This window comes from Ovis canadensis, chromosome 17 (assembly GCF_042477335.2).
Source record: "Ovis canadensis isolate MfBH-ARS-UI-01 breed Bighorn chromosome 17, ARS-UI_OviCan_v2, whole genome shotgun sequence".
Taxonomy (NCBI): domain Eukaryota; kingdom Metazoa; phylum Chordata; class Mammalia; order Artiodactyla; family Bovidae; genus Ovis; species Ovis canadensis.
Genome location: NC_091261.1, coordinates 12,890,575 through 13,034,753, shown reverse-complemented (window position 1 = coordinate 13,034,753; position 144,179 = coordinate 12,890,575). Strand labels below are relative to the sequence as shown.

General features: G+C 38.5%; 1 protein-coding gene across 3 annotated transcripts; it reads left to right on the top strand.

The window, feature by feature from the left end:
- The first annotated feature begins 56,323 nt into the window (after nt 1–56,323).
- Nucleotides 56,324–110,971, top strand: RBM46 (RNA binding motif protein 46). Of its 3 annotated transcripts, none has more exons than XM_069556637.1 (6): nt 56,324–56,475; nt 67,221–67,382; nt 68,270–68,737; nt 69,222–70,004; nt 98,359–98,418; nt 110,026–110,971. In XM_069556637.1, exons 2-5 carry the CDS (start codon nt 67,232–67,234, stop codon nt 98,412–98,414), a joined length of 1,458 nt encoding a protein of 485 aa, XP_069412738.1. In that variant the 5' UTR covers nt 56,324–56,475; nt 67,221–67,231; the 3' UTR covers nt 98,415–98,418; nt 110,026–110,971. The 3 variants fall into 3 exon arrangements, with proteins under 3 accessions (XP_069412738.1, XP_069412739.1, XP_069412737.1); XM_069556638.1 differs by lacking the exon at nt 110,026–110,971 and adding an exon at nt 99,678–99,801; XM_069556636.1 differs by lacking the exon at nt 98,359–98,418 and having other exon boundaries at nt 110,026–110,969.
- The last annotated feature ends 33,208 nt before the right edge of the window (nt 110,972–144,179 follow it).

Here is a 144,179-nt window from a genome sequence, read left to right as displayed (position 1 = left end):
TAGAAAGTGCTCCTAAGCACACATTTTGCCTGGTATGAGGGAGACTTGGTGGGCGGCGGTGGGGGGCGGGGGGCGGTGGTGGGGAGTCTCTCCTAAGAACCACAAATCTGTGAAAAAAATTCAGGTGGGCCTTAGGAAGCATCACTACGAACAAAGCTAGTGGCGGTGATGGAATTCCAGTTGAGCTATTTCAAATTCTAAAATATGATGCTTTGAAAGTGCTGTACTCAATATGTCAGCAAATTTGGAAAACTCAGCACAGGCCATAGGACTGGAAAAGGTGTTTTCATTCCAATCCCAAGGAAAGGTAATGCCAACACAATTGCCCTCATCGTACACGCTAGTAAAGTAATGCTCAAAATTCTCCAAGCCAGGCCTCACCAATATGTGAACCATATACTTCCAGTTGTTCAAGCTGGTTTTAGAAAAGGCAGAGGAACCAGAGATCAAATTGCCAATATTCGCTGGATCATTGAAAAAGCAAGAGAGTTCCAGAAAAACATCTATTTCTGCTTTATTGACTATGCCAAAGCCTTTGACTGTGTGGATCACAATAAACTGTGGAAAATTCTGAAAGAGATGGGACTACCAGACCACCTGACTTGCCTCTTGAGAAACCTATATGCAGGTCAGGAAGCAACAGTTAGAACTGGACATGGAACAACAGACTGGTTCCAAATAGGAAAAGGAGTACATGAGGGCTGTATATTGTCACCCTTTAATTTATATGCAGAGTACATCATGAGAAATGCTGGACTGGATGAAGCACAAGCTGGAATCAAGACTGCCGGGAGAATTATCAATAACCTCAGATATGCAGATGACACCACCCTTACGGCAGAAAGTGAAGAAGAACTAAAGAGCTTCTTGACGAAAGTGAAAGAGGAGAGTGGAAAAGTTGGCTTAAAGCTCAACATTCAGAAAACTAAGATCATGGCATCCGGTCCCATCACTTCATGGGAAATAGATGGGGAAACACTGGAAACAGTGGCTGACTTTATTTTTTTGGGCTCCGAAATCACTGCAGATGGTGATTGAAGCCATGTAATTAAAAGACGCTTGCTCCTTGGAAGGAAAGTTATGACCAACCTAGACAGCATATTAAACAAGCAGAGACATTACTTTGTCAACAAAAGTCCATCTAGTCAAGGCTATGGTTTTTCTGGTGGTCATGTATGGGTGTGATAGTCTGACTAGAAAGAAAGCTGAGCACCAAAGAATTGATGCTTTTGAACTGTGGTGTTGGACAAGACTCTTGAGAGTTCCTTGGACTGCAAGGAAATCCAACCAGTCCATCCTAAAGGAGATCAGTCCTGAATATTTATTGGAGGGACTGATGTCAAAGCTGAAACTCCAATACTTTCCTGAATATTTATTGGAGGGACTGATGTCAAAGCTGAAACTCCAATACTTTGGGCACCTGATGCGAAGAGCTGATTTATTTGAAGAGACCCTGATGCTGGGAAAGATTGACAGCAGGAGGAGAAGGGGACGACAGGATTAGATGGTGGGATGGCATAACCGACTCAATGGACATGGGTTTGGGTGGACTCCAGGAGTTGGTGATGGACAGGGAGGCCTGGTGTGCTGTGATTCATGGGGTCGCAAAGAGTTGGACACAACTGAGTGACTGAACTGAAATGAACTGAAATATAGTTGAGAGAGCAGCAGGGGAGCTCTCTTGCCATGTGGCTGGCAATCTTACCAACCTCTACAGGTGTGTACCTGCAGGCTTAGGATACTGATTACTTACTGAAGGCAGCCAACTCATTCCCACAGCAGATTATTCAGATTCTGCTTCATTCCTTTCATTCAGCTCACATGTATTGAGTGTTCATTATATCCCAGCATTGAACCTGGGAGAGGGTCTACAGAGGTGGAAGCTAAACATTTCTGCTCTCAAGGAGACGGTATGTTGCAACCATAGTTTGGAACTATCTGAGTTGAAAGTGACTTTAGAAAATATGAGATTTTGCACTTGTTATTTCATAAAGGGCGTTCACATACATTCACCTCATTTAATAATTATTACCCTATAATGAAGAAACTGAGCTTATAAATATTGAGAAACTTGGTTTTTAACCACGAGGTGTTATTCTTGTTTCATCGTTAACGAAACTGAGGCTAAGCAGGTTAAATGTTCAAGATCCTGTAGCCGGAAATGTAGTGTCAGGACTCAGACTTTGGCATTTTTACTCTAAATTCTGTATTACTTCATACTACTCTATTTGTGGGAAACCAAGCAAATGAGATCATCAGCTTCTTTCCAAGATCATCCCACTACATGCAGCCAGTGGTCATGGATATGAGAAGTAGCACATTTACTTTCCTAGTTCTTACTTGTAATTTTTGGCTGTAGAGACAGTATGATGTAACAGTTCTTAAGATTTTAAATCTTCACCCAAGAAAGTGAAAATGAAAGGTAAATTGGTCCCTATCCCTGGAGTCTGAAAGGTTAGCTGACATAGTTGATGTCTTATTTAAATCTTGTTCAGGTATCCATGCAAATTGCACCCAGTTACACCAGATGCTATTCAAGCTCAGCAGTCCTCCGATGGAGTTCATGAGCTGATACCAGGGGACACTCTCTCCACAGAGACCTGTTTACAAAGCATCCTCCTTTTGTGAAGCAATGCCAAGATGAGACTAAGATATAACAAAAACCATCACAATAACATGGGTGTATCCATCTGCCATCAGCTCGCTGGTGCTCACACATATGCAAGGCAGCTCTCCAAGCTGGGCAGCTTGGTGTGCGGGACTTACCATCTGGGTATATGAGGAGTTATTTCTGGGCAATGAAATTCACAATCCGAATCACAGCCCTGGAACTCAACTGGGCGAATGCTGAAAAGTTGAGATGTGAAAAGCGGACCATCGTGGCTCTCCAAAGGGGAGCCATGCAAATCCTTCTCAAACAACTTGTAGACCTACTGCAGGCGGTCAAATTACAGACAGTGATGGGCCTGGGTTTCAGGTCTGAGCATATTATCTACATGTGTGACACATGCAACATTCAAGATTCAGCAGAAATCCCTCTTGATCGTTTTCTGAGAACAGACAGGATTGATTATCCCCCAATAAACAGTTCTAAACATTTTTCCTCTAGTCTCTATACTACTTGTAAACCCTGGAATCCCTGCTGACAGGGGTCATTGAGAAACAAAGACAGAGCAGATGGTGGGGTCTGAAGGGCGATGCCCTACAACGGAAATTAGCCAAGGAGATGGGGCAGAGGAGGGAGCAGATAGGGCAAGGGGTTCAAGATGACACTGTCCGAAGGCCAGAGGGTTGGCTAGTCTCACAAGGACAGGACTCCTGGCTTTCTGTGGACCCACTGGGTGCTTGTTAACTGCCTGACAGAATGCTTGAAGCAGTGTGAGGAAACAAAAGTGAAGCTCACATCCAGAGTGCCCTCTCCTGAGTGGGGGTGAGCTTCTGGATGCAGGCCAAGCAGCTCCCTTTATCAGTGACGAAAAACGGGGGCCGCAGTCAAGCCCGAAGCCTGAGCCCCCTGGAACACCTCACACTGAAGGTTTGAGATCCCTGTGCCCTGTTGACAGCTGGCTTGTCTTGCTCCCCAACTAAACTATAAGCTCTTCTTAAAAATAAACTCTTATAAGGTGTTTCTAAGTGTGTAGGACAGTGCTCAATCAATTCTACAAATCAAGTACAATTTCACAGTCCCCTAGGCTTTTTTCAATCGACAGGCAGCCAAAGTAAGGAAAGTTTCTTGTTTCTAGCTCCTCACAGACTTACATTCAAACATCTAAGCAGCCATGCTTCTCCTTTTATTTCACTTCTCCTCCCTTCAGAAAGTATATATAAAGCGCCTGGTGCCAGAAAGGCTCCCTGCCTGCTTTGCGTGCTGCCCACGAGGCTGCAGAGACTCTACCACTAGAGGGCGGCCGAGGGCTGCTCCGTGCGGTCTCTAGCTCCAGTGCCAGACAGTGATGGCTACGTTTTTCACGCCGCGGTTTGGAAGCCACACGCACCAACATGCCACTTAATCACTCTGCCTTGTAAACTTCCTGTTTAATTTTTTGTTCATCTCTACACACCATTACATCTCATGATTTAAAATCCTCATTCTTAAGATTTGGCTCTGGGTTTGTGATACAAACGCTCTCATTTCTGTCTTCCTAATTACCTTTGTTGCCCCCAAAACTAACATATCAAAAAAGTTTTGAGCTGTTTGTGATTGGCTCCAAGGGTACAACCGCTTTTCATGGTGTGATCCTGCGAGCCCCCTGGCTGAGGACATAATATACTGCGAGCAGTGCAAAGCAGCCTGTTCTGTTTCGGAAGTTTTCCTCTTGCCTTGTTGTTCAGTTGCCAAGTTTTGCCCAACTCTCTGGGACCCCGTAGATTGCAGCTCTTCATGGGACTTCCCAAGCAAGAGTATTGGAGTGGGTAGCCATTTCCTTCTCCAGGGGATGGATCTTCCTGACACAGGGATGTAACCTGTATCTTCTTCATTGGCAGGGGGGTTCTTCACCGCTGAGTCGCCAGGGAAACCCTTCCTCTTGCCTGCCATCTGATTTAACGGGAGATTTTCAAAATAATTTTTTCCTAAGTTTAATAGAAATGAAACCTGTATATCTAGGAAATGTTATTCTTGTTTAAACCTCAAGTTTTATTGTTGTTTCATAAACATTATCACATTAATTCACTGTTCTGCATCATAACTTCACTTTTCCTCTAGGAGTCTATTCAGTCTTCCTTGGGGAAACTTTGTGATAAAATGAAAACGTCTTGCTTGGGTTTTACTCTGGACCAGCTGGACTCTCTGGCAAAGTCTCATTTTTAATCTTCTCAAATATAAATGAGGGAACATATTACTTACTCTCAAGATTATCACCAAAGTTATAAATTATGTTGAGCCCCACAGTGAGCTGGCACATAGATAAGCTTAATAAACATTAGCTACCGAGCTATATGTCAGCATCACCTCTTCCATATTCTGAAGAATATTTCTCCTGAAGTATTTCAAGTAGGCTTACAGATGTTTCTGGTATCTACACACAAGTGTGTGTGTATTTGTGTGTGTGTGTGAATCACTCAATCATGTCTGACTCTTTGTGACCCCATAGACTGTAGCCCGCCAGGCTTCTCTGTCCATGGAATTGTTCAGATAAAAATACTGGAGTGGGTTGCCGTTCACTTCTCCAGGGAATCTTCCCAACCCAGGGATTGAACCTGGGTCTCCCGATTGCAGAAGGATTCTTTACCATCTAGCCACCACGGAAGCCCCCACACGACAGTAATCTCTGCTAATATTTTAAAAGAGATTCTCCTGTCATTCAGCTTCTGCACCGCAGCTCAGCTCTCAGGAAAGAGTGTGCTTGGCCTCCAGCTGCCACACCGTGTGGAGCATGGCTGGCGGGGGTCTGGGGGAGCTGTGGGCAGTGTCCATGCCGGCAGAGTGTGAGGCCCAAGTCCTCGTGGTCACTCAGTCAGTCTGCCTGTTTGAATGATATGCCCCAGGTGCCAACTTTTTGGAAATCCCGGTAGTGGTCAGACTGGCCTGGCTCACAGCAACTGAGTGTGTCTTTTAAAGCAAGGATTTTATGAACAGGCAGCGAAGAGCTTTTCAGGTAGAAGTTGGGTAGCTGGAGAGTTTGTTTAGAAGCAGCCAGGGAAAGGAGGATGGAGGGCAAATGGAAGTGTGGCCTCAACACAGAGGCCAGGAGTAGGAACCAGAGCTTGTTTTGTAAATGAACACCTCTTTCTCTATACTTGAAACCTGGGAGACATAAAGTGTACAGTTGTCATTAGCAGTCATATTGATAATTACTGGGGCTTTCCAGCATCCAAGATTCTACCTGAGGTGAAGATACAATACTGATCAATGTGTGGTATGTTTTTGTGTGTGCTCAGGATTTATCCTAAATATTTGGGAATAATATGGGAATACCAGAGCACCTTACCTGCCTCCTGAGAAACCTGTATGCAGGTCAAGAAGCAAGAGTTAGAATCAGACATGGAACAACGGACTGGTTCAAAATTGGGAAAGAAGCACCTCAAGGCTGTATATTGTCACCCTGCTTATTTAAGTTATATGCAGAGTACATCATGTGAAATGCCAGACTGGATGAATCACAAGCTGGAATCAAGACTGCCGGGAGAAATATCAACAACCTCAGATATTCAAATGATACTACCCTAATGGCAGAAAGTGAAGAGGAACTAAACAGTCTCTTAGTGAATGTGAAAGAGGAGAGTGAAAAAGCTGGCTTAAACCCAACATTAAAAAAACTAAGATCATGGCATTCAGTCCCATCACTTCATGGCAAATAGATGGGAAAAAAATGGAAACAGTGGCAGATTTTATTTTCTTGGGCCCCAAAATTACTGTAGGCAGTGATTGCAGCTGTGAAATTAAAAGATGTTTGCTCCTAGGAAGGAAAGCTAAGACAAACTTAGACAGCTTTTTGCCAACAAAGGTCCATATAGTCAAAGCTATGTTTTTTCCAGTAGTCATGTACAGATGTGAGAGTTGGACCATAAAGAAGGTTGAGCACTGAAGAAGTGATGCTTCTGAACTGTGGTGCTGGAGAACTCTTGAGACTCCCTTGTACAGCAAGAAGAAAAAACCAGTCAATCCTAAAGGAAATCAACCCTGAATATTCATTGGAAGGATTGATGATGAAGCTGAAGTTCCAATACTTTGAACTCTTGATGGGAAGAGCTGATTCATTGGAAAAGACCCTGTTGCTGGGAAAGATTGAGGGCAGGAGGAGAAGGAGATGATGGAGGATGTGATGGTTGGATGGCATCACTGACTCAATGGGCATGAATTTGAGCAAACTCTGGGAGATAGTGAAGGACAGGGAAGCCTGGTGTGCTGCAGTCCATAGTGTCACAAAGAGTTGGATGTGACTTTGTGACTGAACAACGAAGAACAACAAGTCCATTTTAATAATATGACAATACCTAACCAACTAAAGTATTTTATTAACACACACATTCCGTTTTCTAGCCTTGTTAATAAATAAATTTTCAAGATATATATTTCTAGAAAATATATATTTGAAATATATTTCTTGAAAAAATATATATTTTTTGAAAATACATATCTTGAAAGGATATATATAACCTTGGAGGTTTGAATGCCTCCATCAAGTGGACTGAGTTTTAAACTCAGCCAATTATAATTTTCTGATTTCCTATAGTACTGTTCCTTAATGTGAGCTCATGGGTGACCAAGGAAACATGTCAAAGTGGCAGGTTCCTAGGCAACATTTCATCTGCAGTGGAGCAGAAATTACTAGTTACAATGCCATTGTCTCTTTTTCAGTAACATGATCCTTATTTAGTTGGGGTCAGCTATACATGTTCAGCCCAGTTCAGTTCAGTTCAGTCGCTCAGTCGTGTCTGACTCTATGTGACCCCATGAATCGCAGCACACCAGGCCTCCCTGTCCATCACCAACTCCCAGAGTTCACTCAAACTCAAGTCCACCGAGTCGGTGATGCCATCCAGCCATTTCATCCTCTGTCATCCCCTTCTCCCCCTGCCCTCAATCCCTCCCAGCATCAGAGTCTTTTCCAATGAGTCAACTCTTCACATGAGGTGGCCAAAGTACTGGAGTTTCAGCTTTAGCATCATTCCTTCCAAAGCACACCCAGGATTGATCTCCTTTAGGATGGACTGATTGAATGAATACTATATTTCCTGGCCTTCTTTTCCATGTAAGAGTATTCTGACCACTGTAATGAGAGCAGAAGTGTTGTATAGGAATTCCAGGAAGGCACTTTGTAAGGGGAAGAATGCATTTTTTCTTTACCTATTTCTCTTGTTGCCAGTCTGAAAGTGAACACAATGGTTAGATTGCCAGCAGCCATTCTGGAACATGGTATTACTTTATGGATGAACTCAGGTATCTGGGGTTGTGAAGCCGGAAGAAAGAAACTTGGTAGCACCTTATCAGATTTTGGCTGCCTTCCTCCAGAGGAAATAAGCTCCTAATTCACTAGACCATTGAGAATGTTCCGTTCTATGCAGCTGACCTAATTCCACTTTCTAAATCTGCTGAATCAAAATCTGTTGAAAAGCTGCAATTTTAACAACCCTCGTAGATAATTCTTGAACACAATCACATTTGAGAACCACTGGCGTGGTTTAAAAGGTCCATAAGTGGCTTTACAATTACTTGTTAGACCAATCAGGATGAGGATTGTATACATTATAGCTTTGCTTGTATTGCCAGGGTACAGGGTCATGAAATATTAGGAGATGGTCTATCAGAACCTACAGAATGAACAAATGGGTAAGAAAATCTGCTAATTTCTTCCATTAGCTAGCTGAGAAAATGTTTTTTTTTACTATGGACAATTTTAAGAAACACTTGGAAGATAAATCTTTTTCTACTGCTCTGAACATCAAAATAAAAGCATAGCAGTAATCACAACACAGTGGTCAGCGGCTTTGCAGTGACACTGTACTTTTTCAAATGTGGTGTCTGTTTTGCCTTTGGAATCCCCTCCAGAGTTTGCTACCAGGGTAGTATGAGTCCAATAATCCTATTCAGTCCATCAGTGCTGCTAGCCTTATGGGGAGTAAATCCATTTCTAAACACAAAGCAACTAAATGCTCACCATATTGCTTCAGTAATCTATACCTATACTTATGTGCATGTGTGTAGACAATATCATCATACATATCATTTTTTATTGGAGGATAATTGCCTTAGAATGCTGTGGTGGTCTCTGCCATACATTAATGCTAATCAGTCATAATTATACACACACACACACACACACACACACACACACACACACACACACACCCCTTTCCTCTTGAGTCTCCCTTCCTTTCTCCCCTAATTCCACTCCGCTAGATTGTCACAGAGCACCAGGCTGGGCTCCCTGTGTTATACAGAAGCTTCCCATGCAGTGTATATATGTCAACATTACTTCCTCAGTTTGACCCACCCTCACCTTCCCCTACTGTGTCCACTAGACCAATTCTCTATGTCTTCATTTCATCTCAGTAAGTAGGTAAGTAGGTTCATCAGTACTATTTTTCTAGATTCCATATAGAAATGTGTGTTAATATTCAATGTTTGTGTTTCTCTTTCTGACTTACTTCATTCTGTATAACAGGCTCTAGGTTCATCCAGCTCACTACAACTGACTCAAATTTGTCCCTTTTTATGACCAAGTAATATTCCATTGTATACACTGCTACACCTTCTTGATTCATTCATCTAAGTGCTTCCGTGTCCTGGCTATTGCAAACAGCGCTGCAATGAACACTGGGGGGCATGCAACTTTCTGAGCTGTGGTTTTCTCAGGGTATATGCCCAGTAGTCGGATTGCTGTGTCATATTGTGGCGTTATTGGTAGTTTGTTGAGGAATCTCCATACTGTTCTCTATAGTGGCTATACCAATTTACGTTCCCTCAAACAGTACAGTGGGGTTCTCTTTCCTCCACAGACTCTCCAGCATATATTTGTAGTTGTGTTTTTTTTTTTTTTTTGATGATGGCCATTCTGATTGAGGTGATACCTCATTGTAGCTTTGATTTGCATTTCTCTAATAATGAGCAATGTTGAGCGTCTCGTCATGTGTTTATCAGCTATCTGTACATCTTCTTTGGAGAAATGTCTGCTTAGGTCTTGTGCCCATTTTCTGAGTGAGCTGTTTATTTTCCTGATAATGAGCTGTGTGAACTACAATTGTATTTTAGAGATTAATCCTTGTCAGTTGCTTTATTTGTAAATATTCTCTCTCATTCTGAGGTTTGCTTATCTTGTTTATTGCTTCCTCTGTTGTGCAAAAGCTTTTAAGCTTAATTATGTCTCATTTATTTATTTGTGCTTTTATTTCCATTACTCTGGGAGGTGAGTCAATGAGGCTTTTGCTGTGATTTATGTCAAAGACTGTACTGCCTATGTTTCTTCTAAGAGTTTTATAGAATTTAATCCATTTTGAGCTTATTTTTGTATATAGTGTTAGGAAGTTTTCTAGTTTCATTGTTTTACATGTATCTATCAAGTTTTCCCACCCAAGCACTACTTTAAGAGGTTGTCTTTTCTCTATTGTATATTCTTGCTTCCTTTGTCAAAGATAATATGCCCATAGATATGCAGGTTAATCTCTGAGCTTTTCTATCTTCTTCCATTGATCTATTTTTTTTGTGTGTGCTGGTACCATACTGTCTGATGACTGTAGCTTTGTAGTATAGTCTGAAGGCAGGAAGGTTATTCCTCCAGTTCTGTTTATCTTTATCAAGATTGCCTTGAATATTTGAGGTCTTTTGTGTTTCCATACAAATAGTGAAATTTTTGGTTCTAGTTCTGTGAAAAATAGCATTGGTAATTTGACAGGGATTGTATTGAATCTGTAGATCACTTTCTGTAGTGCACTCATTTTCACAATATTGATTCTTCCAATCCAATAACATGGTATATCTCTCCATCTATTTGTGCCATCTTTGATTTATTTCATCAGTGTCTTATAGTTTTCTGCATACAAGTCTTTTGTCTCTTCAGGTAGGATTATTCCTAGGTATTTTTATTCTTTTTGTTGCAATTGTGAATGGGATTGTTTCCTTAATTTCTTTCTGATTTTCATTGTTAGTGTATCAGAATGCAAGGAATTTCTATGTATTAATTTTATATTCTGCAACTTTGCTATATTCATTGATAAGCTCTACTAATTTTCTGGTGGCATCTTTAGGGTTTTCTATGTATAGTATCATGTCATCTGCAACAGTGAGAACATTACTTCTTTGCAAACCTGAGTTCCTTTTATTTCTTTTTATTGTCTGGTTGCTGTGGCCAGGACTTCTAAAACTATGCTGAATAAAAGTGGTGAGAGTGGGCACCCTTGTCTTTTTCCTGATCTTAAAGGAAATGCTTTCAATTTTTCACCATTGAGAATACTCTTGGCCATGGGTTTGTTGTATATGGCCTTTATGTTGAGGTAGGTTCCTTCTTCTATGTCTACATTCTGGAGAGTTTTTTTTTTTTAATCTATGAATGGATATTGAATATTTTAAAAAGATTTCTCTGCATATATTGAGATGATCATATGGTTTTTAACTTTCAGTTTGTTAAGGTAAGGTATCACATTGATCAATTTGTGTATATTGAAGATTGCTTGGATCCTTGGGATAAACTCTGCTTGATCATGGTAAACAATCCTTTCAATGTGTTGTTGGATTCTGGATGCTAGAATGTGTTGAGGGCTTTTGAATCTATGTTCATCTGTGATATTGCTCTGTAAATTTCTTTTTTCTTTTTGGTGTCTTTGTCTGGTTTTGGTATTAGAGCGACAATGGCCTTATAGAATGAGTCTGAGTTTTCTTTCTGCAATTTTCTGGGAGAGTTTGAGCAGGATAGGTGTTAGCTCTCATGGCGTCTGGTCCTGTCACTTCATGGGAAACAGATGGGGAAACCACGGAAACAGTGGCTGACTTTATTTTGGGGGGCTCCAAAATCACTACAGATGGTGATTGCAGCCATGAAATTAAAAGACACCTCCTCCTTGGAAGGAAAGTTATGACCAACCTAGACAGCAAATTGGAAAGCAGAGACATCATTGTCAACAAAGGTCCATCTAGTCAAGGCTATAATTTTTCCAGTAGTCATGTATGGATGTGAGAGTTGGACTATAAAGAAAGCTGAGCACCTAAGAATTGATGCTTTTGAACTGTGGTATTGGAGAAGACTCTTGAGAGTCCCTTGGACTGAAAGGAGATCCAACCAGACCATCCTAAAGGATATCAGTCCTGGGTGTTCTTTGGAAGGACTGATGCTAAAGCTGAAACTCCAGTACTTTGGCTACCTCATGAGAAGGGTTGACTCATTGAAAAGACCCTGATGCTGGGAGGGATTGGGGGCAGGAGGAGAAGGGGATGACAGAGGATGAGATGGTTCGATGGCATCACTGACTCTATGGACATGGGTTTGGGTGGACTCCAGGAGTTGGTGATGAACAGGGAGGCCTGGCATGCTGCGGTTCATGGGGTCACAAAGAGTCAGACACGACTGAGCAACTGAACTGAACTGAATTGAAACATTTGGTATAATTTGCCTGTGAAGACATTTGGTGCTTGGCTTTTGTTTGTTGGAAGATTTTTGTGTACAGTTTAGATTTCAGGGCCTGTGTTTGGTCTATTCAAATTTTCTTCTGGTTCAGTCTTGGAAGGTTATACTTTCTAAGAATGTGTCCATTTCCTACAGGCTATCGACTTTATTGACCTATAGTTGCTCGTAGTGGTCTCTTACAATCCTTTGTATCTCTGTGTTGTCTGTTGTAGCTTCTCCTTTTCCATTTCTAATTTTATTGATTTGAGTCTTCTGCATTCTTTTCTTGATGAGTCAGCTAATGGTTTGTCAATTTTACTTATCTTCACAAAGAAACAGTTTTTAGTTTTATTGATCTTGCTATTCCATTCATTTCCAGTCTGATCTTTATGATTTATCTTCTTCTTCTGACTTTGGGGTTGTTCTTTTTCCAGTTGCTTTAGGTGTAATATTAGGTTATTTGATGCTTTTGTTTCTTGAGTTAGGCTTGTATTGCTATAAATATCCCTCTTAGCACTGCTTATTTACTGCACACCATAGGTTTGAGTTGTCATGTTTCATTGTCATTTGTTCTGAGTTATTTTTTATTTCCTGTTTGATCTTTTCAGTGACCTTTTGGTTATTCATAAACATACTGTTCAGTTCATATCGAATCAGCACTGTGATCAGACAAAAATATTTCATGCAATTTCAGCTCTTTAAAATTTACCAAGGCTTGATTTGTGACCCAAGATGTGGTCTATCCTGGAGAATGTTTCATGTGCACTTGAGAAAAAAGTTTTTCTCAAACTGTTTTTGAATGAAATGTTCTGCAGGTATCGATTAGGTCTATCTGGCCCAATGTTTCATTTAAACCTTGTTTCTTTAATTGATTTTCTAGCTGGATGATTTGTCTATTGGTATGAGTGGGGTGTTAAAAGTCCCCCACTATTATTGAACTGTCAAATTCTCCCTGTATAGTTAGCATTTTCCTTATGCATTGAGATGCTCCTATGTTGGGTGTATATATATTTAGAATTGTTATGTTTACTTCTTAAATTGATCCCTTGATTGCTTTGTAGTGCTCTTGCTTGTCTCTTGTAATGGTCTTTATTTTAAAGTCTGTTTTATCTGATATAAGTATTGCTGTTCCCTGCTTTCTTTTAATTTCTGTTTGCATAGAGTATTTTTTTCCAGCCCCTCACTTTCAGTCTGTATATGTGCCTAGGTCTGAAGTGGGTCTCTAATAGACAGTATATATAGGTGTCTTATATTTTATTCATTTAGCCAATGTGTGTCTTTTAGTTTGAGCACTTAATTGATTTACATTTAAGGTAATTATTGATATGTATGATCCTACTACCATTTACTTTATTGCTTTGGGTTTGTTTTTATAGGTGTTTCTTTTCTGTTATGTTTCCTGTCTAGAGAAGTTATTTAGCATTTGTTGTAAAGCTGGTTTGTTATTTATTCATTAAGTTGTGTCCAGCTGTTTTGTGACCCCATGGGCTATAGCCCCCCACCCCCGGCTTCTCTGTCCATGGGATGTTCAGGAAAGAATACTGTACTGGAGTGGCAGCCACATCCTTCACGCCATCCTCCTGATCCAGGGATTGAACCTGCATGAACCCAGTTACCACTGCACTGCTTGGGAAGCCCCAAAGCTAATTTGGTGGTGCTGAATTCTGTTAACTTTTATTTATCTGTAAAGTTTTTTATTTATCCATTTAATCTGAACAAGATCCTTGCTGTATAGAGTAATTTTGGTTGTAGGTTTTATTCATCACTTAAGTATATTCTGCCAAACCCTTCTGGTCTGCAGTTTCTATTGAAAGACCAGCTGTTAGCCTTATGGGGATCCCCTTATATGTTATTTGTTGTTTTTCCCTTGCAGCTTTTAACACTTTCTCTTTGGTGCTGATTTTCATTAGTTTGATTATGTGTCTTGGAACATTTTTTTTTTTAGGTTTATCTTGTATGGGACTCTCTGGGCTTCCTGGACTAGGGTGGCTGTTTCCTTTCCCATGTTGGCAAAGCTTTCGACTATAATCTCCTCAAATATTTTCTCTTACCCTTTTCCTCTTCTTCTGGGACCCCTATAATTCAAATGTTGCCGCACTTTATGTGTCCCAGATGTCTCTGAGACTGTTCTCATTTCCACCTTTTTCTTTCTTCTGGTGTGCTTCAGTTATTTCCAGCATTCTATCTTCCATTTCACTTATCCATTCTTTTACCTGTTATTTTGTTAATGGTTCCTTTTAGTGTACTTTTAATCTCGGTGATTGTGTCGTTCATTACTGATTGTCTATTCTTTATTTTTTCTGGGTCCTTGTTAAACATTTCTTGTATGTCCTAGATCTGGGCCCCCAGACTATTTATCCGCTCATGTGTTCTAAGTCACTTCAGTTTTGTCTGACTCTTCGCAATGCTATGGAGTGTAGCCCACCAGGCTCCTTTTTCCATGGGATTCTCTAGGAAAGAATACTGGAGTGGGTTGCCATGTACTCCTACAAGGGATCTTCCTGACCCAGGGACTGAACTCATGTCTCTTATGTCTCCTGTATTGGCAAGCGGGTTCTTTATTACTAGTGCAACCTAGGTGCCTCCATTTTATTTCTGGGATTTTAGATCAACTTTACTACCATTACTCTGAATTCTTTTTCAGGTAGACTGCCTATTTCCTCTTCATTTGTTTTTTTTTTTTTTTTTTTTTTACCATGTTCCTTAATCTGTTGTTTGTTTCATTTTGTTTAATTTTGTGTTTGGGGATCTCCTTTCTGCAGGCTGCAAAGTCAGAGTTCCTCTTATTTGTGGAATCTGCCCCAAGCGGGTGGGGTTAGATCCATACCTTGTGAAGATTTCCTGGTTGCGAGCACTAGTGCCTGTGTTCTGGTGAAAGCAGCTGAATCTTTTTTTCTCTTAGGGCAGTGCTGTGTCCAGTGGTGTGTTTCGGGGTGTCTGTGGGCTTGGTATGGCTTTGTGTAGCCTGTCTGCTAATGACCAGTTTTGTGTTCCTGTTCTGCTGATGGTTTGGCATGAGTGTATGGCACTGGAGCTTGCTGACTTTTGGGTGTGGCCATATGTGAACTGTGAACTTCCAGATGTTCAAGCTGGTTTTAGAAAAGGCAGAGGAACCAGAGATCAAATTGCCAACATCCGCTGGATCACTGAAAAAGCAAGAGAGTTCCAGAAAAACATCTATTTCTGCTTTATTGACTATGCCAAAGCCTTTGACTGTGTGGATCACAATAAACAGTGGAAAATTCTGAAGGAGATGGGAATACCAGACCACCTGACCTGCCTCTTGAGAAACCTGTTTGTAGGTCAGGAAGCAACAGTTAGAAATGCACATGGAATAACTGACTGGTTCCAAGTAGGAAAAGGAGTACGTCAAGGCTGTATATTGTCACCCTGCTTATTAAACTTCTATGCAGAGTACATCATGAGAAACACTGGGCTGGAAGAAGCACAAGCTGGAATCAAGATTGCAGGGAGAAATATCAATAATCTCAGATATGCAGACACCACCCTTATGGCAGAAAGTGAAGAGCTAAAGAGCCTCTTGGTGAAAGTGAAAGAGGAGAGTGAACAAGTTGGCTTAAAGCTCAACATTCAGAACACTAAGATCATGGCATCCGGTCCTGTCACTTCATGGGAAATAGATGGGGAAACAGTGGAAACAGTGGCTGACTTTATTTTTTGGGGTTCCAAAATCACTGCAGATGGTGATTGCAGCCAGGAAATTAGAAGACACTTATTCCTTGGAAGGAAAGTTATGACCAACCTAGATAGCATATTAAAAAGCTGAGATATTACTTTGTCAACAAAGGTCCATCTGGTCAAGGCTATGGTTTTTCCAGAGGTCATGTATGGATGTGAGAGTTAGGCTGTGAAGAAAGCTGAGTGCTGACAAATTGATGCTTTTGAACTGTGGTGTTGGAGAAAACTCTTGGGAATCCCTTGGACTGCAAGGAGATCCAACCAGTCCATCCTAAAGGAGATCAGTCCTGGGTGTTCATTGGAAAGACTGATGTCAAAGCTGAAACTCCAATACTTTGGCCACCTGATGCAAAGAACTAACTCATTGGAAAAGATCCTGATGCTGGGAAAGATTGAGGGCAGGAGAAGGGGATGACAGAGGATGAGATGGTTGGATGGCATCACTGACTCAATGGACATGGGTTTGGGTGGACTCCAGAAGTTGGTGATGGACAGCGAGGCCTGGCATGCTGTGGTTCATGGGGTCGCAAAGAGTTGGACATGACTGAGCGACTGAACTGAACTGAACTGATCTTAGTGTTGAGATGGAGGCTTTGGGAGAGGTCTTACCAGTTAATCTTCCATGAGGTTGGGAGTTCTCTGGTGGTCCAACCTCCTGGACTCAAGTCTCCCACCTTAGAGGTTCAGGCCCAATCCCTTACATTAGCACCAAGACTCCAGAAGTCACCAGCATAAGTGTGAAAGAGAAAGGAAGAGAAAGAGGGAAAATAAAAAACAAAAGGAAACACAGAGAGAGAAAAGAAGAAAAAAAAGGATAAGAAAGAAAAAAAGAAAGACTAAAAATAAATAAAGGAAACCTCAAACATACAAACAAACAAACAAAAAATGGACAAACAAAATCCCAAGGTAAATGGTGAAAATGCCACTCATCAGACAAGAATACCGAAAGAAACTCATATACTTACAAAGAGAAGGGGAAAAAAATAAAAACAGGAGCCAAAACGAAGACAGCATTCAAGCCGATATAGAAACCTCTAAGTGAAAACAAATACTAAAAACTAGACTAGAAGAAACTAGACTAGACTAGACTAGAAGAAATATAAAATCAAAATCATGGAATAAATGTAATGCAATTAAATAGTACTTTAAAAATAGAAAATAAAATTATTTAAAAATAAAAGTTTTAAAAAAGGAATTGGTAAGTTTAAAATAAAATTTAAGGGAATAATAAAGAATAACATTAGAATAATACCGAAAAGAAAAAAGATTATATGTATAATTATATATAGAGATTTTATATATAGAGAGGTTATATATATATATGGGAAATAGATGGGCAAACAGTGGAAACAGTGTCAGGCTTTATTTTTTTGGGCTCCAAAATCACTGCACATGGTGACTGCAGCCATGAAATTAGAAGACGCTTACTCCTTGGAAGGAAAGTTATGACCAACCTAGACAGCATATTGAAAAGCAGACACATTACTTTGCAAACAAAGGTCCATCTAGTCTAGCCTATGGTTTTTCCTGTGGTCATGTATGGATGTGAGAGTTGGACTGTGAAGAAACCTGAGCACCGAAGAATTGATTCTTTTGAACTGTGGTGTCAGAGAAGGCTCTTGAGAATCCCTTGGGCTGCAGGGAGATCCAACCAGTCCATCCTAAAGGAGATTAGTCCTGGGTGTTCATTGGAAGGACTGATGCTGAAGCTGAAACTCCAATACTTTGGCCACCTGATGCAAAGAATTGACTCATTGGAAAAGACCCTGATGGTGGGAGGGATTGGGGGCAGGAGAAGAAGGGGACGATAGAGGATGAGATGGCTGGATGGCATGACCGACTTGATGGATGGACATGAGTTTGGGTAAACTTCAGGAGTTGGTGATGGACAGGGAGTCCTGGTGTGCTGCATTTCGTGGGGTTGGAAAGAGTCAGACATGACTGAGCAACTGAACTGGACTGATAGAGAGAGAGAGGGAGAGAGAGAGAGTAGGAAGAATGTCTTCCTGTGTGTCCTTAACACGGTGAGCAGCAGCCAGTCCTACTAAAGAAGTCCTCCAATATTTCCAGAGGTCTGTCAACCTGTTGTGTGTGCTGTGGGTCAGCTTAGACTCAGACCTGGACTTACTCCAGCTTGTAATGCTTCCAAAGTTTACAACTGGCATCAAAGTCCACAGTCTCGGGCTCACTGTGGGGATGTAACCTGCTGCACCTGTGGCTGCAGGCGCGCATCCCCTTCTTCTTTGGTCTTGGCCCTCCCTCTGCTTGTAGGCCACCTTCTGGTGTCTGTTCCCTCCCCAGACAAGACAGGGTGAAAAGAGTGGCTCATTAGGGCTCACTTGGCTCATGTGGGCTGGGGAGAGGGAGGGCGTACAGCAGACACAAGTGAAGTGGATGGGGAGTGCCTGCTCTCTCTAAGGCCCATGAGATATCGCTATCATCTGAGGCAGCTCATGTTTCCCTCAGAGGAGTTGGTCCCTGGTTTCGTTCCTGAGCAGAGTCAAGTTGCATAGGCTCCCAAGAAGGTGTGGGCAGCGTCCTGTGCCTGCACTCAGCTTGGTGGCAGCTGCCACTTCTGGGGTCGGGACGGCAGCAGCCTCCTGTCCTCCACCTCTAGCACTTGCCCTGGCTTTGGAGGTAGACTGTTGGCATGAGTTCCACGTCTGGGATTGTAAACTGCAGTCATGGTTAGTGCCACCCTGGCACTTGTGCTGGCTTTGGCGGTGGCCAGCCAACATACCTACCTCTAGGGTCTCAGTCCACAGCCACAGCTCATCCCATCTATACACTTGAAAAGGTGAGACATCTCCATCTGTGAGCTCCCGGAGTTAGAGGGCCCCTGCAGCAACGATCTCTTGCCTCTCTGGCAGGCCCAGGCTTTTTCCTTGACACCTTCAGCTATGCCATATTTGCCCCCTTAGAGTATTTTAACGGCAGTCCACCCCAGTTCTCTCCCTGGGGTCAAACTCCCCAAAACCTGAGCCTTGGAATGCAGCTCCTGCTTGCTGACGCAGGTGTGAAAACAGTGTCTAGTCTGCGAAGTGCTGGTTTGTAACCATCTCTGTGGTGAATTCTCTCCATTTTGTCTTCTAAGCACCTGTTTCTGCATTCCCCTCTGAGGTTCCAAAGCTCCCACAACCCCATCCCTGCTCATGAGGGGGTTTCTGAGTGTGTGGAAACTTTTCCTCCTTAGGGCTCCCTCTCCGAGGCGCAGGTCCCTGGCACGAACATTTTGTCTCTTATTTTTCTTATATCTTTTGCCCTACATCATTCTGTGGAGATTAGCTTGCCTTTTTGGAAGTCTGGGGTCTTCTGCCAGTGTTCAGAAGGTGTTATGTAGGAATTGCTCCACATACTGATGTATTTTTAATGTATTTGTGGGGATAAAGGTAATCTGACCATCTTACTCCTCCACCATCTTGGACATACTCCCCCTACACATGCCATTTTATGAACAAAGTAAATGTCCAAGTTCCTGGACTTTGGTGTGTCCTCTAACATTATAGAAGTTAACAGCTCTGATAATCCTATTGAAAATGCCAGTTCCCTGAATGGAAAGCTGTATTTTTCATTTAGAACTGTGATGCTCAGAAGTCAAGGGTGATGCATGTTAATGATCCATAGTGATCTCACTAAGAAGTTTGGAGATAATCCACCTGCATGTTTTAAGACATCGATTATTCAACACTTCTTAAAAGGTATAAAAAATCCAGCCCTTTGCCTGTATTTCCAGATTCCCTGTGTCTTCCAGGGATACCGTCAGCCTAACCAAGGTATTGTCTTTTTCTTTTGCTCTTTAAGTATTGGCATATGTTGCTAAGACCTTGTGCTAGATAGTCCATAATTAGTATCATAAGGCAATGCTTAAAAATAAAGCGATTGCTAAATTCTTATCTATAAACATCAGCAATACTGAAATTAAAAAACCAAAACAATCTAGTTTCCTTCCCTGCAAAATGGAGATAAAAATAGTAATTTTTCATGAAGTTGCAGTGAAAAATATATGACAAGGCATTTAATGTTCTGAGTAAATGTTAGCTGAGATTGGTCATTTTTCATTCTATTAAATGTTTTGGCTTTATTGAGCTTCTGATAGATGATAAAACATCTGTGAAACTTTATTAAATACATTATTTTAAACCTATTTCTGAAGATTATTTCCAATCTCCAAAATTGGAAAACCAACCCCCATCTTACTTCTAAGGAAAGTGGAAGTGACTCTGGATGTACAGGGGAGTCAGACTCCTTGGGTCATTCCTGAGGAACTGAGTCCCAGGCTAGTCTCTCCCTTTTCATTCAAGTGTCATCTGTTCAGTTCCTTATTTTTGGGACTGCTAACTTGCTCTCATGCATGTGTGCTAAGTTCCTTCAGTTGTGTCCAACTCTTTGTGAGCCTATGGACTGTGGCTCGCCAGGCTCCTCTGTCCATGGGATCCTCCAGGCTGGAGTGGGTTGCCATGCCTTCTTCCAGGGTTATCTTCCTGACTCGGGGATTGAACCTGCATCTCTTATGCCTCCTGCATTGGCAGGTGTCACCTTGGAAGCCCAATTTGCTATACATCATTTTCTATAAACCACATTTTCAATGTGTTCTACATTAAAAAAAATATTGGATGGTGTTTTCCTTCTTCCCGTTATTATCAATATTGGAAAGAGAATGAAATATTATTGAAACTTTGAGACAAGGCCACTGATCTAAATTGCATGGATTTGGAGACAATTTTGATAGCACTTGATAAAAAAAGCACAACATTCAAAAAGCCTCAATGTGCTCAATTTTTATTCTTTTTGAAATGACTTCTCTAACTATACATATAATACCTGCTCATGTAGAAGACTGAGAAACTTCAGAAGCATATAATGAAATTTAAAATCACCAAAAATCCATCTGTCTGGAATTACACCCACTGTTAGGATTTTAATGTATTTCCAGTTAGGCTTTCCTGACTCCCTAGCTAGACCGGGCAGAAGGTCAAAGTGGCTCTACTGTACAGAGCAGCCTAGTAACTGCAAGATTTCCAAAGAGGAAACCCGTTAGCTTCTTCTAGAGCTCTCCTCACAGAGTCAGACCTTGTTTGGGCACTTCTCCATCTGATGACACAGTGATTGATGTTTGGGCAACAACTTGACTAGAGAGTGCGAGTAAGACATGCCAGCTGAAAGCAGGATGAGAAAGGCGTGGAGTGAGAAGCAGGACCATTCACAGCGCACAGAGGACCCTGTGCGGCCTCGCACTCACAGGGAGCTTTGTTCCGTCTCTAAATGTACAATATACCCAACAGCTCCGATTTACTTTCCTTACTGTTTCCCCCTTGTCTGCTAAGTTCCTGCCTCTCTCAGGATCCTTGTGAAGTGAGGATATCTGCAAGTAACAGAAGGGAAACCCAGGCTGATTTTTTTTTTTAATTTATAGGTGTGCAAAAGGGTCCTCACCCTCACCACATCTTAAAACTTTAGGCCTGGCCTTCCCACATTGAATGCTACCTTCAATCCTTAGGTTGTTTCTCTAGACTCTAGGATCCAAACATAGATGGGAGACATTATCCAGTGAAAACAATGTAGCTGAACGAATTCCTCCCTGAGAGAAGAAGGGTTCCTCTTCAGTTCAGTTCAGTCACTCAGTCGTGTCCGACTCTTTGTGACCCCATGAATCACAGCACGCCAGGCCTCCCTGTCCATCACCAACTCCCGGAGTTCACTCAGACTTGCATCCATCAAGTCTGTGATGCCATCCAGCCATCTCATCCTCTGTTGTCCCCTTCTCCTCCTGTCCCCAATCCCTCCCAGCATCAAAGTCTTTTCCAATGAGTCAACTCTTTGCATGAGGTAGCAGCCAACAGAGGAACCCAGGTGGCAAGTCTTTTTTTTCTTCTTAGTCTTGATTTATCCACATAAATTTTTTGGATTAATTTTTATTGGAGTACAATTGATTTACAATGTTGTGTTAGTTTCAAGTGTATAGCAAAGTGAACACATATATCCACGTTTTTTGAGTTTCTTTTCCCCATAGGTCATTATAGAGTGCTGATTAAGTTCCCTGTGCTATACAGTAGGTGTGTAAGTGCTAAGTCGCTTCAGTTGTGTCCAACTCTTTGCAACCCTATGGACTGTCCATGGGATTTTCCAGGTAAGAATATGGAAGTGGGATGCCATGCTGTCTTCTAAGGGATCTTCCTGATCCAGGCATTGAACCCGAGTCTCTCATGTCTCCTTCATTGGCAGGCAGGTTCTTCACCACTAGCACCACCTGGGAAAGCCTGACACAGTAGGTACTTATTACCTATTTTCTATATAGTAGTGTGTATGTGTCAGTCTCAACCTCCCAAGTTATCCTTCCCCTCCACTTAGCTCCTGCTGACCATAAGTTTGTTTTCTGTATCTGTAACTCTACTTCCATTTTGTAGATAAGTTCATTTGTATGCATTTTTTTAAGATTCCACATTATAAGTGATACTATACGGTATTTATCTTTTTCTAACTTCACTCAGCATGACAGCCTCCAGGTCCATCCATGTTGCCGCAGATGACAATATTTCATTCTTTTTCTGTGGCCGAGTAATATCCACTGTGTGCGTGCGCCACGCCTTCTTTCACTTCTCTGTTGATGGGCATTTAGGTTGCCTCCACGTCCTGACTGCTGTGGGTGGTGTGGCAGTGAACATGGGGATACGTGCATACGCGTTTCTGTTATGCTTATTTGGTTTGCTTTTAGATTTCACATATAAGTGAATTTGTCACAGATGTATGACATTTGTCCTCTGTCTGACTTGTTTCACTTAGCATAATACTCTCCAGCTTCATCCATACTGTCACAAATCGCAAGATTTCATTCTTTTTTTATGGATGCATAACATTCCATTTTATACAGAGACACAAAATCTTCTTTGTGCCATCATCCACTGATGGGCACTTAGGTTGCTTCCATATCTTGGCTATTGTAAATAATGGCACAATGAACATAATGGTGCATATATTTTTTCCAATTAGTGTTTCTGTTTTCTTCAGATACATACCCATGAGTGGTATTGCTGGATCATATGGTGGCTCTTCTCTCTCTCTTTTTTTTTTTTTTTTTGAGGAATCTTCATATTGTTTTCGATAGTGGCTGTACCAGTTGATATTCCCATCAATAGTGTACAAGGATTCCCTTTTCTTCACATCTTTCCCAACAGTTGTTATCTTTTTGATAATAGCCATTCTGACAGATTTGAGGTGGTATCTCATTGTTGCTTTCATTTGCATTTTCCTGATGACTAGTGATGTTAAATACCTTTTCATGTGCCTGCTAGCTACCAGTATGTCTTCCTTGGGAAAACATCTGCTCAGATCTTCTGCCAATATTTAATCAGGTTGTTTAAGGGATATTAAGATATATGAGTTGTGTATTTTGGATATTAACCCATTATGAGATCTACAATTTGCAAATATCTTCTTCCATTCAGTATGTGACCTTTTCGTTTTGTTGACGGTTTCGTTTGCTGTGCAAAACCTTTGTAGTTTGACATAGCCCCATTTGTTTATTTTTGTTGTTGCACCCCTTGCCTGAGGAGATATATTTTAAAAAATATTATGAAAATGAATGCTAAAGAATGTACTATGTTTTCTGCTAGAAGTTCTATGGTTTCAGATCACATTTAAGTCTTCAACCCACTTTGAATTTTTTGTGCATGGTATGAGAGAGTAGTCCAGTTTGATATGTTTTTGTTTTTTTTGCATTTAGCTGTTTAGTTTCCCCATCACCATTTATTAAAAAGGCTAGCTTTCCTCATTGTATAATCTTGCTTCCATTGTCATAGATTAATTGCCATATATATGCATGGGTTCATTTCTGGGTTCTATTTCTGTTCCATTGATTTATGTGTCTATTTTTGTGCCATATCCATACTGCTTTGATTACTGCAGCTTTATGAAATAGTTTGAAATTAGACAGCATGATACCTCCAGCTTTGCTCTTTCTTCTCAAGGTTATTTTAGCTAGTCAGTGTCTTTTGTGTTTCAAAACAAATGTTAAAATTATTTGTTCTTGTTCTGTAAAGAATGCTATTGGTATTTTGACAGGGATTGCATCTATAGATTGCCTTGGGCATTATGGCCATTTTACAATATTAATTCTAATGCATGCACACAGAATATCTTTCCATTTATTTGTATTATTTTTCAATTTCTTTAATCAATGTATTATATTTTTCTGAGTAGAGATCTTTTACCTCCTTAGTTAGATTTACTTAGAGTAGTTTATTTGTTTTGATGTGGTGATAAATGGGTTTATTTTCTTAAGTTTTATTTCTGATAGTCTATTGTTATTGTATAAAATGCAATAGATTTATGTCTATTAATTTTCTATCTTGCAATTTTATTGAATTCACTAAGGATCTCTAGTAGTATTTCGATGGATTCTTGAGGATTTTCTCTAGGTACAGTATCATTTCATCCAAAAACAGTGACAGCTTTATATTTTCTTTCCCAATTTGGATTTCTTTTATTCCTTTTACTTTTCCTATTGCTTTTCCTAGGGCATCTGATACTGTGTTAAATAAAAGCGGTAAGAGTGCACATCTTTGTCTTGTTCCTGATCTTAGAGGAAATGCTCTCAATTTTTTACCACTGAGTATGTTGAATATAATGTTAGCCATAAGTTTATTATGTATACCTTTTATGTGTTGAGGTATGCACCCTCTATACCATGTTGACGATTTTTTAAAATCAGAAATTGATGTTGAATTTTGTCAAACGTTTTTTTCTGATTCTATTGAGATGACTATAGGATTTTTATTCTTTAGTTGGTTAATACAGTATATCAGACTGATTGGTTTGCAGATATTGAACTATCCTTGCATCTCTGGGATAAATTCCACTTGATCATGGTGTAAGATCCTTTACATGTAATGCTGAATTTTGTTTGCCAATATTTTGTTGTAGACTTTTGCATCTATATTAATCAGTGATATTGGCCTTTAGTTTTCTTTATTGTGATATCTTTGTCTTATTTTGATATCAGGGTGATGGTGGCCTCATAAAATGAATTCAGAAGTGTTCTTTTCTTCACAACATTTTGGCTTAGTTTAAAAAGGATAGATACTAACTCTTCTTTAAATGTTTAGTAGAATTCACCCATGAGGCCATCTTGTCCTGGACTTCTGTTTATTGGGAATTCTTTTTTTATTATGAATTCAAATTTATTACTGATAACTGGTTTATTAATACTTTCTATTTCTTCCTGGTTCAATCTTGGGAGATTGTACATTTCTATATTTGTATATTTCTTCTAGGTAGTCTGTTTTATTGTTTGTAGTTACCTCTTATGATGTTTTGTATTTCCATAGTGTCTAACATAACTTTTCCTCTTTCATTTCTGATTTTATTGATTTGGACTCATTCCCTATCTTTTGATACATCTGGCTAAAGGTTTATCAATTTTGTTAATCTTTTCAAAAGACAACTTTTAGTTTCATTGATCATTTCTGGTTTTATTTTTTAGTTTCTACTTCATTCACTTCTCTTCTTTAGGACTTCTGTTTTTCCTCTAACTTTTGGTTTTGTTAGTTTTTGGTTATAAGGTTATGTTGTTTGAGGTATTTCTTGTCTCCCTAGGTAGGTCTGTATTACTATAAATTTCCTTCTTAAGACTGTTTTTGCTGCATCCCATAGATTTTGGATCATTGTTTCACTCTTCTCCAGGTTTTTTTACTTCTTCTTCTTGATTTCTTCAATGATCCATTGTTTAGTAACACATTGCTTAGCCTCCACATATGCGCGATATTTTGCAGTTATTTTTCTTGTAGTTGATTTCTAGTCTCATAGCATTTTCATCAGAAAAGATGCTTGATATGATTTCAGTTTTCTTAAATTTACTGAGACAAACTTGTTTTGTGGCCTACCATGTAATCTCTGCTGGAGAATGTTCCACATGCAGTTGAAAAGAGTGTGCGTTCTGCTCCCTTCAGATGCAACGTTTTGTATTTTTCTATTGAGTTCACCTGGGCTAATGTGTCCTTTAAGGCCAGTGTTTCCTTACTGATTTTGTATCTGGATGATCTGCCCATTGATATAAGTTGGTTGTTAGGGTCCCCTATTATTATTGTGTCACTATTAGCTTCTCCCTTTACACCTCTTATTCATGTTTGGCAGCTCCTGTGTTGGGTGTATGTACATTTATAATTTTTCCATCATCTTGGATTGACCCCTTGATCATTATACAATGCCTTTTGTCTCATCACAGCCTTTGTTTTAAAGCCTATTTTGTCTGTCATAAGTTTTGCTATCCAGGTTTTCTTTTGATTTCTATTGGATGGAATACCTTTTCCCATTCCCTCTTTCAGTGTGTGTGTGTCTTTAGATCTGAAGTAAGTCTCTGGGCAGCATGTATATGTCTTATCTTTGTGTCCATCCAGCTACTCTATTTCATTTGATTGAAGCATTCTGTTCATTTGCATTTAAATATTGACAGGTATGTACTTATTGCCATTTTGTTAATAGTTCTGGGGTTATTTTTGAGTTTCCCTTTTTCCTTTCTTCTTCTTTTGTTCTCCTCCCATGTGGTTTAATGACTGTCACTAGCATTGTTTATATTACTTTATCTTTTTGTGTGTTTATCTGTTATAGATTATTGGTTTGTGGTACCATGAGGTTATAAATAGCAATCTATATATTTTGCTCTGTATATAAATATAGGTATGACTATTTTAAGTTGCTTATCTTTTCATTTCAAATACATTTTAACCATTCTGCATTCTGACTTTCCTCTTCCCATGTTTTACTGTTTTGACATCATATCTAACATCTTTTTTTGTGTGTGTTTCTCTTACCTGCTTATTGTAGATATAGGTGATTTCACTACTTTTGTCTCTTCACCTTCCTACTTGCTTTGTAGGTGGTCAATTTACTACCTTTACTGTACTTTGCCTTTACAAATGATTTTTCCTTTTATAATTTTCATATTTCTAGTCGTGTCTTTTCTTTTCCACTATCCTGCTTCTAAATCTTAATAACAAAAAAGACAACCTAATATTGCCTTTGTACAGTCAGTTTGTTGGGGTTAGGATCACAAATCCAAATTCATAGCCAGCCAACTATAGCTCCTGTGGCCACCACAATGAACATTAAATTCTAAGACTTTATGTAACACAGAGGTACCATAGACAGTTGCACACTTTTTATTATGAGTGAGACTTTATCCTCAGTCTCCTTTCTGCCAGGCCACAACTGGCAGCTCCATGCCTTTTATCACTGAAACCTCACCATGCCAGCTGCCTGGTCCTCCAGGGCATCCAACATGTAATGGGCAAAAGAGCAGTCTAACAAGAGTAACAGAAATGGGTACAGGGGTTAAGTTCCATTTATAAACCATGTACTTTATACATTAAGCTTCCTCCAAAGAGATGGAACCATGAAGAAGAAAGTCTTGAGATCTTCCTATAGGCTCGTGTATACCATGAACAATAAATGGCAAAATAAATTTACTCAAATAAATCTGAAGGCTAATCTTCATTGACATAACAAAACCTGGCTATTTCTATTATATGGAGCACAATTTATTTTCCTTTATCTGTTTTTGACTGACGACTTAGTTCAGACCTTCAAATTCCTCATAAGATGGTTAATTTGCACTGGCTCAGGCAGTTTCCCAGGATCAAATCCTGGAAATGCCATCATAGCACAAGAGATATAAAAAGATCCATAAAGATAAAAATGTGAGAAACCCTGACAAGACTGTTAGAGGTAATATTCTAAGAAAAATGGGAATAAATTTAGGCAGGTACAATGAGATATATGGGAATAAGAGGTGAGTAAATAAAATTTTAAACAATTTACAATAATAATAGTGCATGTGTGTATATGTATGATAATCCAAAACTAAAATTTCATGTAACTACAATGAAGAGTATGTGGATAGTTTGGCTGAGGGAGCAGGTGAAGGAAAGTGGGAGCTGAGAGAGTTCTAAAGTCCTTGTCTTAGAGAGAAAATACATATGCTGATAAGCGTAGGTCTTAGTAAGTTAGGCATATAGAATATATAATTTTCACATCAACAGAAAAATAATCACAGAGGTGGGAAAGAAAAAAAATAAAAGAACTTCATCCTTCAGCATCTCCTATGGTGTAAAATTTCTATTTCCTTTAATCTTAATTTTGTGATGCATAGGTTAAGTTAATATGTTGGTTTATTCCACTCTCACTATTAGAGGCAGATGATGTACTGGCTACAAATTATATACCAATGTAATCTAAAGCCTCACTAATCCATAGTTAACTTGTTAAAAAATTAACTTAAAAAGGTGCATTCTGTGACAGTGCTAACAGAGATAGGTTGAGACTTAATTCCACAACAATTTGAGAAAATTAGTTTACCAAGATTCACTTCAGTTCAGTTCAGTCACTTAGTCATGTCTGACTCTTTGCGACCCCATGGACTGCAGCACGCCAGGCCTCCCTGTCCATCACCAACTCCTGGAGTCCACTCAAACTCATGTCCATTGAGTCGGTGATGCCATCCAACCATTTCATCCTCTGTCGTCCCCTTCTCTTCCTGCCTTCAATCTTTCCCAGCATCAGGGTCTTTTCAAATAAGTCAGTTCTTTGCATCAGGTGGCCAAAGTATTGGAGTTTCAGCTTCAACATCAGGATTACGAGAGAATATTTAAATTATTTGAGACAACATTGTAAGGGTGGCAAATTCACGTCTTTGTTTGCATATATACTCAACTAAATCACTCTTATGTATTAATTCAATCTGTTCCCCCAAAGAATTCTTTGTCAGTATTTTATCGCTCAAATTTCTATTCAACATAACTATAAATGATCAGTATGGCCATATAAAACATTGAATTTTTCATAAGATAAAAGCTCTTTCCTCCTTTTGATCTAAATGAGTGAGGTTAGTTTCTACCATAAAGAGACATTGAGTATTGAATCTTTACTAAGTGCAACACAACACTTAACCTTGGGTCAACCTCATGTTAATCTTGGGTCAACCTCATGTTAATCTTGGGTGACAGTGTACACCCCCACGGTCAGGAAGCGAACCCATCCATGAGGATTCTAGTTCTGGTAAGCAGTATAATTTTTTCTTAAAAGAACTTTACACTTACATATACCAGGCAGGTGCGTTCAGACAAGATAACTAGTGCATAACCAAGTAATACATTTCTTGTTAAAACTATAACTGTTTCTTTGGCATATGACTATTATTAATATCTATTTTTTTTTAATGGCAGAAGAAGACTTCTTTTACTGAGTGGTTGATCTACGTTAAGTGCTGAGGGCAAGGAGAGGAAGTGGAGAAGCATTATTTCATGATCTCTCCATCCTGGGCAGCCTCTAGGAGCCTGGCCTTGGCTGGGGGAAGATGCCCAGGGCACTTGCATGCTTCCTGGCTTGCCTTGAGTTCTCGGCATGGATGGTTGTTCCAGAGCTCCCTGCAGGTTTTGTCCATCTTCAGCTTGTGATGTTTTCTGTGAGAATCTGCCTGCTCCTGGACATGCTCGCCTTGGCTTGCAGTTATAGGCAGTGATATGCAGGTGGCAGTCACTCGACTTAGTCACAGTGTCCTCTGAGCAGTGTGCACAGAGTTCTCATCCCCCCAGTCCAGGTTACCTTCTGAGACATTCAAGTGCCCTGTGTTATCTGTACCGATGTGCCTGCCCTTTTCTGGAATCAAATCCCAGAATGAACAGGCACAGGATGTAGGCAATCTGCTCATGTTTGATATGTTCCAAATCTGCAGACAAGAGCCACCAGTAGCTATTTCACTAGTCCCTTCAGAGTCCAACCAGACCGTCTTCTTGACATAGTGAAGGATGCTGGAGGCAAACCTCTTCTGCATTCTTATGGCTGTGGTTCAAGCACTGAAAGAAAAGTAAGTCTCTGGATATTTTTTTTTCCTCTTAAAAAATATCTTCTTTTTCTTTTCACAAAATAATTATATTACAAGCTCACTGTTACAAAATAAGATCATCTGTAATCCTTTTGTTAATAACACAGGAATATTCAACTTTTAATAAAAATGGGACTCTCCTTTTGCCATCAAAATCACAGTAAGTAGTGTTTCCCATGCCACGAATATTCTTCTGTAACAGAATTTTTGTTTAATCAGTCTGGAAATGTTAAACGTTCTTCTAGCTGTGAAACCTCTTTTTTACATCTGTAAAATGAGGTTAGTACTCATGGGAACTTTAAGGGTTGTTGTGAGAATTAAATGAATTAGCATATGCAAAGTCTTAGAACAGCACTGATTAGTATTGCCCCACTAGACTATGACCACCATCAAAGCAAGGGTCTTGTCTGCCCTGTTCAACCTGGTATTTCTAGGGTCTAACATCAACTTGGCACAGAGGAGGTGTTCAATAAATGGAATAGTAATGCTGGTTTCAGCAGAACTGCTGGTAGAATTAAACTCTCAATAAATATTTGTTGGATATTTTTTATTTTAGTTACATATTTATAGACCACTATTTTTAAACAATTAGCTATGTTAGGAAACTCTGTAATATATCCCAGGGTAAGATGTTTTGTTTCTAAACTCCAATACCTTTTTCATTGTCAGCTGAATTTCAGTGAGATTAGTCTTATATTCATTGGAGTAGTCAATGGATGACCCACAGGTTACTAATAGCTATTAGTACCTGTTGGGTGTTGAACCTGTTGGGTGATTAAATTTAAGTTTAAGCTTTGGGTTAAACAGAATTAAACAGTTATCTTTGCTGTATCTCTGAACTTTTATAAAGCTACCAGGCACTGAGAATTTCTGAAAAGGATGTAATATGTGGTTTTTCTCTAATTTTATTACATAACTTTTTTTTTCCATGGGGCATTTTCTGGTGTAAGAATTGTACTGAACACAGTTTGGGAATTCAAGGACAATGCTTTTGAGGTATAGATCCCTCCATTTTATAAATAAGAATGCATATGGGGAGTAGGTTGGAAAGAGGAAAGGGATAAATGTAAGGTAGATACTGTGCTAGACACTTTACATAGACTGTCTGTGGTCATGACTGGTGCTGCTTAGCAAACATGCAGGAGCCCACAATTTGGGTGTCAACAGCATGTTAACCCTAGACTTCGTCAGTGGCATCATGTGACCAGTCCCAGATAACAGACTGTGGTTGGAAAGAACACAAGTCAGTCTGGAACCCAGCATGTAACTGCCCATGTGAGACCACCCAGAGCGCCCCTGTCTCTGCCATGACCACCTGCGATGTGACAGGTGGCAGTGCTCCACTAGTCTGGGCTCCAGAGTAAAGGGGGAAAGAGTGACTCCATGGGAGCAAACCTACAGCTACTGTAGCTCAACTAGAAATGAATCTTTTTGTTATTTTAAGCTGAGATCTGTCAGACTGTTTATTATTGCACCACAATCTAGTCTACCCTGACTGATACAGTATGTTATTTAATCTAGACAACCAACATACAAGACAGACAATATTGTTTTTTAAGTGTAAATGATGTGAAAGTGGAGACTTAGAGAGGCTAAATAATTTGTATACAAAGTCAGACTGCCAGTATTTGAACTGTCTTATTCCAAAGCCTGTTTCATTTCCACCTTATTACACTGACTCAAAAAATATGTTAAAATACAACTCTTAGATTTACTAAAGTGTTTACAAAAATGTTCTAAACATTCAGTGAAAAGAAGACCAGGAGCTTACTGTGGCTCAGATCATGAACTCCTTATTGTCAAATTCAGACTTAAATTGAAGAAAGTAGGGAAAATCACTAGACTGTTTAGTATGACCTAAATCAAATCCCTTATGACTATACAATGGAAGTGACAAATAGATTCAAGGGATTAGATCTAATAGACAGAGTACCTGAAGAACTATGGATGCAGGTTCATAGTATTCTATAGGAGGTGGTGATCAAAACCATCCCCAAGAAAAAGAAATAAAAAAAGGCAAAATGGTTGTCTAACAAGGCCTTACAAATAGCTGATAAAGAAGAGAAGCAAAAGGCAATGAAGAAAAGGAAAGATATACCCACCTGAATGCAGATTTCTAAACAATAGCAAGGAGAAATAAAGCCTTCCTCAGTGATCAATGCAAAGAAATAGAGGAAAACAATAGAATGGGAAAGTCTAGAGATCTCTTCAAATAAATTGGATACCAAGAGAACATTTCATGCAAAGATGGACACAACAAATTACAGAAATTGTATGGACCTAACAGAAGAGGAAGATATTAAGAAGAGATGGCAAGACTACACAGAGGAACTATACAAAAATGATCTTAATGACCCAGATAACCATGATGGTGTGATCACTCACCTAGAGCCAATCATCCTGGAGGGCGAAGTCAAATGGGCCTTAGAAAGCATCACTATGAACAAAACAGTGGAGGTGATGGAATTCCAGGTAAGCTATTTCAAGTCCTAAAAGATGACGCTGTGAAAGTGCTTCACTCAACATGCCAGCAAATTTGGAAAACTCAGTAGTGGCCACAGGACTGGAAAAGGTCAGTTTTCATTCCAATCCCAAAGAAGGGTAATGCCAAAGAATGCTCAAACTACCGCACAATTGTGCTCACTTCATATACTATCAAGGTAATGCTCAAAATTCTCCATGCCAGGCTTCAACAGTATGTGAATTGAGAACTTCCAGATGTATAAGCTGGATTTAGAAAAGGCAGAGGAACCGGAGATAAAATTGCCACCATCCATTGGAAAATCTATGTCTATGCCCCAACCAGTAACACTGAAGAAGCTGAAGTTGAACAGTTCTATGAAGACCTACAAGACCTTTTAGAACTAACACCCAAAAAAGATGTCCTTTTCATTATAGGGGACTGGAATGCAAAAGTAGGAAGTCAAGAAACACCTGGAGTAACAGGCAAATTTGGCCTTGGAATGCAGAATGAAGCAGGGCAAAGACTAATAGAGTTTTGCAAAAAAATGCACTGGTCATAGCAAACACCCTCTTCCAAAAACATAAGAGAAGACTCTACACATGGACATCACCAGATGGTCAACACTGAAATCAGACTGATTATATTCTCTGCAGCCAAAGATGGAGAAGCTCCATACAGTCAGCAAAAACAAGACCAGGAGCTGACTGTGGCTCAGATCATGAACACCTTACTGCAAAATTAAGACTTAAATTGAAGAAAGTAGGGAAAACCACTAGTCCATTCAGGTATGACCTAAATCAAATCCCTTATGATTATACAGTGGAAGTGAGAAATAGATTTAAGGGACTAGATCTGATAGATAAGAGTGCCTGATGAACTATGGATGGAGGTTCGTGACATTGTACAGGAGACAGGAATCAAGACCATCCCCATGGAAAAATGCAAAAAAGCAAATGGCTGTCTGAGGAGGCCTTACAAATAACTGTGAAAAGAGAAGCAAAAAGCAAAGGAGAAAAGGAAAGATATAAGCATCTGAATGCAGAGTTCCAAAGAATAGCAAGTAGAGATAAGAAAGCCTTCCTCAGTGATCAACGCAAAGAAATAGAGGAAAACAATAGAATGGGAAAGACTAGAGATCTCTTCAAGAAAATTAGAGACACCAAGCGAACATTCCACGCAAAGAATGGCTTGATAAAGGACAGAAATGGTATGGACCTAACAGAAGCAGAAGAGATTAAGAAGAAGTGGCAGGAATACACAGAAGAACTGTACAAAAAAGATCTTCATGACCAAGATAATCACGATGGTGTGATCGCTCACCTAGAGCCAGACGTCCTGAAATATGAAGTCAAGTGGGCTTCACAAGAAAGCATCACTATGAACAAAGCCAGTGGAGGTGATGGAATTCCAGTTGAGCTGTTTCAAATCCTGAAAGATGATGCTGTGAAAGTGCTGCACTCAACATGCCAGCAAATTTGGAAAACTCAGCAGTGGCCACAGGACTTGAAAAGGTCAGTTTTCATTCCTATCCCCAAGAAAGGCAATGCCAAAGAATGTTCAAACTACCGCACAATTGCACTCATCTCACATGCTAGTAAAGTAATGCTCAAAATTCTCCAAGCCAGGCTTCAGCAGTACGTGAACTGTGAACTTCTAGATGTTCAAACTGGTTTTAGAAAAGGCAGAGGAACCAGAGATCAAATTGCCAACATCCGCTGGATCATGGAAAAAGCAAGAGAGTTCCAGAAAAATATCTATTTCTGTTTCATTGACTATGCCAAAGCCTTTGACTGTGTGGATCACAATAAACTGTGGAAAATTCTGAAAGAGATGGGAATACCAGACCAGCTTACCTGCCTCCCGCAAAACCTGTCTGCAGGTCAAAAAGCAACAGTTACAACCGGACATGGAACAACTGACTGGTTCCAAATTGGGAAAGGAGTACGTCAAGGCTGTATATTGTCATCCTGCTTGTTTAACTTATATACAGAGTACATCATGCAATATGCTGTCCCGAATGAAACACAACTGGAATCAAGATTGCCAGGAGAAATATCAATAACCTCAGATATACAGACGATATCACCCTCATGGCAGAAAGCAAAGAGGAACAAAGAGCCTCTTGATGAAGGTGAAAGAGGAGAATGAAAAAGCTAGCTTAAAACTTAACTTTCAAAAAAATGAGATCATGGCATCTGGTCCCATCACTTCACAGCAAATAGATCGGGAAACAATGGAAACAGTGACAGTCTTTTCTTGGGCTCCAATTTCACTGCAGATGATGGCTGTAGTCATGAAATTAAAAGATGTTTGCTCCTAGGAAGAAAAGCTATGACAAACCTAGACAGCATATTAAAAAACAGAGATATTGCTTTGCTGACAAAGAGCCATCTAGTCAAAGCCATGGTTTTTCTAGTAGCCATGTATGGATGTGAGATTTGGACCATAAAGAAGGCTGAGTGCCAAAGAATTGATGCTTTTAAACTGTGGTGTTGGAGAAGACTCTTGAGAGTCCCTTGGACTGCAAGGAGATCCAACCAGTCCATCCTAAAGGAGATCAGTCCTGAATATTCATTAGAAGGAATGATGCTGAAGCTGAAACTGCAAAACTTTGGCCAGCTGATGCGAACAGCTGACTCATTAGGAAAGACCCTGATGCTGGGAAAGATTGAGGATAGGAGGAGAAGAGGATGACAGAGGATGAGATGGTTGGATGGCATCACCTACTCAATGAACATGAGTTTTAGCAAGCTCTGGGAGATGGTGGAGGACAGGGAAGCCTGGTGTGCTTCAGTCTATGGGGCTGCAGAAAGTTGGACATGACTGAGTGACTGAACAGAAGCAAGATAAATTTTATTGAACAATGTTTCTTATGACATTGAATTATTATTTCAGTGATGCCCAGGGTTGGTGAAAGGATGGAGTCCTGTACTCTGCCAGCTAAGCACATTTCTAGATGCTAAAGGGAACACTGGCCTTAAAATTTCCCCTGGAGTCTGCAGAAATTTGATTCACTATAGTTTCAAATCAAGTAATAAGTCAATGGAGCAGCATAAATTGTCCAAAAGCTAATTTTGGAGTCGTTTCCATCTGTTTTAAAATATGCTAGTTATAAGTTATCTAAACCTTGACATGATGAAAGCCATTCCACTCATATTTTGAAAATAAGTGTTCTACTTTTTCTACACATGGGGATTATTTTTTTGTGTATCAGTAATTTGGAAAATCATGTAAATTTAACTTTTCTTTAATTACATCAATTCAGTATTAAACTTTGAGAGGAAAATAAGCTCCTTTAATTTTTAATCTCATTCATTCCTTGGACAAATAAGTTTTGAGGGTTCTGTACTAGGCACTGGAGATCAAGCAACAAATAAATCTCTGCCTTCTTGGATACCATATTTCTGTAGAGGAGGTGATAATAACAAGATAATAAAATATAGAGAATTAAATGGTGAGAAGTACTATGGAGAAAAATAAGGCACAGATAGATACAGCTTGTATGTACAACGTAGAAGGATGTAATTCATACAATATGGCCTTGCCTTGGAAAGTCTTACTGAGAAAGTGTAATTTGAATAAAGCCCTAAAGAAGATAAAATAGCCAGCTACCTAGTTTTGCGGAGGAAGAACATTCCAGGATCACGGAATAGCAAGAATAAGCTCCCTGAGGCAGAAGTTTACCTGTTATGGTCAGAAAGTCAGTGTAGCTGGAGTAAGTAAAGGCAAGGAATTTTTAGTCTGGTTCATCACGAACATTTGATGTTCATCATGAACAACATAAACATCATCAACATGCTCTGGCAACTAGCACTCATGTCTAGCACATAGCAGTCATTCCATAAATGTTTGCTAATAAATAAATCAACCAATGGGCAAAGGTATCAATACGATTAGCACTGGTAGCCAGAGGAATTCTAATTTTATCCTATGTGTACATGCACACGCACTTTTTAAAAAATACTGGATTAAAGCAAATTAAGCCAGTAGTAAATTCTGGGTGGTGAGAAAGTATGATGTATTTTATTCTTATATGTTTACTGAAATTTTCTGAAGTTACAGTGAACAAACCACACACACACACAAAAAAAAACCAGTTTAGGAGATGATACTAAAAATCACATATCCCAAAGTGTCCAGTATAGGGCTGTTTTCACTTGCTATGTCGATGTTATACTACCCACCTGTGAGAGAGCTGGTATTATGTTCATTTTACAACTGTGAAAACTAAAGCTCAAAGAGATTACATGAGTTGATCAATGCTATGTATAATGAGAAAGAGAAGAGCTGAAATTTTCATATAGGTGTTATAATTTTACTGCTTTTATTTATACCATTTTGCATATAAAATATATGAAAATATCTTATATGCAGATACATACACACACACACATATATATATATATATATATATATGCATGCACGCATGCTCAGTTGCTTCAGTTGTGTCTGACTAGTTGTAACCCAATGGACAGTAGCCCACCAGGCTCCTCTGTCATTGGAATTCTTCAGGACCGAATAGTGGAGTGGGTTGCCATGACCTCCTCCAGGGGAATCTCCCCAACCCAGGGATCAAACCTTTGTCTCCTGTGTCTCTTACATTGCAAGTGGATTCTTTACCCACTGAGCTGCCTGGGAAGCATATATGTGTGTGTGTGTAATTGTATATAAAAGTACACTTTTCTACAAGTATAGATTATAAGATATACTTAACTATTTGTCACATCTAGTAAAAATAAGTAGTATGAAATATATGTTCAAAATTTTAATATGACTTCTTACAATTAGAATTTGTCCTTAAAACAAAGCAGTCATTCTAATTTTACATCTTATAGGCATTTTACTAATCACTCCCCTTCTTTCCTCCTATGCCTCTACTTAATTGACATAGACACTGCTGCTGCTGCTGCTAAGTCGCTTCAGTCGTGTCCGACCCTGTGCGACCCCATGAACAGCAGCCCATCAGGCTCCCCTGTCCCTGGGATTCTCCAGGTAAGAACACTGGAGTGGGTTGCCATTTCTTTCTTCAATGCATGAAAGTGAAAAGTGAAAGTGAAGTCGCTCAGTCGTGTCCGACTCTTTGCGACCCCATGTGTCAGGGAATGTTTAACAGGAGGATTCCTATGTGCTGTTTCGCACAAGTCCTTTGTTTCTTTTTAAGCAGAACAGCACGCTGCTCCCAGGAACTGAGGTCATTGTGTGAGACAGGCTTGAGTCTCCTTTAGCAAACATTCTTTTTACTACAAAACTGCTTAGTCTCGATCCCCTTTCTTGATATGGATTGTCTCCTGACCTTGTGACCACTATTAATCCCTTGGTAACAGTTGCTGTACAGCTGTACATTTGGTTTTCTGATCTTTATCACTGTCAAAAGAAACTTCTTGTACCATAGCCTTTATATACTCAGAGAAATCATTAAAGCATCTTTGCTTCATCAGAGCTTGGGTCCACGTGTCTTTCTTTTTCTCTCTCCTCGGCTGATTCCCTGGAGTGCAGAGAACCATCTTGCTCACTCTCCTGCTTGGGCTTCTAAGACTCTCTCTCGAGGTGCCCTGTGCCTTCACTCCCCTTGAGAGGGCACCTGGTGTCTTTGTGAGACACACAAGTCCTGTGTCAAGGACTTTACTGGTTCTCTGCATGGGCCAGGGAATATCAGCCTCTTTCTCTCTTTCACTTTCTTATCGTCGCCTCCAGACCACCAGCTCCCGGTCCATTAAAGGACCCCAACACCCATGGACTGCAGCCTACCAGGCTCCTCCATCCATGGGACTTTCCAGGCAAGAGTAGGGGAGTGCGTTGCCATTGCCTTCTCCAGACATAGATACTACTAACCCACTTTTTACAATTCTAAACACATATTCAGACATGTTCTATCTCCTAGTTATTCACAGAACTGAAACTCTGTCTCTGGGTTACATGGGGCTACTGGACTGAACCAGAGAAGTAGTTCTAAATCAGCCTGGTTAGCATACCCTATATATAAAGGACACTGCTGATGAAAATCAGAATTAGTAATTCTAGTTGTTTCAATTATAGATTGTAGTTCTTTCATCAGTTTCCATTTAAATACATTATTCCTACAGAAAAAGATTTCAGTGGGGCTAAGATACAGGTTGAGACAGAAATGTATCTCATTTATTCAGAATGAGAATTGGAATGGAATAACTAAAAGCTGGTAAAACATAAAAGGTCAGTGATTTCAGGGATGCCATAGAGATTGTACAAGTGGATCAATGCAACTGAGAACAGATATAACAATTTTTTAGAAAGATCTGATGCTTTAATGTACAATGCAGGGGGAGGGGCAGGTGGTCCCAAGATGGTGGAGGAATAGGATGAGGCGACCACTTTCTCCCCGCAAATACACTGAAAGATCATCTCTGTGTGGAGCAACTTCCACGGAACAACTTCTGAATGCCGGTGGACGATCCCAGATACCCAGAAAGGCAAACCAATCTCTTCAAAATGAGGTAGGACAAAAAATAAAGACTGAAAGAGAGACAAAGGATTTCAGGACAGAGACCCATCCTGGGGAGGGAGTCATGAAGGTTGAAAAGTTTCCGCACAATAGGAAACCCTCTCACAGGTTGGGTCAGTGGGGAGCTTTGGAATCTCAGAGGGCAGCATAACTGGGAAAAAAAAAATCACCACAGAATAGCTGTTGAATGGCAGTTATCAAGGAGAAGCAGCTCACATGCTTGTGTTTGCCCGCGGTGAGCGGGGGCTGGGTGTATAGGCACCGGCTGCACTGTAAGTCTCTAGGGTAACCACTAGGGCTAAATGCCCTGAGGACACTCTGAGGGGACTAATGTGACATAGCAACCCAAGCCTTCGGAATGCCAGAGAAACAGAGAAAAACAAAGGACCTTTCCTGCAGGAAGGTTCTAACACTGCACTGTTACCCCTGGTGTGCTCACAGAATAGGGGGTCCTACCCTGGTGAGTACCAAAGGAAAGCAAGCCAGCTGCAGTCTAGAGCCCTCCTTCCTCGGAGGCAGAGGGGCAAGTGTGCGACAGCCAGAGTCAGAAGGCAAGGGGCTGCTTCAATCTCTGCCCTAAAGACCTGCATCTTCCACCAAACTCTGAGCAGGCGGCCACCTGCTAACCATGTCTTCCTAGGATCTTGGGTGGTTCACATCTGCCAGGAGTAACACAGTTTCAGCTCCCCAGAGGAGACACATGGTACACCTGGGACTGTGACCTCGTTACGCACATGGGAAACTGAGAAGCTGGGACCAGGGAGGTACATAAACACATGGCCACCTGGGACTGTGCGCTTGGAAAGCACCAGGTCACCCGAGCAGCTTGGACCCGAGAAAGACACGAAATGCACATCACGCTGGGGTCTGTGCCCTTGCAGAGCACCTGAGAACCTGAGTGGCTTAGAGCTAGGAAGTGCACGAGACACAGGGTCCACATGGAAGAGTGCCCTTGCAGAGGACCCTGGACATGAGCAGTGTGGACCCGGGACGTACAGGCCACCTTGGGTTGTGGCAAACCCAGTGCCATCCATCCACTGTGAGCACTCCCACACATGCCAGCGGTATTTGCAGTGTCCCTCCCTCCCCACAGCACAACTGAACAAGTCAGCCTGAATAAGTGGCCACCTTCACCCCCTTGTGTCAGATTGGAAATTAGACACTGAAGACACCTGCAAACAGAGGAAGCTGCAATAAACAAGGAAGAGAGAACTGCTCTGGAAGTGACAACTGCAATGGATTAAAACCCTGAAGTTAAGGCAGAGACTGTGCATTTGAGGGGCAACTATAGACCTTGAGAACAAGTACAAGCCAGAACAAGGGACCCCACACTGCCCACCATAGCTCCAGAGAAATTCCTAGATATATTTTTTACTATTATCACTTTTAAGATTTTAAAAATACTTTATTTTTTATTACTCCTTTAACTTTCATTTTTATAGCCTACTATAACCTTTCAAAAAAGACCCATATTTTAAAAGAAATTTCATATACATATATTTTAAATTTTTGTGATTAATTTTGCCCTGCATTTTTTATTGTATTTTTGAGAGTCTAACTTCTTTTCTAGGTTTTTAATCTTTACTTTTTGCTATCAGTTTTGTACCTTTAAGAATCTAATCTTCAGTATCCATTTTCACTTAGGGATTTGATTATTGTCGTGGTTATTCTCTCCCCTTTTGACTCTCCGTTTTTACCTCCAGGTCACCTCTATCTCTTTCCTACCTCTTCTCTTCTCTATATAACTCTGTGAATCCCTCTGGGTGTTCTGGGCTGTGCAGAGCACTTAGGGATTTGATTACTGGCTTGATTGCTCTCTCCCCTTTTTACTCTCCCTTTTGTCCTCTTGGTCACATCTATTTCCCTCCTCCCCCTTCTCTTTCCTATATAACTTTGTGAATCCCTTTGGTGTTCCTGGCTGCAGAGAATTGTTTCACCATTAATGCAGGGATTTAATCATCTGTGCTGTAAAGATGGAGAAGTCTTGAGGCTACTGTAAGAGAAGGACTGAAACCCAGAGGCAGGAGGCATAACTCCAGAACTTTAGAACATCAGAGAGCTCCTGACTCCAGGGAACATTAATAGACAAGAGCTCACTACCGAATTTCCATACCTACACAGAAACCAAGCTCACTCAACAGCCAACAAGGTCCAGTGCAAGACACACCATGCTAATTCTCCAGCAAAACAGGAACACAACCCTGAACATTAAAAGACGGGCTGCCAAAGCCATGCCAAACCCATAGACATTCCCAAATTCACCACTGGACACTTCACTGCACATTAGAGAGATGAGATCCAGCTCCATCCACCAGAAGGTAGACACAAATTCCCCCAACCAGGAAACCTTGACAAGCCACTGGTCTAACCCCACCCACAGGCAGCAGACTTCACAATTAAAAGGAACCATTAACTTCCAGCCTGAAGAAAGGGCATCCAAAACACGACAATAAAAAAAAAAAAAAGAAAAGAAAAGGCAGAGAAGTATTCAGCAGAAGAAGGAACATGATAAAAACCCATCAAATCAAACAAAAGAGGAGGAGATAGGAAGGCTATCTGAAAAAAAATTCAGAACAATGATAGTAAATATGATCCAAAATCTTGAAAACAAAACGGAGTAACTGATAAATAGACTAGAGACGAGGACTGAGAAGATACAAGAAATGTTGGACCTAGAAGAAATAAAGTAGCGTCAATCAATAATGAACAATGCAATAACTGAGACTAAAAGCACTCGGGAGGGAACCAACAGTAGAATAACTGAGGCAGAAGAGAGGAAAAGTGAGTGGAAGATACACTGGTGGAAATAAATGAAACAGAGCGAAAAAACAGAATTAAAGGCAATGAGGAAAACCTCAGAGACCTCTGGAACAATGTTAAGCACCCCAACATTTGAACTATAGATGTCCCATAAGAAGAAGACAAAAGGAAAGGGTATGAGAAAATATGTGAGGAAATAATATTTGAAAACTTCCCTAAAAAGGGGAAGGAAATAGCCACTCAAGTCCAAGAAACCCAGAGAGTCCAAAACAGGATAAACCCAAGGCTAAGCACCCCAAGACACATATTAATCAAACTAACAAAAATTAAACACAAAGAGCAATATTAAAAGCAGCAAGGTTAAAGCAACAAATAACACACAAGGGGGGCCCCATAAAGAAAACAGCCGATCTTTCAATAGAAACTCTCCAGGCCAGAAGGGCAGGACATACTTACAGTGATGAAAGAGAAAAACCAACCAAGATTACTCTATCCAGCAAGGATTTCATTCAGATTCAAAAGAGAAATCAAAAGCTTTACAGACAAGCAAAAGCTGAGAGAATTCAGAACCACCAAACCAGCTCTTCAACAAATGCTAAAGGATCTTCTCTAGACAGGAAACACAGAGATGGTTTATGAAAATGAACAACAAACAACAAACTAAACAGTAACGGTATCACACTTATCAATAATTACCTTAAATGTAAATGGGTTAAATGCTCCAACCAAAAGACAAAGACTTGACAAATGGATACTAAAACAAGACCCCTGTATATGTTGTCTACAAGAGACCCACCTCAAGCCTATGGACACGTAGAGACTGAAGGTGAGGAGCTGGACAAAGACATTTCATGCAAACGGAGACCAAAAGACAGCAGGAGCAGCAATACTCGTATCAGATAAAATAGACTTTGAAACAAAGCCTGTGATAAAAGACAAAGAAAGACACTGCATAACGATCAAGGGATCAATCCAAGAAGAAGATACAAAAAATAAATATATATATATATATGCACCCAACCTAGAAGCACCTCAATACATAAGGCAAATGCCAACAAGTAGGAAAGGGAAAGCTGAGGTAACACAATAGTGAGGGTCTTTAAGAAACCACTCACTTGAATGGTAAATCAATCACACAGAAAATTAAAAAGGAAACACAAGCTTTAAATGATACAGTGCACCAGTTAATCCTAATTGATATCTACAGGGCATTTCACCCCAAAACAATGGATTTCTCCTTTTTCTCAAGTGCACACGGAACATTCTACAGGATATATCACATAGCCTTGGTACATTTTTAAAAATTGAAATTATTTCACGCATCTTTTCTGATCACAATGTGGTAAGATTAGATGTCAACTACAGGGGAAAAAAAACTATTAAAAATGCAAACATATGGAGGCTAAACACCATGTTTCTGAATAACCAACAGATCATGGGAGAAATCAAAATGGAAATCAAAACGCATACAGAAACAAATGAAAATGAAAACACAACAACCCCAAACTTATGGGATTCAGTAAATGCAGTGCTAAGAGAGAGGTTCACAGAAATACAAGCCTACCTCAAGAAACAAGAGAAACATCAAATTAACAACCTAACTTTACACCTAAAGCAAGTAGAAAAAGAAGAACAGAAGAACTCTAAAATTAGTTGAAGGAAAGAAATCATAGAAATCAGAGAAGAAATAAATGAAAAAGAAATGGAGACTATAGCAAAGATCAACAAAACTAAACACTTCTTTGAGAAGATAAATAACATAGACAAACAGCCAGACGCATCAAGAAAAAAAGGGAGAAGAATAAAATCAATAAAATTAGAAATGAAAATCCAGAAACCACAACAGACTACATAGAAATACAAAAGATCATGAGCCTACTATGAGCAATTATATGACAATAAAATGGACAATTTGAAAGAAATGGACAAATTCTTAGAAAAGTATAACCTTTCAAAACTAAACCAGAAAGAAACAGAAAATCTTAACAGACCCATCACCAGCATGGAAATTGAAACTATAATAATAAAATCTTCCAACAAACAAAAGCCCAAAACCAGATGGTTTCACCAGTGAATGCTACCAAAACTTTAGGCAAGAGTTAACACCTATCCTTCTCAAACTCTTCCAGAAAACTGCAGAGGAAGATAAACTGCCAAACTCATTCTATGAGGTCACCATAACCCTATTACCAAAACAGACAAAGATGCCACGAAAAAAGAAAACTACAGGACAATATCACTGACAAACATAGATGCAAAAATTCTCAAATGAAATGCTAGAAAACAGAATCCAACAACATATTAAAAAGATTACACATCGTGACCAAGTGGGCTTTATCCCAGGGATGCAAGGATTCTTCAATATTTGCAAATAAATCAATGTGATATACCATATTAACGAATGGAAAGATAAAAGCCATATGATTACCTCAATAGATGCAGAGAAAGCCTTTGGCAAAATTCAACACCCATTTATGATAAAAACTCTCCAGAAAGCAGGTATAGAAGGAACATACCTCAATATAATAAATGCTATATATGACAAACCCACAGCGAATATTATCCTTAATGGTGAAAAATTGAAAGCATTTCCTCCAAAATCAGGAATAAGACAAGGGTTCCCATTCTCATCAATACTACTCAACATAGTTTTGGAAGTACTAGCTACAGAAATCAAAGAACAAAAAGAAATAAAAGGAATCCAGATTGGAAAAGAAGTAATAGTCTCACTGTATGCAGATGACATGTTCCACTACATACAAAACTGTAAAGATACTACCAGAAAATTACTAGAGCTAATCAATGAATATAATAAAGTTGCAAGATATAAAATTAATATACAGGAATCCCTTGCATTCCTATACACTAACAATGAAAAATACAGAAAGAAAATTTAAGGAAACAACCCCATTAACCATTGCAATGTAAAGAATAAACTACTTAGGAATAAATTTATCTAAAGAAAAAAAGATGTATATATAGAAAACTATAATACACTGATGAAAGAAATCAAAGATGACATAAATAAATGGAGTAATATACCCTTGGACTACAAGGAGATCCAACCAGTCCATTCTAAAGGAGATCAGCCCTGGGATTTCTTTGGAAGGAATGATGCTAAAGCTGAAGCTCCAGTACTTTAGCCACCTCATGGGAAGAGTTGACTCATTGGAAAAGACTCTGATGCTGGGAGAGATTGGGGGCAGGAGAAGGGGACGACCCAGGATGAGATGGCTGGATGGCATCACGGACTCGACGGATGTGAGTCTGAGTGAACTCCGGGAGATGGTGATGGACAGGGAGTCCTGGCATGCTGTGATTCATGGGATCACAAAGAGTCGGACACGACTGAGCGACTGAACTGAACTGAACTGAACTGAATATACCATGTTCGTGGATTGTAAGAATCAATACAGTGAAAATGAATATACTGCCTCAAGCAATCTATAGTTTTAATGCAATGCCTATCAAGCTATCATTGGTATTTTTCACAGAAGTGGAACAAATAATTTCACAATTTGTATGGAAACACATAAAACCTCTAATAGCCAAAGCAATCATGAGAAAAATGAATGGAACTGAGGGAATCAGCCTTCCTGATTTCAGACTATACTACAAAGCTACAGTCATCAAGACAGTATGGTACCAGCACAAAGACAGAAATATAGATCAATGGAACAAAATAGAAATCCCAGAAAGAAATCCATGCACCTACAGACACCTTATCTTTGACAAAGGAGTAAAAAATATACAATGGAGAAAAGACGATCTCTTTTTTTTTTTAAACTTTATTTTACTTTACAATACTGTATTGGTTTTGCCATACATTGACATGAATCCATCATGGGTGTATACAAGCTCCCAATTCTGAATCCCCCTCCCACCTCCCACCTCATATCATCTCTCTGGATCATCCCCATGCACCAGCCCCAAGCATCCTGTATCCTGTGTCAAACATAGACTGGCACTTCGTTTCTTACATGATAGTATACATGTTTCAATGCCATTCTCCCAAATCATCCCACCCTCTCCCTCTCCCTCAGAGTCCAAAAGTCCATTCTATACATCTGTGTCTCTTTTGCTGTCTTGCATACAGGGTCATCATTACCATCTTTCTAAATTCCATATATATGTGTCAGTATACTGTATTGGTGTTTTGCTTTCTGGCTTACTTCACTCTGTATAATCAGCTCCAGTTTCATCCATCTCATTAGAACTGATTCAAATGTATTCTTTTTAATAGCTGAGTAATACTCCATTGTGTATATGTACCCCAGATTTCTTATCCATTCATCTGCTGATGGACATCTAGGTTGTTTCCATGTCCTGGCTATTATAAACAGTGCTGCGATGAACATTGGGGTACACGTGTCTCTTTCAGTTCTGGTTTCCTCGGTGTGTATGCCCAGAAGTGGGATTGCTGGGTCATAAGGCAGCTCTATTTGCAATTTTTTAAGGAATCTCCACACTGTTTTCCATAGTGGCTGTACTTGTTTGCATTCCCAGCAACAGTGCAAGAAGGTTCCGTTTTCTCCACATCCTCTCCAGCATTTATTGCTTGTAGACTTTTGGATCGCAGCCATTCTGATTGGTGTGAAATGGTACCTCATTGTGGTCTTGATTTGCATTTCTCTGATAATGAATGATGTTGAGCATCTTTTCATGTGTTTGTTAGCCATCCGTATGTCTTCTTTGGAGAAATGCCTATTTAGTTCTTTGGCCCATTTTTTGATTGGGTCGTTTATTTTTCTGGAGTTGAGCTGCATAAGTTGCTTGTATATTTTTGAGATTAGTTGTTTGTCAGTTGCTTCATTTGCTATTGTTTTCTCCCATTCAGAAGGCTGTCTAGAAAAGACAATCTCTTTAACAAGTGGTGCTGGGAAAACTGGTCAACTACACATAAAAGAATGAAACTAGAATACTTTCTAACACCATACACAAAAATAAACTCAAAATGGATTAAAGATCTAAATGTAAGACCAGAAACTATAAAACTCCTAGTGGAAAACATAGGCAGAACACTCCCTGACATAAATCATAGCAAATCCTCTATGACCCACCTCTCAGAATAATAGAAATAAAAACAAAAATAAACAAATAGGACCTAATTAAACTTAAAAGCTTTAAAGCTTTTAATGATGGAAAATATAAGCAAGGTGAAAAGGCAACCTTCAGAATGGGAGAAAATAATAGCAAACAAAATAACTGACAAAGAATTAACCTCCACAATATATAAGCAGCTCATGCAGTTCAATACCCGAAAAACAAACAACCCAATCAAAAAGTGGGCCAAAGAACTAAAGAGACATTTCTCCAAAGAAGACATACAGATGGCTAACAAACACATGAAAAAATGCTTAACATTACTCATTATTAGAGAAATGAAAATCAATACCATAATGAGGTATCATCTCACACCAGTCAGAATGGTCACCACCAAAATGTCTACAAACAGTAAATTCTGGAGAGGGTGTGGAGAAAAGGGAACCCTCTTACACTGCTGGTGGGAATGTAAACTGATACATCCACTATGGAAAATAGTGTGAAGATTCCTTAAAAACCTGGAAATAGAAGTGCCATACGAACCAGCAATTCCCCTGCTGGGCATACACACTGAGGACACCAGAACTGATAGAGACACGTGCACCCCACCAGAACTGAAAGAGACATGTGTACCCCAATGTTCATTGCAGCACTGTTTATAATAGCTAGGATATGGAAGCAACCTAGACGTCCATCAGCAGACGAATGGATAAGGAAGTTGTGGTACATATACACAACGGAATATTACCCAGCTCTAAGAAAGAACACATTTGAGTCAGTTCTAACGAGGTGGATGAAACTGGAGCCTATTATACAGTGAAGTACATCAGAAAGAGAAACACCAATACAGTATATTAATGCATATATATGGACTTTAGAAAGAAAGGAATGACAATCCTATATGCAAGGCAGCAAAAGAGACAAATGTAAAGAACGGACTTTTGGACTAGGTGGGAGAAGGTAAGGGTGAGATGATTTGAGAGAATAGCATTGAAACGTGCATATTACCATATGTAAAACCAATCACCAGTGCAAGTTCAAGGCATGAAGCAGGGCACTCAAAACCAGTGCTCTGGGACAACCCAGAGGGATGAGTTGGGGACAGAGGTGGGAGGTGGGTTCAGCATGTGGGGACACATGTGCACCCATGGCTGATGCAAGTTGATGTATGGCAAAAGTCACCACAATATTCTAAAATAATTATGATCTAATTAAAATACATTAATTAATAAAGAAATTTACTACCAAAAGGTGGAAAAAAAAAAAAAAAACACTGATGGAAGAAATCAAAGGCGACACAAATAGATGGAGAAATATACCATGTTCTTGGTTTGGAAGAATCAATATAGTGAAAATAAATATACTACCCAAAGCATGCAATCCCTATCAAACTCCCAATGGTATTTTTCACAGATCTATAACAAATAATTTCACAATTTATATGGAACCATAAAAGACCCCAAATAGCCGAAGCAATTTTGAGAAAGAATGGAACTGGAGGAGTCAACCTTCCTGACTTCAGACTATACTACAAATCTACTGTCATCAAGGCAGTATACTGCTGGCACAAAGACAGAAACATAGAACAATGGAACAAAATGGAAACTCCGGAGATAGATCCATGCACCTAGAGGCACTTTACCTTTAACAAAGGAGCCAAAAATATACAATGGAGAAAATAATAGTGTTTTCAACAAATGGTGCTGCAAAAACTGGTCAACTACGTGTAAAAGAAAGAAACTAGAAACTTGCTAACACAATACACACAAGTAAACTCAAAACGGATTAAATATCTAAATGTAAGACCAGAAACTATAAAACTCCTAGAGGAAAATGTAGGCAGAACATTTTCTGACATACATCATAGTAAGATCCTCTATGACCCACCTCCCAGAGTAATGGAAATAAAAATAAACAAATGGGACTTAATTAAACTTAAAATCTTTTACACAATGAAGGAAACTATAATCAAGGTGAAAAGAGAGTCCACAGAATGGGAGAAAATAATAGCAAATGAAACAAATGACAAAGAATTAATCTCTAAAATATGCAAGCAGCTCAGGCACTTCACTTTCACTTTTCACTTTCATACATTGGAGAGGGAAATGGCAGCCCACTCCAGTGCTCTTGCCTGGAGAATCTCAGGGACAGGGGAGCCTGGTGGGCTGCCGTCTATGGGGTCGCACAGAGTTGGACACAACTGAAGCGACTTAGCAGCAGCAGCAGCAGCATGCTGCTCAATACCAAAAAAAAAAAAAAACAAAAAACAACAAAAAACTCAATCAAGAAGTGGGCAAAAGAACTAAACAGACATCTCTCCAAAAAAGACAGGCAGAGGACCAATAAGGCACATGAAAATATGCTCAAGATCAGTAATTATTAGAGAATTAGAAATCAAAACTAAGAGGCATCACCTAACGTCAGTCAATATGGCCATCATTAAAAAGTCTAAACAAATGCTGGAGAGGCTGTGGTGAAAAGGGAACCCTACAACACTGTTGGAGGGAATGTAAATTGGTACAGCCCCTATGGAGAACCACATGAAGATTTCTTAAAAAAATAAAAATAGATCTACCATATGATCTAGCAATCCCATTCCTGGGCATACATACAGAGAAAATTCTAATTCAAAAAGATATTAAGATGTATGGAAAACATGAAGGAATTTTTGGCCAACCAAATACATGCACCCCAATGTGTGTGTGTGTGTTTGTGTGTGTGTGTGTGTGTATGAATACTACTCAGCCATGCTGCCGCTGCTGCTACTGCTACTGCTAAGTCGCTTCAGTTGTGTCCGACTCTGTGTGACCACCAGGCTCCACCATCCCTGGGATACTCTGGGCAAGAACACTGGAGTGGGTTGCCATTTCCTTCGCCAGTGCATAAAAGTAAAAAGTGAAAGTGGAGTCGCTTAGTTGTGTCCGACTCCTAGCGACCCCATGGACTGCAGCCTACCAGGCTCCTCCGTCCATGGGATTTGCAGGCAAGAGTACTGGAGTGGGGTGCCATCGCCTTCTCCCCTACTCAGCCATAAGAAATAATAAAATAGTGCCATATGCAGCAACATAGATGGACCTAGAGGTTTTCATGTTCAGGAAATTAAGTCAGACAAGTGCTTTCCAGGTGGCACTAGTGGTAAAGAACCCACCTACCAATGCAGGAAATGTTAAGGGACCTGGGTTCGATCCCTGGGTTAGGAGGATCCCCTGGTGGAGAGCCTGGAAACTCACTCCGATATTCTTGCTTGGAGAATCCCATGGACAGAGGAGCCTGATGGGCTACAGTCCATAGGTTCGCAAAGAGTTCGACATGACTGAAGCGACTCAGCACACATGCACACAAGTCAAAGATAAACATGTTACATCACTTATATATGGAACCTAAAGAATGATATAATCAACTTATAAAGCAGAAGTAGACTCACAGACATATAAAACAAATTTATGGTTACTAAAGGGGAAAAAGAGAGGAAGGAATAAATTGGGAGTTCGAGATTCACAAACACACACTACTATAAATAAAATGGATTACCAACAAGGACCTATTGTATAGAACATGGAAGTATTTTCCATATCTTGTAATAACCTATAATGGAAAAGAATCTGAAAAAGAAGATGCATGCATGCATATGTTTGTGTATAACTAAATCACTTTGTTGTATACCTGAAACTAATCAACATTGTAAATTAACTATACTTGAATTAAAAAAAAATAAAGAACCCCCCCCCCAAAAAAAAACCCTAAAATATGCATACTGCATTGTGGATTATAAAGGCATTTTAAACATTTTCTCCTTAGAGTTCCACGGGCTCTGTGGTCCCTGCATATGAGAAAATGCAAACTGTTCTTGGCCCAAAGAACAAGTATCCTTCTGCTTCCTCTGCCATGACAAATGAGAGTTGGACAGGCAGGGCTAGAGTCTTCAAGAGAGGGCACCACCCTAAATGGAGCAACAAAAGAGAAGTCACCTCTGAGGAAGGAGCTGCTTTGCCTCAGGCGGCCTTCATGCCCAGGGTTACTAATGTCTCTGAACCAAAGCTGGCTTCAGCCAAAGTCATTTTCTTCATTGAATATATTTATGATGGCACTTTAAAAAGAATCTGTAAAAGTTCAAAGTCCAATTTAAAGTCTGTGAGAGCCAGTACATAAGACTGGAAGTCAGAGGGGAGCAGCTGGGGATCTGGCACTGCCACTAACAGGCTCTGGGGCGTGGGGCCAGTGCTCCGGCTGCTCCCTACTGGCCTCATGACTCTTACGGTGTCTGTAACCTCTGGTACCGCTGTACCTTGTTATTCAGCTACTCCAGTGAGGTAACACGGGAAAGAGTATATTACACTCTCTCCCCAACCAAGTGTTCACATTTCTAAACTTCTCCGTCAGAAAAATATTTTTCCATATGTCAGTTTTGTCCTGTCATGAGTTAAGTCAGAGGGGGAAAATGTTTTTTTCTGTATGGCCTAATACTATTTCTAATATTGTAGTTTATTAAAAAATTAATTGGATGACTAGATTTTTTTTAAACTGAAAATGGGAAACCAAGGGTCAGATGATTAGCATAGCGCTATCATTATTGACAGATGATGCTACAGAAAGGTGAGTTATTAGCATTGCATATTCTGATGTTTATTGCACTTTTTCTATACTAGGAAGGCTACATCAAATTGATTTTGGTGACTCCAGCATAATGCTTCCTCCATTCTTTTTAAATTAATTTTTAAAATTGAGGCAACTGACATAACACTATGTTAGTTTCAAGTGAACAACATAATGACTCGACATTGTATATAACGTAGCATAATCACCACAATATGTCTAATTAATATCTACCACTATATATAGCTACAACTTTTTCCTTGTGATGAGCACTTTTACTGTCTCCTTATAGCAACTTTTAAATATGCAATACAGTACTATTGATTAGATGTCATGCTGTACATTCCATATTGCACTCCCTTGAATTCATTATTTTATAACTGGAAGTTTGTACCTTTTGACCTCCTTTACCCTTTTGCCTTCATTTCACTTCCTGCCTCTGGGAACCACTAATCTGTTCTCTGTATCTGTGAGCTTCTTTTCTTTCTCCCATTTCTTCTTTCTTCCATTTTCCATCCCTACATTCCTCTCCCCCTTTCTTCTTTCTTTCCATATATAAGTGAGGTCATCAGATATTTGTCTTTTATGCATGAGTTACTCAATCTAATGCCCTAAGATTCCAACCATGTTGTCACAAATGGCAAGATTTCATTTTTTTCTTATGTTTGAGTAATATTCCATTGTATGAATTCATATGCATTTATGTATGTATGCATATATATATATATTCCACATTTTCTTTATCCGTCCACCCACTGATGTGTGTGTCTCCAGGCCTTAGCTATGGGTTTATTCTTCATGTAGAGCATTAATCTATGTAGGAAGATCCAAAAGATTTGCTGCCTTGGAAAGACAGGTTGTTAATCATGGGAGGTACACTGACTGGATTTAAAAACGGTGTGGTATAACCTATCACCCAAACTAAAGAACACACTATTCTACTTTATAATCATCTTGGTACTGACATTCACGTCTCAGAGTTATGAAAAATTCAAATTAAACCGTCAGGCACAAAGCAGCAAATCCGGGTGAGAAAGTAAGGGTCAGAGAATTGAATGAAACACATTTACTTTAAGTATTGAAAAAGCTCCTATATTTCTGAAAGGGTTTTGAGAGAGCATTTAGATTGAAGCGTCACCAAATTAAAGGAGGTTCTCTAGCTCCCATGCTGTGTTCATTAATTCCATAAACGTGCAATTAGTTGCCTTTTTTTTTGGTGGATCTGTGCCATCACTGCCAGGTATGGTCAAAGAAGGCTCCACACATGGAACACAAGGCAGGCACTGCATGATGCTCTTTCATGTCAGACTGTTCACTTCCTTCCTTCTTTTCTATCTTTATTTGGACCAAGTTGGATTTTAAACATTTATGGCTTTTTCTTTCCCTTTTGGGGTTTTGTATTTTATAGAAGGTATATGAAGACAATTTTCCCTTTTGGGGTTTTGTATTTTATAGAAGGTATATGAAGACAATTTAATCCAAAAAGCTTGCATTTAATATGGGGAGAAATACATTTACATAGTAATCCAGATCATTTTATCTAACTATATTTTGTACACCCCTTCCAATTTTTTATTCTAACTTTTCCTTTGCATTTTCCACAATATTATTTACCTTTTTGGCATTTACAGAGCTCCCTTTCTACTTTGTCCCTCACCAATAAGTATCTTTCAACTTCAGCTTCTTTTCATTCAAAAACACCTCTACACAGTTTATCTTCCTATTCATTTGGATCACATTTTCCATAAATTTGCAAATAAACTTCTAACAAAGACTAACTTGGGATCTCTTCCTGAAAAATAATTCAAGTTGGCTTAACTGTTTTAGATTCTCTTTCTAGGAGCCTTGAGAAACAAAGCTAAAGGTCACTCCTTCAATTTTACTGGTAGAGAACACAGTTTTAATAGCTTTTGATAAATATATAGGCTACGGGCAATAAACGATTTGGGCTTCCCCAATGGTACAGCACATCCCCTGGAGAAGGAAATGGCAACCCACTCCAGTATTCTTGACTGGGAAATCCCACAGACAGAGGAGCCTGGCAGGCTGCAGTCCATGGGGTCGCAAGAGTCTGGCACGACTTAGAGAGTAAACCACCACCACCACTGATGACTCAGCAAGTGAAGCATCTGCCTGCAAGGCAGGAGTTGCAGGAGACCTGGGTTCAATGCCTGGGTTGGGAAGATCCCTTGGGAGAGGGCATGATAACCCACTCTGGTATTCTTGCTGAGAAAATCCCATGGACAGAGGGGTCTGGCTCCATGGGGTTGCAAAAAGTCGGACATGAACTGAAGTGACTGAGTACATTGAGCAATAAAAGATTTAGAAGGAATCTGACCAAAAGGATTCCAAAAGGAATCTGACCAATGCTTATAATGTAAGCATCAGAGGGGTCTTAAAGTAATACTGTTTTATCTAAAGCAAGGTTCTTTGGCCTGAGTCTAATGCCTATTGAGGAACTTTTCTTTATTTGGTTTCCTTTATATTTATAAGAAAAGAAAAAGGAAAAAAGAAAACTGGAGATGTAAAACAATTCTTCAGTCTACTTCCAAGAATGTCTTGTGCAGCTCACAAGATAACATCTCCACTTCAGTGACAGTGAAGGATCCTCCAGCAACTCCTTAAAAAATGACTAAACTTGTCAGACTAATATGTCTAACACAATTTTAGTTGAACTTTGAAAATACGTATTTAGAATCCGTATTAGAATGAATTACTTGGAATTGAGGAGGTACCAACATGAAAATTAAAAATGTAATTTTTTTTCAGAGAAATAAATGAGCAGCCACAAATAGTAATCAATAAAAGAGAATAATTATCATCCTTGTGGTTCCCAAAGTAGAGAAATGCATTAGAAAAAAAAACACAAAACCCTCAAGTATCAACAGGAATGGTCTATCAGTCTAGGTATTCTGGTTTCTGTACTTTGAAGGCATGCAACCTTCATAAATGAAACTGGTGTTCACTGCCTGAGCATTTCTTGAGCATCTAGCATGCACTGGGTTTTATGGCACTTGTTTCTGCACACATTTTGAAACAGTAAAACATACTGGTTTTGTCTGCAGGTTTCAAACTAGGGCCACTTACTTGCTAAATGATCTTCAGTAAATTACTTAAGCTCTGTGTGTCTCATTTTCTTCATCTGAAACATGGGACTGCAGGGGGCTAGCATGTTTGCCAAAGTTACTTGGAGAAATAAATGAACTAATATGTGAAAATCCCTTAAAGTTGTTTCTGGCACACAGTAAGAGGTCATTATTTGTTAGCATAATCATTTAAACACCCTATCCCATTTTAAACTGGCGCTCAGAGAAGTAATTCCTCCAAGGTATCATAATCATAAAATGGTGACACAGGGAGTCAGCCCAAATCTGTATGATTCTAAAGTTCTTGCTCATTCTTTACTGTTGGAATATGTTACTATATATATTAAATGTACATATCTGTTTATATATATATATATATGTGCCCACTTGTTAACTAATAAAATTTAAGACATTCGTTAGGCCTCCAACATATGGAGATGATAAACAAACTGAAATCACTAGTGTAGAAGAAAGTATCATGTGGTTGGGAATTAGGGGGCTGTGTTACTGTGTAACTCAGTGGATTATTCTGTGCATCAAGTTTCTCATTTGTTAATGGAGAAGCTACATGATCTAGGGTCTATCTAGTTCTAATATTCTTTCAGTCTATTTAGGAGATGGTTCCTAAAGCCATCTTTTTCTTTGTCTGCCATATAAACCCAAACTCTATCTTTAAAGAAGGCAAAATTCAGTATTATGCGTGCAGAAAGCCACACAACTGTATCCTTGAAAAGCTGGTTTTACCCAAGCATACAGCCTGGTGCATCAGCTCGGCCACAGCCAAATCACTTTCCAAACTGATCAGCGGTAGGTTTCTAGGTCTCCGATTCAGCCCATTTTCTTGTACACTTAAAACCATTCAAACTTTGTGAGTCTACTGCAATCTGCTTTATATTATATTTCCCCAACCCCTCCACAAGTCTTTATTTAAAAAGGCCCACAGACAGAGGAGAAGGCAATGGCACCCTACTCCAGTACTCTTGCCTGGAAAATCCCATGGGCGGAGGAGTCTGGGAGGCTGCAGTCCATGGGGTCGCAACGTCGGACACGACTGAGCGACTTCACTTTCACTATTCACTTTCATGCAGTGGAGAAGGAAATGGCAACCCACTCCAGTGTTCTTGCCTGGAGAATGCCAGGGACGGGGGAGCCTGGTGGGCTGCCGTCTATGGGGTCGCACAGAGTCGGACAAGACTGAAGCGACTTAGCAGTAGCACGGACAGAGGTGCCTCGTGGGTCATAGGGTCAACACACACACACACACACACACACACACACACACACACACACACTATATATATATATATGACCGTGCTGGGTCAGACTAGCACCTAAAGACTTGAAAACTCAGAAAACTTTAACAATGCATCCACATTCTTCCCAAGTAAACATTGTAAAGAAGTTCAAGTCCCAGCCCTTGCTTTATAAACATCTCAACAAAACAAGCACGATCTTTTTTTTTTTTTTTGTATCAGTCTGTGCGCACCTGACCGGATGGCTGGCTCTTCTTCCTCCGATTGGCTAAAGGGTCTGTCATTCCAAGCGTTTCCACCCCTCCCCACTTCCCCTGCCCAAGAACTACCTTCGTATTTAAACCTAGGGCCAGGACCACCCCCCCGCCGACCCCTTCCTGGGGCTGGTCGCTGATTGGTCGAGACGTCCCTCCACGTGCGCTGCCTAGGCCACCGCGCAGCGCCCGCCGGGAACCCGGCTGTGAGGCTCGAGGACCGCGCGAGCGGCGCCTCGTGGACTCCCCTCCCCCTTGCTGCGACCCCCCCCCCCGCCCCGCCCCCGCCCTCTACCCCCGCTCCGACCCGCTGGTCCCCGAAACGGTGGCGGCGGTTTGTGGTCGTTGGTCCCACGGATTTAAGACCAATATTTGAAGACCCGAAGGGGTGAGGAGGGGATGGGGGGCCGCGGGGTCACTGCCAAACCGCCTGTAACGGCCGGAGACCGTGCCTCCTGGCCGCAGAAAGCCCGGTCCAGCTCCCCGCCCCGGCAGCCGCGCCGCTGGGACCCGCGCTCGGCTGCAGGCGGCGTCTGCGGGCCGCGCCGTCCCCCGTCCCCGTCTCGTGGAGCGGCAGGAGGACAGGTGCCCTCGGCCGGGCTCCCCACCCCAGGGCGCCTTCTGAGGTGCCTGCACCCGCGGTTGCCGTCAGCGCCCACTGGCCGTCCGGCCGTCGGGCCCCGGCCCCGGGATCCCGTCGGGGCCCCTCGGCGGCGCCCTCCGCCCGCGGCGCCGGGCCCTCTCCCCGCCTTATTTCCGCTCTGTGCCGCCGCCTTCCGGCCGTCCCCACCTGCTGCCTTCCATGTTCTCCTAACACTCTCTCTGCGTCGACCGCCGCGGGTCCAGGCCGCCTGCAGCGTCCGTGCGGCCGTTGTCGGGCCCGCGCGTTCCCTCTGGAGGCTCTGGGACAGCGCCCCGGGCGTCCGACTGCTGGGTGAGGTTTGGCAATCACGTCGTCCTTCCCGTCATTGAAACGGGGATGAGCCTCGAACTCTCCCCCTCGCCCTGGATGCCCTTCCTTCCCTGCCCGGGGGCTCGCGTGTGTCGGGGGTTGACAGCGGAGGGCTGCGGGCGGAGGGCACCATAACTGACCCCTCTCCCAGACTCGCAGTGCGCGGCCATGGACGGCGTGCGGGCGGGCGTACACGCAGGGTACCATCTTGTTTCTTAAGGCCAGATGGTTTTCATTACTAAGTTTAAAAATACTTCCTTTGGGGTACTGAAAAGACCTCTGAATCTGGAGTCAGGAGACTTTAGATTTCATACGGGCATTGATATTAATTCTGAAATCCTTGTGAAACTGTTTTATCTGGACAGTCTTGCTTCATATGTGAATTTAGTTTAATGTCGACGTTTCTTTAAGCTGTCTCTTTACACTCTTGATGAATGCTCTATAGCTTCTATCGTGTATGGCGATTCTAACATGGGCCAATATCAGAAGGGGCATCTGCAGGTGCTTTTCAAAGACGTGGTTTCTTTTACGGGTCTGCCGCTTTGTGTTTGAGGATTGCTATAGAACCCGGAAGCAGGATACGTTGCGTGTAAAAGTAGGCTAACATGAATAACATTCGCGTGTTGATAGAATTTTGCTTAAGGATATATTTTTCTTTCAAGAATCTTAAGCAGTTGGACAAACTTCCATTTAGAGCCTTTCAGGATTAAACTTCATCATGGGCTCTAATCATAGACTTCTTTCCAGAGTACACATTTAAAACATTGTTTGAAAATTAGCTTGTTTGCAATTACGTACCATTGAAGAACATGGCCACCCACTCCAGTGTTCCTGCCTGGAGAATCCCAGGGACGGCGGAGCCTGGTGGGCTGCCGTCTGTGGGGTCGCACAGAGTCGGACACGACTGAAGCGACTTAGCAGCAGCAGCAGCAGCAGCAGCATAGACATAAAGAGACCTCCCTGGTGGCTGAACTGGTAAAGAATCCGCCTGCCTTGCGGGAGACCTGGATTCAGTCCCTGGTTTGGGAAGATCCTCTGGCGAAGGGAAAGGCTACCCACTCCAGTCTGGCTAGAGAATTCCATGGACTGTATAGTCCACGAGGTCACGCAGCGTCGGACACGACTGAATGACCTGCATAGACATAAAGATTACTACTGGTGCTTCAGTTATTAAATATTAGCAGTTCTGTAATTAGCACTGTTTTGATTGTTAATTTTGACTTAAGATTGAGTATTCAACTTGGACATAATACTTGAAATATGAATGTGAAATATGAGTTTTATTGAAATATACGATGTAGCCTTACTGAATATATGATGAGGTAAAAATTATCAGGCATTCAAAAATATGCCTAATTTGTGGACCGAAATTAAGGTTTATATTTTTAGTGGTGTCATGTTTGTTGTTAGGAATCTTGGTTTGGTTCTATTGTAAATAGCTTTATCCTGAGTTCAAAAAGCATATAACGCTTCCATATTCAAAGCAATATTTTAGACACTTATTAATTTCAGTTATTTTTAAAGTAGTTGAATTTTTAAGTGTTTCTGAATTTAAATCTGCTGTCCAGGGTATTACTGCTGCTGCTAAGTCGCTTCAGTTGTGTCCGACCCTGTGCGACCGCATAGACGGCAGCCCACTTAGGCTTCCCCGTCCCTGGGATTCTCCAGGCAAGAACACTGGAGTGGGTTGCCATTTCCTTCTCCAATGCATGAAAGTGAGAAGTGAAAGTGAAGTCGCTCAGTTGTGTCCGACTCTTAGTGACCCCATGGACTGCAGCCTACCAGGCTCCTCCGTCCATGGGACTTTCCAGGCAAGAGTACTGGAGTGGGGTGCCATCGCCTTCTCTGACGGTGCTTCTAGAAGTTGTGAAACACCTAGTTCTGAAACTTTTTATGCATAGATATATTTAACTTAGGAGTAAAATGTAGGAGTAAAAATGTGCTCTCATCTGTAATAAAAGTAATTTAAAGTGGAAGGTAATGGATCCACTTACATCCTTTTATTTTGAAATAATCTTAGACTTACACATCCATACATTTTCAGTTATCCTTCTCATTTTTCCAACCATATTGCTATAGTGCAGTCTGTCAGTAAAATGAGTTGTTGCTAAAAAATTTCTGTTGTCCTGCTAGCCATGTGCCACAGTCAGTAACAACTGAACTAACAAGTCAGAAATTTAATGCCATGTAATTTAAGGGATACCTTAAAGATCTAATGTGCTTTTTGTAAGTGTGTTTTGATATTTTTAAAATTAATATATTTTCACTTTTAAATTAGTTTTTAAAAATCAAAATTTATAAAATATCTTCACAACTTCGTAAATTTTTACGTGATTGATAAGTTGAAGTTTCAGTTTATAGCTTGAACACAACTGACATTTTTTTAGATGAATGATTTTCAATTAATTTTGTTAAAATTGTGCTTATTTTCCATTAATATATTTTCTATTTTGAAACTCACTAGGAGTTTGAAACTTGAGATTTTTGTTATTATGATGCTTAATGCTAATGAAGATATAGTTAACCATTTCAGGCTAAAGACTTGATTCAGATTGCTGCTGTCCTGTGATTGGCTAACTATCTTGGTTCTTCCACTTTGGTGGATTTTTTTTTCTTTTTTTCTTCTTTTACTTTAAAATAGAGATGAAGAGAAATCTTTGAAAGTCCAAAGTTTGGAGAAAAAAGAGTTTTATCTATGCAAGTTAGAGTCCACATAGGGTACAACAACTTTTAATCTACCCTTCCCACTTGTTATTTTTTATAAACATGGTATGCCCTTCTCATGTTCAGGATCCTCCTTCATTTACTCAGATTATTTGGGTCAATGGGGAAGGAAAAAACCTTGTAAAACACGTAGCACGGTGAATCACAGCTGAAAGTGACGGAGGACTAATTGAGTCTTGGAAGCTTCAATTGATAATATCAGCTTTGTCATAATGTATAGGACTGCTATGCCTCTTTGGAATTTTGGTAATTCTCAGATTCTGAAATATTCTGACATGATTATAAAAATACGGTATGCCTGCTTTGGATTTGACTTATGATTTTCTTGTTGAGGTTCTTGAATTCTGGCTCTTTTGTAAACATATTTTGGCTAAATAAAGTATGGTCTTCATGTTAGATATTTTTCAGCTTTCTTAAATGTGAATTAGATATATGTATATGTTACTTTTTGTTTGGAAAACTTTAAGATAAGAACATACTCTGTTTTTAAAGAGAGTGAGATTGGTGATTCTTCGGTGTATCTTATACTTCTGTAATTTCAAGTTTTTGTATTTTGAGATTTCTTGAAATGTACTAAATATAGCATACATTTTTACTATCTCTTTAGAAAAAAAGTCTTTAATATGGGGTCTGGCCTATTATTTAAACATGGGACTCTAGATAATATCTTTAAAAATACAACTTCAGTGACGTGGGCTAAACCAAGATATATATCTATAAACTAATTGTGAGGGTAGGGTGGGTTGCAGAAATCAGCCATTTGGAGCAGACTGTGCATTATAGTAAAAAAAAAAAAAAAAAAGGCCAGAACTGTTTTGGATAAAACAGAAGCAGAATCTGTGTTTATCTGTTGTGCTTATAGGCAGTGAATTTCATGTGTAAGGTAACATATTAAACTAGAGTCTCTCTTTCCTCATCCTTTTTCTTGCAGCATGTTTAAAAAATGGAAATCTCACACTTCGCTTTTCTCTACATTGTGTCAACATGATGTCGTTAGTGCAGTGGGCCGTTATGGTGTTCTGTGGGGTCCGCTAAGGTCCCTCTAGAATAAATGATGGGCTTCCCTGGTGGCTCTGACAGTCAGGCGTCCACCTGCTGTGTGGGAGACCTGGGTTCAGTCCCTGGGTTGGGAAGATCCGTTGGAAGAGGGCATGGAGAACCAACCAATTCTCCGGTATTCTTGCTTAGAGAATTCCCTGGACAGAGGAGCCTGGCAGGCTGTAGTCCATGGGGTCGCAAAGAGTCAGACAGGACTGAGCAACTAAGCACACAGAATAAATGATGGAAGAGAGCCAGAGTTTATAAATCTCTTAAGAGTTTGAAGGTTTGGGTCTCAGGTCTTTTCAATTACTAGTTTTATGACCTTAAGCAAGTTTATTTACTCTTAATTTTCCAGTGTATAAAATTTGAGGGATTTAAGGTTCACTTGCAATTCTGATATTTTCTTACTGCAAAGTCAGCAGTGATGGTATAATGGAAAAACCTAGAATAAAACAGTCTTAAATCGAGAAATGTAGTTATATCATTTAAAATGCTCTTAATTTTAAAGGAATGATAGTAGAAAAAATTGTGTTTATTCAAAGATGAAAGGCTGGTTAGCTAATCTTTAATGATTCTGATTGTCAAAGAGTAGCATCTCTTTTATAATAATGTATTAATAATAGTTTATTGGATTTATATGACACTAATAAAATATATTCCTAAAGTATAGTGTAAGATACACAGCTGGATGTACAGACTTAAGACTTTTCCTTGGGTAAGGCTTTTTTCCTACTTCTGCCAGTTAATAAATATATGAGGCCAGTAAATTAGAAGAATCTGAAAAACATATAAAGAGAAATGAGACATTACCAGCCATGGTGAAATGAACATGGAAGGAGGAATTGAAGAAAAGCTGAACAGCTTTTTACCTTTTCTGGAAATGGGCCTTTACATAGTAGCTGTATTATTTAAAACAAGAGTTCTTTAGGATATCAGTTATACCTGTTCTTCAAGTGTAAATACATTTTTAAAATGAATTGTCAGTACCCAAATAATATTGAGTAGATACTCTTATTATAAAGATGACAGAATGTTTTATTCTGAATCAAAGATGAATAAGGATGACTATTTAAACCAGTATTGAATTCTGTTACTATCACTAGTCAGACTTGGGAAGATTTAAGTTGTTTTTTGATTATATTTGGAAAGATAGCTGTTAATTAAACTTGAAAATATGTGAAAGTTGTGTCCTGGAAGAGGAGAATAAGTGAGGTCATTTCATGGATGGGGCACAAGTTGATAAAAGATTAGAGAGGAGGGTTGAACTGGTGAGTTGAACCTAAGAAGATGAAATTTAGTATGAGCCTAAAATCTGGTTACTTGTTATAGGCTAAGGCAGATGTAAGTTTGTTTTTTTGACAGTTTGCTTAATTTGAGCTGTCAGTGTCATGTAGCTGTGTCAGACACTAATGTCTTTCTTTGCACTGGTGGCCTTTTCAGTTTCAAAGGAAAGAGGTTGGTGAGGAAGCTTGAAACTATCATAGAAGAGGCAGTTAATACACTCATTTTCCAAATGGCTCTATAGAAAGCTAATTACCAAGGAAAGCTAGAATATCATATTGAAATGTTTGGGAAACACAGGTTTAAAGTGGAAAGATTTGTTTTCATTAAAATTTTTATGGCCTTTGTTCATTGTGATGCTCCTAAGAGGGAAGTATAGTGATTCCCAGGTGTATTTAGGCATAAAACACATTTTTGAGGCCTGCTAATAGCTCCTGGAATAATCATTTTAGGAATATCATTTTAGAAAATGTTGGATTAAAGAAACAGAATCCTCCTGTGATGTAGAAGATGCGGGTTCGATCCCTGGGTTGGGAAGATCCCCTGGAGAAGGGAATGGGAGCCCACTTCAGCATTCTTATCTGGAGAAGCCCATGGACAGAGTAGCCTGGTGGGTCGCAAAGAGTAGCTCATTACTGAAGCACTTTAGCACACATGCACAATAATATTAAGCCTGGAGAAGGAGAGAATTGTTTTTCAAAAGCAGTTATATGAAATGGGCATGTTCAGTTTGGCCAGAAGGATAGAGTCAGAACCTGTAGGTGAAAGTTACAAGGAAAAATACAATGATTCGTTAAAAAGACCTTTATTAAAGAATTAGCCAACGTTATGTTGTTGTAAGGATTCAAAAATAAGATGGGTGACTGCTTTGCAGCAAAGTTGGTTGAGTTAAATGATTTTAAGATCTCTAATTAAAGTTTGAAGTTATTAGGAGTTTTCCGAAACGTCCATTGATGGATTCCCCCCTGCCCAAGTTTATACAGTATTTTTAAAAAATCATGCTGTAGTTTTAATTGATTTGCTATTTTAAACATTTTTTAAAAACTGTTATTGTGAAAAAAAATCTGGATTCAGGTTATATGATCTCAAGTAAATTATGTTACTTTCTGGACATCTCAGATTTTCAAATAAGTAAAATAAGAGTAATATAAAGTAGGGGTTTAGGAATCCCATATTTAGGCAGATTGGTCTCTAATTTGCACGTCTACCCTACCAAACACTATCAGTTTATAGGCACTATGACTTTTACCTCTCTTATTCTCAGCTTATTTATTTTTAAAATGGAAAATAATATCTTAGAGGGTAAGTACTAAATGAGATAATGTGTGTAATGTGCTTGTCATCATGCAGAGTATAAATGTGCTAAATAAATGCATGCAGAAATAAGTGTACAGTGGAATTTCAGAAATTAGTAGGGTAAAAGTGTAAAGTGATTTGTCAAAGATCTGTGGACTGAGAACTAGAACCCTCGCCCCTTATGTTTAGTTAAACCACAATGTATCTTCCTTCCTGTCTCTTTCTTTGAGTAGCAAGCTAGTGACTGTGCCAGGGAATGTACTCTGTGGTAGGGATTTGGGAATAAAAGACCAGACTCTGCTTAAGATCTGTCAGGGGTTGGGGGATGAGGGGACAGCAGGGACTTACAGTCCTGCACTCTGAGATGGTAGCAGTACAGAAGGATATAGCATCTAATTTAGCATGGAGAAGGGAGGGTAGACGATGGTTTGTTTCTGTTTGTTGGGTTTTTTTGGGCGGGGGGGGGGGGGGAATATTAAGTGTGGGAAAGGCAAAGAGAGCAAGAGAGGACTGGGGAGCAGCCTGTGCAGAGGCTGGTGTGTGAGAACACGGTGCGTTTGCAAAAGTGCAACTACATGAGCTTTGTTGTTGACAGACAAGAGCGAAGTTTGAGAGAGAGGCTGGGGCAGGTTAGGAAAGGACCTTTATGACGCTTTTAAAAGAAAGTTTAGGTTTTATCTTTAAAGAACAGTGGAAAATCCCTGAAATGACCTTTTGCTAACGGTAGCATATGTAGCTACCGTTAGTAAAAGTAGCATATGCTCTTGATATTCACAGAAAAGCGACAAGTTAAGCTCCTTTAACTCTTAGTTCCTACTTACAAATGATAACTACTGTTAAAGTTCCCTGTAAATTTTTCCAAATCATGTGTCTTTAATTTTTGTATTCACAAGCATCTGTGAGTGTATACATATATATCTTTAAACAAAACACATGGTTGATACATAGTCAATGTGTTGTTTTCCAACTTATTCTCATGTGATATTTCTTAAATATTTTTCCATATCAGCACACACAAATGTATGACATTCTTTAATAGCTGCATAACATTCCATTATGTAGTTACACCATAATTTTAAAATTATTCCTTATTGGTAGACAACTAGAAATTTTTTAGACTTTTTATTTTGAATACAGTGTTTCAGTGAACATGCTTGTGTTTATATCTTTATATACTTGTACAATATATCTGTGGGTTAATTTCTTAGTAATTACTGAGTATATACACATTTTAGAATTTAATAAGATTACCCAATTTTCCTTTAAAAAATCATTCTAATTTAATGCCCAGAGTGTATGAAATCATGTTAAGGATTTTTTTTTAATTTTCTGTTAGCATCTTCATCCAGCAAATAATTACTAAGTACCTACTATGTGCTGAGCACTGTGTTGGTTAATAGGAAAAGTGTTCAAGGCAGATAGGAGTCTCTGCTTTTATGCATCTCAGAGTTTAAGCCACAGAATGTCTGCAGGTATTTTGTTAGGTTTCTGCAGTTTTTGTTATTATTTTTATAATTGAATTAATTTCTAAGGTTTTCTTTTTTTTTTAAACCCTGCAACATTTTGTTTTCAAGAAACCATGAACCTCTTGTAGAGATCAGTTTAGTTCAGTTCAGTTCAGTCATGCAGTCGTGTCTGACTCTGTGACCCCATGAGTCGCAGCACGCCAGGCTCAGAATCTCCAGTGGCTTCACATTTACTCAGAATCAACGCTGAGGACCTTTAGCACCGGACTTAGAAGATTTGTGTGGTGTGGCAGCTTGTTACCGTGCTGACTTCGTCTCCTACTATTCTCTTCTTGGCTTTACCATACTGGTCCCCTTGCTCACCTCAGATGTGCCATGCACGCTTCTGTTCTTGGGCTTCTGTCCTCATTTTCCCATTTGTGGTGTTCTTCCCAAATAACTGCAATGACCAGGTTCCTCAGTTCTTTGCTCAAATGTTATCTTCTCAGGAACCTCTGAATATTAGTTATCTGATTAAAATTGTACACTGTCTTTGGCACCTCTTCCTCAATCATGTACCCTGTTCATTTTCCTCCTCCTGTTATCTTTTAACATATTATTTACATATTACTTATCATTTGTTTCTCTTCTTGGAGTATAAGCTGTGCAAGGGAGCAATTTTGATTTTTACCTTACTGATGTATCCCAGACTTAATGAATAGTGTCTGGCACACAGTTTGTCCTTAATAAACATTCATTGAGGAAATGAATGTGTGAAATCATGTTTGCAGTCCCTGGTCAGCAGTTTTTTTTTTTTTAATTGTTTTATTGTTTATCATACAATAGTATTATTTTCCTAAAAGTTAACATTAAGTATATATATTATTGTATTAATTAGATAATAAATTTATCGTTCTTATATGCAAACTACTATTTTAAGCCCTTTATGCTTAATCCTGTCAGCAACTTTATGAAATAGATAGAAACTGTTATTTTCTCGTTTTAGAGACAAACTGAGGCCAAACTTGCCCAAAGCCGTAGCTGATAAGGGGAGGAACCAGAGGTCACATTTAAGCAGTCATTTAGGTACCTGAGTTTGCTCTTGATTATGATACCATGCTGCTCTTTCTACTGTAAGAAAATTAGGTTTTTATTATGTTGTGCGGCAGATCATTTCCCCCCGTCTGTAATTTTCTGCCTTCAAAACAGTTACTACTTATGTAGTAAAAATGAAGTGCAAGTCACTTAGTCGTGTCCAGCTCTGCAACCTCATGGACGCTTCAGGCCAGAATATGGGAGTGGGTAGCCTTTCCCTTCTGCAGGAGATCTTCCCAACCCAGGGTTCAAACCCAGGTCTCCCACATTGCAAGCGGATTCTTTACCATTGGAACCAGCAGGGTAGTAAAAGTAATTTAGTACTATTTTTCTTTGAGACTTTTTTGTTCATTTCTTAGAAGAGCCTTCTTGATTCTAAGATAAAGTAAATTCACTCATTTCCCCTTTAGTTTTGATCTGTTTCAAAGTAGTCAGGTACATATTTTTATATCATCTTGACAGCACTGAGATTTTGTCTGAAAGGGACAAAATTTCTGGAACAATGGTTAGGAACCTAGCATAGTCAGCTCTCTGTATCCGTGGTTCCACAGCTGCAAATTCAACCAACGTTTGATCAAAAATATTTGAAAAATAGTTCCAGAAAGTTCCTCAGACTTGAATTTGCCACACATACTGGCATATATAGCATTTGCATTGTATTTATAGCTCTTTAGATTATGTTTATATTGTATTGTAAGTGATCTATAGAGATGGTTGAAGTATATGGGAAGATATGCATAGGTTAGCAGCAGCAGCAGCAGAGGTTATAGGCAAACAACTATGCTGTTTTATGTGAGGTTTGAGCATATGTGGGTTTTGGTGTCCTTGGGAGTTCTAGAATCATCCCCTATGGATCCTGAGCAATGAAAAATGACTATGCTGATTCAAGTAAGATATAATTGAGAACAGGCTGTGGGGATATACAGGAAAAGATTGATTTCAAGAAATATTTAGAAGGAAATATATGCCGGTTTTTGTGGCTGATTAGCTGAGTCAAAGGAAGGCCTCAGGATTAAGTCCCCGAGTTTCTGGCTGTGACACTTTGGAGAAGGAGTAATAAGTAATCCTTGTGGTGCCATTATCGGTTGGCCAGATGAATTGATGGAGATAAGGTAAAATAGGAAGGAACAGATTTGGAGGATAAAATGACATTCAGTTTTAAATCTGTTGACTTCAAGATGCCAGTTAAAAATCTCATTCTTAGTGCTTGCTAGGCAAACTCAGTAGGCAGTTTGATAACAACCGGTAGCTTAATAGAGAGCCTTGGACTGCTACATTTAGCTGTGTGGGTGCATGAGCTGCTTTCCTTCTATGTTGTTTCCAGAAGTGTATCATTGATGCAACTGGATAGCTTGGGAGGAACTGTAAAGAGACTCTGTGGGTATGGTATATATGATAATGGATGTTTGTAGCTATGTTTCTCATCACTCAGAAGAAAACTCAGATATTTCAGAACTAAGAAGGACTTTCTCAGGTCACCTAATTTTAGCTAGATCATTTTAGAATTTCTGGATACTTCGTTACTATTTCTGCTGGCTGTTTTCTCCTCTAACTCCTTTCACTTACTCCTGTTTTCCCACATTTGTTTTTGTTGTTCCTTTGTCTTTTTCACTTTTGCATCCCTTTCTTTGTAGCTCATGCCTTATAAAGGTACTGCTTAACTGATTAGAGACATTAAAGGAGGTTTCCAGCTTCCCCTGTAGGGAAGAACTTGGGGCCAAGGCTTCAGTGATCTCTGAATATGGCAGCCACAACTATTCTTGGTTTTTTGTGTCTCAGAGAAATGCTTCATAGGTTCCTCCTGGAGCTCCATGTCATAAACACTTCTCTTAAACTTTGCTTTAGGAGCTGCAGCCATGAGTGAAGAAACTGTAGATGGGACAAATGGGTGCAGCAAAGTGCGGACTGGTACTCAGAATGAAGCGGCGCTGCTTGCTTTGATGGAAAAGACTGGATACAACATGGTTCAAGAAAACGGGCAAAGAAAGTTTGGTGGTCCACCTCCAGGTGTGGATTTTTTTTATGTTCAAAAGATTGGATGTTTAATGCAGTCATTTACATTAGATACATATCTCCACAAGTATCCCAAACAAATAGCTCTTTCCTTGAAACCGCTTTAAGACTTCAGCAGTCATTTTTACTGTTGTGAAGGAGAGGAGGTAGATTATGTTTGTTATGTGTGTCTTTCCCTGAACATTCTACTGATGGTTTAAGTAGCAGTTAAGAAATAAGTCAGGATTAGGGGAAAGTGGGCTCTAGCTATGAAAGGGGAGGGCATTTGGGGAGGAATCAGAAAGAGTAACAAGTGGAGGAGTGGTGTTTATGCTAGATGCAAGCAGATTATTAGATATAATGTTTTGCCTTTCTACCAGTAGCCAGTACAGTTTCCTTGCTCAAAACCCTCCGGTTCACTTTGTGTGAGACTTAAACGAGAATCATGGCCTCTAACGGCAGTGATGGCTGCTTTGCCTGTCATTGACTCCTCCCTCAAGTATGCGCTTCCCATACAGACCTTCTTGCTGTGTGCTCTTCTAATATAACTCATATAAAAAGCACTTGCTTTTCTCTTTTCTGATATGTTCTCAAGGCTCATTCCTTCATTTGATTCAGGTCTCTGCTTAAACCTCATGTGCTTAGAAAAGATGTGCCTGATTACCAAAAATATCAACCCTCTGTGGCCTTATTCTGCTTCATAGCACTCACTACTCGTTGTCGTCTTTTTCTATTGAATGTAAGCTTCATGAAGGAAGGAGGCTTCTAGTTTGTTGATTGTTGTATCCCCAGTATGTATAATAGTGCATGGCATATAGAAGGCTCACAGTAAATCTGTGGAATGAATTACTGAATAGTAAACATAAATACCTTATTAGAATTTGTCTATTTTTGTCTTTCAGGCTGGGAAGGTCCACCTCCGCCTCGAGGCTGTGAAGTTTTTGTAGGAAAAATACCTCGTGATATGTATGAAGATGAGTTAGTTCCTGTATTTGAAAGAGCTGGGAAAATATATGAATTTCGACTTATGATGGAATTTAGTGGTGAAAATCGAGGTTATGCTTTTGTGATGTATACCACAAAAGAGGAAGCCCAGTTAGCCATTAGAATTCTTAATAATTATGAAATTAGACCAGGGAAATTTATCGGTGTGTGTGTAAGCTTGGATAACTGCAGATTATTTATTGGAGCTATTCCGAAAGAAAAGAGGAAAGAAGAAATCTTGGATGAAATGAAGAAAGTCACAGAAGGAGTTGTAGACGTCATCGTGTACCCAAGTGCGACAGATAAGACCAAGAACCGTGGCTTTGCATTTGTGGAATATGAATCTCACAGAGCTGCTGCTATGGCTAGGAGGAAACTGATTCCAGGTAAATTCATCCTTTTCAAAGCTTATTTTTCTGTGTGAACCTTACTATACATTTGAAAAAACAGCAGTACCTCGTAGATCAATTTATAAAAATATGTAGTGCCCTTGAAGAGGAATAGAAATTAAGAAAGTAAAACAAATAATTCTAAAAGAATATGATCCTATATAATGAATCATTTGTTAACAGTTTACTGATTTACTGAATGTATACAGTTTTGTTTAGCTCTTAGTTGTTGTTTGATAAGGACAGTACCTAATCCTTCTAATAAAGGTCTTGAATTGTATTTGTTCTTTTGACTCTCAAAATTAATTTCACTGTAAGTCTGTCTCAGTTCACCTTAGTAAAAACTTGTGTGAATAGGAAACTAATACTTTACCAAATACATTATATGTATTTGAGTTTCTGTTTCTTTGGAGAAACAGTTTTACTTATTTTTGATTTAGATTTATTTTAGTTGTCTTCAAATTAATTTATTTTTTTACAGGAACCTTCCAACTGTGGGGCCATACCATTCAGGTGGATTGGGCTGACCCAGAGAAAGAGGTTGATGAGGAAACCATGCAGAGAGTTAAAGTTCTCTATGTACGAAATTTAATGATCTCAACTACTGAGGAAACAATTAAAGCAGAATTCAATAAATTCAAACCTGGTACAGTTGAGCGAGTAAAGAAACTTAGAGATTATGCTTTTGTTCACTTTTTCAACCGAGAAGATGCAGTGGCTGCCATGTCAGTAATGAATGGAAAATGCATTGATGGAGCAAGTATTGAGGTAACACTGGCAAAACCCGTAAATAAAGAAAACACTTGGAGACAGCATCTTAATGGTCAGATTAGCCCCAATTCTGAAAACCTGATTGTGTTTGCTAACAAAGAAGAGAGTCACCCCAAAATTCTAGGCAAGCCGCCAACTCTTCCAGCTCGTCTCAATGGCCAGCATAGCCCAAGCCCCCCTGAAATTGAAAGATGCACTTACCCGTTTTTTCCTGGAACAAAGCTTACTCCAATTAGTATGTATTCTTTAAAATCCAATCATTTCAATTCTGCAGTAATGCATTTGGATTATTACTGCAACAAAAATAATTGGGCACCACCAGAATATTATTTATATTCAACAACAAGTCAAGATGGGAAAGTACTCTTGGTATATAAAATTGTTATTCCTGCTATTGCAAATGGATCCCAGAGTTACTTCATGCCAGACAAACTCTGTACTACGTTAGAAGATGCAAAGGAACTGGCAGCCCAGTTTACATTACTTCATTTGGGTAAGTTTATAAGTACTTTAAACAACATAGTGTAATATGAAATTAGAAAGTATTATTATAAATTATTTATGAATTTATTTTGTTTGAACTCAACATTAGTGGTGAGTATTTAACATAAATTTTGCCTCAGTTTTGTCAACTCATGCTAAATTTTATTGAGACTTTTGTTTGATCTTCCTATATTTAGTTTTTTACTTATTATTTACTGGGGGAAACATTTGGTTTTGATTTACTGAGAGTTCACTATCTTAATTTATCAATTTACTGTTTTTGTAGTGACTAATCCTCATTTGAAATAATTTCTGTGTAAGTTGCAGTATTTATTACTTAAACCAGTTTATAAGAATGTTTTACATCCTTGGTGAAGTCTGCACGATAATCTTTTTTTGAGAGCAGGCTTAGGCTTAAAATCAGAAGCATTTCAGATGGGTCATGTGTAGACACACCTTATGCTCACCAATCTGGAAATCTGTCGTTATTACTCATGAAAAACAAGAAGCAAGAGATGTTTATGACCATTCTCTTTAATTTCATGCTTTAAAAAAAGTTTCTCTAAAGCATTTGAGGGATAAAGACACACTTTGGGCCATATGCTAACTAAATATTTGGCCTTGTGAAGAAAGAGATGTAACACCACTCTGGTGTCTTCCTTCTGCTGTTTTTACTGATCTGTGTTAGTCTCTGCTGACTGTCCTCCCCTTGCACTAGTCTGTTTCGTTTTTTAATGCAGCTGTAGGTTTCAGTTGGTTATCACTTTGTGTTTAAAATAATATTTATTAGAAGAATACTGGCTTATTGAAAGTCACAATAGAATGGAAAGGTCTCCTACTAAGGATTGTAATTGTCCTTGATCGCAATTGTCAGGCATAGCTTAACATTTATCTTTTATATAGTTGTATATTGCTGAAGAGTGCATCTGTTATACGTTCTCAAATTTGTTAGGGAGAGGAAATCAGAAAGGAAAATCGTTGTTAAAGGGAGAGTAATTTTTGTACTCATTGTAGACTTGCTTATGTATCATGGCCACTCCCATGGTATTACAAATACTTTTAGGAGATTCTGATTTGGAAGTGGAGTCAGAATTTTAGGGCTGAAGGGAGGTTCCCTACAAGAAACTTGTCAGCAGTGTTCTCAATTATTAGTTTGGAATTTGGAAATTTTACAATCATCTAAGTTAATTAAGTCTTAGATGTGATTTCAGTTAACGTACAAAACATTGGGTTGGCCAGAAAGTTTGAGTTTTTCTGTACGATGATGTGTGTATGCGTGCTAAAATCACTGCAGTCATGTCAACTCTTTGCAACCCCATGGACTGTAGCCCACCAGGCTCCTCTGTCCTTGGATTCTCCAGGCAAGAATGCTGGAGTGGGGTGCCATGGCCTCCTCCAGGGGATCTTCCCCGCCCAGGGGTATGTTTCCTGTACTGGCAGGTGGGTTCTTTACCACTAGTGTCCCCTGGGAAGCCTGTATGATGATAGAGAAAAACTGAAACGAACGTTTTGGCCAACTCAATAGAATCCTTCAGTTTTTCTTTTAATAAAGACAGTCTGAGTTAAAGATAAGATTAAGGTGGATAGCAAATGATTAACAGTGTTCTTAGAGAAAATGGATCCAATTATTCTTTCAAAGTGGAATGTTTGGCATTCAGTTGCTGAGCAAGATACTTGTGTTTGAAACATATTTTATTTCTATATATTCATTTTCTTTACAAATTTAAATTTGCAAGATTCTTAAAACATTTTTTTTTTAGTTTGTCAAATTTTCTGTTTAGACATAGTTTACCCATCTACTTGTAAATTCCATTATTAAGATGTTTTTCACTTGAGTCCTAGGGCCATAGTTAACTCCTGTTCACCTGTAGTTCCCAAAGACAACCCCTGTTCAATTATAGTATTTCCAACTTGATTATGTTTATTAGGGATACAGTTAATGTCAAGGAATGAAGTTCTTAGAGGGCACAGACAGTTTGCTTTAGTCTTCTATTACAGATTTTATCAACGTATATCAAAACTGCTTATAATAAAAAATTGAACAGTTTCTGTTTTATTTTTCAGTTTCAGTCCATCATCAGACAAAAGCCAAGATCCAAATGCAGGCCAAATTTTGAGTTTCATACGCAAGGCCAGGGGCCTTGTCCATAGATAGTAGCACACAAACTGTGATTGACTAGAAATCAGAATGAAGGCTAAGTTAAGAGGCAGCTAAGCAGGAAAAGAGAATTCAAGGAAATGAAAAAATCAGAAATCAGAAGTCTAGAAATCTTTAATAAGAAAACAAACATCAGACCTTCAGAGGTCTTTAAAGTAGGCAGCCGGAAAGTGACATATTGCCACAAGGCAGGTTAGGAATAGGTTGAATACTGTTGGCAGTGCTTTGGCATGCTTGTTCTGCTGTTAGCATTGGATCCTTTGGGCTTTGATGAGCTGTGCCTTTTTATGTGTGGTTTCCTTTAAATAAAGGTTGCAGAGTTTCACTGGGTGGCTCAGGGTTGAGATCAGTTGGTAACAGTGTTGTGTTTTTAGAGGGGAAGAGATGGTGTGTTACTGATGTCCTGTATGTTTCAAGCATTAGGTTGTTCCAAGCAAGTTCCAACCAAGAGGTTGCTATTGGTTCCTGGAATTCCTCAAATGTGAGTGAAAGTGAAAGTCGCTCAGTCCTATCCGACTCTGTGACTCCATGGAGTATACATATACAGTCCGTGGAATTCTCTAGGCCAGACTCCTGGAGTGGGTAGCCTTTCCCTTCTACAGGGGATCTTCCAAACCCAGAGATTGAACCCAGGTCTCCCTCCTTGCAGGCAGATTCTTTACTATCTGAGCCACAAGGGAATCCCAAGAATATTGGGGTGGGTAGCCTATCACTTCTCCAGTGGATCTTCCCAACTCAGGAACCGAACCGAGGTCTCCTGCATTGCAGGTGAATTCTTTACCAACTGAGCTATCAGGGAAGCCCCCTCAAATATAGTTCATTAAGTATGAAATCATATTTTGGCTCTATTTTCTTGAAGAATTTGAATCTAATTTCTTAGTGAATTTAACTGCTATTAATAGTTTAAGATTTTTTTAGGTGTACACCTATTTTCTTTAGGTGTAGCATTTTATTTGCTTTGACACTCTTCTCTTTCAGTTTTGATGCTATTTTGATGCTGTTAAATCTTTCCTTAATGATCTTTGGCTGTTCTATGCTATATAAACAATCATTTGCCTTTTTGTCTCAGCTCTTGAAGAGTGTGCTTTCACTGTCCATGTTTGTTTTAGCTTCACTATGCCTGTTTTTCAAGTCTGAAAAATAAAAGAGAAAAAAATAGATTTCATTTAGTTAAATGATGATTATTGGTGTTGAGGAACATGGAAGTTTTTTCAAGGGAGAGCAGGCATCTATAGAAGTACCAAATCAGAGTACTTCTGGCGACCATTTAGTGCTCTTACTAGAGTCCAAAATATTCTTGTTGCATAGTAATGTAAAATGAATTTTTAAAATATTCTGGGTTTTTTTGTTTCCATTTATAGTAAGCTTTATTTTAAGCAAAATACTTTATGAAAAGCTGGAAGCTGGGGTTCTTGCTAAAATTGAACCCTTATTATTTTTTACTTCAAAGATAGAGACTGTCTTCATCTTCAGGATGTCAGAGAGTAACCTCCCTAGGAACTCAATACTCAACCAACAAGATAAGAAATTATCTATCACTTGGTTATTCAACATTAGGAAGCTGTAATAAATGGGATACTCAATGGGTTTAAGGGCTTCCCCGGTGGCTCAGCAATAAGGAGTCTGCCTGCAGTACAGGAGATGCGGGTTCAGTCCCTAGGTTGGGAAGATCCCCTGGAGAAGAAAATGGCAACCCACTCCAGTATTTTTGCCTGGAAAATTCCAGGGACAGAAGAGCCTAGCAGGCCACAGCCCATGGGGTTGCAAAGAATTGTACATGAATTAGCAACTAGACCACCACACCACCATCAGTAGGTTTAATGGGTAGAATACAGACTTGGGGGCTAGGAGATAGGTTTTATACTAAATATTTGATGTTTGGAAACATCTCGGGTCATTCTGTATCACATCTTTTTACACAGGCCTTTTCTATCTCATAATTTTTATCTATTTAATAATTGACCGGAGTATCAGTATGAATAATCCTGCTTTTCCTAAAACTTTGCCTCTGTCTTGAATCTGGGCCTTCCAATATTGCCATAGCTTTCCTCTGGAGTAGTCTTCACTATTGAGGAGACAGAAATTGAGGAGATAAAAGTCCTACTAGTTTTATAAGAAGAAAAGTTCTAGAGAATACTTACTGGAAGGAGGGAGGTAGCCTCAGTGTGTGATGATAATTGATTCTGTTAAATAATTTACTAAAAAATAACTGTAGGCAAGACATTTCTCATTTCTATGTTTGTTCATTCCTGATGCAAATGGTAGTTTTTTACTTGAATGATACCTAAAACTCTTTAAAAAAAAAACAGGAGTGAAATACCTGTCACAAACCAGCTTGTTTGTGACATTGATTTAATTTCATCTGACATTTTGTGCTGTTGCTATGACTGATAAAATTTAATTAAAGAACAAGCTTTTTTGAATGCCTCTTTTGTGTGAATTGTACTTTACTAAGCAATCTGGACCTAAAGGTAAATAAAATACTGTTCTGGCTCTTAAGGAGTCAGATCTGCTTAAGAAGGCAGAGATGTGAACTCTACACATAGTTACTTTGGGAACACAGAGATGTGCTTTGGTGATTTCAGTCAGATTTTTAGGATTAGGAATAGAAAATATGTGGATTTTAGTTAATCTAAATTTCATCAGTTCTATTTTTTGAAACTTTGTGGATATTTTCTTTCTTTTTAGTACAGCTGTGTTGACTGTGCTTGCTTTTGCTTTTTCCAAGTAGTGTTTTTCTTAGATGAATCCATTTTGATTTGTGGGGACCATTTTATGTGTGAATATTCATCTTTTTTACATATTCTGTACTTTTCTCAGCATTCATTTTGTGGCTGACCTGCATGTTGCTTCTCATATTTGACTTTGTAGTGGCGTACATCATCAGAATCTTCATTTTTTATCTGGTCATTGAGTGCTAACATATTAAATATATATTTTCTAAGCATGTGGCCATTATGTTTGCTATCCCTTTAATATCATTAAAAGATTAGGGGATTAGGTTTTTATTTCTGTTGTCACTTGTAACTTGGTTGAAAGTTATGAAATAGAAGACACAGTAAGATGAAGAAATACTATTCTGAGAAGTTTTCATCTGAAAAATAATTGGTGCTATTTTTTATGAGCTATCATTATTTCCAGATTGATGGGCAGAAATTCAAAAATAAAATTTTAACTTAAAAAATTTGCCAATAAATTGCTTTGAAACAAAGAGAAACTTCCCTGGTTTTTTAAATTTAAGAAATTTTAGGAGAAATGGACGGAGGAGCCTGGTGGGCTGCAGTCCATGGGTTGCTGAGACTTGGACATGACTGAGCAACTTCACTTTCACTTTTCACTTTCATGCATTGGAGAAGGAGGTGGCAACCCACTCCAGTGTTCTTGCCTGGAGAATCCCAGGGACGGGGGAGCCTGGTGGGCTGCTGTCTGTGGGGTCACGCAGAGTTGGACATGACTGAAGCAACTTAGCAGCAGCAGCAGCAAGCTAAATATAATATAATGGTTATAGTGAAATTTTAAAGTTAAATAACTAGAAAAATTAATACTTTTAGAAAGTTAATATTTTCTTTCCAGTTTTAATTATGGATCTAACTTTTATACTATTTCAAACTTATATTTTAAAGAACAAAAGTAATTTTCTGAATTTGCTTTAAAATTCACCTAGTTAAGTGGGATGATCACCAACATTTCATACATTAATTTGTTTTCCATATGACCAAGTGGTGAGATGAAAATTCCATTAACTCAACTATGTGTCTTTGGACCTCACAGAGGGCCCTGTGTTCATGAAAATGTGTTTTTACTCCTCTTGAAACCTAGTTTTTTTTTTCCCAGAAGATCATCATTTGATATTACTCATAATTTTTATCTTACTAACACTTGTTTTAACGGACCATAATTTTTATGAAGTTGCTGCTGTGAGAGAAGCTTAATAATGAGCAATCAAGTAAAAGAAGCTATAGTCTCAGCTGCCAACACAATGTGACCCTGAAATGATCCACCTTTGTGGACCTCGGTGCCTTCTTCTCTAAACTATCAGGGTTTTACTTGGTGACTTCTTCACCTCCCCCAAATTTATGGTTTTGTTTAAAATATGATAACTCTGTAAAGAACCAAAAAACAATATTTGAGTTTTTCTTATGCATACCGAGATAGAATTCAAGTAGTTTAAAATCAAGAGCTGCTTTTGTCAAGATTAACCCTTTTCTCAGTTTAATGCTCCTTTTTTTCATATAATTCAAAACGTACGTTTGTCTGCTTCACAGCAAAACTAGATTAAGAAAATGAGTTACCTATTTCATTTTCATGATGACAAGTACTTATGTTTTCTTTCCATGTATTTGTCAATGAATTATAATCAAAACCAAGATTTTATAAAACAACCTGATTACTTAGCTATTTGGAAAGTAGTTTTTGTACCAGAGAATCTAGGAAGTTAATGATGCACATTAAAACATATGACCAGTATTATTCCATAGTTATATTATTAGCTGACAAATGTGATTGTGTGACTTCATTTATTTTACACATTTATTTAGTCATGCTTGATCTTCTGTCCTACAGTTTCTTAGTGTCTTTGGTTAATACATTTCTAAAATTCTTTTTCTAATATACTAGTTTTAATAGTAGCTACTGCTTTTTAATTTATAAACTTAACGTATGATATTTAATATTTAAGAAAACCCATGGTTTGTAAATTTTCCTCTAGTGTTAAAGGCCACAGTAAATTTTGCATATGTGCATCCTTAGATGTCAGCAGCAACTCAAAATTTTGCCACATGATATCCCCTAAATATATTTTTCAATGTGGCTTTAAAAGGAATTTCAGTGTTGTATTGATTTTTTTCTCTCCTCTAAGCTTCTAAACCCTGTGAAATAAGTAAGCTCTATACATATTTTGGAGGGTTTAGAATAGTGAAACTTTGTGTAGAAGCTGCACTATTGTGCCTTTATTTCTGCTTCCTACTTAATATTTGCTGCTACTGCTGAGTCGCTTCAGTCATGTCCGACTCTGTGCGACCCCATGGACTGCAGCCTACCAGGCTCCTCCATCCATGGGATTTTCCAGGCAAGAGTACTGGAGTGGGTTGCCATTGCCTTCTCCTTAATATTTAGTAGACAGTAATTACTGATGCTATAAAATGAATGGAGTGAATAGGGATGGAAGCTGTTTTGGAAAAATGGTTTTATTGTGATGAATTTATTCAAGTGATCATTTGTGATTTCAGCCACTTTAAAATTATTCAATGTCAGTTGCTTCCAGGCCTTTTGGTGAGAATTAAGTGTAGTACCTGATCTTACTAGTTAATTTCAGATATATTATCTATACTAGAGCAATTCACGGAGAAGGCGATGGCACCCCACTCCAGTACTCTTGCCTGGAAAATCCCATGGATGGAGGAGCCTGGTAGGCTGCAGTACATGGGGTCGCAAAGAGTCGGACACGACTGAGCAACTTCACTTCACTTTTCACTTTCATGCATTGGAGAAGGAAATGACAACCCATTCCAGTGTTTTTGCCTGGAGAATCACAGGGACGCGGAAGCTTGGTGGGCTGCCGTCTATGGGGTCACACAGAGTTGGACACGACTGAAGTGACTTAGCAGCAGAGCAATTCATCCTCTGTCATAGAGTGATACACATTCTGTCCAAGACCTGATAGTGCATTACCTCTGGAGTGTACTTGCCTCTGGAGAGTCAAAAAAATTAAAAAAACCCTAGTTTCCCAGGTGGTTAGAATCTCTCAATCTCCAAAATGTTAATAACAACTTGGATTTTCTTGCCCTTAAGTTTGAAATATTTGGTTAAAGGTCATTATTTATATGTGGGCCTTTCCTTACAGCAAGTGACATGTGAGTTATAAAAATTAGTTACAATAATTCATATTTTAAGAGAATATTTTATTTGGCTAACTGTGTATCTTTCTGCATTGCCTTTAGTAAATACAGTCTTACATACCACTGATAATGATTTCTACTGTAAATGTGTTTATAACTTCCAGTTAAAAAGCGTATCAGAGTGCAATCATTAGAAAACATCAGTCTGCTCATTTATATTGCCTGATAATTTGATAAGTGTACTCTAAACTTCTTCATTTTGTACACATTTAAACAGTATAGCCTGATTTTTATACACAGTAATCAAGAGTAAATAAATTTGAATAAATAAAAATTTTAAACTTGAATATACAACTTGTTTCCTTTATACAGTAGTTATCTATTGACCTTTACTTCATTTTTTCTTTCATGTTTTTGATTTTCTTTCTTTATATTTTCTAAGAATGTTATTTCTAGAGACGCTTTGCTTTTTTTTTACTTTTTTTTTTTTTTGGTAATCCTCTTTTATAGGTGAATTATTGTAAGACTGCAAGCCCATGAAATTAATTTTTCTCTTATCTTCATTTCAGCATACATATTCCAGTCTGCTTGTTTACTGGCCAGATTAGGGAGTAAGCAAATTTGCAGCCGATGTGCCATAGTGTGTATGGCTTATTCCTTCTGCGGCTGTGTTAATTTTTGATCCAAAGGTGACCAAATATGTAGTTACAGATTTAGTAAAGTACAGATTCACCCACTATCCAAAGTAGAGCCTTTCTGTGAAACCTTTTGTAAGCCAAATAGAGTAAAGCAAAGAGGCTTAGGACACAGTCTTGCTAACAGATGCACAAAAGCAAATCAAGGTAAAGCACAAATGCTCACCAACGCAATTCAGAGCTCTTGACAGCTCAATGCTGAGACACTGTCATTCTGGGGGGAGGAGCTTGCCTTTGCTGGTCTGGATGTTTAGGCTGCATGCTGTCTTTACAGTGGAATTGCTACAGAATGAATGCTAAGCACTGGTTTTGCTTTCTGCCTTTTCTCATAGAGGAAAAATCCTCTTTGAATTTCTTTTGGTTAGCAAAAACAGATACCAATGTGTAATGTAAAGTGAACTTTCAAAAAGTGGGGGATACCTATATTGGATAACTTGGGGTATAGAATTTAAAACATTCCAAGTGAGCCATTATGATTCTTTGGAAAACAGGTTTAAATTGTATTCTGCACTATAAAGTTATAATTTTTACCAAAAGCAAAATAATTCAGAGTAATGTTTATTAATTTAAATGTCTCACTTGTGTGTTTAGTTGTCTACATTTGTTTCTTTGAGAGATCACAAATCAAGTTTCCTTGTGATTCATAGGTGTGAAATTTAGATATACCAACTGTAGAAATAACGAGGATATCAGAGCATTGGAAAGTTACTTTTTTTCTCTTAACTAGAGAGAAAGGGGAGATAAAATAGGATTACTTACTCTGTGAAAGCACTCTTAGCTTCTGAAGGGTATTTACAAATATGAGATATCTGAGATTTGTTTTCCTTCTTTATTTCTTTTAAGTTTTTTCTATGATTTACTGATTTTAAGATTTTTAAGTGCTTGTATTGAAATGTATCTAGGGTAACTGCGACTCTAGGATACCTGCTCTTTTTACAGGTAACTTTCTTACTTATGCACCAGTGTGTTTTTAAACCTTACTTTTCCTGATTTTAAAAAATCTTTGTACCTCATTTATTTTTGCTTATTGTGGTTTATGCTACAAGCAGGGAGTGGCATATTAGTGAACATGACTTGAGGGGGATTAACGGCCTTTTTCGTCAGTCCTCTTAGGCCTTGGCAAGTATATTGATGTCAGCCAGTCTGATTTAAATTGGTAAATAAGGCAAATTTCATTGCCTTGAGATTTTTTCTGAATTTTTAGGCAGTAATGATTTTTATTTTCAGTTATTTTAGTCTGATGTTGTATTTTGAAAATTTTTATATGACAAGAAAAATTTCTGTAGCCAACTAGCAAATATTTATGTTTAGATTTGAGTTATGAATAATTTGAAACCAAGTAAATTGAAGTGTTGTTGCATTGTTTAATTATATTTATTATAGGGTTCTTTAAATATATAGTTCATTAATTCAGGGAATTTATATAAATTCTAGAGCCCTGTTATAAAAATCTGAGTTAGGAAAAGGATGGAAAGATGTTTAACTTCCCCTCAGCTCAGTTTCTGTTTGGGAGAGAGCATGTTGTCTCATACTGATGGAGCAGCCTGACCCAAGTAGAATATTGATCTTACCTTTATCTTTTCTGTTTATTTTCTACTGGTGTTGGGCTGTCCACCATAGTCCTTATCTCTCCCTGAAAGATACGAGGTGGTTTATTAAAAATTGGCAAAGTATGAAAGGATTCAAATCTTAAAAATTGAAGGAATTATTGAGTCAGTGGGAAATTATGAGTAGGAAAATAAAGCCAAGCAAAACTAAACAGTATGTTGTTTAGGAATGAAGGAATAAATGGCAGAACTATAAAGGAAAGCAAGAGAACGGTTAACAGTTAGAAATTAAGATCATAATTACTTTAAGGAATAAGAGAGATTGAAAGTGATGCAAGGGATTTCCAAGGTATTGATGATTTTCTATTTCTAAACCTGTGTGATGAATGCATGTTTTTATTTTAAAAATTCTGTTGACTGAACAAGGACCTACTGTAAAGCACAGGGAACTTTGCTTAATGTTATATAGCAATAAAACATTTTTTTATGTATAGAATTTTCTAGGCAAGATTACTGGAGTGGGTTTACCATTTCTTATTTCAGGGTATCTTCCCAACCTACAGATTAAACCGGCATCTCTTGTGTCTCCTCCACTGCACCACCTTGTTAATATGAATGTTCATGCAGCAAATACTTATTGGACACTGTGTTCTCTCTCAAGTCCTGAGGATGACTGTAGTGAACCACACACAGCGGCTGCCTTCATAGAATTCACATTCTATTGAGGGAGACAGTTATTCAGTTTCTTTTCTGATAAACATTCTAAAGAAGTACGGGGTGTTAGGAGAAAATATAATTTCATGACCTGAGATGAGAGGGTCAGGAAATAGTACATTGCATTTTAGAATTACAGCAAAAGAAAACTCAGTTCTTTAAATCTAGGATAACGTCCAGGCAACATTGCCTGTAAGAACATGGCACTCAGAGCTGAATTTCCTCAGTTCACATCCCAGCTTCATGACTTACTTGGGAAAGTTACTTTATCCTCTCTGTACTTGAGTTTCCTCATCTGAATGTTAAGAATATTTATCTCATACAGTAATTATATGTATTAAATGAGTTAAAATTGTAAAGGGCCCACAGCAGTGCCTTTCATATTAAAATATGCTGTATAAGTATTAAAAAATCTTTATTCAGAAGACAAATCCAGGACAATAGATTTTCCAACCATGTATAATAATGAATTTTATTAGTAATAATCGTAGTTAAGATTCTTGGAGGGTTTACTGTATATTAGGTACTGTGTTAAATGCCTTTGTATGATACTGCATTATTTTGTAAACTCTCTGAGGTGCTGTAGATATTATTTTTATGTCTTTTTATATAGTATTATTTTATTTTTATGTAGATAATATTATTTGTATAATAAATATTTATTATATTTTATGTCACCTTTTTTTAATAAGTGAAGAAACCAAGGCTTTAGTAGACTGAGTAATTTGTTCAGGATCCCCCAGTTGTCTAAGAAGTTGTGCTCTTAACTGCTTTTTTTTGTTGTTCCGTCACTCAGTTGTGTCCGACTCTTTGCAACCCCATGGGCTGCAGCTTGCCAGGCTTCCCTGTCCTTCACTGTCTCCTGGAGCTTGCTCAAACTCATGTCCACTGAGTCAGTGATGCCATCCAACCGTCTCATCCTCTGTTGCCCACTTCTGCTCCTGCCCTCAATCTTACTCAGCATCAGGGTCTTTTCCAGTCAGCTGGCTCTTAGCATCACATGGCCAAAGTATTGAAGCTTCAGCTTCAGCATCAATCCTTCTAATGAATATTCAGGGTTGATCTTTAGGATGGACTGGTTTGAGTCTTTTCCAGCACCAGAGTTCAAAAGCATCAACTCTTCAGCACTCAGACTTCTTTATGGTCCAGCTCTGACATTTCTACATGACTGTTGGAAAAGCCGTAGCTTTGACTATACGGACCTTTGTCGGCAAAGTGATGGCTCTGCTATTTAATATGCTGACTGGGTTTGTCTTAACTACTGTTCTTTATTAACTACATGTTCCCAGTGAAAGCCTGACCTTTGTGTAATGTTAAACATTTGATGACAGATCTGAATTTGGGGAAAATTATTGGCAAGTTATTCTTCTGAAACTTAAAATATAGTGTAATGGGCTTTTGTTTCATACTTTGCCTGCTTTTCAGAGACAGGTTTATCTTCCTAGTCCAACAAGCCGGTATTCCCATTCACTCCATGTATTAATAGTGTGCACCTAGTATACCTGTTTGAATCCTAAATAAATCATTTAAGTTACAGAGGAGTTGTGAACATACATTGTTTACAAATGAGCTTTGGGATTTTTCAGTTTCCTCTGGGGTGAGCATTGCCAGCTGGTCACATGTGTGACATGCCGGCAGAAGAGACTTGTTTTTTCCCTCCCTCAGACACTAGACAGAGTTTCAGATAGGCACGGTCTGTTGCGGTCTGTCCGTGGTATCTTGTTGCTTGGTGTTCTCATTTTGCTTTTGGACTGTGCTCAGACGTCGCAGCAGTATGTAACTCACCCGTGCAACCTACGGCTGCAGCTACATCTGCTGTTGCTTTTACCGTTCTCTTGCTCAGGAGCCTACAGGGGCTTGCTTTTATAATGCATAGCATATTAAGTCCTCTGAACTCCATATTCTCTTGTTCAGAATTCTCAATTGTTTGTCCCCATCTTACCTAACAATAGATAGTATCTTCTGCCACTTTGAATCATTTTTCTTTTATATATTATTCTATCTTGATAGTAACTATTATATTGTGTGGTTTTATTTTTTAAATTATAAGTGATTAACTTTTCATTTATCTGTACTAATTCTTTTTTAAACTTTCTATGTTACGTACAAACTGAAAAGCATGCGCAGTGCATTACTGAAAGCTGTGAGCTACCACAGAGGCAACACATCGGTGTGACCACCAGTTACACTGTCCGACTCTGCAGCGACATGGGCTGTAGCCTCCCAGGCGTCTCTGTCCATGGAATTTTCCAGGCAAGAATACTGAAGTGTGTTGCCATTTTCTCCTCCAGGGGATCAATTTGTGTCTCTTAAAAGAGTCTCCCGCTGGCTGGCAGGTTTTTTACCACTAGTGCCACCAAGGAAGCTGTAATCACTAGCGGAAGACAAAGTATCAGTACCCTGGAACAGTCCTCTGTGCTCCTCCTCAGCTATCTCTGTTCCCAAAAGAAACTAATCTTCTGACTACTTCTGTTTTTGAAATTTGTACAGAATTTTGTTTATTTTTGTCTGGCTTATTTTGACATTATGTTTATGAAATTGGCCTGTGTTGTTATATGTACTGTTATCTGTGTAAGGATTCCATCAAAATCATACAGTTTGCTATTTCTGTTGTTAGAAATTTGAGTGCTTCATATTTGAGCTGTTTGAATAATGATGCTGTGAATATTCTTTTACATGGTGGGTTTTTCTGGTGTACATTTGAATGCATTTCTGTTGAATACATAGGCATAAATGTGGTAAGTAAGTAAGAGAAGTTGCTCAGTCATGTCCGACTCTTGGCGACCCCGTGGACTGTAGCCTACCAGGCTTCTCTGTCCATGGGATTCTCCATGCAAGAATACTGGAGTGGGTTACCATTTCCTTCTTCAGGGGATCTTCCCAACCCAGGGATCGAACCCGGGTCTCCCACATTGGAGGGAGACACTTTAACTTCTGAGCCACCAGGGAAGATTTATAAGTGTGGTAGGTAATATTTTTAAAACTTGAGTGCCTATGTGCTAAGTCACTTCAGTCATATCCTATTCTGTGTGATGCTATAGACTGTAGCCTGCCAGACTCCACTGTCCATGGAATTCTCTAGGCAAGAATGCTGGAGTAGGTTGCCATGCCCTCCTCCAGGGGATCTTCTGGACCCAGGGATTGAACCTGAGTCTCTTAGGTCGCCTGTCTTGGCAGGCAGGTTCCTTACACTAGTGCCACCTGGGGAGCCTTTAAAACTTGAGCAGATAAGGCCACACAGTTTTCCAAAGTGATTATATCAATTTATACTTTACTAGCAGTACATGGGTTTTAGTTGTTCCATATCCCTGCCACTGCTTTGAACATTATTTCTAGTCTCTTGATATTGAATACTCTGGCTAGATATATATTGCTGTCTCATTAAGATCATAACTTCTGTATCACTGTTGAGTGATGGATAGTGAGCATCTTTTAATAAGATTATATGGCATTAAGATATCCTTTTGATGAAATGTCTTATTTTAAATCATTTGTCCCTTTTTTATATTGGGTTGTTTGTTTTTTTCTTTTTTAAAGTACAAGCCCTTTGCTGGATATATACTTTACAAATACCTTCTTCCACTAGTGGCTTACCTTTCTACTCTCTACATGATATACTTTGAAAAAGACAGAAGTTCTTAATTTTAGTGTGGTTTACTTTATCAGTCCTTAAAAGTTGGTACTGTTTGTGCCCTGCTTAAGAAATCTTTGCTTACCTCAAGGTGATAAAATATTCTCTTGTATTATCTTTTAGAGACTTTTATCTTTCAAGTTTAGTGAGGTTGTGAAGTATTGTATGTATATGTATGTATATGTTTACATATATATTGGTGTAAGTCTTACTCTAGATTCTGTATTCCCTTGCATTGATTGATTTTATTATAGTATCTTAATTATGAAAATCTTGATATTTAGTAGAGAACTATCTTCCCACACTTTTTTCTTTTCTTCACAATTACCTTGACTCATGTTAGCGTTTATGGTTCCATATAAATTTTAGAATCAATTGTAAATTTTCACCAAAAATCCTACTAGGGATTTGATTAGAATTGAATCTGTAGCTCCATTTGTGATGAAATGACATTTTTATAATATTGGGCTTTCTGATCCATGAAACTTATACATCTATCCATTTATTTACACTTTCTTTAATTTCTGTAAATACTCAATAGTTTATAAATGTTATAAATGTTTGTGTAAATGTCTCCTACATCTTTTATTAGATTTATTCCTGAGTCTTAATGTTTTTCACTGCCATTGTAAATGCTGCCTTTTATTTCTATTTCTAATTGTTTATATAAATACAATTTACTTGTTATGTATTGAATAATGCTATTTATTTGAGTATAATGGTTTGGCTCTATATCATTTAAAATTTTCCTACTTACACAGTGATATCAGCCACACAAAAAAATGGGAGTTTTTTCTTCCTTTTTTGTCCTTTGACTTTTCTTTTTTCCTCTTGCCTTATTGCACTGGCTAGAACCACTTATCCAGCCTTGACTGCAAATAATGATAAAAGGCATTCTTAAATCCTTTCAGTATTTCTCAGTTAAGTATTATGTTTACTGTGGTTCTTACAGAAGCCCTTTGTCATGGCCTTTCTATTCCTAGTTTGCTCAGAGGTTGTATCACAAATGGGCAATGAAGTTTTTCTGCATCTATATGGATAATTATATCATTTTACCTATTATTCTTTTAATGTTAACTGCATTGATTGATATGTGAATGTGACACCAGTCTTGCATTTCTGAAATAAACCCAGTTGGATCATGATATACATTATCCTTTTTATGTATGCTAAATTTCATTTTTATATTTTCTTTAGGATTCTTAGATCTGTGTTCATTAATGAGATTGGCCCATACTTTTCCTCATAAAAACATTTACTAAATTTTTTCTCTTTTAATGTTCTACGAAGAGTTTGGCGTTATATGTGTATATTTGGGTATGTGGAATATCATTTAAGAAGTCATCTTAGAGTTCTCAGCCTTTTATTACACTGGATACATTTCAGGGCTACAAACTGCCCTTTAAGTGTGGTTATAGCTGTGTCACATATGTCTTGATGTTGATTGATTTTTATCATTATTTATTTGAAAATACTTCATTTTGATTTCACATGAGTATAAATTTTAAACATATGAAGATTTCTGTAGTTATATTTTTGTTTTTTTACTATGATCAAAAAGTATTTTATGGATCATTTCAGTACTTTGTCTTTTGTTTTTTAATGATTAAATTTAAAAATTCATGCCTGATTAAAAAGAATGTATTTCCAGTTGTTAATTGCAGTGTATTTAGTTTGCTAGGGTTGCTGTGGCAGAGTACAACAATCTGTTTGACTTGAGCAACAGAAATTTATTTTTCCGTAGTTTGGAGTCTAGGAATAAGTTGACTCTCTCTAAAGCTGGCAGGGGAGAATTCCCTTGCGCCTGTCAGCCTCACGCACTTGGGAGAATTCCCTTGCTCCTCTCGGCGGCACGCACTTGGGAGACTCTCCTTGCGCCTCTCGGCGGCACGCACTTGCAGCAGCCCTTCACTTCTTTGGCTTCTGGATGTGCTGCACCAATCTCAGCCTCTGCTGAGTAAGGTTATCTTTTCTCCCTGTATCTTTCTGTGTCTTCATGAGGCAGTTTCTTCTCTATGTGTCTCTGTTTCTATCAGGATATCCAGCATACTAGATTGAGTCCCTGCTGTGCACTTCCCCCTATGGCTCAGCAGGTAAAGAATCTGCCTGCAGTGCAGGACACACAGGAAATGCATGTTCGATCCCTGGGTCGGGAAGATCCCCCGGAGGAGGAAAATGGCAGTGCACTCCAGTATTCTTGCCTGAAAAGTTCCATGGACAGAGGAGCCTGGCAGACTACCGTCCATGGGGTCACAAAGAGTCGGGCACTGTTGACCAACTGAGCACATACTACTCCAGTATGACCTCATCTTAACTAATTACATTTGTTTGTGATTAGCCTGTTTCCAATTGAGGTCACATTATGAGGTGCTAGGGATTAGGACCTCAACATACCATTTTGGGGCACATGATTCAACTCATAAGTTAAACCAGGTTTACTAATCAGATGTAGAATCCTTTATCTTTCATGTTTTTCTGGTGCGTATTCTATTACTGAGAGGGTTGTGAAAATTACCCATTGTGACTACAAACTTGGCTTTTCCTCCTTTTGATTCTGTCAGTTTTTGCTTTATGTAATTTTAGGTTGTATATTATTAGGTACATAGAAATCTAGAATTGCTGTTTTTCTGGTGAAGTGTACATTTTATTATTACACTGTGTCATTCTATCTCTATTATGCATTGTTGTTGTTTTGTTCAGTGGCTACGTTGTGTCTGACTCTGCAACCCCGTAGACTGCAGCACACCAGACTTCCCTGTCCTTCTCTGTCTCCCAGAGTTTGCTCAAACTCTGGTCCATTGTGTTGGTGATGCCATCCAACCATCTCATCCTCTTTTGCCCCCTTCTCCTCCTGCCCCTATCTTTCCCAGCATCAGGGTATTTTCCAGTGAGTGGGCTCTTCTCATCAGGTATTGGAGCTTCACCTTCTGCATCAATCCTTTCATTGAGTAGTCAGGGTTGATTTCCTTCAGGATTGACTGGTTTGATCTCCTTGCTGTCCAGAGGGACTCTCAGGAGTCTTCTCTGGCACCACAATAAAGAAGCATCAGTTTCAGCCTTCTTGATGGTCTCTCACATCTATACATGACTACTGGAAAAACCATAGCTTTAACTATATGCACCAAAAGTGATGTCTCTGCTTTTTAATACACTGTTAGGTTTGTCATAGCTTTTCTTCCAAGGGGCAAACGTCTTTTTAATTTTGTGGCTGCAGTCATAATCTGCAGTGATTTTGAAGCCCAAGAAAATAAAATCTGCTGCTGTTTCTACTTTTTCCTCTGTCTATTTGCCGTGGAGTGATGAGCCTGGATGCCATGATCTTAGTTTTTTGAAGTTGACTTTTAAGCCAGCTTTTTTACTCTCCTCTTTCACCCTCATCAGGAGGCTCTTTAGTTCCTCTTCATTTTGTGTCATCAGAGTGGTATCTGCATATCTGAGGTTTTTGATATTTCTCTTGGCAATGTTGACTCCTATCATTCTTTCCTGCCTTAAAGAATACTTTTGATATTAACATAGGTTTCCAGGCTTTCTTTTGATTAAGGTTTCACACATGTATTTTCTTCTATTTTTAAACTTTTACTTTCCCTGTATCTTAGTTTTAAGATGACCCCAATGTAGAGTTAGTGTTGTTTTTGTTGCTGACATTTGGTTTCGCTGAAAGTCTGTGTTTTAAGTGTTTGATCAGCTTGCATTTAATTTACTTACACGAATGTTAAGAATTAAGTTTCTTGTCTTGCCCTTTGCCTTCTATTCCTTGTCCTGAGTCCTTGTGCAGTCTTTCCCTTTTCTCCTTTCTTGCCTTCTTGTAATGGATTATTTAGTTGCTTTTTTTCTGTCTTCCTCTTTTAACTATATTAGTCATAGAGTTTTTATTATTCTAGTTTTAACCTTGTAGCCTCCAGTATGTATCCTTTTTGGGGGGTTGCACCGCCTGGCATGCAGGATCTTCATTCCCTGACCAGGGATTGAACTCACAAGCCCTGTGGTGGAAGTCCAGAGTCTTAACCATTGAACCACCAGGGCAGCCCCCAACATGTATTCTTGTTACTGAAATGTAATACTAATTAGTGTTTTTATTCCATTTAAGACAATGCAAGGGCCTTAATACACTCTAACTTATTAAATGTTCTCTTCCAATTTTTTGTAGTGTCTTGATATTTCCATATGTCTTAAGACTATGTTTTAACCCCCACATACCTAATTATAGTAGTTTTTAGTTAACATAAACAGTTTTTAGTACTGTTTATATATCATTTCTTTTGCTCTTTATTTTCTGATATTACCAAGCATTAACTATGATTAATTCTTTATTCTGCTCAAAGAACATTCATGTTTTCTTTGGTATGACTATGCCAGTGACAGCTTACCTCAGTTTGTTTGCCTGACTATGTCTTTAATTCATCTGCCTTTTGAAAGGGTATTTTTACTATACCAACTGTTACTTTCCATTAATTCCTTGAGGTTAATAATTCCATTCAGGCTTCTGTTGTTTCTATTGAGAGGTCAGCTGAAATTTGCTTATTACTTCTTTATTTATTTTAATTGGAGGCCAATTACTTTAAAATATTGTGGTGGTTTTTGCCATACATTGACAAGAATCAGCCACGGGTATACATGTGTCCCCCATCCTGAACCCCTCCTCCCACCTCCCTCCCCATCTCATCCCATCCCTCTGGGTCATCCCAGTGTACCGGCTTTGAGTGCCCTGTTTCATGCCTTGAACCTGGACTGGTGATGTATTTCACATATGGTAATATACATGTTTCAATGCTATTCTCTCAAATCATCCCACCCTCGCCTTCTCCCACAGAGTCCAGAAGTCTGTTCTCTATATCTGTGTCTCTTTTGCTGTCTCTCATATAGGGTTATCATTTCCATGGGTTAGTATACTGTATTGGTATTTTTCTTTCTGACTTACTTCATTCTGTATAATAGGGTCCAGTTTCATCCACCTCATTAAAACTGATTCAAATGCATTCTTTTTAATAGCTGAGTAATGTTCCATTGTGTATGTGTACCACAGCTTTCTTATCCATTCATCTGCTGATGGACATAAAAGTTGCTTCCATGTCCTGGCTATTATAAACAGTGCTGCGATGAACATTGGGGTACACGTGTCTCTTTCAGTTCTGGTTTCCTCGGTGTGTATGCCCAGCAGTGGAATTTCTGGGTCATATGGCAGATCTGTTTCCAGTTTTTTAAGGAATCTCCACACTGTTCTCCATAGTGGCTGTACTAGTTTGCATTCCCACAAACAGTGTAAGAGGGTTCCCTTTTCTCCACACCCTCCCCAGCATTTATTGTGTGTAGACTTTTGGATCGCAGCCATTCTGACTGTCGTGGGATAGTCCCTCATTGTGGTTTTGATATGCATTTCTTCTGATAATGAGTGATGTTGCACATCTTTTCATGTGTTAGCCAGCCATCTGTATGTCTTCTTTGGAGAAATATCTGTTTAGTTCTTTGGCTCATTTTTTTATTAGGTCCTTTATTTTTCTGGTATTGAGCTGCATGAGCTCTTTGTATGTTTTTGAGATTAATTCTTTGTCAGTTGCTTCATTTGTTATTATTTTCTCCCACTCTGAAGGCTTTCTTTTCACCTTGCTTAGAGTTTCCTTCATTGTGCAAAATCTTTTAAATTCACTTAGGTCCCATTTGTTTATTTTTGCTTTTATTTCCATTACTCTAGGAGGTGGGTCATAGAGGATCTTACTCTGATTTATGTTAGAGAGTGTTATGCCTATGTTTTCCACTAGGAGTTTTATAGTTCCTGGTCTTACATTTAGGCCTTTAATACAGTTTGAGTTTGTTTTTGTGTACGGTGTTAGAAAGTGTTCTAGTTTCATTCTTTTACACGTAGTTGACAAGTTTTCCCAGCACCACTTGTTAAAGAGATTGTCTTTCCTCCATTGTATATTTTCGCCTCCTTTGTCAAAGATAAGGTGTCTATAGGTGCGTGGATTTATCTCTGGGCTTTCTATTTTGTTCCAATGATCTATATATCTGTCTTTGGGCCAGTACCATACTGTTTTGATGACTGTAGCTTTGTAGTATAGTCTGAAGTCAGGAAGGTTGATTCCTCCAGTTCCATTCTTCTCTCTCAAGATTTCTTTGGCTATGCAAGGTTTTTTGTATTCCCATACAAATTGTGAAATTATTTGTTCTAGTTGTGTGAAAAGTCCCATTGTAGCTTCATAGAGATTGCATTGAATCTATAGATTGCTTTGGGTAGTATACTCATTTTCACTATATTGATTTTTCTGATCCATGAACATGGTATATTTCTCCATCTATTTGTGTCATCTTTGGTTTCTTTCATCAATGTTTTATAGTTTTCTATATATATGTTTTTTTGTTTCTTTAGGTGGATGTATTCCTAAGTATTTTCTTCTTTTTGTCACAGTGGTGAATTGGATTGTTTCCTTAATTTCTCTTTCTGTTTTCTCATTGTTAATGTACAGGAATGCAAGGGATTTCTGTGTATTAATTTTATATCCTGCAACTTGACCATATTCATTGATTAGCTCTAGTAATTTTTCAGTGGTGTCTCTAGGGTTTTCCACGTAGAGGATCATGTCATCTGCAAACAGTGAGAGTTTTACTTCTGTTGCAATATGGATTCCTTTTATTTCTTTTTCTTCTCTGATTGCTATGGCTAAAACTTCCAAAACTTATGTTGAATAGTAGTGGTGACTACTTGTCTTGTTCCTAACTTTAGGGGAAATGCTTTCAATTTTTCATCATTGAGGATAATGTTTGCTGTGTGATAAACATATAGCTTTTGTTATGTTGAGGTATGTTCTTTCTACGCCTGCTTTCTGGAGAGGTTTTTTTTTTATCATAAATGGATGTTGAATTTTGTCAAAGACTGTCTCTGAACCTATTGAAATAAGCATATGGTTTTTAACCTTCAATTTGTTTATGTGTATCACATTGAGTGACTTGTGAATATTGAAGAATCCTTGCATCCCTGGGATAAAGCCCACTTGGTCATGATGTATGATGTTTTTAATATGTTGTTGGATTATGTTTTCTAGCATTTTGGTGAGGATTTTTGCATGCATTTGTGTTCATCAGTGATATTGGCCTGTAGTTTTCTTTTTTGGTGGTATCTTTGTCTGGTTTTGGCATTAGTGTGATGGTGGCCTTATAGAATGAGTTTGGGAGTTTACCTTCCTCTGCAGTTTTCTGGAAGAGTTTGAGTATGATAGGTGTTAGCTCGTCTCTTAAATTTTTGGTAGAACTCACCAGTGAAGCCATCTGGTCCTGGGCTTTTGTTTGTTGGAAGATTTTTGATTACAGTTTCTATTTCCATGCTTGTGATGGGTCTGTTAAGATTTATAGCTTCTTCCTAGTTCAGTTTTTGCCTTATACTTTTCTAAGAATTTGTCCATTTCTTCCACGTCATCTATTTTATTGGCATAGTTACTGATAGTAGTCTCTTATGATCCTTTGTATGTCTGTGTTGTCTGTTGTGATTTCTCCATTTTCATTTGTAATTTGGTTGACTTGAGTCTCCCTGTGTTTCTTGATAAGTCTGGCTAATGGTTTGTCAGTTTCATTTATCCTTTCAAAGAACCAGCTTTTAGTTTTGTTGAATTTTGCTATAGCCTCCTTTGTTTCTTTTTCATTTGTTTCTGCCCTAATTTTTGTGATTTCTTTCCTTCTACTAACCCTGAGGTTCTTCATTTCGTTTTTTTCTAGTTGCTTTAGGTGTAGAGTTAGGTTGTTTATTTGACTTTTCTCTTGTTTCTTGAGGTAAGCCTGTATTGCTATGAACCTTCCCCTTAGCACTGCTTTTACTGAGTATCATAGGTTTGGATTGTTGTGTTTTTGTTTTTCTTTGTTTCTATGGATATTTTCATTTCCTTTTTGATTTCTTCTATGATTTGTTGGTTACTCAGAAGTGTGTTGGAGAATGCAGTGGCAACCCACTCCAGTACTCTCACCTGGAAAATCCCATGGATGGAGCAGCCTGATAGGCTGCAGTCCATGGGGTTTCTAAGAGTCAGACATGACTGAGTGACTTCACCTTCACGTTTCCTTTCATGCATTGGAAAAGGAAATGGCAACCCACTCCATTGTTCTTGCCTGGAGAATCCTGGGGACAGGGAAGCCTGGTGGGTGCCGTCTGTGGTGTTGCAGAGTCGGACATGACTGAAACAACTTAGCACCAGCAGAAGCGTGTTATTTAGCCTCCATATGTTTGTGTTTTCAATAATTTTTTTCCCTGTAATTGACATCTAATCTTAGATGCTTGAAATATTTTCAGTGGTTTTGAATTTACTAAGGCTAGATTTGTGGCTCAGGATGTGATCAGTCCTAGGGAATGTTCTGTGTGTACTTGAGGAAAAGGTGAAATTCATTGTTTTAGGGTGAAATGTCCTATAGATATCAATTAGGTCTAACTGGTTCATTGTATCATTTAAAGTTGGTGTTTCCTTGCTAATTTTCTGTTTGGTTGATCTATCCATAGGTGCGAGTGGGGTATTAAAGTCTCCCCACTATTATTGTATTACTGTTAATTTCCCCTTTCATACTTGTTGGCATTTGCCTTATGTATTGAGGTGCTCCTATGTTGGGTGCATATATATTTTTAATTGTTATATTATCTTCTTGGATTGATCCTTAGATCATTATGTAGTGTCCTTCTGTCTCTTTTCATGGCCTTTATTTAAAAATCTATCTTATCTGATATGAGTATTGCTACTCCTGCTTTCTTTTGGTCTGTATTTGCGTGGAATATCTTTTTCCAGCCCTTCACTTTCAGTCTGTATGTGTCCCTTGGTTTGAGGTGGGTCTCTTACAGGCAGCATATATAGGGGTCTAGTTTTTGTATCTGTTTAGCCAGTCTTTGTCTTTGGTTGAGGCATTCAACCCATTTACATTTAAGGTAATTATTGATAAGTATTATCCCATTGCCATTTACTTTGTTGCTTTGGATTTGAGTTTATAAACCTTTTCTGTGTTTCCTGTCTAGAGAATATCCTTTAGCATTTGTTGAAGAGCTGGTTTGGTGGTGCTGAATTCTCTCAGCTTTTGCTTATCTATAAAGCCTGTGATTTCTCCTTCATATTTGAGTGAGATCCTTGCTGGCTACAGTAATCTGGGCTGTAGGTTTTTCTCTTTCATCACTTTAAGTGTGCCTTGCCATTCCCTTCTGGCCTGAAGAGTTTCTATTGAAAGATCAACTGTTATCCTTATGGGAATCCCCTTGTGTGTTATTTGTTGTTTTTCCCTTGCTGTTTTTAATATTTGTTCTTTGTGTTTGATCTTTGTTAGTTTGGTTTGGCTTTGGGCAGCCTGTCTTTTTTTATTTATTTTTTTTTAAATTAAAAAAAAAATTTTATTTTTACTTTATTTTACTTTACAATACTGTATTGGTTTTGCCATACATTGACATGAATCCACCACGAGTGTACATGCTGTGGTGCATATACACAATGGAGTATTACTCAGCCATTAAAAAGAATACATTTGAATCAGTTCTAATGAGATGGGCAGCCTGTCTTTTAATGCTCATGGCTGTGTTCCTGCTTTGCTGGAGAATTAGCTTGGTATGTCTTGCTGTGGAACTTGTTGGCTCTTAGATGGAGTTTGATTTCAGTGTAGGTATGGAGGCTTTCGGATGAGCTGTCTATTAGTGTTCCCTGGAATCAGGAGTTCTCTGCTGTACTCAAGGTTTGGAGTTAAGCCTCCTGCCTCTGGCTTTCAGTCTTATTCTTATAGTAGCCTCAAGACTTCTCCATCCATACAGCATTGATGATAAAACCTCTAGGTTAATGGTGAAAAGATTCTCCACAGTGAGGGACACCCAGAGAGGTTCACAGAGATACATGGAGAAGAGAAGAGGGAGGCAGGAGATAGAGGTGACCAGGAGGAGAAGAGGGGGATTCAAAAGAGGGAGAGATCAATCTAGCCAGTAATCAATTCCCTGTGTGCTCTTCACAGCCTGGATCCCTCAGAGATGTTCACAGTTACACAGAGAAGAGAAGAGGGAGGAAGGAGACAGAGGTGGCCAGGAAGAGAAGAGGGGGGATCAAAAGGGGAGAGAGCAGGCTAGCCAGAAATCAGTTCCCTAAGTGTTCTCCATAGCCCAGAACACCCAGAGAGAGTCACAGAGTTAAGTAGAGAAGAGAAGGGGGAGGGAGGAGATAGAGGTGACCTACGGGAGAAAAGGGAGAGTCAAAAGGGGAGAGTGCAGTCAAGCCAGTAATCACACCCCTGAGTGGAAATGGATCCTGAAGATTAGACTCTTAAAGGTACAAAATTGGTAACAAATACCCAAAAGCAAAGATTAAAATTCTAGAGTAGAGGTTAGACTGTCAAAAATAACATTATTAAAAATACAAAACAAAAATCACAAAAATTATTAAAATATATATATATATGTGAAATTTGCTTTAAAAAATGGTCTTTTTGTCAGGTAATAGTAGGTTATAAAAATGAAAATTAAAGGAGTAATAAAGAACTAAAATTTTTTAATTAAAAAGTGGTAATAGTAAAAATAAGAATTTCTCTGGAGCTGTTGTGGGCAGTGTGGGGTCAGTTCAGTTTTAGATAGTTCCTTGTTCCAGCTTGTACTTGTTCTCAAGATCTATAGGCCCACTCCAATGCTTAGTCAATGTTAACTACAGGATTTTAATATGTTGCACCCATCATTTCCAGAGAAGTTCTCTCTTATTTGTTTATTTTGGCTTCCTCTGTTTGCAACTCTCTTCTAATTTCTGCCTGACACAAGGGGGTGAACCTGGTCACTCATTTAGGCTGCCTTGCTCAGTTCTGTTGTGGGGAGGGAGAAGCACTGCAAACAAGCACTGCTTGCATGTGTAGGGAATGCTTGCAGCGTATGGACCACACTGGGTTTGCCCCTGCTCACAGAGGCGTGTGCTTTCCGGGTCTACTTAGGGCCTGCTTAGGCCCTGCGTTCTGTGTACTTCCCAGGTCTAAGCCGCTCAAGGTTCTTGGGAACTCCACAAGGGCACAGACTCTGTTGGGCATCCGCTCTGTGCCCGTCCGAGGTCCGAGCAGCTCAGGCAGCCAGGAGCTTGGCGAGCACTGTCTCCGGTGGGCTGTGTGTCTTACCACCTCCCCGGTCCCAGCCGCTCGGTTTCCCCGGTATGCCGTGGGAGTGCCGTCTCAGCTGTGTATCTCCTCTGGGGAGCTGACCTTAGGCTGCAACCTCCTGGCAGGTGTCAACCGTCTAGGATCCCAGGTAGACATGGTTAGCGGCTGGGGGCCTGCTCACAGTCTGGGGGGGGGATGCCGTCTCGGGCTGAGACTGGAGCAGCACCCACCACCCGCTTCCGGCTCTGGCTCTCGCATGCCTGCCTCTGCCCTGGCAGGGTCTAGGGTATGGGCTGTATGCTCACTCTCCTTTGATATTCTGTTAGTCCTTTGTTCTGTGAGTGGGCCAGGCTGTGTATTAGAGCCTTCTGTGGGAAAGCTCTCTTCTCTTTATTTTTCCTCTCTAGCGATTCCCCAGTTTGGGTTGCTCTCTCACGTTAGCTTCCTCAGGTTGTCCTCAGGGCATTCAGGCCTGGTCCTTACCCCAAGGACTGATGGTGCCACCCAGGCCTCCCTGTCCAGCCTCCATCGCTAGTGGTGGATGCGAGCATCTGGGCTGCTGCTCTGTTGACAGCTGCAGTTAGGCGCCTGTTCTGTGTGTTTCCCCCCGCCCCTGGGTTATGTTGCCCTCTGAGATTCTAAAACTCCCCACAGACCTGCCTGTGAGAGGGCTTCCTACTATTTGGAAACTTCTCCTTCACGACTCCCTCTCCAGGTTGGGTCTCTGTCCCTAACTCTTTTGTCTCTCTTTTTATCTTTTATATCTTGTCCCACCTCCTTTCGAAGAGAATGGGCTACCTTTCAGGGTGCCTGGTGTCCTCTGCCAGCCTTCAGCGGTTGTTTTGTGGCAGTTGCTCAGCGCTCAGATGACCGTGTGATGAATTTGTGGGAAAGAAAGTGGTCTCCCCGTCCTGTTGTTTGGCCATCTTGGGACTGCCTCCAGTACTCCTTCATTACAACTCCTCTGGCTACTTTTAATACTTTCTGTTTCTCCTGTGATTTTCAGAAGTATCACTGTGGTAGACGTAGGTGTAATTTTCTTAGTTTTTGTCTTAATTGGAACTTTCACTCCTTCTAATCTGGATCAGTGTTTTCCACTTGTTTTAGAAAGTTCTAAGTTATTCTGTTTTCTTACATTGCTTCTGTCCCATTTTCTCTGTTTTTTTCTACGGTATTCCAGTTATGAGTTGTTGGACCATTTTACTATATCCCATTTATTTACTGTGTTCTTTTTATACTTTTCCATTCTTTTGTATACTTAGTCTACATATTTTTTCAGGCTTGTCTTTCTGCTTATGAATTCCTTTTTCATCTGTTGTCTAACATGATAAGGTAATTATTGGATTTCTCAGTTCTGAAATGTCATTTGATTTTTTTGTTGTGATTTATATTTTTCTTCCAAAATTTTCAGTCTTGTTTTTTGTTTCCTTGAGGATGGCAGTCATAATTATTTTAATGTCTAGTTCTGAGAAGTTTATCTACATTTCCTATAGCTCTGTTACTGTTGACTTCTATTTCTTGTGATTTTAGGTCACATTATTTTATCTTTTTATATGATTAGTTCTTTTTGATTGAATGCCGTTTCATATATGATAATATGAAAAGCGTGACGATCTGAAAGCTGATATGCTTGCTTTAAAAAGGTGACCATAGGACTGGCAACCTCAGATTGTCTTAATCTTGGCAGATACTGAGATTTGAATGTAGTCTTCTAAACTAAATTAAAACTAGTCTGCCTCTAGTTCTGTTTTATTCAGGGTTCTAGACATGCTCCTCAATTCCAGTTTTTGTGCTCTTATCCTCAGAAATTTGTCTGTATGTTGCCATCTTCCTTTGTCTCTCAGATCCCTCTTTAGAACTTGCCAGTCTTTGTAGGCAAAACATACCTCCAGAAGATGTACATACCTCTTTGAGTTTCTTCCTGTCTAAGATCACAGTCCCACAGTTCTTCAGTCTTGACCATTCTCGGTGCTTTTAGATAGTTAGCTTTTCTTTTAATAAATGTCTGGGTATTTAGTTCTCACTGGGAAGGGTTGACTAAATACCTAATTTACTACATAAAAATCAGAAAATATGGTGACTTTTTCTGCTGAGTTATCTGTAAGATCAGTATTTAAAGTCTATAGTTTAATGTGGATCAAACATTTTTTACTTGTTCATACTTGAATACAGAGATCCACCAAAATGGATGGACATTCAAAGTTACACTGTATATAGCTAAGTTAGGCTTCAAGTAGATTAAGTTTAGCTGTTAATAAGTCAGATATTTTTTAAGGTTAGTATTATTTTGGCTATTTATTTCTTTTTAACACAGAGGGAAATAATACTGATTTTTTTCAAATTCACTTAGGTTCTTTGGCTATCCACTTATCAAAAATCGGGCAATCTCATTTGTTTTTAAATATTTTTCTTATTTTATTGATAGAGTAGTCCTTCTTGGAAAAACCAACTATAAGGTCTTAATTTGTATAGAAAGATATGTTAATTCTGTTAATGTATTAAATCATAATTTTCATTCCAAAAGCAAAATATTGCTCTTTGTTCATCTTTGCAGAACTTCAGAAATAACTATCACTTGTGTCTTTTCCTCTAAATTTATTTTCATATTTACTGATCAGATAATTTAAACTGAAGTTATCAAGGATTCCATCACTTCCAAGATAGGGATAACATCAATCTAAAGACTCAATTCTTTTCTGTCTTCACTGCTTACAGACAGGGAACACAGTCTCTTCAGCCTGGACCTATGTAGAAGAATTTGGAGAAAATAAGCAGGTAAGAAAAAGCTTCTTAGGAATATTAAGTGGTATATTTAGTTTTCAGAAAGCTAGTTATAAATTATTCTTCCTTACAGTTTTAAGAAGAAATATTTAAAATTGGCCAATGAAACCTGTGTCAATTTTTGATGATTATAGCTTTGTTGATTATAGACACATTACACAAAGTTTTAAAAAGTTAAACTGGTTTCCATATTTTAGGACTTCTCAAAACTTTAAACAGGCTAGTGTGTACATTGTAAAGCACCAAGATGACAAACAATATTTTAAAGTAGATGTAGGTGAAATAAACATATCATAAGTAGATTACCTCAGATTTCTCAAACTAACTTGACAATGCAAGTCTGATTTTTTCAGATTTATTAAACAAAATTATTATTGATACAGTTTAGAATAAAAATTATTTTTATTAGGATTCACTTAGTTTTTTCAATGTGGTACTGAGGAGGATAAATTTTAGTAGGAAATTAAAGTAGTTTAGAGTTTGAGTAAATATTATTAGTATCTAAATTCATTTTTACATACAGAGACAAAAAAAAATGTTGTGGTTCACTGGGAAGTAATCCGTATGTTCTTGAGTAAGTTTTTTACCTTTCTGTACCTCAGTTTCCTCCATGTTAAAGAGAAAATTAGTAGTACTTACCTTGTAAGGCTATTGTAAGGATTAAATACTGCTCATCTTGTATAGTTATTTTTTTGTACTTAGTAAGTGCTCAATAAATATTAACTATAACTCATACTTCAGATACTTTTCATGGGATTCTTGTGGCAAGAATACTGGAGTGGTTTGCTATCTGTTCCCCCAATAGACCTCATTTTGCAGGACTCTTCACTATGACCCAGTCCTCTTGGGTGACCCTACATGGCATGGCTTAAAGCTTCATTAAGTTTACAAGCTCCTTTGCCATGACAAGGCTGTGATCCATGAAAGACTCACACTTTTGCACTGGAATGCAAAAGTAGGAAGTGAAGCAATACCTGGAATAGCAAGGCAAATTTAGCCTTGGCGTACAAAATGAAGGAGGGCAAAGGCTAACAGTTTTGACCAGATGGTCAATACCAAAGTCAAATTGATTATATTCTTTGTAGTTGAAAATGGAGATGCACTATACAGTCAGCAAAAACAAGACCTGGAGCTGACTGTGGCTCAGATCATGAGCTCCTTACTGCAAAATACAGACTTAAATTGAAGAAAGTAGGGAAAACCACTAAACCATTCAGGTATGACCTAAATCTTATCTATTATGATTAATACAGTAGAAGTGATGAAGAGTCAAGGGATTTGATCTGAAGACAGAGTGCCTGAAGAACTATGGATGGAAGTTTAAAACATTGTACAGGAGGTGGTGACCAAAGTCATCTCAAAAAAAAAAAGAAGAAATGCAAGAAGGCAAAGTGTCTGAAGAGGCTTTACAAATAGCTAAAGAAAGAAGAGAGGCAAAAGGCAAGGGAGAAAGGGAAAGATATACCCAACTTTAGTTTCAGAAAATGGGAAGGATAGATAAAAAGTCCTTCTTAAATGAGCAATGCAAAGAGACAGAGGAAAACAATAGGAAAATCTCTTTAAGAAAACTGGAGGTATTAAGGGAACGTTTTATGCAAGGATGGTCACGATAAAGGAAAGAAAAAGTAAGGACCTAACAGAAGCAGAAGAGATTCAGAATAGTTATCAAGAATATACAGACAAACTATACAAGAAAGGTCTCAATGACCCAGCTAACCATAATGCCATAGTCACTCACCCAGAGCCAGACATCCTGGAGTGTGAACTCAAGTGGGCTTTATGAAGCATTGCTATGAACAAAGCTAGTGGAGATGATAGAATTCCTATGAGCTATTTCAAATCCTAAAAGATGATGTGAAAGTACTGCACTGAATATGCCAGCAAATTTGGAAAACTTAGCAGGGGCCACAGAACTGGAAAAGGTCAATTTTCATTCCAATCCCAAAGAAGGGTAATGCCAGAGAATGTTCAAACTACCATCTGATTGCACTCATTTCACATACTAGCAAGATAATGGCTCAAAATTCTTCAGGCTAGACTTCAGTAGTATGTGAATTGAGAACTTCCAGATGTACAACTTCCAGGCAGAGGAACCAGAGATTTAATTGCCAGTATTCATTGTATTGTAGAAAAAGCAAAGGAATTCCAGAAAAGCATCTGCTTCTGCTTCATTGACTATGTCTAAAGCTTTTCACTGTATAAATCACAACAAACTAGAAAGTTCTTCAGGAGATGGGAATACCAGACCACCTCACTCACCCGTCTCCTGATAAACAAGAAACCTGTGTGCAGGTCATGAAATAACAGACCCAAACGTGGTACAACTGGCTGGTTCAAAATTGGAAAAGGAGTATGGGAGTGTTGTATATTGTCACCTTGCTTATTTAACTTATATGCAGAGTACGCCATGTGAAATCCCTCCACCCTGAAATCAAGACTGCCAGGAGAAATATCAGAACCTCAGATATTCGAATGATAGCACACTCATGACAGAAAGTGAAGAGAATCTCAAGAGCCTTTTGATAAGGGTGAAAGAGGAGAATGAAAAAGCTGGCTTAACTCAACATTCAGAAAACTAAGGTCATAACATCTGATACCGTCACTTCATGGGAAATGGTGAAAAAGTGGAAGCAGTTACAGATTTTCTTTTCTTGGGCTCCAAAATTATCTGTGGACAGTGACTGCAGCCTTGAAGTTAAAAGATGCTTGCTCCTTGGGAAGAAAGCTATGAGAAACCTAAGTGAAAGTGAAAGCTGCTCAGTCATGTCCGACTCCTTGTGACCCCATGGACTGTGCATGTCCATGGCATTCTCTAGTCCAGAATACTGGAGTCAATAGTCTTTCCCTTATCCAGAGGATCTTCCAGACCCAGGGATTGAACCTAGGTTTCCCTCAAGTAAGTGAATTCTTTACCAGCTGAACCACAAGGGAAGCCCAAGAATACTGGGTTGGGTAGCCTATTCCTTCTCTAGCAGATCTTCCCAACCCAGGAATCTCTTGCATTTCAGGCGGATTCTTTACCAACTGAGCTATCAGGGAAGCCCCTAGACAGTGTATTAAAAAGAAGACATCACTTTGCCAACAAGGTCTGTATGGTCAGAGCTGTGGTTTTTCCAGTAGTCACCTACGGATGTGAGAGTTGGACTGTAGAGGAGGTTGAGCGCTAAGAGCTGATGCTTTTGAATTATGATACAGGAGAAGACTCTTGAGAGAGCCCCTTGTTCACCCAGGAGACCAAACCAGTCAATCCTGAAGAAATCAACCCTGATCATTCACTGGAAGGGCTGATGCTGGGGCCAAAGCTCTAATACTTTGGCCCCCTGATGCAAAGATCTGACTCACTGGAAAAGACCTTGGTTCTGGGAAAGATAGAAGGCAGAAGGAGAAAGGGGAAAAAGCAGAAGGGTGCAGCAGAGGATGAGATATTTAGATAGGCTCACCAACTCAGTGGACATGAATTTGAGCAGACTCTGGGAGACAGTGAAGGACAGAGGATCCCAGTGTGCTACAGTCCATGGGGTAGGATATGATTTAACAACTGAACAGAACAGCATACTTCAGATACAAGCAGTGTATTTAAATTTGAAACTTAAAACTTTATTTGTATAGATCTTAATCTTAGTTAAAATTTTTAAATATGTGATGCTGTTCTCAGAACTGCCTTCCCTACAAGTTTTTTTGTTCAAATTTTAAAGTATGAGGACTAAATTTACTGATGGAAATGAAACTTGAAAAGAGTTGCTGTCTTTCTTAGAGCTGTATCTTTACCTTGGCTCAGACAGTTTTTGTAGTGAGCTACAATTCTTAAGCTAGACTGAAGCCTAGCTTTGTATGCGTGGTGTCGCTTCAGTCACGTCTGACTCGTTGTGCCCTTATGGACTGTAGCCTGCCAGACTCCTCTGGATTTCGGATTCAGACAAGAACAGTGGTGTGTTGCCATGTTCTCCTCCAGGGCGTCTTCCTAACCCAGGGATCGAACTCGTGCCTTTTGTCTCCTGCATTGGCAAGTGAGTTCTTAACCACTGGTGCCACCTAGGAAGCCTAGTTTGCTATAACTCAAGTCATAATATTCCCTCTCATAGGCTGCTCTTTTATTCCTCTTTTTCCAAATGGTATCTAAACTAGCATTAAAAGGAATTTGACATAATTAAATCTCTTAATACAAAGGTAGCATATAGAAGTTCTAGGAAGAATTTGTTTGGTCTCTTCAATTTTTTGACAGGAAGGAAGCTAGGTTTCACTTCAGTACAAATAGCTGGGCACCTATTATTTTACATTTGGTCCTTTTTGAGCTCTTTTGTTTGTTACATCTTGGCCTCTGAAGACATTTGAGTTTATAATTTCTGTATTTAACATATTTTAAGATTTTTTCTGATTTCTTTTTAATGTTTTCCCATTATATAGTAGTCTTATTAAAGGTTCTTCTGTACTGATTTGCACAGTTGTTCAGTGAAATAGCTGTTTCTGTGGTCATGTTGCAATAGCATCCTGAATAACTATAGTACAATTTGTTTAGCTGTTAGATCCATCTTTCCTAAAATTTTCCTAAGATGGTTTTTGGCCCAAGGGATTCTTGTTTCAACAAGAATTGTGTGGGATGTAGTTTGGGAAACTTTTAAACTATCTCAGAGAAATGCTTGGGATTTCTTTATAACTTTTTTGAAGTATAATTAAAATACAATAAAATGCTCATATTTAAAGTGTACACTTCTGGTCAGTTTTGCTTTATAAATCTGTGAAATCAAGAAAAAGATGATTTCTGTCACCTTTACTATAATCCACTTATTCTTCTGGGTCCTCTTTCCCAGGCAGGCACTGAAACTGATTGCTTTCACTGTAGTGATATTAGTTTGCATTTTTGAGGATTTCAAACCTTTGTTTTGGGGTTTCAATTATAATCTTTAGATAATTTAGAATGAAACAGCCGTAATTTGTTAATAATAATACAGATAATTGACAAAATGTTTATGATTTATGATATCAGAGTTTTTAGAGTAAGAATTTTAAACCCAAATCTTCAAAATTATATGGGAATTACACTGTAATGCAGAGAAGGCAATGGCAACTCACTCCAGTACTCCTGCCTGGAAAATCCCATGGGTGGAGGAGTCTGGTAGGCTGCAGTCCATAATTTAATTAATAATTTCCCCTCAAAATTGAATCTGAGAAATATAATCATCTAGTAAAATCAGAGAACTAATTAACTAGAAGCTTATAAGGAAACAGTTATAGACAGTAACTTTCTTGCCCAGCCTCCTATTACTAAGATTATCATATTCAAACCCTCCTATAAATCATGTTAAAACAGAAATACTGACTTCAGTTACTCTGTGGGCCTAGTCTTAGAGAAACATGTTGGTCACCTGATAGGAAAAATTAAGTAGGAAATAAAAATACTTCAAAAAAATTTACTTGAAGTAGGGAAAGTAAATGAGGTAAAAATACCAGTAAATTTGATACTCCTAATGTAGTCCAGTCAAAAATATTACATAAAAATGTAATTAGTGATCTTAAATATCTCATAGGTTATAGTTGCTTAATAATTACCAATTCTGAAAATGCTTTCCTCTGCTTTACAGTTAGCTCTTGGTCTTCTGTACTAGGATAGAAATACAGCATAATGAATGATAAATGTTAATTGTTTTCTAACATACATGATTTTAATGTCTATGTTTGAACCCAGCCTTTTAAAAATATTCTAGATATATATAATATTGTTAGAAAAAACTATTTTAAAGATGAAATTCAGTGGTTCAGTAAAAGAAAGTTATTGAGTTACTAGAGTTATGGCTATTAGAATATTAGAAATTGAAATAAAAAATGGTAAAATGAAATTTTTTCAAAATTTTGACAGATCTCATAGAAATCTAAAGAAATGCTTAAAATACATGTTAAAGGTGAAAATGTTTTTCACAGGTCAAAACATCGGGTGCTTCACATTGCTGTTGGGAGTGTTAACATGGTATATAGTTTCCTGGAAAATCATTGGCAATACCTCAGAAAGTTAAACATAGAGTTTACCATATGACCCAGAAATTCCATTCCTAGTTATTCGTTCTAGAGAATTGAAGACATATGTTCACACGAAATTTTGTGCACGTACTCTTTAACAGCATTATTCCCAACAACCAAAAGGTAGATGTCCATTGATAAACAAATGGATAAACAATTTGGATAAACGAAATGCATTATACATACTACATGGATGAACTTTTAAATCATGCTAAGTCAGTTGAGAAAGACCACCTTAATTATGTAGTTTCATTTATATGAAAAATCTATAATAGGCAAATCTGAAGAAACAGAAAAGTGAGTGGTTGCTGGGGCTGGAGGAGATGGAATGGGGAGTGACTGCTAATAGGTACATACAGAGTTTCTGTTGAGGGTCTTGAAAATGCTGTGGATAGTGGTGTTTGGTTGCCTAACTTTGTGCATATACTAAAAATCACTGAATCGTACACTTTATAAAGGTACATCAGAAAGAAGAGGTGGACATCAAGGTAGAATTCACAGAGCTAACAAGGAGAATAGAAAAAACCAATTACGAGGAATTTACTTTCTAATGGAAAATGAATTTAAAGAGTGTCTGGTTAGAAACTAAAAGAGAAAGATTAATATGAGAGGATACTTTCTTGGAACTCACTTTAAAGTCTCTATTAAGGCTTTCTCCTTTGTATGAAACAAAAGCAGCTAGCGATTCTATGATGTTCCCTCAAGATGTGTAAGAGAGAAACAGAAAAGCAAGACACAAATAGAATAAATCAGTTTACCTGTTCCTTAGTTTCCACTGAGAAACATATTGGTGGCGTTTGTCTCTCATGCTGGACAGAGGAGGCTCAGAGGCCTCAGTGTGTTCACTGCGGAGGCAGGAGTGGCAAGCAGGTGGGACATGTGCTGCCAGGCTCTGCACTCGCTCCCTGGCACCACGTGGCACCGTGGCTGTGACTCACGATCCTGCTCACTCTAGACATAGCTTCAGAATCTTCTGGAATTACAGGCCCACTTAAGGTTAAGCCTATAAACCAAATTTATTCTGTAAAAATGTTTTCATTCAGCATATAAATACAGAATTTTAGAGGATTTGATTAAAATGATATCTCGAATAAAGCATTATATTAGAGCAAGTTACTCATACATTAAGGGCCTTTTCCTTAAATGTTGCATAAAAGTTTAGCATTTAAAGCAAGGGAATGCAGAGTTGTGTGTTGAAGTGGAAAATGAGGGTGTGGGTAGGTGCAAGCAGAAGCCGGGTAGCTTAGTGTTAGTCACTCAGTCATGTCTGACTCTTTGTGACCCCATGACTATAGTCCACTAGATTCCTCTGGTCAGTGAAATTTCCATGCAGGAATACTGGAGTCGGTTGCCATTCCTCGGGGGTCTTCTCAACCTGGGGATCAAACCTGGGTCCTCCTACATTGCGGGCAGATTCTTTACCAACTGAGCCACCTGGGAAGCTTCAGCACTCTCTTTCTCTCACCCTGCCCACAACACCCTTTTGAAACACTTTCTCTCAACCCAGTTTTGAGAAACTTGTCAGAGTAAAAAAACTTGATCAGGTGGAAATAGTACTTTCCTAGGAGTTAGAAGGCCTAATTTTTAACTTGTTTTCTCTGTTTAACTGTGTGGAATATGGAAAAGTCACTCAAATCAACCATCTTTTGTCAGTAATATTCTTCAGTGAAAGAGGTGGTTTAAAGTAGAGACTTCTGAGGACTCAAGCTGTTGCTATTTAATATTTTAATTTAGAGAATTTAATTAGTAAAAAAAAATTATTGATACCAATAGTAAGAAGAAAACCCAATAAGAATGATCAGTAAGTGACCATTTCAGTAAAATATCTAGTTCAAGCCTTTGGGTTCATTTTTACTGCAAGTCACTGGGGTCAGAACCAAGACCTAACCAGGACCCTCATAAATCATAACAAAGAATCATAAACAAATATGCCTGTAGCCAGCCTTTGCATCTCAGATCTTTGCAACTTGACTTCTGCAATTTAAACATCTTGGTTGTGTTCCACCAGTCTCTTGCATGCCGTAACAAGTAGGCATGTAGCCCCCATTTAGCAGGCTGTGAGGTTTTCTGAAACCCAGATTATCTGGAGCCCTCTAAATTTTATGATGAAATTTTGTGAAAGTAAAAATGTTAGTCTCACAGTTGTGTGTGACTTTGCGACCCTGTGGACTATAACCCACCAGGCGCCTCTGTCCATGGGGATTCTCCAGGCAAGAAGACTGGAGTGGGTTGCCATTTTCTTCTCCAGGGGATCCTCCCAACCCAGGGATCAAACCTGGGTCTCCTGCAGTGCAGGCAGATTCTTTACCATCTGAGCTACCAGGGAATCCTTATTAAACATAAGGGAAATACAAATTAAAACCAAAATGAGATATCATTTCATATCACTGGAATAGTGGTGATTAAAAGCTCTGGCAATAACAAATGTTAGGTGTGGAGCAGCTGGAGCTCTCATATTTCATTGATGTTGAGTGTACTGCTGTAAATGCACTGTTTAGCAGTATCTGTCTCTACCCTATTAGCTAGCAATTCTACTGTTAGTTATTTATCCCAAAGAAATGAAAATATATATTCACAAAAGAACTTGTATAAGAATGTATATAACCGCTTAATCATAATAGTCAAAGTTAGAAACAACTCAAATTTTTATCAACAGGTAAATGGATAAAGAAGTTGTGGTGTATTCATACAGTGGACTACTCACTCAACATTAAGAATGAACAGACTACTGATAGAACATGAATGAATCTAGACATAGAAAGTACCTTAATTCATTTTATATAAAGTCTGAGAACAGGCAAAACTAAACTAATACTGCTAGCAATCAGAAAGTGGTTGCCTCAAATAGAAGGGCTCTGAAGTGGGTAATGGAATCTTCTAGATTGAAGGGTATGTTTTTTATCTTGCTTTAGGTGTTGTTTACATAGGTTTTTATAGTTAGCAATACTCACTGTAATGAACACATAAGATGTATGCATTTGATCGTATGTAAATTGTGAAAGTGAAAGTCAGTCGTGTCCAACTCTTTGGGACTATACATTCCATGGAATTCTCCAGGCCAGAATACTGGAGTAGATAGCCTTTCCCTTCTCCAGGGGATCTTCCCAACCCGGGATCGAACCCAGGTCTCCCGCATTGCAGGTGGATTCTTTACCAGCTGAGCTGTTAGAGAAGCCCCATGTAAATTGTACCTCAATTTAAATGTAAAATGTAAATTTTACCTCAATTTAAAAAGTGTTAAGACAGTTGAATAATTATCAGTGTAAAACAAATTCTGAAATTGGCTCTGTGTCATTCCCTTAAGAAGAAGGGGGCAGGGGAGTCCATATCCCAGTCTGAGGCAGAAACAGTGGGATTGAAGAACTAAGGATGTTCATTGGGAAGAAAAAGCAGAGGTGGGCAAGTAAATATGTTAGGAATTTTAATTCATTTGTTAATTTGTTGTTTCATAGAAATCAGTGATGTTTCTGAGTTCTGTTGTCTGTGATACATAAATTATATATTAGAGGAAATAAAATTCATCTAGATTTATCTCACAGGTATTATCTCAACTTTGGTATGTATTATATTTTCTAGATACCCAGATGTTTTTCTGAATATATTTAGAGTTTTAGATTGCAAAAGAATTTTTTTTTAAATGCTTGTAAACATCTGAAGCTCTTTATTTCCCAGTCTTTGTCGTATTAGGGAGAAATTTTTTTCTTTGTTTATCCTCTATGAATAAAGCCATCAAAGTGCCCTTTTAATTTTATATTTTAGTCTCCTTCAGAGTGTGAGACTACAGTGGTCATTAGTGTGTTTTTAAATTGAAGGTTTACAGTAGGGGTATATAAAACATGCAGTTTTTCAGACCTAATGAACACTCTGTAAGTAGCCAGTTGTCTGTATCTTCTTTGTGAAATCTTCTGAAAATCTCTTTTTTAGCCACATTCCATGAACAGGCTGCATTAGATCTTGAATGGATATAAACCCAAAGTGGGAGTGATTTCTCTCAAAACTGCATTTCCCCATATACAAAGTATAACTATTTGAAGACCTGTTCTTTTAAATCATGTTGTCTATGATCACATTGTTAAAATTTGAAAGTATGAACTATATGAATAAGGAATTGATTGTATTTGTGTGATAATCTTTAGAATGAGAGGAGAGAATCAGAACTTTTTAAAAAAACAGTTATTAGAATTATCAGAAGTATTAAGGTTTCTATTTATACTCAATATTGTAATGCTTCAGGCAAAGAGGATCCTTTAAAAGAAGAAGAAAAATTTCTATAGTACCTGGATTAATGTTACTTTATTCTGCAATACCTAGATACTAGGAAAACAAATGGTATCAAATGGATAATTCCTTATCCAGTTTCACAATATTGAAAATATTTTTAACTGGATGTCTTGGTATTTGTCTTCTTGTAGCAAACTGCTTTCATTGATCTTATGGTACCGTTAAAAGTTCATAAAAATTATTCTAATTAGAGTTTTACAGTGCTAGAAATTAAACTTACATTTAACTGATTTTTATTTTTTCCATTTTTTTTAAACTAGGTTCTTTCTGATGTTTCTTGAGTTTATTCCCCTGCAGTTGATCTCATTCCTGTTGGCCTACTATTAAATTCCATGACAATACTAGGTTAATGTTCGTTTTTGAGCCTCATTTATAGTACCAGGAAAATATGGAAAACGTTTGACCTATATATTAGACGATCTAATTTCTTCCATTCCTAGAAGCACCATACCTTTTATAAATAACCATTTTATATTCATCTTCACACTCTTTGACTTCCTCTACACTGAAGAACATAGTTGAGCTTTTGGAAAGTACAGGATTTAACAGACTTGGTCTTTAATGGCCACACATCTCTAAACATTACAGTTGATGGAGCAGGAAATTGCATCTGCATAAGATGAATGTTTATTTTGGAGCAGTAATATTTCAAATACTGGTTTTCAAAAAATAATTTGGATTAATTTTTGGATTTCTCAATATTGTAAGTTGATAATGGTTTCTTGATGTTTATTTTATGAAGATGATTCATTTTACTGTTTTATGGTACTGGTAGGATTCTGATATTAAGTTGGTTTGTTGAGTTGTATAATTGTTTATATTAATATTTAAGTAATGAAATATTAGACAAATTTTGCAATCCAGGGGTAAATGTTTCACCTAACACAATTTTTAAAAAGAAGCAAATAATGAATTCAGTGTTTTATATCTTTTCTTCATGGATGACCTACCCCTTAGTGTTAATATCAGATTTAAAAGGAGCTTCATTGTGAATAGAGTAAGAGAAATCAGAGGTTCTCTTTTTTGGTGATCATAAAGACACAAAACAATTAATAGATATCCAAGAATGCATTCTGGTAAGATGCCTGAAGCATTGTGTCGGTGAAAGTTAACTGACTGATGAAACTGTCAGGATTTGCAATGCAGTGAATGCTGAAATAGTCTTTACCAGCAATGTAAGATGATCAGGATTTTGAAAGTTTTAGAACATTATGTTAAACTGTGATTATAGTTATAATGCATTGTCTCTTTGAGTTAAATTTGTAACCATAAAGATGTGCAGCATAATTGTTATGTATTTATTTACAGACTACAATTTCCGTCGCAGCTCAATAAATAGTCTTTCCCCTGTTAGTGCTACCCTCTCTTCTGGGACTCCCAGCGTGCTTCCTTATACTTCAAGGCCTTACTCTTATCCAAGCTATTCCTTGTCACCAACGATACCTCTTGCTAATGGCAGCCATGTTGGACAGCGATTATATATCTCCAATCAGGCCTCATTCTTCTGAAGAAAATACTGTAAACAGGAATATGAAGTTTCTTTGTAAAGCATGCACATTAAAATAGTTTTATTTTAGAATCGGGTTTGTACATTTGGTTTTAAAATGAAAATTACATATTCAACATAGTAAATATCAGTCATAGTAAACATCAGAATAGCCTACAGTTGTAAAACTTATAAAAATGCTACAGTTAAAAAGTTACTCAGTGATTTCTCTTGATAAAGGTATAACAAACTACTGTTCATTTTAAATTTTGGGGATTTTAAAATAACTTCTGATTCTTGAGTGGTCAATAGAACCCAGAAGTTTACATTAAATTTTTTCATTGTAACTTTACTAAATAGAGTTTCACAAGTGTTAAAGCACTAGATTTGATTACCAAGGATCACTTATCTGTATCAGAGATTAGAACAATTATATAACCAGAAGCATCTAACTATTATGTAAAAAGAAATGAAGGGCAAAAAGATTAAGATGCAAATTTTATGCAGTACTAAAGAAAAAGTCTACCATTGTGGTCCTTGAAAATAACTATAAATATTTTAGTTAATAATTATTTGTTGTAGAAATAAATTATAATTTTGCTGTTAATGTATTCAAGGTTTTTGTAGTTATACTTCTGTGTTTTTGATATTCGATGTATAGTTGAGTAAGAAGTGTTACGGTGTTTTAATGTTGAAATCATGTGTTGTTTAATTTTTGTACTTGAATTCAAAATTCTTTGACATTAAATATACAGTGTTTCTAATATGCCTATGTCTCACTTGTTTATTAGTATGTGCAAAAAGTTTAGTTCTCACAATTGTCTGGCCCTTCTAAAAACCAATTTCCCCTACTTGGTATGCATAGGCTCAGTGTCTTCATTGGGATCAAAGCAAAGGATAATGCAGGAAGAAAATTAATAGTTTTGTGAAGCATACTAATAAAGTCCTTTTTAGGGACCAGTAGAAATATTTTGTTGATTTACCCAGTGACATTTTCCCTTCTTTCTGATGAATAATTAATGAACTCAGGTCATTTGGGCTGTGTAGTAGTTCAGCAGCATACATCTGTGATCAGTTTCTAATGATGGTTTCCATGAGAGAAAAAAATCTTTGCACTGGTTAGATACCAGATACTAGCTTTGATTATCATCTCATTGTATGGAATATAGGGTTTTGACAAGTAGAATATTAAATAGCTGCATATATTTCTTCTGCTGACGTTATTTTAGCAGAAGTTATCGGAGATAGTAAATTAGTCTTGTTTTCATCCTCTAAAGAAGGTTCATTCCATCGGACCATACTTAATACTTTCTCTAGGTTGTTGCCTTGGATTTTCAAATTTAAATGAGCATAGACATTATCCTTAACTAGTGTTGATTTTTTTCTGACGTCTGATTTTACAGTTTTTGACTTCTATGATTCACAGCTTCATGTCACTCCTTCAGCAAACATACAGTGAGTATTTTGTCAACTGCTTATGGAAATACCCTTGAAATGCAGAGGTGACTCAGGTTCAAACCAGAAGATAAATGGACAAATTAATTCAGTTTTTCATAGAAACATTTGGAATGGCCCAAATATAATTATAAGTTCCCACATAACTTTTTCACTTAAAATATTATACAGCTGACCCTTGAACAATAAAATGTGTGTGTTCACTTATATGTGAATTTTTTTCAATAAATATGTTCTGCTATAGTACATCATCTGTGGTTGGTTCAATCTGCCAGTATGGAACCATGGATACTGGAATGTGGATACTTCTAACCCACTGTGTTCTTGGAGGATCAACTGTACATCACAATTCAGAGAGTTTACCAATCACACAGTGCATTTGGAGATCCGTAGTTATATGGTGGGAAACATACAAGCTTTGGCCTTTGATTACCATTTCTGCCATAGCTACCATACCTGTATGGCAGGTATATACAAGCCTCAGGTTTGATTACCTGTTCTGCCACCACCAAGTAATAACTCTGAGTTTCTACATGATTTTTAATCCCTCAAAGCTATAATTTCAAATCTGTATAATCATGGTAACTTTACAACGTTAAAGGTAAAACACTTGCAAATAGAAAGCACTCAAGTGGTAGCCTGTATTGTTTAGGTGTAATTATATAATATATAGTAGTCATTTAATGTACTGGTTTCTCATTCTTTCTGTTCCCTTTAACGAGAAATATATAAATCAGTGCATTCATATCAAGCACTGTCTCTGTGATGTAATGTTTGAGCTTGTAATGGTTGATGTAATGGTTAATTTTGTTCATACTGCATATGAAATTTCACTTGTGAACATAGCTACTAATTACTTGCTGCTTTAATTCTTACAGCAAAGGCTCTGTAATAAGCTATTAACCACAAGCCATTATTAATTGGTAATTTTATTAGCTGTGTCATGCAGCTCACTGGACAGGGAGACACTTGTAAAGACAGCCGTTGATCAAATTCTTTGTGCAACTTTGTGCAAGGAGCTATGGCTGAAATATGAAGTACTAAGTACCTATGATCCTTGGCTTGCGTAAAAACCCTGGTAAGCAGAAAGATCACAGAAATTACACAGAGTTTAACCTTACCTCTCTTCTCTGGTTTTCCTTTTACAATATTAGAGTGCGGGTGTTTTCCCTAACTATGACTCACAATCTAAAGGCCATCATAGAAGAAGGTGAAAGTCCAGTCTAAAAAGGAAAGCCTGTGTGGCAAGAAAATGCTATCAGTTATGTCAAAAGACAAATGATAAAGCTTGAAAAATAACAATTGATTCACAAAGTGCCAATCTCTAATATTCATAAATATCAATGAAAAGAACTTCCACTCAAGAGGAAAATGGGCAAAATGTACGAAGGCAGAAGACCTGGCCCTTCAACATATGGAAAAGTGCTTTATCTCAAAAAAAATGCAATCTGAAAAGTTAGCTTTGCAGGAATTCAGAAGATTGGTAAACCTTTTGAAGCATTGAATAAAATGAGCATTCTCATACATTGCAGGTGAGATTATAAATTAGTGTAATTCATGTAGAGAGCAGTTATTCAGCTATCATCCAAAATTACAAATACTTAAATCTTTGATCCAGAAGTCCTACTTCTGGAATATACTTGCACATGTGTGTGAAATAGTATGTGTAAAACTATTCATTGAAACATTTTGTAACTGTAGTACTCATCACTAGTGAAAGTTGCTTAGTCCTGTTCAACTCTTTGGGACCTCATGGACTATACAGTCCATAGAATTAAGGCCAGAATACTGGAGTGGGTAGCCTTTCCCTTCTCTAGGGAATATTCCCAACCCATGGATTGAACCCAGGTCTCCCACATTGCAGGCGGGTCTTTACCAGCTGAGCCACCAGAGAAGCCCAAGAATACTTGAGTGGGTAGCCTATCACTTCTCTAGCAGATCTTCCCGACCCAGGAACCAAACTGGGGTCTCCTACACTGCAGGTGGATTCTTTGCCAACTGAGTTATCAAGGAAGCCCTCATTAGGGGGCTGATTAAATAATACATTTATTGGTGCATAGTAAGAGTTGGACTGTAAGGAGGGCTGAGCGCAGAAGAACTGATGCTTTTGAACTGTGGTGTTGGAGAAGACTTGCGAGTCCCTTGGATTGCTAGGAGATCCAACCAGTCCATCCTAAGGGAAATCGGTCTTGGGTGTTCATTGGAAGGACTGATGTTAAAGCTGAAACTCCAGTATTTTGGCCACCTGATGTGAAGAGCTGACTCATTTTAAAAGACACTGATGTTGAGAAAGATTGAAGGCAGGAGGAGAGGGGATAACAGAGGATGACATGGTTAGATGGCATCACCGACTCAATGGACATGAGTTTGGGTAAACTCCAGGAGTTGGTGATGGACAGGGAGGCCTGGCGTGGTGCAGTACATGGGGTAGCAAAGAGCTGGACGCGACTGAACTGAACTGAAAAGGTTGTATAAAATAATATTCTTTATTCCTAATATAGAAAGCGATGGGAAAAGAGTACAGTTTAGAAATAATGTGTATAAGATACTATGATGTATTTTGGGTAAAGAGGGAGAAAACATTTGTATGTGTTTATATTAGACTGTGGAAGGATTACAAAATACATGATTATGAGGAAAGCATATGAGATCACACTTCTAGTTCCCTTCACTCCAGATAAAGTGCAATGATTCATTGGTCTATCTGTCTCTTCTATGTTTTATCTAAATTTCTTTCAAGTAAAAAGATATCTATCTTCTCAGAAACAAAATGAAGATCTTTAATGAACCATAATCCAAACAAACACATTAGGAAAACTACACTGGTGTATTCACTGTGTGATCAGAAGTTAATGGGTTTTTTTTTTTGTTTTTTTTTTGTTTTTTTTTTTTTTTAATTTTTGTTTTTTTTTTTTTAAATTTTAAATTGTTTAATTGTTACATGCATTCCCAAACATGAACCCCCCTCCCACCTCCCTCCCCATAACAACTTTCTGGGTCATCCCCATGCACCAGCCCCAAGCATGCTGCACCCTGCGTCAGACATAGACTGGCGATTCAATTCTTACATGATAGTATACATGTTAGAATGTCATTCTCCCAAATCATCCCACCCTCTCCCTCTCCCTCTGAGTCCAAAAGTCCGTTATACACATCTGTGTCTCTTTCCCTGTCTTGCATACAGGGTCATCATTGCCATCTTCCTAAATTCCATATATATGTGTTAGTATACTGTATTGGTGTTTTTCTTTCTGGCTTACTTCACTCTGTATAATCGGCTCCAGTTTCATCCATCTCATCAGAACTGATTCAAATGAATTCTTTTTAACGGCTGAGTAATACTCCATTGTGTATATGTACCACAGCTTTCTTATCCATTCATCTGCTGATGGACATCTAGGTTGTTTCCATGTCCTGGCTATTATAAACAGTGCTGCGATGAACATTGGGGTACATGTGTCTCTTTCAATTCTGGTTTCCTCGGTGTGTATGCCCAGAAGTGGGATTGCTGGGTCATAAGGTAGTTCTATTTGCAATTTTTTAAGGAATCTCCACACCGTTCTCCATAGTGGCTGTACTAGTTTGCATTCCCACCAACAGTGTAGGAGGGTTCCCTTTTCTCCACACCCTCTCCAGCATTTATTGCTTGCAGATTTTTGGATCGCAGCCATTCTGACTGGTGTGAAGTGGTACCTCATTGTGGTTTTGATTTGCATTTCTCTAATAATGAGTGATGTTGAGCATCTTTTCATGTGTTTGTTAGCCATCCGTATGTCTTCTTTGGAGAAATGTCTATTTAGTTCTTTGGCCCATTTTGTGATTGGGTCGTTTATTTTTCTGGAATTGAGCTGCATAAGTTGCTTGTATATTTTTGAGATTAGTTGTTTGTCAGTTGCTTCATTTGCTATTATTTTCTCCCATTCAGAAGGCTGTCTTTTCACCTTGCTTATAGTTTCCTTTGTTGTGCAGAAGCTTTTAATTTTAATTAGATCCCATTTGTTTATTTTTGCTTTTATTTCCAGAATTCTGGGAGGTGGATCATAGAGGATCCTGCTGTGATTTATGTCTGAGAGTGTTTTGCCTATGTTCAATTTTCCAAAACTGAACCAGGAAGAAATAGAAAATCTTAACAGACCCATCACAAGCACGGAAATTGATACTGTAATCAGAAATCTTCCAGCAAACAAAAGCCCAGGTCCAGATGGCTTCACAGCTGAATTCTACCAAAAATTTCGAGAAGAGCTAACACCTATCCTCCTCAAACTCTTCCAGAAAATTGCAGAGGAAGGTAAACTTCCAAACTCATTCTATGAGGCCACCATCACCCTAATACCAAAACCTGACAAAGATGTCACAAAAAAAGAAAACTACAGGCCAATATCTCTGATGAACATAGATGCAAAAATCCTCAACAAAATTCTAGCAATCAGAATCCAACAACACATTAAAAAGATCATACACCATGACCAAGTGGGCTTTATCCCAGGGATGCAAGGATTCTTCAATATCCGCAAATCAATCAATGTAATTCACCACATTAACAAATTGAAAAATAAAAACCATATGATTATCTCAATAGATGCAGAGAAGGCCTTTGACAAAATTCAACATCCATTTATGATAAAAACTCTCCAGAAAGCAGGAATAGAAGGAACATACCTCAACATAATAAAAGCTATCTATGACAAACCCACAGCAAACATTATCCTCAATGGTGAAAAATTGAAAGCATTTCCCCTAAAGTCAGGAACAAGACAAGGGTGTCCACTTTCACCACTACTATTCAACATAGTTCTGGAAGTTTTGGCCACAGCAATCAGAGCAGAAAAAGAAATAAAAGGAATCCAAATTGGAAAAGAAGAAGTAAAACTCTCACTGTTTGCAGATGACATGATCCTCTACATGGAAAACCCTAAAGACTCCACCAGAAAATTACTAGAGCTAATCAATGAATATAGTAAAGTTGCAGGATATAAAATCAACACACAGAAATCCCTTGCATTCCTATACACAAATAATGAGAAAGTAGAAAAAGAAATTAAGGAAACAATTCCATTCACCATTGCAACAAAAAGAATAAAATACTTAGGAATATATCTACCTAAAGAAACTAAAGACCTATATATAGAAAACTATAAAACACTGATGAAAGAAATCAAAGAGGACACTAATGGAGAAATATACCATGTTCATGGATTGGAAGAATCAATATAGTGAAAATGAGTATACTACCCAAAGCAATTTACAAATTCAATGCAATCCCTATCAAGCTACCAGCCACATTTTTCACAGAACTAGAACAAATAATTTCAAGATTTGTATGGAAATACAAAAAACCTCGAATAGCCAAAGCAATCTTGAGAAAGAAGAATGGAACTGGAGGAATCAACTTGCCTGACTTCAGGCTCTACTACAAAGCCACAGTCATCAAGACAGTATGGTACTGGCACAAAGACAGACATATAGATCAATGGAACAAAATAGAAAGCCCAGAGATAAATCCACACACATATGGACACCTTATCTTTGACAAAGGAGGCAAGAATATACAATGGAGTAAAGACAATCTCTTTAACAAGTGGTGCTGGGAAAACTGGTCAACCACTTGTAAAAGAATGAAACTAGATCACTTTCTAACACCGCACACAAAAATAAACTCAAAATGGATTAAAGATCTAAATGTAAGATCAGTTAATGGGTTTTGAATAGGGGTCTCAGGCAAAATAAACCCATGTGGTAAAAGCAGCAATGTAATCAGCTATGCACTTCACCAGTTTTCACTCAATGGGTCCAATGTACTTGAAATGTGTCTAATTGCTGATAGGAAAAACAGTGAAAAAAGACCTCCAAGGTTTGACACAAAGTTGCATTTTCTTAGGCAAATAATTCTCTTCCTGAAAAACAGCTCTTAGTTTGTGATTAGGTTTAATAGAGATTCAGTTCAGTTCAGTCGCTCACGACTCTTTGAGACCCCATGAACCGCAGCACACCAGGCCTCCCTGTCCATCACCAACTCCTGGAGTCCACCCAAACCCATGTCCATTGAGTCGGTGATGCCATCTAACCATGTCATCCTCTGTCGTCCCCTTCTCCTGCCCTCAATCTTTCCCAGCATCATGGTCTTTTAAAATGGGTCAGCTCTTCGCAACAGGTGGCCAAAGTATTGGAGTTCCAGCTTCAGCATCAGTCCTTGCAATGAATACCCAGGACTGATCTCCTTTAGGATGGACTGGTTGGATCTCCTTGCAGTCCAAGGGACTCTCAAGAGTCTTCTCCTACACCACACTTCAAAAGCATCATTCTCTGGCACTCAGCTTTCTTTGTAGTCCAAATCTCACATCCATATATGACCACCAGGAAAACCATGGCCTTGACTAGACGGACCTTTGTTGGCAAAGTAATGTCTATGCTTTTTAATATGCTGTCTAGGTTGATCATAACTTTCCTTCCAAGGAGTAAGCGTCTTTTAATTTCATGCCTGCAATCACCATCTTCAGTGATTTTGAAGCCCAGAAAAATAAAGTCGGCCACTGTTTCCACTGTTTCCTCGTCTATTTGCCATGAAGTGATGGGACTGGATGCCATGATCATAGTTTTCTGGATGTTGAGCTTTAAGCCAACTTTTTCACTCTCCTCTTTTACTTTCTTCAAGAGGCTCTTTAGTTCTTCTTCACTTTGTGCCGTAAGGGTGGTGTCATCTGCATATCTGAGGTTATTGAAATATCATTTTTCCTGGCAATCTTGATTCCAGCTTGTGCTTCCTCCAGCCCAGTGTTTTTCATGATGTACTCTGCATAGAAGTTAAATAAGCAGGGTGACAATATACAGCCTTGACGTACTCTTTTCCCCATTTGGAATCAGTCTGTTGTTCCATGTCCAGTTCAAACTGTTGCTTCCTGACCTGTATACAGGTTTCTCAAGAGGAAGGTCAGGTGGTCTGGTATTCCCATCTCTTTCAGAATTTTCCAGTTTATTGTGATCACACAGTCAAAGGCTTTAATAGAGATTGACCCTCATGAATTAGGTGTTACTTTATCACCAGGTATGAGCCCAGGAGCCCCACTATCAGGTTGAAATGGCATATCATAGTTTAAAGGACTCTTTTTGCTATACTCCCATTCTTTGCTCAGTCTCCTGTATTATGGGGTTGACTAAAGTCAATTGACTAAGGGGAAAAAAATTTGAAATCTATTTTCCTAAAGATAATGGAATACACCAAAACCCAGATCTCTCTTACATGTTTTCTGGAAACTATATTGAATAATCTTAAGCAAAGCCATGGATGATCCACACCTTTAGCACAACTAGAGAACAACAATTTGCAAACTACCTGAAGTAAAAATAAATATGGATGACAAATTACAGAAGAGTTTTTATTATTATTGAACTGTATTTGACATACAACACTATTATTTTCAGGTATATAACAATGATTCAGTATTTATATTTACAAATAAATCTTAACACCCATCACCACACATTAAGTAGACATTTTTTTTCTGATTACAATGATAACTTTTAAGCTTGTTTCTAGTGATTTTGAAATGTACAGTGTTACTATAACACCATGCTTTACATTATATCCCATTATTAATTTCTTTTAAAGCTGGAAGTTTGTATTTTTTTACCTCCTTTATCTATTTTGCCAACTCCCAGACCCTTGAATCTGAACTCTGTACCTGTGAGTTCAGATGTTCTGTTTTTTGCTCTTAGGTCCACACATGAGCTCATACAGTATTTGTCTTTCTAACTTATTCCACTTTGGCATAATGTCTTCAGATTCCATCCATGGTGTCACGAATGGCAAAGCTTCCTTCTTTATGGCTGAATAACTTTCCATCGTACACACATATGCATTTTCTTATCGATTCATCCATCATTGGATACTTAGTGTATCTTCCTGTCCTGGCTTTTGAACTAATGCTACAGTGAACATGGGGTGCAGATATCTTTTTCAGATAGTCATTTTTTTTCTTTCAGATGAATATCCAGAAGAAGAATTGCTGCATCGTGTGGTAATTATATTTTTAACTTTTTGAAAAACATACTATTTTGCATAGTGGCTGCATCAATCTACACTCCCACCAACAATGCACAAATGTGTCCTTTTCTCCACATCCTTACCAACACTTGTTTCTTGTCTTTTTGATGATAACCACTTTAACAGGAATGAGGTGATACTTCATCGTGGCTTTGATTTGTACTTCCCTGATGATTTGTTATATTGAACTTATGTATGTGTTCTTTAGAAAAAAATGAGTATTTTGCCCATTTATAATTGGAATTTTTTGCAATTGAGTTAGGTAAGTTCTTTATATATTTTAGATGATTTGCAAACATTTTCTCCCATTTGGTAGGTTGCTTTTTCATTTTGTTAATGATTTCCTTTGCTGTGCAGAAACTTTTTAGTTTGACGTAACCCTGCTGTTTGTGCTTTTTTTTGCCTTTGGTTTTGGTGTCAAATATAAAAAATTCATCACCAAGATTGATATCAAGGAGCTTATGACCTATAATTCCTTTTAGGGTTTTAGAGTGTCAGGCCTTACATTAATGTCTTTAATTCATTTTGACTTAATTTTTGTGTATGGTGTAAGTTGGGTCCAGTTTCATTCTTTTGCATGTTGCTATCCAGTTTTCCCAACAACACTTATTGAAGACTGTGCTTTTCCCGTTGCATGTTCTAGGCTCCTTTGTTGTAAATTGATTGTCCATATATGTGTGCATTTATTTCCCAGTTCGTTCTTCTGCTCCGTTTTTCTATATGTCTGTTTTATAAGAGTGCCATGCTGTTTTGATCATTACAGTTTTGTAATATAGCTTGAAGCCTGAAGCCTCTAGCTTTGTTGTTCCACTAGTTACTTTTTGAGTTTTTGTTGCAAAATTTGTGGAGGACAAAGGATGTATTAAAGGGTCTAGAAAATGTTTAAAAGGGATTTGGAAGTACAAAGCTTAAGGGTGAGCTAACAGTCCACTTCAACTGAAAATACTGAAAAAAATCCTGGTATATACAAGCAGTCTCTTCTGGGAGAAGAAAGTCAAAAGGAACTGGGGCATGTCCTTTGGATTCTGAATGGTTAAAGGGGAAAAAGAATTGAAGAGGTGAAATTCAGGATCCTATAAGACAAATAACCATAAAAGAAAAGGGAGCACACAACTATCACCCACAAAACTGTCATCTGTTAAAGAAATTGTTCTTTATTACACTGAGAGCAGAGAGCATCCTTAAACCTGGAAGCATATAAGCCATTCAAAATTGCCAAGTCTGTCTGTAAAGTAAATAGATCAAAGCAGTTTCAGTTCAGTTCAGTCGCTCAGTCGTGTCCGACTCTTTGTGACCCCATGAACCGCAGCACGCCAGGCCTCCCTGTTCATCACCATCTCCCGGAGTTCACTCAGACTCAACATCCATCGAGTCCGTGATGCCATCTAGCCATCTCATCCTCAGTCGTCCCCTTTTCCTCCTGCCCCCAATCCCTCCCAGCATCAGAGTTTTTTCCAATGAGTCAACTCTTCTCATGAGGTGGCCAAAGTACTGGAGTTTCAGCTTTAGCATCATTCCTTCCAAAGAAATCCCAGGGTTGACCTCCTTCAGAATGGACTGGTTGGATCTTGCAGTCCAAGGGACTCTGAAGAGTCTTCTCCAACACCACAGTTCAAAAGCATCAATTCTTCAGCGCTTAGTGTTGTTCACAGTCCAGCTCTCACATCCATACATGACCACTGGAAAAACCATAGCCTTGACTAGACGGACCTTAGTTGGCAAAGTAATGTCTCTGCTTTTGAATATGCTATATAGGTTGGTCATAACTTTTCTTCCAAGGAGTAAGTGTCTTTTAATTTCATGGCTGCAGTCACCATCTGCAGTGATTCTGGAGCCCAAAAAAATAAAGTCTGACACCATTTCCACTGTATCCCCATCTATTTCCCATGAAGTGATGGGGCCGGATGCCATGATCTTCATTTTCTGAATGCTGAGCTTTAAGCCAACTTTTTTCACTGTCCTCTTTCACTTTCATCAAGGGGCTTTTTAGTTCCTCTTCACTTTCTGCCATAAGGGTGGTATCATCTGCATATCTGAGGTTATTGATATTTCTCCTGGCAGTCTTGATTCTAGCTTGTGCTTCAGCCAATCCAGCATTTCTCACGATGCACTCTGCATATAAGTTAAATAAGCAAGGTGACAATATACAGCCTTGACAAACTCCTTTCCCAATTTGGAACCAGTCCGTTGTTCTATGTCCAGTTCTAACTGTTGCTTCTTGGGCTACATACAGATTTCTCAGGAGATAGGTAAGGTGATTTGTTATTTCCATGTCTAAGACTTTTCCGCAGTTGGTTGTGACCCACACAGTCAAAGGCTTCAGCATAGTCGGTGAAAGAATAGTAGATGTTTTTTATTTGTTTTTTTTTCTATGATCCAGTAGATGTTGGCAATTTGATCTCTGGTTCCTCTGCCTTTTCTATATCTAGCTTGAAGATCTAGAAGTTATTGATTCACATACTGTTGAAGCCTGGCTTGGAGAATTTTGAGCATTACTTTCTTAGTGTTCAGATGAGTACAGTGGTATGGTAGTTTATGCATTCTTTGGCATTGCCTTTCTTTGGGATTGGAACGAAAACTGACATTTTCCAGCACTGTGGTCACTGCTGAGTTTTTCATATTTGCTGGTATATTGAGTGCAGCACTTTTACAGCATCATCTTTTAGGATTTGAAATAGCTCAACTGGAACTCCATCACCTCCACTAGCTTTGTTCATAGTGATGCTTCCTAAGGCCCACTTGATTTCACACTCCAGGATGTCTGGCTTTAGGTGAGCGATCACATCTTTGTGGTTATCTGGGTCATTAGTATCTTTCTTATATTGTTCTTCTGTGTTTTTTTGCCACCTCTTCTTAATATCTTATGCTTGTATTAGGTCCATACCATTTCTGTTCTTTATTGTGCCCATTTTTGCATGAAATATTCCCTTGGTATCTCTCATTTTCTTGAAGAGATCTCTACCTTTTCCCATTCCATTGTTTTTCTCTATTTCATTGCAGTGATCACTGAGGAAGACGTTATCTCTCCTTGCTATTCTTTGAAACTCTGCATTCAGATGGATATATCTTTCTTTCTCTCCTTTGCCTTTTGCTTCTCTTCTTTTCCCAGCACTCTGTAATATCTCCTCAGACAACCATTTTGCCTTTTTGTCTTTCTTCTTAGGGGTGGTTTTGATCACCCCTTCTGTACAATGTTATGAACCAAAGAAATGCCTCAGGCCAAGAAACTAACTGGGTTGGTTAGTTAATACATCCCCACCCATTTACCATAGAGTATCTTAAGGCCACTGGAGCCCACAGCCACTACTGGACATGGTCCTACCAATTTGAGAGCCCAGGATGTAGCTCCATCCATCAGGCAACAGACAACAGATGCACAGAAACCAAAATCCCACAGCGTCTGTACTCAGTGTGCTACAGCAGGTTAGACCCTGCCCTGGGGTCAACTGGGTCCTGGCCATGCACAATAGCAAGCCAACCCAAGCTTCAAGATACCCTGGACCCTGTACCCGACTGTGTCAGGAATATCCCTGTAACCAACTAGTGATCCAAAACCAGCTCTAGGATTCCTATGCTCTGGAGCCAGGCTCCATGACCCCATTATGCCTGCCAGTAGTCCAGCTTAGTCACAGGGTCTTCCGGGTTTTGCAGTCTGCCACCTTGTGACCTGGCCCTGCCAGCCAGCACCTGGCAGCTTCTCCACAAAGCAGGACCTGGCAGTCAACCAGACCAGGGGCCAATAAAGTCTACAAGATTGTCCACACAATCAGACCAACACAACAGAAGGACCTGCATAGCCCTCATAGGGGAAACTTCTAAAGCATGTAGTTTGGGTGAAAAGAGGGAAGTGTGCCGCTTAGATGCATAGGCCATCTCGTACAAAAGACCACTTCTCTAAAGTTGGGAAACATAACTAATCTACCAGGTACATAAAAATACAGAAATTTAGGCAAAATGAAGCAACAGAGGAACATGTTCTGCCGGGGTCCAGCCCCGGTGGATCCAGGGTGACTTGAAGGTGGGAACGGAGTCGGCGTCTTTGGAAAAATACATATTTAATCACAGATATAGAGAGAGATTAGAAACGGATAGTGTAGTAGGAAGATTAGTGGAGAAAAAGAGGCTGGATAACTTGGATTACATGGAATAGCATCCATGCTCCAGATGGGAATTCAGCCAGAAAAACGAGCAAGAAAGAAGTGACATGGGGCAATCAGTCTTTCCAGAAACTGATCCAATTTCTTTATTTTGGGGTTTGCTTATATACCTTTTGTTACACATAGGGATGAATACAGAGTCACGTGGGGGTCAGCAGTCCTGACCTTATCAAAATCAGGTGCTTCACATAAATGTATACAAAAAAGGTACATCATCTTCTGGCCATGATTGAGACCTGCTGACATTTTATGATCCTTTCTTTCTGATAACCAAAAAACTTATTTCTTCCAAGGGTGTTTTTTCTTAAACCAGGCACCACCCTCCAAATAAAGTTACATTCCTAAAGGGTGAGGGTGTAGTGAGTTACAATCAAGAAAGGAATTTATTTAACCCAAGGTTAACATGATTAATCTTAAAGGTTAATACTTATTTCTCCTATATGCTTAAAGATTAATGCTTATTTCTCCTATATGTTAGTTATATTTGTTATAAGGGTAGGGAACATGGAGATTTAGCAGCAAACATCAGCCCAACAAATAAAAATCCTTTCACCAATGCTCCCCTTAAGATCTATTTAGTCTTAAGATATGATAAAGTTACATTTTTACATAGCAAGGACACAGTGATTTATAACAAAGTACAGTGATCTATTACAAAAGAGAGAATCCATTAACTCAAAAAGTCTAGTATTGCTAACATCAAACTACTATATTTCCTTTGCTATATTCCAAATACATTGATTAATATATTCCCAGGTGCCTAAGGATATGGAGGCCTGGCGGCAATCATTGACTCAACAAGAAGAAAAAGTCTTATGCTAATTAAGACTCTCAAAATACTCCAAAACTCTCTGTGCTGTTTATGGTTGAGGGGTAGTAAACAATCATGTGGCAGGAGTATGGATAATCCTGTCACACAAGCTAGTCTGTCAGCAGAGAGGTTTGACCTGAGACATCCTTGTCCCACCCAGAGCAGGGAATTAGCAGCAGTTGTTGACACAACAAATGAAAAAACCCTTCACCAATATAATTCCTAACCAACCCACTATACTAATAATTTCTAACTCCCCAAAAGAATTTGCCTTTAGTAAGTCTAAAACATCTCGTGCCTCTCAGATTGGGAGGCTGTAAACAATCACATGTGGCCGGACGAACCTATACAGGCGGGCTAGATAACCTTCAGAGGAGTCCGTAAGCTGAAACACTCTTGTCATGCCCAGGAATTTTTATTGCCTTGGAGCTGCATCTCCAGGAGAAACGGTTATGGGGGAGAGCCCCCCCGTAAAGTCAGAGGTGTAGATGAGAGCGTAAAACAGACTCTGGTTTTGGGGTTAGATGCTTGGGAACAGGGGGTTTCCTGAGGCTTGATCACGCCTTTGTGTATGCCAAGCCTCATTTCTCATGACCTTTGCCATGGGCGGAGTTCCTCACGCTGGCTCCCGGCAATGTTCCAGATGAAGGAACAAGAAAAAACATCAGAAGAAGAACTAAGTGAAGATAGGCAGTCTATCTGCCTAGAGTTCAGGGTAGTGATCATAAAGATGGTCAAAAGGACTTGTGAAAGAATGGATGCACAGAGCAGGAAGTTAGTAGTTATAACAAAGAATTAGAAACTATAAAGAATAACCAAATAGAGAAGAAGAATACAATTAATGAAATGAAAAATATACAAGATGGTATCAACAGTAGAGTATAAATCTTTATAGAGGAATGGAACAGCAAACTGGAAGACTGGGCAGTGGAGATTACTGATGCTGAGTGGAAAAAGAATGAAAAGAAGTGAAAACAGCTTAAGAGACCTCTGGGACATCAAGTTCACTAATATTTGTATTTTAGAGGGCCCAGGAGAAGAGAGAGGGAAAGGGCCTAAGAAAACATTTGAAGACAAAATAGGTGAAAACTTTCCTTACCTGGGAAGGAAATAGTCATCCAAGTCCAGAAAGTATAGAGTCCCGTACTGAAATAACCCAAAGAATACACCAGGGCACATTGTAATCAAAATGGCCAAAGTTAAATAGAGAATATTAAAAGCAGCAAGGGGAAAGCAACAAATAACAATCAAGGGACATCCCATAAGGCTGTCAGCTAACTTTTCAACATAAGTTCTGCAGACCAAAATATACTTAAAGTGATGAAAGAGAAAAACCTACCAAAAGCCTGAGTAGAAAATACTCTGCTCAACAGGGCTCTCATTCAGATTGCAGAAATCAAAATATTTACAAACAACCAAGAGCTAAAAGAAGTCAGCACCACCAAATCAGCTTTATAAGAAATATTAACGGATCTTCTCTAAGAAAAAAAGAAAAGGCCACAACTGGAAACATGAAAATTATACAGGTAAGGCAAGAAGTCATCTATACACAAAGCTGGTAGGAAGGCTAAAAGATGAAAATATGAAATGATCTAAAGCACAAAAAGAAGTTAAAAGATACACAAAACAACTTTGTGTAAAATATGACATGAACAATAATAGGGGAAGAGTAAAAATTCAGGGTTGTTACAATACATTTGAAATTAAGAGATTAACAATCACATGCATTGTGATTGGTTCATAAAAGCTTCATGGTAACCACAAAGCAAAAATCTCTTATAGATAAGCACACACTAAAAAGAAAAAGAAATACAAATAAAATACCAAAGATATTAATTAAATCACAAGAGAAAAGAGTACAAATGCAGAGGAAAAATAGACCTAATCAAACAATCTCCAGACAATGAACCAAATGGCATTAAATACATTGTTGTTATTTTGTGGCTAAGTAATATTCAACTACTTTAGGACCCCATGGACTGTAGCCTGCTAGGCTCCTCTGTCCATGGGATTTCCCAGGCAAGAATACTGGAATGGGTTGTCATTTTCTTCTCCAGGGGAACTTTCCAACCCAGGGATCAAACCCACATCTCCTGGATTGGCAGGCCAATTCTCAATTCTGCATTGAGCCACCAGGGAAGGCCATTAAGTGCATAAATATCAGTAATTACCTTAAAATTAGTGCACTAAATGCTCCAACCAAAAGGCATAGAATGGCTGAATGGATAAAAACATGAGACCCATATATTTGCTGCATGAAGGAAACTTGCTTCAGATCTAAAGATACACACAGACTGAAATGGAGGTGATGGATTAAGGTATTTCATGTAAATAGAAACCAAAAGAAAGCTAGAATTACAATACTTACATCAGACAAAACAGGCTTTAAAATAGACTATTACAAGAGACAAAGAAGAACACTACATAATGATCAAGGGGTCAATCCAAGAAGATACAATGATTGCAAATATCTATACACCCAATACAAGAGCACCAACATACATAAAGCAAATATTAATAGATATAAAAGGAGAAATAAAAATTAACACAATAATAGTAGGAAACTTTAACACCCCACTTAAATCAATGGACAGATCATCCAGAGAGAAAATTAATAAACACTGACCTTCAATGACACAGTAGATCGCATGGACTTAATTGATATTTATAGAGCATTCCACCTGAAAGCAGCAGAACACACATTCTATTCAAGTGCACAGGGAACATTCTCCAGGTGAGATCAAACAGTGGGCCACAAAACAAGCCTCAGTCAATTTAGGAAATCTGAAATCATATCAAGCATCTTATCTGACCACAACATCACAGTGCTGGAAATCAACTACAAAAAAAAAAAAAAATGCAAAAAACAGAAACACCTGAAGGCTAAAAAATATGCTACTAAACAACCAATGGATAACTCTGGAAACAGAAAAAACACCTAGAGAGAAATGAAAACAAAAACACAATGATCTAAAACCTATGAGATGCAGCAAAAGCAGTTCTAATAGGGAAGTTTATAGCAATACAATCTTACCTCAGGAAACAAGAAGAACCACAAATAACCTAACTTTACACATAAAACAAGTGGAGGAAGAAGAGCAAACAAAACACAAAGCTACTAGGAAAAAAAGAAATCAGAAAAAATTAGAGCAGAATTAAAAGAGAGACTACAAAAAAGAACCTATCAATTAAACTAAAGGATTTTTTTTTTAAAGATAGATAAAATTAATAAACTTTTAGCCAGATTCATCAAAAAAATGGGAGAGGGGGCCCAACTCAAAAAGAAATTACAACCACCCCCACAAAATAGGAAAGATCATAAAGCAACTACAAATAATTACAGGCCAATAAAATGGACTCCCTATTAAAGATGGACAGGTTATTAGAAGTGTACATTCTTCCAAGACTCTACGGAGAAGAAATAGAAAATATGAAGAGACCAATTAACATTACTGAAACAGATTAATCTGTGATTTAAAAAGCTCCAAACTGTTCATACTGTTCATATTTTGGGGACTCCAAAATCACTGCAGATGGTGATTCCAGCCATGAAATTAAAAGACGCTTACTCCTTGGAAGGCAAGTTATGATCAACCTAGACAGCATATTAAAAAGCAGAGACATTACTTTGTCAACAAAGGTCTGTCTAGTCAAGGCTATAGTTTTTCCAGTGGTCATGCATGGATGTGAGAGTTGGACTATAAAGAAAGCTGAGCACCGAGGAATTAATGCTTTTGAAGTATAGTGTTGGAGAAGACCCTTGAGAGCCCCTTGGACTGAAAGGAGATCCAACCAGTCCATCCTAAAGGAGATCAGTCCTGGGTGTTCATTGCAAGGACTGATGTTGAAGCTGAAACTCCAATACTTTGGCCACCTGATGTGAAGAGCTGACTCATTTGAAAAGACACTGATGCTGGGAAAGATTGAAGGCTGTAGAAGGGGATGACAGAGGTTGGGATGGTTGGATGTCATCACTGACTCAATGGACATGAGTTTGGGTGGACTCCAGGAGTTGGTGATGGACAGGGAGGCCTAGCGTGCTGTGATTTATGGAGTCACAAAGAATCGGACATGACTGAGTGACTGAACTGACTGAACTGACTGAAAAACCTCCAAGAACTAAAGTTCAGGGCTAGATATCTTCACAGATGAAATCCCTCAAATACTTATAGAAGAATTAACACATATACTTCTGAAACTATTCCGAAGAAAGGGCAGATAAAGGAATCCTTCCAAACCCATTCTGTGAAGCCACCATCACTGTGCTATCAAAACCAGCAAAGATATCACAAAAAAGAAAATTACATACAAATTGTTAAATTATTTGTTCTAGTTCTGTGAAAAATACAATTTGTAGTTTGATAGGGATTGCATTGAACTATAGATTACTTTGGATAGGATACTCATTTTCATGATACTGATTCTTTGAATCCTAGAACGTATATTTCTCCATCTGTTTGTGTCATCTTTGATGTCTTTCATCAGTGTCTTATAGTTTTCTGTATACAGGTCTTTGTTTCTTTAGGTATATTCATTCCTAAGTATTTTACTCTTTTTGTTGCAATGGTGAATGGGATTGTTTCTTTAGTTTCTGTTTCTTTTTTTAAAAAAATTATTTAACTGGAAGATAATTGCTTTACAATATTGTGATTTTTTTTTTTTTTTTGCCATGAATCAACTACAGGTATACATGTTCTGCCTCTTCCTGAACCCCCTCCCACCTCTCTCCCCACCCTATCCCTCTGGGTTGTCCCAGAGCACTGGCTTTGAGTGACTTGCTTCATGCATCAAACCTGCTCTGGTCATCTCTTTTAAATATGGTAATGTAAATGTTTCAATGCTATTCTCTTAAATGATCCCTTACCTTCTCCCACTGAGTCCAAAAGTCTGTTCTTTATGTCTGTGTCTCCTTTGCTGCCTAGCATGTAGGATTTTCAGTATTATTTTTCTAAATTCCATATATATGTGTTAATATAGGTGTTTGTCTTTCTCTTTCTAACTTACTTCACTCTGTACAATAGGTTCCAGGTTCATCCACCTCATTAGAACTGAATCAAATGCACTCCTTTTCATAGCTGAATAATATTCCTCTCTGTATATGTACCACAATTTCCTTATTCATTCTTCTGATGATGGACATCTAGATTGCTTCCATGTCCTAGCTATTGTAAACAGTGCTGCAATGAACATTAGGATACATGTGTCTTTCAGTTCTGGTTTCCTCTGGGTATATGCCCAGCAATGGGATTGCTGGGCTGTATGGTAGTTCTATGCCCACTTTTTAAAGGAATCCATACTGTTCTCCATAGTGCCAGTATCAGTTTGCATTCCAACCAACAGTGTAAGAGGATTCTCTTTTCTCCATGCCCACTCCATCATTTATTGTTTTTAGACTTTTTGATGATGGCCATTCTAACCACATGAGAAGATACCTCATTGTGGTTTGGATTTACATTTCTCTAATAATGAGTGATGCTGAGCATCTTTTCATGTGTTTATTAGCTGTCTGTGTGTCTTCTTTGGAGAAATGTCTGTTTAGGTCTTTTGCCCACTTTTTGATTGGGTTGTTGCATGAGCTGTTTGTATATCTTGGAGATTAATTCTTTGTCAGTTTTTTCATTTTCTATTATTTTCTCCCATTCTAAGGGGTGTCTTTTCACTTTTCTTATAGTTTTCTTCATTGTGCAAAAGCTTTTGAGTGTAATTAGATCCCATTTGTTTATTTTCACCTCCCATTACACTGGGAAGTGAATCATTGAGGATCTTGCTGTGATTTATTTTGGAGAGTGTTCTATCTTTTCTTCTAGAACATTTACATTTTCTCATCTTATATTTAGGTTTTTAATCCATTTTGAGTTTATTTGTGTGTATGGTGTTAGAAAGTGTTCTAGTTTCATTCTTTTATGTGAAGCTGACCAGTTTTCCCAGAACCAATTGTTGAAGAGACTGTCTTTTCGCATTGTATATTTTTTTGCCTCCTTTGTTAAACATAAGCTGTCCATAGGTGCATGGATTTATCTCTGGACTTTCTACTTTGCTTCATTAATCTATATGTCTGTCTTTGTGCAAGTTCCATATGGTCTTGATGACTGTAACTTTGTAGTAGTCTGAAGTCATGAAGGTTGATTCCTCCAGTTCCATTCTTCTTTCTCAAGATTGCTTTGGCTATTTACGGTATTTTGTATTTCCATACAAATTGTGAAATTATTTGTTCTAGTTCTGTGAAAAATACCATTGGTAGTTTGATAGAGATTGCATTGACTCTCTAGATTGTTTTAGGTAGTATACTCATTTTCACTATATTGATTCTTCTAATCCAAGAATGGTATATTTCTGCATCTATTTGTGTCATCTTTGATGTCTTTCATCAGTGTTCTATAGTTTTCTGTATACAGGTCTTTTGTTTCTTTCGATGAATTTATTCCTAGGTATTTTATTTTTTTAGTTGCAATGGTGAATGGAACTGTTTCCTTAATTTCTCTTTTTGATCTTTCACTGTTAGCATGTAGGAATGCAAGGAATTTCTGTGTATTAAGTTTGCATCCTGCAACTTTACTATATTCATTGATTAGCTCTAGTTATTTTCTGGTGGCATCTTTAGGGTTTTCTATGTAGGAGATCATGTCATCTTCAAGCAGTGAGAGTTTTTTCTTCTTTTCCAGACTGGATTGCTTTTATTTCTTTTTCTTCTCTGACTGCTGTTGCTAGGACTTCCAAAAGTATGTTGAGTAGTATTGGTGGGAATGGGCACTCTAGTCTTGTAGAGTAAATGCTTTCAATTTTTTTGCCATTGAGGATAATGTTTGCTGTGGGTTTGTCATATATGACTTTTATTATGTTGAATTATGTTTGACATAATGTGGCATACAAAAAGTATGCCTATTTTCTGGAGACTTTTTATTTTAATGGGTGTTGAATTTTGTCAAAGGCTTTCTCTGCATCTATTGAAATAATTATATGGTTTTTATCTGTCCATTTGTTAATATGATATATCACATTGATTTATCTGTGAATATTGAAGGATCCCTGCATCCTTGGAATAAAGCCTACTTGATCACGATGTATGATCTTTTTATTATGTTGTTGGATTCTATTTGCTAATGTTTTGTTGAGGATTTGATGAACATAGGTGCAAAAATCCTCAACAAAATTCCATAAATCTGAATCCAACAACACATTAAATACATCGTATACCATGATCAAGTAGGATTTATCTCAGGAATGCAAGCATTTTCCAATATCTGAAAATCAATGTGATATGCTACAGTAACAAATCAAAAAAAAAAAAAGAAAGAAAAAGAAAAATATATGATCATCTCAATAGATGCTGAAAAATCTTTTGATAAAATTCAACATCTATTTATGATTTTTAAAAATATTCCCCAGAAAAAGGGCATAGAGAAAACATGCCTCAGCATAATAAAGGCCAATATATTAGAAACCCACAGCTAACATCACATTCATTGGCATAAAGCTGAAAAGCTTTTCTCTAAGATAAGGAGCAAGCAAAAAATGCCCACTCTTTCTACTTTTATTCAACAAAGTATTTGTAGTCCTAGTGCTAACAATCAGACAAAAGAAGAAAAAAAGAAGAAAGAAAGATAAAAGAAGGAATGAAAGAAAAAGAATCCAAATTGGGAAGGAAGAAGTAAAGTTGTCACTTTTTTTGGGTGATGTGATACTATATACAGAGAATCCTAAAGATACTACCAGAAAACTACTAGACCTTATCAATCAATTTAGTAAAGTAGTAGGATGCAAAACTAATATGCAGAAATCATTTTCATTTTTATACACCAACAACAAATTTTCAGAAATAGAGAATACAATACCTAGAAATAAACCTACCTGAGGAGGTAAAAGATTTGGACTCAGAAAAATATGAGACACTGGTAAAGGTAACTAAGAAGATGCAAACATGGAAAAATATATCATATTCTTGCACTGGAAGAATTAATAATGTTAAAATGACCGTATAACCCAAGGCAACTACAGATTCAGTGCAATCTTTATGAGTCAAAATACCAATGTGATTTTTCATAGAACTAGAACCATTAATTTTAAATTTTTATTTGTGACCCCATGGACTGTAGCCTGACAGGCTCCTCCATTCATAGAATTTTCCAGGCAAAGATACTGGAGTGGATTGCTGACACAGGGTCAGGAAGATCCCCTGGGGAAGGGAATGGCAATCCACTCCAGTATTTTTGCCTGGAAAATTCTATGAATGCAGGAGCCTGTCAGGCTATAGTCCATGGGGTCACAAAGAGTTGGAAATGGCTAAGCAGCTCATTCACATACATAAACACAAAGGACTGAATAGTCAAATAATCTTGAGAAAGAAGAACAGAGCTGGAGAACTCACACTCCCTGATTTCAGACTATGTTACTAAGCTACAGTAATCAAAGTAGTATGGTACTGCACAAAAGCAGACAGCTACCTCAATGGAATGAAACAGAGAGGCCAAAAATAAATGGTCAACTATGACAAAAAGAGGGAAGAATATACAATTGAGGAAAGACAGTCTTTTCAGTAAGTGGTGCTTTAAAAATTGTACCACCATGTGTCAAAAATGCAGTTAGAATATTCTGTAACATCATACACAGAAATAAAGAATGCATTAAAGACCAATGTATGACACAGGATTTCATAAAACTAGAAGAAACTACAAGCAAAACAGTCTTTGACATAAATCAGAGCAATGTTTTTTGACCTATCCCCTAGAGCAAAGGAAATAAAAATAAACAAATGGAACCTAGTTAAACTTAAAAGCATTTGCCCAGCAAAGGAAACCATCAACAAATCAAAAAGACAAAAGACTGAATGCAGAAAATGTTTGCAAATGATATAACTGATAAGGGGTTAATATCCAACATGTAGAAATAGCTCACACAACTCAACATCAAATAAACAAACAACCCAGTTAAAAAAGAGAAAAGATTTGAATAGAGGTTTTTCCCAAGAGGATATGCGGTTGACATACAGGCACGTGAAAAGATGCTCAACATTGGTAATCATTAGGGTAACAAAAATAAAACCACAATGAGATATCCTCTCGCATCTGTCAAAATGGCTATCATCAAAAAGAACATAGCAAATATCAGCAATAATGTGGTGAAAAGGGAACACATGAACACTGTTGGTTGAATGAAAATTGGTGCCACCAGTTTACCATTGTTGAAAACAATATGCAGTTTTCTCAAAAAACTAAAATAGAACTGCAATTTAACCTAGCAATTTCACTCCTGGGTATATATATCCAAAAATCTCCACTAGTTAGAAAAGATATTATGCACTCAAATGTTCATAGCAATATTATTTACAATTGCCAAAATATAGTAGCAACCTAAGTGTCCATCAGTAGATAAATGGATAAAAATATGTGGTACATATATACACAATGGACTATTGCTTAGCCATAAAATATGAAAGTTTGCAGTTTGTAGCAACATGGATAGAATTGGAGGATACTATGCTAAGTGAAATAAGTCAGATAGAAAGACTAATACTGTATGATACCACGTGGAGCTTAAAAGATACAACAAACTAGTGAGTATAACAACAATCCAGCAGATTTACAGATACAGAGATCAAATTAAAGGGTACCAGGGAGGAGAAGGAAAAGGGGAGTGGCCAAACAGAGGGAGGAGATTAAGAGGTACAAACTAGTATGTATAAAGTAAATTACAAGGATATATGTACAACACAGGGAATATAGCCAGTATTTTCTTTTTTAAAAATTTTATTTATTTTAAATATAAATTTATTTATTTAATTGGAGATTAATTACTTTACAATATTGTATTGGTTTTGTTATACATCAACATGAATCCACCACAGGTATACACGTGTTCCCCATCCTGAACCCCCCTCCCTCCTCCCTACCCGTACCATCCCTCTGGGTCATCCCGGTGCTCCAGCCCCGTGCATCCAGTATCATGCATCAAACCTGGACTGGCGATTCGTTTCATATATGATATTATGCATGTTTCAGTGCCATTCTCCCAAATCATCCCACCCTCTCCCTCTCCCACAGAGTCCAAAAGACTGTTTTATACATCTGTGTCTCTTTTGCTGTCTCGCATACAGGGTTATTGTTACCATCTTTCTAAATTCCATATATATGCGTTAGTATACTGTATTGGTGTTTTTCTTTCTGGCTTACTTCGCTCTGTATAATCGGCTTCAGTTTCTAATATCTATAAATGGAATATAACCTTTAAAAATTGTGAATCACTATATTGCACACCTCTAACATATAATATTGTACATCAACTACACATCAATAAAAGATGTAACTGCCAGAGCACAAATGCAAGCCTTCTAAAATATTAAAAGGGTAGAAAAAGAAGGAAAGTCATCTTGCAGAGAAAAAGCAAATATAATGGAACACACACAGTGATCATGCCCTAAAATAATAAAATAGCTGTGAATTGCGTGTGTGCACGTGTGTGTGCTGTCACTCCCATCGTGCTTGACTCTTTGCAGCCCTATGAACTGTAGCCCATCAGTCTCCTCTGTCCATGGGATTCTCCTGGCAAGAATACTGGAGAGGGGGGCTTTGCCCTCACCCAGGGGATCTTCTGACTCAGGGATTGAACCTGCACCTCCTGCATTGCAGGCAGGTGCTTTACTGCTGAGCCGCCAGGGAAGCCTCGTTGCATCACAAAGCAGTTTTCAGCTCTGTGATCTGTATGAGACAGAGGGAAAACAAAGCAAATTATGGATGCAAAATGCCAGGGACAACAAACGTATACCAGGCAAATGGAAATAAAAGGACATATGAGCATCCATTCATTGTAGCACAGTTTGTGCAAAATGTGGCAAACAACTGAAATATTCATAATGAGAAGTTGGTTGGATGCATTGGCACTTCCACACCATGGAGTACTACGAAACGGTAAAGAAAAGAATCTATGAACTGATGCAAGTCATTTGCTATTACTAATAAAGTAGTAAAGTAAATATTTCATTTCTTCAAAGAAAAAGGCAACAGTCAGAGAACTTTAGAGAGAACACAAACCAAATTATCACCCACTGACAGCTCTTTGAATTTTGAGCTGTCTTGAGTTGCCCAATTCCACTTCAGTTGCTGGTCTCTGACCTTTTAAATTCCCCAATACAATCACTGAAATAGTACCTGATGATTAATGACCTTGGGTGCCTCTCAGATAATTCTGGATAATATGCTGTGTGAACTAGGGAAAATTGTTCCCTAAGCAGACAAGAGGGCACAGTTTTCCAGGGTGAAAAACAGTACTTGCAAAGATGCATTGTGAGACAGCTTTACGTGAGTTGAGAATTTTCTGTGTTAAGTTACTTTTTACTTGAAATATCTAGAATGGTTTCTGTGTCCTGCCCTGGCAGAATGGGAAGTATATCCCTTGCTGACTCTGGTATAGAGCACCCATCTTTACTAAGTTGCCGGCTACCTTAATCACTTAGTATATGAAATTTTAATTTTTGTAAAGAAGTAAACTGTAAGATTGAAACTTGCATAGGTCTTTGTAGATGGAATGTCAAATATATCTAGGAAAAATGCTTAAACTTTTGGAAAAGAAGTGTCATTAGATTCTTACCTCACATGATCCATTACAATGAAAAACTCAGTGGATGAATGAATAAAATGTTAAAAGTTTAATACATAGAAAGGTGCACCCTGATAGGGGAGAATAACTGCAGGCATAAAATGTACCTCAGGTCATCATGGCATCATATGAACCAGTCATAAGCTACCTCACGTTTTCTGCCATCACCTTAGATAGCCCTGCTCTGTAACAGAGAATCCACGGCTATTCTAAGGGCATACCAGAAGGGGATGGTATATTCTGTGTTGTTTGAGGTGTATGGGAAGGAGAAAACGAATGGGCATGTCCTTTTCTCCCTAGTTTGTCAAAATGTCTGCAAAAGAATGTGCTTCAATGGCTGTTTCCTCCAAACTGCCTTTTCTCAGAAGCTCTTTGTGTTTTCTCCCCAATCCAAAGAGTCTCCCTCCTGTAACAATTTGTGAACTTACCTGAGTTTTCCTGCAGGGGGAAACATCCACCAGTTTATAAGGAAAAAAAAAAAACAAACGCTTGTAACAACAGCAGACTGGCTTTAGCAAAGATTGTAAGTGCTTTTTAAAAATAAAAGTTGCAAATATGTTTGCTTGATTCCTGTTCTGTTCTCCCTGGGTGAAGGACTGTGTGCTATCTTAAATAAATATTAGCTAACCATTGTATAGTGTTTATTGCATATACAATTCTGGGATGTCCACATAATCTAAAAGTGTACCTGGTTACCTATTCCATTTAGTTTATCTGCAAAGCTAGAAAAGGCTACTAGGTCACAGGGGAAAGCTAAAGGAACAAGAGAGAGATTCAGGAGTGAATAAAATGGGGGCTGCCATTCCCTCAATTTACTGAATGCCTCTCATGGGTGAGACACTGCTATGTGCTAGGGATACAAAAGTGAAAGCATTTATGTTTCTGAGTTTGAGTTCAAAGAAAAAAGACATAACTTTGGAAATAAAGTATTTGAAGACTTTTTTCAGTCTGATTTTGAAGATGTTTGTTTTGCAGGGAGATGAACTGAGACATGTTGTTGTCACCTTGCTTTATCTTTTGGCCTGCAGAGAAGTTACTTTTACTTACTCTGGTTTTTACCTTGTCCTCAGCCACCTAATGCTTCCCTGATGGCTCAGCAGGTAAAGAACCTGCTGGCAATGCAGGAGGTATAGGAGACTCAGGTTCTATCCCTGGGTCAGGAAGATCCCCCAGAGAAGGAAGTGGCAACCCACTCCAGTATTCTTTTTTTTTCTTTGGACATTATCATTAAATTTATTTTGAAAGCATCAGGTCTCTCAGTTAATCTAGGTTCTGCCCTCAAGAGTAACATCTAGAAACAAGGGCACAGAAAAATTTTTTGTTCCTCCAGTTTCCTGGAGCCCTGATGGTACTCAGTATAGGCTACCACAATGTAAAGTCATTGAAGTGAACTCTTTATAACATTAACAGAGTTACTTCAGGACTCCTGACTACTGTTTTCGTAGCCTAAAGGGCAGGGGGAATCCTTGGGGGTGAGGGGAGTAATATGCCGGTAGCTTGGAGGTCAGCACATATCTGAAACAACACTGGCTGTAGTATTCAGCATCATTCATTCAGTTCAAGATCTGTGTCTCATAGGAAGCTCTTCCTGAAGTCCCCAGGCCTCAGATAAGTTGTATCTCTCAGTGATTTAATAGAAGCTTGAGCCTGAATCTCTGGTAACAACTTCCTTGTATAAGTTACTTCCCTAAGGTTGGTCTCCCAACTATGAGGATGACAATCACCAGGTGGGGGCAGCCAGAAGGCTTAAATGAACTAAGGTGTGTGAGGTGCTCTGCACAGTGCCCTGTGAGCCTGCGGTTAAGTCTGAAAGATGGAGCTACTGCGATCACTCTGCTGTGACTCCTCACAGCCTGGGTCACTGATTTTAGCATTTCATCATATGCTGTCTCATACTGCTGTGCCGCAGTCTCCGGTGTGTCCCTGTTTTCCCTAGAGCCTTTAACAGAGACAAAGGCAAGGCTTATGTCTAACATGTCCACATCGGCTTCTGTGGAGCTTATTTGGCACAGGCTGGGCAAGGCAAAGGACACGTGAGCATAGAGTAATTAGCCATCAGGGGGCTCAGAGACTGAGTGAAGGGACATTGGATGAAGGGAGTAGAGGTGCCGCTTGGCTACGATCTAGACTAATAGGTCTCTTTCCCAGGGAACAGAAGCTTCATTGTTTTCTTATACCATCTTACATAACACCCATATATCTATACACAGTGTTCTGTGGGACTGAATAAAAGAAAGAAATTCAGACAGAAGCCACACGAGAGGCAATCATCTCCAGTCTCCTAATGCAGTTTTTCCAGTACTAATACTTTTTCCAAAGATGCTAAAAAGTTATCATAGATATAATTTGCCAAATAACTTCCAGAGTGAAACACTCTTCTTAGAGAACTTCTAGAGAGGCTTCAGTGATGGTTCCTCTTCTCTGGATGTGTATTTAGTTCGTTGTTGTTATTGTTTAGTCTCTAAGTCATATCAGACTATTTGCAACCTCATGGACTGTAGCCCACCAGGCTCCTCTGCCCATGGGATTTTCCAGGCAAGAATACTTGAGTGGGTTGCCCTTTCCTTCTTCACACTCTAGTATTCTTGCCTGGGAAACTCCATGGGCAGAGGAGCCTGGTGGGCTGCAGTCCATGGGGTCACAGAGTCAGATATGATTGAGCATGCACACACAGGCAACCGCCCAATGGCAGCACTCAGGTGAATGAGGGTTGGATTGACGGTGCTGCTATAATGACGCTCCCAGAGCCACTCTGGCCGTATCATCCTCGTCCCACCACTTCCATGGTGCACTCAGGCCTGAACTCTGCTGTCACTGTCTGGCTTATGCTTACTTTTCCAGTTGTCTTTTATAGGGTTCCTTTGCTTGTTAGACACTTTAATTTGAGAAAACAAGCTTAAATAAAAAGAGGACATTTATTTCTGGAAAATACAGGGGTATGCCTCTAACCAGAGAAGGCAATAGCAACCCACTTCAGTACTCTTGCCTGGAAAATCCCATGGATGGAGGAGCCTGGTGGGCTGCAGTCCATGGGGTCGCTAAGAGTCGGACACAACTGAGCGACTTCACTTTCACTTTCCACTTTCATGCATTGGAGAAGGAAATGGCAACCCACTCCAGTGTTCTTGCCTGGAGAATCCCAGGGATGGGGGAGCCTGGTGGGCTGCCGTCTATGGGGTCGCACAGAGTCGGACATGACTGAAGCGACTTAGCAGCAGCAGCAGCATGCCTCTAACAGGATGCAAGGGCATACAGTACAATCTGGTCTCATGAGAGATTATAGCCAGAGGTAAAGATATTCACCCAAAATCAAGTGCTATCTCTGGTTCTCGTGGTTTGTCATCTGTGCTTTTCTTTGGTGTCTAATTACTTTTTTTTTTCTTTCTCCGTGGACAGGTTTTCATGGATTAATAAATCCAGTAAATTCTTAGAGTGCTACTACATGTATCCTGGGTACTGTTATACACTCTTCTAGATACAGGCAAATGACAAACATCTCAGTCCTCCTGGAGCTAATGTTCTAGTTGGGGAGAGAGATTATAAGTCACAAACCAAATGTATTGCCTGGTAAGTGCTATAAAGGAAAAAAAGATAAGAGAAAGTGACAGATGGGCTTTTGTTTCTGCCAAGAGGCTTGGGATCTTAGGTCCCCCACTGGGCCCTGGGCAGTTAAAGGACCGAGTCTTAACCACTGGATCACTAAGGAGTTCCCCAGATGGGCCTTTTTATGTAGGAAGCAGAGTGACGTTTGATGAGACAGTGGACACTGAGGACCCAGGCTATCCTGACTTGCCCCTCTGCTCCCCATGCTTGGCCCCAGGCTCCAAGTTCTAAGCTCTGGCCCCTTGTACCTCACCAGGAATCCCTCCACTCTTCCAGTTTATCTTTCGGTCTGTGCAAATTCTGGGTCACCGTGCCTATTATCACTTTGGTTTATTTATGTATTTATTTTTTAAATTTTTTATTTATATTTTAATTGAAGGATAATTACTTTACAGAATTTTGTTGTTTTCTGTCAAACCTCAACATGAATCAGCCATAGGAATACATATATCCCCTCCCTTTTGAAACTTCTCCCGTCTCCCTCCCCATCCCACCCCTCTAGGTTGATACAGAGCCCCTGTTTGAGTTTCCTGAGCCATATAGCAAATTTCCATTGGCTATCTATTTTACATACGGCAATGTAAGTTTCCATGTTACTCTATCCTTACATCTCACCCTCTCCTCCCCTCTCCCCATGTCAATAAGTCTATTCTCTATGTCTGTTTCTCCATTGCTGCCCTATGAATAAATTTTTCAGTACTATTTTTCTAGATTTCATATATGTGTGCAAAAGTATAATATTTATCTTTCTCTTTCTAAATTATTTTACTCTGTATAATAGGTTCTAGGTTCATCCACATCATTAGAAATGACTCAAAGGTGTTCCTTTTCATGGCTGAGTAATATTCCCTTTTGTATATGTATCACAACTTCTTTATCCATCCATCTGTTTATGGACATCTAGGTTGCTTCCATGTTCTAGCTGTTGTAAATAGTGGTGCAATGAACAATGGGATACATGTTTCTTTTTCAGTTTGGGTTTCCTCAGGGTACATGCCTAGGAGTGGGACTGCTGGGTCATATGGTGGTTTTAGTCCTAGTTTTTTAAGGAATCTTCCATAGTGGCTGTATCAATTTACATTCCCATCAACAGTGCAAGAGGATTTCCTTTTCTCCACACCCTTTCCAGCATTTATTGTTTGTAGACATTTGATGATGGCCATTCTGACCAGTGTAAAGTGATATCTCATTGTAGTTTTGATTTCCAATTCTCATATAATGAGTGATGTTGAGCATCTTTTCATGTGTTTGTTAGCTATCTGTATGTCTTCTTTGGAGAAAGGTCTGTTTAGGTCGTTTTCCCACTTTTTGACTGGGTTGTTTGTTTTTCTGGTATTGAGTTGTCTGAACTGCTTGTATATTTTGGAAATTAATTCTTTGTCAGTTGTTTCCAATGCTGTTATTTTCTCCCATTCTGAGGGTTGTCTTTTCATTTTGCTTATAGTTTCCTTTGCTGTAAGCTTTTAAGTTTGATCAAGTCCCACTTGTTTGCTTTTGTTTATATTTCTGTTAATCTAGGAGGAGGGTCATAGAGGATGTTGCTTTGATTTATGTCATCAAGTATTGTGCCTATGTTTTCCTCTAAGAGTTTTATAGTTTCTGGTCTTATATTTAGGTCTTTAAACCATTTTGAGTTTATCTTTGTGTATGGTGTTAAGAAGTGTTCTAATTTCATTTTTTATATGTAGCTGTCCAGTTTTCCCAGCACTACTTATTGAAGAGTCTTTACCCTATTGTACATTCTTGTCTCCTTTGTCAAAAATAAGGTACCCATAGGTGCATGGGTTTATTTCTGGGCTTTCTATCTTGTTCCATTGGTCTATATTTCTTATTTTGTGCCAGTACCATACTGGCTTGATGACTGTAGTTTTGTAGTATAATCTGAAGTCAGGAAGGTTGATTCCTCCAGCTCCATTCTTCTTTCTCAAGACAGCTTTGGCTATTCAGGGTCATTTGTGTTTCCATGTAAACTGTGAAACTTTTTGTTCTAGTTCTGTGAAAAATGTCATTGGTAATTTGATAGGGATTGCATTGAATCAGTAGATTGCATTTGATACTATAGTCATTTTCATAAGATTGGTTCTTCCTACACTGGTCAGGAAGCAACAGTTAGAACTGGACATGGAACAACAGACTGGTTCCAAATAGGAAAAGGAGTACGTCAAGGCTATATATTGTCACCCTGCTTATTTAACTTCTATGCAGAGTACATCATGACAAACGCTGGGCTGGATGAAGCACAAGCTGGAATCAGGATTGCCGGGAGAAATATCAGTAACCTTGGATCTGGAGATGATACCACTTTAATGGCAGAAAATGAAGAGGAACTAAAGAGCCTCTTGGTGAAAGTGAAAGAGGAGAGGGAAAAAGTTGGCTTAAAGCTCAACATTCAGAAAACGAAGATCATGGCATCTGGTCCCATCACTTCATGGCAAATAGATGGGGAAACAGTGGAAACAGTGTCAGACTTTACTTTTGGGGGCTCCAAAATCACTGCAGATGGTGACTGCAGCCATGAAATTAAAAGACGCTTACTTCTTGGAAGAAAAGTTATGACCAACCTAGATAGCATATTGAAAAGCAGAGACATTACTTTGCCAACAAAGGTCCGTCTAGTCAAGGCTATGGTTTTTCCAGTAGTCGTGTATGGATATGAGAGTTGGACTGTGAAGAAAGCTGAGTACCAAAGAATTGATGCGTTTGAAGTGAAGTGTTGGAGAAGACTCTTGAGAGCCCCTTGGACTAAAAGGAGATCCAACCAGTCCATTCTAAAGGAGATCAGTCCTCGGTGTTCTTTGGAAGGACTTATGCTAAAGCTGAAACTCCAGTACTTTGGCCACCTCATGCGAAGAGTTGCCTCATTGGAAAAGACTCCGTTGCTGGGAGGGATTGGGGGCAGGAGGAGAAGGGGACGACAGAGGATGAGATGGCTGGAGGCATCACTGACTTGATAGACATCAGTTTGGGTGAACTCCAGAAGTTGGTGATGGACAGAGAGTCCTGGCATGCTGCAATTCATGGGGTTACAAAGAGTTGGACATGACTGAGCGACTGAACTGAACTGAACCCAGGAACATGGAATATCTCTCCATCTGTTTATGTCATCTTTGATTTCTTTCACTAGTGCCTTATAATTTTCTGTGTATAGTTACTTGGTCACCTGAGGTAATTTTTTCTTCCTGGATATTTAATTCTTTTTGTTGCAATGGTGAATGGGATTGATTCCTTAATTTCTCTTTCTGATTTTCCATTATTAGTATATAGAAATGCAAGTGATTTCTGTGTATTGATTTTGTATCCTGCAACTTTGCTAAATGTACTGATTGGCTCTAATAATTTTCTGATACTGTTTTTAGGGTTTTCTGTGTAGAGTATCATGGCATCTGCAAACAGTGAGAGCTTTGCTTCTTCTTTTCTGATCTGGATTCCTTTTATTTCTTTTTCTTCTCTTATTTCTGTAGCTAAGATTTTCAAAACTATCTTGAATAATAGTGGTGAGAGTGGACATCCTTGTCATGTTCCTGTTCTTAGAGGGAATGCTTGCAGTTTTTCACCATTGAGAATAATGTTTGCTGTGGGCTTATCATATATGGCCTTTACTATGTTGAGCTAGGATCCTTCTATGCCCACTTTTTGAAGAGTTTTCATCATAAACGGGTGCTGAATTTTGTCAAAGGCTTTTTCTGCATCTATTGAGATGATCATATGGTTTTTATCTTTCAATTTGTTAATATGGTGTATCACATTGATTAATTTGCATATACTGAAGAATCCATGCATCCCTGGAATAAACCCAACTTGATCATGGTGTATGAGCTTTTTAATGTGTTGTTGAATTCTGTTTGCTAGAATTTTGTTGAGGATTTTTGCATCTATATACATCAGTGATACTTGCCTGTAGTTTTCTTTGTGTTGCGTGTCTGGTTTTGGTATCAGGGTGATGGTGGCCTCATAGAATGAGTTTGGAAATATTCCTTCCTCTGCAATTTTTTGAAATAGTTTTAGAAGGATAGGCATTAGCTCATCTCTAGGTGTTTGATAGAATTCACCTGTGAAGCCATCTGGTACTGGGCTTTTGTTTTGGGGGAGAGTTTTGATCACAGTTTCGATTTCGGTGCTTGTAACTTGGTTGTTCATTTCTATTTATTCCTGGTTCAGTCTTGAAAGATTGAACTTTTCTAGGAATCTGTCCATTTCTTCCAGGTTATCCATTTTATTGCCATATAGTTGTTCGTAATAGTCTCATAACTCTTTATTTCTGCTTTATCTGTTGTAACTTCTCCTTTTTCACTTCTTTTTTTTTTAATATGTTTACTACAA

Bases quoted from the DNA above. Each gene is read 5' to 3' on its own strand.
- RBM46 (XM_069556636.1), top strand. From the start codon at position 67,232: ATGAGTGAAGAAACTGTAGATGGGACAAATGGGTGCAGCAAAGTGCGG. The intron at 67,383-68,269 runs GTGTGGATTTTT...TTTGTCTTTCAG, and splicing joins GTTTGGTGGTCCACCTCCAG to GCTGGGAAGGTCCACCTCCG. The intron at 68,738-69,221 runs GTAAATTCATCC...ATTTTTTTACAG, and splicing joins TAGGAGGAAACTGATTCCAG to GAACCTTCCAACTGTGGGGC.